Below are 138,595 nucleotides of genomic sequence, written 5' to 3'. Positions count from 1 at the left end.
ACATATTTTTTGAGCCTAGAGCTATTATTTATGCTGGCAATTATTGTAATAATTTTTAAAGAACAGTTCACCCAAAATACAAAAAAAGATATCCCTATTACCCCTACTGCAATGTATAGATCCAGATTTTTTTTTTTTTTTTTTTTTTTTTTTTTTTTTTAAATAAAGATATTTAGTGTATTCAGTGTGGATAAACAGCTAAGTGAAAAATATCTTTTTTTTTTTCTTTTTTTTTTCATTTTGGGTGACCATTTGACCATTTTAATTTTCAAAAACTTCTACAAACCTGTGTTTCGCCCCCATAATTTTTATTCATGGAAAAAGCCTTGGAGACAGCATTTAGACAACAGGACACTAAAAGTCTCCACTCAAACCCAAGATACTAATGCTAATACTCACACATCCTTGAGTGGAATATGATCAAAAACAAACTCCATCATATTCAATCATATTAGATGTGAGGTAGCAGCTGGATGTTATGGCCCTTTTTATGCTCAGCCATACCCCTTACAATAATGCTGTTGTCATAGGACTTGCCCCTTCCAGCCAATCACTGTGGAAAGATGGCCAGTGCCGCCTTGACCCATGACCAACATCCCCGCCAGGTTTCATGAATTTACAAAGACACATTTGGTACAGGCATTTCTAAAGGGTTTGGGACAACCTGGGGCTAAGTCAAGAGTATATGGGGCTTTGTTTAGACTAGGTCTGAGTGCATCCTGCTTCTTGAGAATTGTTTTTACATTTCCGCATCTACAAACATCATTTCCATTTCTCAGAGCACTGACAACCTAGATACACTAAGTGTTCTATACTGAATATCAAAAACAATCATTATAATTCATTATTTGTAGTTAAACTGGGTTAAATTGTCCAAAAATATGCATGTATATATCTATATATGTATATGTATATCTATCTATATCTATATTTATATCTGTATCTGTATCTATATATACATATCTATAAAAAAAAAAAAAAAAAAAAAAAAAAGTCTAATCCTGCTTGTCCAATCCTCATCTACATTAATCACAATTACTAACATGGCTGAAGATGATGCTCTGATGAGCTGTGTCTGTGTGTGTGTGTGTGTGTGTGTGTGTGTGTGCATATGCGGATGTGTGTTAAACCTGCAACATGAGCACTACAGCCCCAACACAACACAACATACAGTATGTGGCCCTGTGGTGTTGCTCCCAGTCCCAACACTAATCACTAATTGAACAGATGCATTACTAATTAACCAATTGATTAATAATTGATTAATTAACAAGAGAAAGAGAGTCCAGTGGCACAACAAACGCTAATTATAGCCCACAGTTGGAGATGGAGCATCCAGTCCCCATAGATAGACAGACAGATACATACATACATAGAAATGCTGAGTGTATGAGGAGCTTCTACTTGAAAGCATTTTTACAATTATGAATAGTTTAAGTTTCCTGTCTTTGTTTTAAGTGTAGCTCGTGGGTTGAAAGTCAGATATAGAGCACTGAGTACTGCAATCTTTTTATACCAATGCATTAATGGCCTCTATTACTATGACACAGCCAGGGGGCAATGCCTACCAACACAAGCTTGGGTTTCAACAGAGTTTTAGTGTCCAGGATGGTCTAAATGTTGTTGCGGAGGCTTTTCCACCATGCCAGGAATAAAGGTCTGCGGGGAGCACTGAATCTTTGAGATGCAATCAAATGTAAAAGGGCATAAGTGACTTATCACTTTTATCACCCTCTATAGAAAAACAGGTGGAACTGCAACAGCATCTCTAGCACTTAATATCTGCTACACAAGCCTATGGTAGACCACAGAGTTAAATGGGGTTATAGTAAAAATTCCTCTCATGTTGTAATACTTAAATGTGAAGAGTGTATCTGAATGTGCATGTGAAATGGCGCGGCCATCTATTTCATCAGGACAGTTTTCCATTAGGTATTAAAAGCCTATAGATTCAGTTCCATCTCATTCCTGGAAACAGTGTGCAGGGAAGGGGGGGATTTTTATGTGTGCTTTAACTGATGCCTCTGATAATGTAATTGCAGCATATCTATTGAAGACAGAGTTCTTGTGAATGTGCAGTTTTAATTGCACAATTTGTGGGTTGGTGTTACACATTTGATTAAATGGGCAGCAGCATGTTATTATTCTGGGGTTAGTGTAAGTCATTCTGACACCTGCTGCTTTGGCAATGTATGGAATCATTTTGTCATGCCAATAAAGCACCAGTGGACTGAAACTGATTTGGACTGAACTGAATCATGCGACGAACCATGAGATGAACTGAAATTAATTTAATTTTATTACAGGGCAATTTTGAGTTGAATACAGCTGAATAGATCTGAACTGAATTATGAGATGTAACAGAGTAGAATTTAATTGAAAGACAAGACTGAATTGATTTGAATTACAAAAGAAATTAAACTGAATAGCGAGATGAACTAAACCAAATTGAACAGTACTCAACTGAATTGAACCGAATTAAACTGAATTGAACTGAATTGAACTAAAATGACCTGAACTGACCTGAACTGATTTAAATTGAACTGAATTTTGAGACACAAATGAATTGAATTGAACTGAACTGGAATGAAGTTAATTTAATTTAACTGAAATACAAGACAGAATCGAATTGAATTACGAAACAAATTGAACTGAATTAAATTAAACTGAATTTGAAATTAATGAAAACACAATGAATTGAAATGAATAATGACACTGAATTGAATTAAACTAAATAGAACTGAATTATGAGACAGAGTTGAATTGAATTGAATTGAATTGAGTTTAAATGAATTGAATTGAACAAAGACATAGACATTTGGGAATATTAATGATGCCATTGTGTATATGTGTGTGTGGGCACGGGTGAGAGAGGGAGAGAGAGAGAGAGAGAGAGAGAGAGTTTCTGTTCCTCCTGTTCTCATTCATCCCTCCCTCTTCTCCATGTAGGAAGCAGCTGAGGGTAATCAGATTGCCTGTTCTGAATGGGGAAAGATAATTAAATCTAACATGGGCTAACCCATTTACCCATTTATTGGGCCTGTTGTGCACTGGGACACCCTTTCCAAATGCAGAGGAATGGCCCTTAAATTGCGATCAATAAAATGGATATCACAATGTTAAAATTCACATTCTTACTCTGACTTTACTATGATTTGCAGAGCTACTGGTTGTGTTTGCATGCATGCATACATTTCAACAGGCCTACACATGCAGGGATGTAATGGAGGGTTAACCCAATCCCAATCTCATTTGACCCCTTACTTTATTTGCTGCATAGAATTTAGGCCAACCTTACTCTTTATGGTCCACAGCAGGTATTTATATATATATATATATATATATATATATATAGCATTACACTGAATCAAAATTATATATTCAGTAGGGATGAATAAATATTTTTATGAAATTATGAATCATTAATTCTTTGCATTCGTGGTTTTTGCTTTTATGCAGCTACTCTGTGGTTTTGTTTTGTTTTGTTTTGTTGTTTTTTTGTGAGTGTGTACATTAAATTTCTGGAAGAAATAAAGTGCATCCTCTGCGCGACTATTTAGCTGGGTTTTGGTTTGAGGCTGTGAGACTGCAAAAGCTGAAGAGCTGAATGGATGAAGCCCTGAAAACCCAGACAGAGCTAAAAAAGGAGCACACACACATGCACACACACACACACACACACACACACACACACACACACACACACACCGGGTCTCTGAGTGGCATAGAGGCACAACAGACAAGTCTCCAAGGGTCTCTGTGCTCTAGATACAATAACTGCCCCAGAATGGATGTTGATGCAGATGCACAGAAGAGGAAGACCATCACTGATGAAGACACATTACTTGGTGCATTGTTCATAGGTCAGTGTGTATACTGTTTTATAGAGGACACTTAAAGTGCATGGTAACCCTATGGCTTTGTGAACTCACAACATGTTTCATTTTCCTGACTTAATAAAAATAAAATTCAAAAAAGGGTGGCGAAAAAAATCATTTGGAAGATTTTTGTCGTACTCCTGAGTTTCAGGGTCACAGAATCGTTGCTGCCTGGTGAATGAGCACGTGTTCTGCCAGAAAGTACAAAGGATAAAAATGGTTCCTGCGTCAAATGACAGAATGAATGCCAAAAATTATGACGCCAGATGTCAAGATGTTTTATGGGCCAAATGTTGTTTTTAAGTAACTGTCACTTTAAAGTCTACACATCCTTTAAAATGTTCTGTTTTTACACTGTAAAATTCTCCATCTTTAAGTGATAGTTTTGGTTCTTGCCCAGATAGTGGTATTTGCCACTCCATACGGGTGTAATTACTCCTCTGAATTTGACAATCAGCTCCTTCCCTGCAACATGAAGGAGCACTTCACCAAAACTGTTCTCCTCCAAAATGAATGAAGTGGATCTGGATCAGCAAACAACACGATTTTGAGTGGTCGCATGGATTTTGCGAAGTAGTACTGAAACAAAGTAGTTCCATCAGTTGAGCTGGAAAAAGCACTGATAATGTATCCCACAAAAAGATGTGCTGTGCATCTGGCAAAGCATTTTTTCAGCACTGCATGACCGCTCAAAGTCATGTTTTTCACTGAGCCAGATCCATTACATTCATTTCTGAGAATAATTATCCTGGTGAAGTTCTCGTTCACATGACAGGGAAGGAGCTGATGGGCTGAAGAACATTCATGATTTTTAAATTCTTTTGCTCTTTTGCCTTACTTTGCACAGAACAACATTAAAAAAAAAAGAAATAAACTGAGTACTAATTTCATTTTTGATTTCCTTTAATCAGTCTTTTTTTTAAATTAATTTATTTGATTATTTTGGATTTTATCACTGAATACGGGAGGACTTAACTTATTAAGACTGGGCTTTTTTCAGTGTAACTATGGATACTCATCAGGCTTTGATTTAAGTGTAGTTCACCTTGGTTGCATGGGGATTGCTAATGTGATCAGATTCAACTACATCCCACTGGAAATTTGCACAAAGCTAATTAGTGCTCTCTAATTCCATCAGAATCACATGAAGACGTACCATCGTACTGACCTGCTGAAGAGGGTGAGTGCGCGATGAGACCTGTCATCCATCTGTCTCATTAATGCATGTTTTGCTGTAAACCTCTGGTCAGGTTTGGCAACCAGCTATGCTGTGTTACTTGCTATAAATGTTGGTGATATATGGCGTTTATCTCAGAAGACCACGGTATACCAGCTGTTTATTAGCCTCCTGTCTAAACCTCATAACCACAGCATGCACGGTGTCTGAGGCATTGACTGTTTCACTGCTTGTTATCCTGTGAACCATGAGAACACAACACAAGTTTAAAAAAAAAAAATGCTTGCCTCCAAAGAAGTGACGTGATACACAAATTGAATGTGTAGTAAATGCCACAATTAGTATGCAACCTTGATCATTCAGTGGTTACAGGCTCTTCATTTATTCAACCTTTCAATTCATTAAAATATTCCCTGGAATTGATTCATTTGACAAAGAGAAGGTATAAAAGACGACAAAAGAGGGAGAGGGAGGGAGAAAGAGAAAGAGAGGGAGAGGTATCATTTGAATAATGGAAGCTGGCTGGGCTCTTCCATGTGGGGGTGGGTGGCAGCCAGGGGTGACCTCAAAACTTATCATCAATCTGCTTAATTGTAAACTTTACAGAAGAAACTACTACATTTTTGGTGGTCATTTCAGCTCATTGGTTAAGGTTAGGGTTAAAGTTTGGGCTAGGCATAAGTTGGTTATGGCTAAGATTTGAGAAAAGAATAGAGAAGAAGATTCAGAGATGGGCTTTTATTTTCCATTTTTACTCATGCAGATTTCACTCACAGCTTCATCCAGATTTGCTGACTCCCCCTGACATAGGCACAAACCCAAAATGCTGTCAGATTGCAAGAGTTGTATTTTTTAGGCTGCTGTCTGTCTGAAGATGAATGGTGATGAATAGACCAATGCTATTTTTAATTACCATGGGACACTGTAATACTGCCCAGCCCTAGCACAGTGTTTTGTTCCTGACTGCAGCCATCATTCATACATGAATGAATCCAGATTTTTCAAATTTCCCAATTGCCTGATGGCATAGGCAAATAGTTCAGCCATGCTATCAGCATTTGAGACTTGAATAGTGAGGATTTATTGATGGGGCTATATTTATATTATGGTTGTGCTAGCATTGCAAAGAAACAAATGTTAAAAGATCAAAATGATCATTTCAAACAGATCAGTACAAAAATATGTATTTTGAGATTGCATTACAATCATTACAATCTCCAGGAGCCGATGGCAAACCATAAATTTCTAGAAACAGAAGTGTGTTTCAAAACATGTAAGTGGTGATATGAAAGGGAACAATTGCCTCTGAAACTGGTGTAACATTCTCACTCTGACACTGGACAGGGGTTAGGTTGAGTGAGAGCACATGGGAGCCACGCTGAAAAAATGAATGTGAACTTAAATGTTGGCTGTACTTCTTCTCTTCCATGGCTCATCAATCGATCATTATTAGCAGAACATGATTTGTTGAGGTAAGTGCCTAAATGGGTTCTTCTGTTATTTTTTTTTTGTTTGTTTTGTTTTGTTTTTTTTCTCTAAAATGCTTCTTAATGGCCCAGGAGCTGTATAATTTCTTAATGTTTTTTTTTTCCAGAGGCAGCATGGAAGAACTGCTTTTGGTGTGCGAGAAATATAAGACGTTTAAGATGTGAATGCAGCATAATGAATAAAGGTAAATGGAAAAAAAGAGAGATTTCATCCCATTGCTTTCCATCCCCAGTCTTTTATTTATGTCACTTCAGCATAGACGGCCTGAATTACACCAGAAGCAGAGAGGCTGTAACAGTGTGGAGTAACTCTTTCTGTGAAATTAAATGGGTTCCTTGAGAGAGGCGGAGAGGCTATTTGTCTCCATGTCCAAACAAGCCGGAGCTAAGTAGCAGATCAATACTGATATCTTTAGGCCGCTAACTGCTCCACTAATATATTATTGATGTCTGGGCCATGTTGGATTAAATTTGGGCTGCACACAGCAGATCCTCTTGATCAGCGTACACAGCGGAGACGCAACAGAGAAATACAAGAATTCCTCCAGAAATGTGTATATGACGCACATGCAGCATTGGAAACAGAAAGCTATTATTTGTTGAAGGAACTGTCAGGGTGAGCAATGGAAGTGGTTATACGTTGTGATTGCCAGGGTGCATCAGCACCCTTAGTTCCTGTTGTATCGGCTTTGATTTCTGATGTTGGAAGGGAACGCTCATCAAAGATCTTGAGGTGAGACAAGCTACTCGACACCTACTGCTGATATCACCTTTGACCTCACTAACCTCATGCTCCACTAAAGAGACTTCCCCAATTGCCCCCTCAATCTCAGCAATCATCCTATAATCAACACAAGAACGTGCTGAGTAGAGCACGGACCCCAAGGTCACAGTTGATGTTACAACCCAGTTTGTGGGCTGTAACATCAATTTTGTTGTGGGCAGTTTGTCTTAACATCTTTTGACAATGCTGCGGTCATAAGACACGCCCACTTCCGCCAGTCAGTGAGAAAAAGTTGATCAGTGTCACCTTGACCCAGAACCAGCCATCCTGTTAGGTTTCATGATGTTCTGTGGATGCATTTGAAAACTATGGCCATATGTAGGTTAAGCTCTGCACCTTCGGCATTGCTCTTGCCATAGGACACAGTCATAGCCTAGCATCACCAGACCACCATCACCGTTTGACTGTAGCATAGACAGTGTGAAAAATGACATTCCTCCTTGCCAGATGACTGAACATGCTGCAAAGTTTCATGATGTTATGTGACTCTGTTCGAAAGTTACATGCTGCCATCTGCTTTGTTAGATTGTTGTTACTTTACACTCTGATTGACCAGGACACCACAAGCATTAAGCGAGTAAGCATTTTTGAGCTGTGGATTCCTTGGACAGATTTCCAGTGGTTTCTTTTCATTGGGTTTTTGATTTATGCAGAACATAAGCTCCACGGTTACTATAAGCCGAGAGAGTAACTAACTGCTGTAGCCCATTTTAGCCCAACATTAGCTTCCAAAAAATTATTTGAAAATAAAAGAAAGTATATTGGTTTGTGGAGATTATTTAATTGATCAAACATGGATGACCTTTGTTAGCAATAGAGCATGTTTTTTCTTTTTTTTTTTTTTTAATTTTCATTAATTTTCAAATTCAGTTGGCCTATAAAAACACAAAAACACACCATGACTAAAGCATGCACATGGAATAGAACAATCAGGCTTGTGGATGTATATTGGTTTAGTTTTTACAAACAAATATTTGAGAAAATTACACTTTAGAAATTGATTCAGCTCTCAAAAAAACATATAATCATGAGCTCTTCTATTTCATTGTTTCTTTTAAATCTTGTTGTGTCTTCTTAAATCTTATGTAAAGCACTTTGAATTGCCTTGTGTTTCAAAGATGCTATACAAATAAACCTGCCTTGCCTACCTGTGCCTAGCTCATTACTGATGCAGTGAGCACGTTCTACTCAATTTGACAAAAATTAAGGCAAATAGTGACATTAATTTCAATTAAGTTACTAAAAAACTGATAATAATACTTTTTTAAGTTGTTGTATGTTGGTTCATGTGCAGCAGCTTTGAATTTGCCACTCCTTCCTATATAATGGTGTAAGTGACTGATTTGGTGTAAGTGACTGATCTTTGCATCTTATGTCTGTGCTGAAAAGTAAAGAGGCTCAGTGATAGAGCTATACACATACCTGAATAGCAAATATGCACCAAAATAACCAACTTTGGAAACCGAAGGCAAATTTCCACATCTCTGGACAATAAACATTATCTTATATTATCTTATGGTAGTGGTAGTGTTAGGTATCAGTTACAGTGACACGATAGAAGACTGTGATTGTTTTGGCCAGCTCCCAGTGTGAATTTGCAAAAACTGCAGCTAGCATGATATGTAAGCCCTCAGTGGATAAATTAAGATTTATAAAAGCTCCTCTTCTCCCAAGCAACACTGAGGAGCTGGAATCAGTACACCAACTGACAAACCCATACTGTCTGTTTAATCCCAATGCAAGGAGGCACTTCGGTGTTGTTTGAGCATAAACCTTCCTTCCTCAATTAGTGTTTGGTATGACATATTCAGCAATAAAAGCAACAGAGGCATTCTTCCTGTCAGCCCATCTGGAGCTCCTGAATATGGCTTTACACTAATTGCTGCTTCTGCCCTTATACACCTGAACATGCAAACAATTCATTATTCACACCTCATTGTCGACTGTAGGTTCAATTAGCATTTTGAGGATGCATTGCTTCTACGCAGGTCATTTTCAGAAACGGCTACAGCGCACAGTGCAAGAGGCACAGTGTTGCGAGAGGCATATCATAACTGATAGATTACCTATTGGAATTCATTAACTTCCCTCGGTAGCCCGTCTCTCTCTGCAGCACTCTGATGCCGCTGTAATTCCACTAATGGAGTGCTTAGCATTCAGGGCCAGTTTCCTGACAGTGACTGATGCCTCTTAATTGCTTAAAGAAACAGAGAGTGTTTCAGCGGTTATTGTTATTTTTCATGTGGTCGCAGAGACGGGCCAGACCCAGGGTGGCAAACCTGCGGCTTGCGAGCCACATGTGACTCTTTGCCTGCTCTTTTGTGGCTCCAGTCAGTTCTGTCTGTATTCTCACTTCATTTATTTATTTTATTCATTTTAAAATATATTTCTGCAAAATGCATTTGTCATCACATCATGCAAGTAGCTACTCTCGCCCAAACAGAAAGCATGCTTGTGAAGAAACAGAAGTGTGCAGATGTAGACATTTGTTAGCCAGGCTGGCTGGCTGAATAGCCATGACAGAGTCAGGAAAAACATAAAGCATGGATATGAAGAGGAGCACATGGCATTCTTTTTTCAATGGGAGGAATTATATTTTGTATTTTTACTTGATATGCCATGATTTCACTGTGGCATTTTCAAGCTTCAAACCTAGAGCGCCATTTCACCTCACTCCATGCCAACATGGCCCAGGACAGGTGTTGACAGGTCAGTCAGAGAAGCAGACTCAGTTTTTTTGAAAAGTTATGAAGCACACTGAGGTGGTCACATTGGCATCATATCAGTTGGCGTGCTAAAATGCCACATAATGAAGGGGAATTTGTGAAGAGAATATTGCATATTAATAACAGTTATATACAGATTTTGTGAAATGCAATACTCATGTGAACAAGCAATTGCTATTATAGCTCTACAGACCAAACAGTTGAAGTTATCCTTATTATGCTTGATGCAAACACAAGTGCAAAGCTGTTTCTAAACAAGTCGCATTTGTCATCCGTAACCGTGACAGCAAGTGGACTTTTAAGATGAAATAATGAGTGGATTGGCCACGCTGTTTGAATCAGCGAGAGAGGAATACCAAAACCTGCTGGATGTATTTCACCAACTGTCTTGGCAAGGAGGATGGATTATATGCATGACTGCCAGGCACAGGGGGAAAGGACAGGGTAACGTTACATTAGGTAAGACACAAAGTTTTGTTTTGACAACTTGTAATTTAATGTCAACTTGTTAAGAGCAATCAGCTGTGAAATTAGTGCTGATCAGGTATGTGTCTCCCGGCCTGGTTCAGGTCTGACATTTCTGTGTGGGTCAAAGGCCAGCTTTCAAATAATAGACGGGTCCAGTTTGGGTTCGGGTCCAGCATTTCTCAGTTTGCATGGGTCCAGATCCCAGTTTGGGCATGTCTTTGGGCCTGTGAAGACCTCTAATGAACACACATGTGAAAGAACTGATGTGAGTGGCCACAACTTAGTACAAGCCAGACCTGAAAAGGATGATGGAAAACAAAATCTGAGGTAATAAAAGACCTATGAAAACTTTTAGCTTATATGATTAGGCCTTTAAGACATTGTTGCTGTTGTAGTGTGGGCATGCATGTTGCACAGCTCTTTGCAGTGATGTGTTTTTTTTTTTTTTTTTTTTTTTTTTTTTTTTTTTTGCTCATTATGCTGGACTGGTTGACCATCCCTGAGCCAGAGTCTCATTACAGCAGCCCACACATGTGACACGTCACTCACTTCCTGTTAGGTGTCATCAGGAAATACTGTTCAATAATAGGTTCACAGGCAGACACTAAAAAACAGTAAAATATCAATATGAGCCAAGTAAAATATGAAATTGGAGGCAAATCAAATCATTTTCCAAGGCTACCACTTTGTATTCTCCTGAAACACTGAGGAGGTGAGATGAAATAATGCAGTCGCAACCAGAAACAGGATACAGCAAGGATAAACTGAATATAAATAAGAACATGGTAAATAGGATGCATTAAACATGATATTGTACTTCCAGTCTCTCTCTACTGTCACTATCAAAATTAAGCAGAAACGATAAAAAAACAACAATCTATAAAGAGAAAAAAACATGGTTTAATTGTAAGTTTATTGGCCAGCATCAGGGTTCTGTTGAGAGATATTATCAAAACTGTACCATGGAGAGAGCAGATTTCTGTAGACTGTATTGGATACGTTGTACAGTATGTAATTATAATATTATTGTGTGTGTGTGTGTGTGTGTGTGTGTGCACTGAGGGCCTGAACGGAGCTGACTGTGTGCCAGCAGTTCCATTAGCTTTGATTGAAAGTGTGGCTGTGCAGACTAAACACGCTGAGCGAAGGTGATGAAACTCCTTACACACACACACACACACACACACACACACACACACCATCTCACACAGTTATAGGCAAACGGTCACAGGCCACAGCTCCACTACCGCTGATGATAAATGACAAGAGGCAGGGGAGAGAGGAAAAGTGAGGGATGAGAAAAATGCAACAAAAGAGAAAGCGAGACAGAGAGAGTGTTAACAAACAACATTCTTCCATTCATTCATTTTCCAAACCACTTATCCTCGTAAGGGTCACAGGGGATGTTGGGGCCTATCCCAGCGCTCACTGGGTGGAAGGCGGGGGGGAACACACCGGACAGGTCGTCAGTCCATCAAACAGTGATTGGGAAATCCAGATCCCTCATCATTCTCCAAGACATCAGCCACCACAGTGTTGTTTGCCCATCCCTGCAAATGTAATCAACGCCGCCCTGGTGCATATGTGCGTGTGTGTGTGCGCTAGAGCTGCCTGCATCTGTTCAAATTGGATGTGTGTTTAAAAGGATCATGCATCAGTTTCAGGGTTGCCCCACTACAGGCTGACATGTGTATATTAGCATCCATGGTGACTGCACAGCCGCGTAATGCAAAACACACTGACCCTGAGCGGAAACACACTCCGTGACAGGATTAAAGAAGGATTGAACAGTGTTGGGTTGTATAGTTACCTGGTTGTTATTGAGTCCACATGGTGGTGAAGTCTCCTCATGAGTTGCTCTGTGCTCCTCTGGGCTGCTAATCCACAATACTGGATTGCTATCTCTCCATTCACTTCCATAGTGTGGCACACCAGGTCCTAAAATAACACTTATGATATAAAAGTAAAATAAAAAAAACAACAACAAAAAAAAACAAAACAAGTAACTGTAACTGTCTGATCATTTCTTCGTGGCACAAGGCTACTAAGTATAAGTATCCTGTAGACGCTACCTGCCGGATCTACTTTCCAGTTCAGCCAAGAAAATAGCAAGAAAAGAGATGTTTAATTTCCTCTTAAAATAGGACTTGTTGTTTTTATACTGGTATAGTCCACGTTGGTCACGTTCTTTCTTATTAACTAAAAGTATTATTTTAGTAGGGGTTTTGCTATGGAAGTGAATAAAGAGATAGAAATCCAGTATTGTGGACTAGCAGCCCAGAGGAGGACAGAGCAGCTAAAGAGGAGATTTCACCACCATGTGGACTCATAGAACACCCAGGGAACTATACAACCCAACACTCTACCAAAGTTCAATTTTGCTTTAAAATGATACATGGGTTTGCTGGTACTGTATATCTACCGCATATTCTCATATTTATATAAAGGTGATATTAAAGGTAATATTAAATAGTAGTCATTCTTGGGTTTCACTGGAGGGTTAGAATCAACTGGCTGAGCAGGAGAAGGGATGAGAGGAAGGAGTGGATAGGGCTGAGAGGAGGAGGAGGAGGAGGAGGGGGAGGAGAGGAAGGCTGTTGTAATCAAGACTGAGTGTGTAAGTGCAGGCGGATGCAGGTTGTGCTGTGGTCCCTGATGAAGTGCTGCTCTCCTGCTGAGCCACCACGCTATTTATATGTAACACAGTGACAGCCTATGGGCATGGAGGAGAGAAGTGCAACGTGTACCGCTCTGTCTTCCCAACCGCGGCTGTCCTTCCAGGCCACATACTGCCAGCTGAGGACGATTTAAGCTGTAACAAACTCCCTGCATCTAATATCAAATAGACAAATACATTTCAGCAGCCAAAGTGAGGCAGTGACCAGTGACTGACATGGCATTATCAAGTAGTCAATCTGGTAATTTAGTCGGTGATTGATGGTTATAAATAGGTTTGATGTGTGATAGAGTCATGACATAAGGTACAAGAGACCATGTAAACTTTCTGTTCAAATAAATACCTGAGGAAAAACACAATCAGAGTTGGTGGTCGGTGGTCAGCCTGTTACTGTTACATTTTCAGATTTTCAGTTTCACAGTTGATACGGTTCATTCACACATGCAGCAGATTCTCTGTGAGTAAACACTTTTTTCCAGCTTCCAGAGCATGGACTCACATTTGCCCTGTGTTTAACTGAAAATATCCCTAAATTACAGTGACCAGATTCCCTGGTTGGTCCAGGATTGTCCCGGTTTCAAGCTGGGTGTCCCAAGTCCTGACAAATACCTGTGTCCTGGTTTTTCACTATTCATGCCCGCAATTGAAAACCAACATACACATATTATATACCAAAAATGTTCAGTGTTTTCTGCTGAGTCTAATGGTACTAGAGTTGAAGCAATCTGACCTCCACTTTCTTTGCTACAAGCCGTGGAAGCCAGTGACGTCATGTTCAACACAGATTTTGCCAGCAGATCCCTACAGAAACGTCTTGCTCTACAAGCACTTTGTCTTGGTTCTCACATTTTTAAACAAAATAGACATCTTATACATAAAAACTGTTCAGCGTTTTCTGTTGAATCTGATGGTACCGGGGTCGAAGAAATCTGACAAAGACGCCATGCGATGCAAATGTTAGGATATGTGCCATGAATGACGCATAAGTCGTGGTTGCAGGTGCTACACATTCTAACTACCAGGTTATTCCACACTAACCAGAAATATTATGGTCAATGGTCATCACTCCTTATAAGGATTTTCCTAGAATTATTCTTAGAGTCCACCACATCCACTTGGTGGACTCTAAGAACACAACAGATCAGTATCCAACTGGATTCTATTCAGTTCATTCAAACAAAATCTGCCAGGAACTTGGGTGTCATAATTGATGACCAACTGACCTTTAAGGAACACGTGGCCTTCGTGGCTCGCTCATGCCGATTTTCCCTGTACAACATCAGGAAAATCAGATCTGTCTGAACATGCAGCACAACTCCAGGTACAAGCGTTTGTGATTTCACGCCTCGACGGCTACAACTCCTTCCCGGCAGGGCTCCCAGCAGGCACACTCAAGCCTCTGCAGATGATCCAGAATGCAGCGGTGCATCTGGTCCTCAACCAGCCCGAAACAGCACACGTCACTCCGCTGCTCATATCCCTCCACTGGCTCCCAGTTGTAGCTCACAGCAAATTCAAGTCCTTGACACTGGCTTACAAAGCAGCAACCGAATCTGCCCCTGCCTACATGGACTTCCAGGTTTACACTCCCACTTTGCTTCACCATGGAGCAGCGCCTGGTGCTGTCAGCACAACAAGGCCCTAAATCACTGTGGTTCCTTGGTGGTAGAATGAGCTACCAAATTGCATTCAATCTCCCTCTCAATCTTAAAGACAGAGTTAAAACCCCAGCTCTTTAGGGAGCACCTGTTCACTTAATGGACTGTGTAAATAAATATATTATATTTAAAAAATGCCTCTATGCTTTCCTCCTTCCTCCATGCACTTTTTGCACACTGTGTATTGCCTCTTTGCACTGCCCTGTAGCACCTTTGTGCTTTGGACCAGAACTGGAGGTTTGTGGCACTCGATGTTATTGTTCTCGAGAGAGATTGATCTTTGCTTGTGGTGTACAAAAATCTGTATGCATGTATGTATGTAGCTTTGGATAAAAGTGTCTGTCAAATGTGAATTGTAAATTGTAACAGGTTAAATTCTAAGCAAACTCTATGTATCGCCAAATGCAGTTTGACCCTGGTCTGTTCCCACTGAGTTGTTGCAGTGGAACCATCTTTTGCCTCAAAGGGCCGGGACACGAGGGTCAGTTCATGCCTGAGATCAAAGGTCATATATGCAGTTTAGATTCAGAAGATCACAAGCCCGGCCGAGAGGATGGGACTCTGACATCATCAATAATGAACGAGGATCAGGAGGGAGTCTGGCAGAAGCACAGGCTTCTGCCAGACACACACACACACACACAGACACACACACACACACAGACACACACACACACACACACACACACACACACACACACACACACACACACACACACACACACACTATTAAAACATATTAGCAGCCTGTAAATGCTTTACTCATTCACTTTCTGCACACTTACTGTACATACGTACACACTCACACATGTACATGTACACACATACTGTACACACATATCTGAATGATTAAGTTATATCCACATTATTACACAATAATCTCAAATGAAGCAGTGCCCCCTCTGGGCCAATCAGGGACAAATAGGTCACCTCGTTTTTTACCTTTTAATGGACTTTTTTTTTAATATGACCATTAAATTATTTATTTAATGTTGTCAAAAATAGAAAAGCAAATAACCAGGTGAAGACAGATGAATAGCGCAGCTCAAAGCTTTACAGACAATAAGCAATATTTATACGATCAAAATTCCCACAAATAGCAGCTGGCAATAGTAGCTACGAATCGCTGCCATGGTCAACACACACACACACACACATAAACACACCCATGCATCTGATATCAAACACAGACGCTGTTAACTGTTACCCTAATATGTAAAAGTGCTACAAACAGCAGCCTTGAACATAATGAAATGTTATCTGTCATTTTTAGAGAGGGTATATTTCGCAGTCACTCATTATAGCCACATTCTCTCGGGGTACACTGTGAGAGAAGAAAAAAAACGGTCTGCGAGGTTCAATTCCCTCCAAAAAATACATTAAAATGTCAAGCCTATATTGGCTATTAATGTCACTGCCAGTCTGAGGAGGTAAAATGTCAGGGAGAAAACAAATGCAGGAGGCAGTGAACAAAATGAATAGTGGATTAGAGATATAAATGCTGTGAAAAGGTTAACGATATTATCTCAAAGACTCACTCAAACAAATGCAAATATTAACACAAACACTACCACTTACTAAAGGGTTTAGTTCAAAAATCGTCCAAGTGCATGTCAGCGGCTTTTCGAGTGTGTTTCAAGGATTAGAACAAGAATAAGGAATGGCACAAGGCCAGATTTTTTTTTTTTTTTTTAACAAAAAGTTGATATCACAGACAGTACTTGTGAGATTTTGACAAAATTGGAGGGATTATTCTTTTCTGCCACCCGTCCTGATGTTTAAAAAAAAAAAAAAAAAATACAGTGCTTGGCCAATGCAAGGCTGCATCATTATTGGGGAACGAGAGATACAGCTTACTATATTGTCAAATTTTAAATAAACTCAAGAGTCATCAAAACAGATCAATATGGTGTGAAATATTTCATGTGACAGAGACTGATTCATAGCTGCCCGTGCTCCAATTTCCTCTTCAGTTGGTCCTTGTGGCTCAACACAGTCAATTAAGGCCCTTCCTCCTGATCATCCCCTTCAGCCAAAGTCAAGAGTGCAACGTTTGTTGTTTATTCAGGGCGACAATCAGTGATTTCCATCATCCCCGGCAGCTGAAGGGACCCCACTGAGAGGCCCTGCTTCAGTCACACTGTAGGAGGTTAGTGATAGAGCCCCCCCACCCTCCCACCCAGTCACCTCTCGCTGATTGGGTAGGAGGTGAAGTGGAGTACAGGAGAGAGAGGGAAAGGTGCAAACGGAGGAGTGTATGGAAGGAGAACAGTGACAAGAACCTGATTGGATAATCAGTAATTCAAGATCTGAACTTCATCACTGATTCTATTTTGACTAAACATCTGCTTAAACATCCATTTAAAAAAAAAAAAAAGATTTATCTAGGTATAAATGTAAATTTATATCTATATTTATCTATATCTATATCTATCTGTCTATCTATCTACACACACACACACACACACACACACACACAATGTATCACTGATTATTTGCAACATTTACACTGGTATGTTCAACAGCACAAAACAATTTTGCATGCCACAGGAATAACAACTCTGCTTGGGGAGATTCCTGTCCCAGCATTTCATAATCAGATACAGAGAGGGATGAAGGGAAGAAGAATGACCAACAGAATGCATCCATCCTCATTTTAGTCTGAAATATGGTTACTTTTGAGCCAAAACTAGCAGGAGCAAAGAGAGACAGAGAGAGAGAGAGAGAGAGAGCATAAGAGCAAGACAGAAGCATCAGAGACTGCCTCCTTCTCCTCCTGATACGCCCAGCCAGCCTATTCATTACTCCCTGGAAGCCACAGAGTGTCACTTATATTACTGCAAAGCCATCCCTGACTGACGGCCACGAGTGGGGGGAGAAAAATGGCAGCAAAACACTGCTAGATGCCCCGGGAGAAAACGAGGGAGGGGCTGTGATGGATGGGTGTGTTTGACCCAGGCGGGGCGGAAGGCAGACACGGGTCTCTTATAGATGAGACAGAGAGCCAGTGGAGCTCCCACCCTCCCCAACCCTGAGCGACCCAGCCTTGTCAGGATGAGAGGCATCTCGCTAAGGTGCCTCCGTCAGTGCTCCTCTCACTCGTGTCAAAACAGACGCTCTCCATATTCAGCAGATAAAGCCGGACCCTGTGTGATGGGACAACAGAAGCACAGCTAGCCCATCAAACTGGGCTCATGACAGGCCTGGTGTCAACATCAGGGCAGACCCCCCCCCCCCCCCCCCCCCCCCCCCCCACCGCCCACTATACAAGTCCCAAAAATAACATCATGCCAGCATCAGACAGCCTTGTGGTTGTTCTTTGCCCCCATGCCCCAGCGTACAGAGCAAAATAACAGTCAGGATAGGTCGGGTTAGGCTAACCTACCTGCCCTCTCTGGTGTCAGCCTGTCATTTGGTCTTTAACGTGGTCCTTCAGTGTCTTAGCAACCTGTCTGTAGGCTGCGCTGCTGTTCAATAATCAAGGGTCTTGATCAAATGAGGAATTCTGGATCCAAAGCATTCTCTCTCTCTCTCTCTCTCTCTCTCTCTCTCTCTCTCTCTCTCTCTCTCTGGGGAAGATCCTTGGGGTCTTCACATAATCATGGCTGTCAGAGTCTACGATTTAATCTGGTGCTCAGAACTTGAAAGTATTCACATGCACATGGATCTCTCTTAAATGCGACTGGACCGTTTCCTTAGTCAGTCTGTTCTCTTTGTTGAAGGATGGCAAATAAGATATTAAGAGGAGAATTACTACAACTCCAATTTGATACTCTTTGAGTCATGTTTGTAACTTGTTCATGTTTCAGTTTGAACTTGTTTTTGATAGTCGTTTTTTGAACATAATACACATGAACGGAGAAACTAATCATATGCATTGTACAGTGGAACTCCCCGTGAACCTGAATGGCAGAACATAGACTTCCATTGGATTGATGTCTTTACACTGTACAAATTCCAGCTGTAGCCTTAGTCCCACTCTGGTCACTTGGAATTAAGTCTATCTGTGTTAGTTTCATAGCTAAGGCAAAAAAAAAAAAAAAAAAAGGATCTGGATCATCAACAAAATCTAGTCTATTGTTCTGGGATCCCAAACATGTTGGTCCTAATATCCTGTAAGTAGACTGACAGATAAAGTAACGGGTAAATCCTGACCCTAAAAGTCTGAACTGAAACAGTAGCAGTTGGCATTGGTTAGCATCCATGTTGCTCAATAGAGGAAGAGACAGATCCAAGTACCAATTGCCTGCAACTGTTGGAGCAGTTGCACCCCCAATTTGTTAAATCGAATTGGAGGTGCAGCTGCTCCAGTGCAACAAAATCCATCATGTTATACTGGATTTCAAAATTTGTTGACTTCTTGACAGATGGCTTCTGATGAGAGAGAGGCTCAGTCCCAGGCTCTGGGCAGGCAAAGGCAAAGATAAGTGGGATGTTTTTGCCAGGCCTTCCTCTTACGGACTAATTATTCTAATCTCATTTAGTGCTACTTCTCTTCCTGCAAATAGATAATCTGTTACCGTTTTGTACAGAGGGTGTGGTGTTGTCGACTCAGGTCATGCAGAGGGAATCTCCATACAGGATGTGTTCAAAACCAGGGAAATGTGAATTCGCAGTGTAATCCTTATGTATCTGATGAAGTGTTGATATTTTCCTTTATGGTTTAATCTTATGGCAGTCCTGAAAATCGGGTCCTGTAGAATAGTACACACTATTTAATTTCTTACTCACAAAAATCGAATTTGCCTTCCTTGAACGGCACGGGTTAATGCGCTTCATTAACTGAAAAGCCTTTTCTCTGAAAACAGGCCATCAATACATGACTTTCATGCCACTAGAGTTCAGGTCTTGCACTGTTTGGTTCATGAGCATTTCTCCTCCAGGTATTACTGTTGGCAGGCCTTTCTGAGGCCCTGGAATAGTTGACCATTGAGCATCCATGGCGTATGCAAAATATATGGGAGCCCTTGACTTTTAAAAGTTTGGGAAACCCTGGCATAGTATGTGTGCCATGTGTCAGCCAAACACTCTATTAGAAAGATGCTGAGCTACTGTTTTCCTGACAGTTTTGTATATTTAGATATGTACAAAATTACAATCAACTGTTTTTTTGTTAAATTATTTAGTTTTAACAGATAAACATACTATAAACATGTGACATGGAAGAAGAAGAAGAAGAAGAAGAAGAAGGAGGAGGAGGATGAGGATGAGGAGGAGGAGGAGCGACGTAGCAACGTAGTCTTGTGACGTCACCTGGACTGACGATTGCGGAAGCAAGTCGGTGCTTGCTTTCAGCTGGTAGCTCCAAACCAAAACAGTGGGAATGTTTTGCTTTTATATCCAGAACAAAGCATAAATTTGCCAAGGTATCGTATTGGTTTGCGACGGTCACCTTCCCTTATCTGTCATCTTGTCTGAGGAGTCAACAGTCGGTCGGTCAAAATGGAGGTAAGTTAAATGTCAGCGTCGAGGAATTAGCTTCAGTCAAGCTACACCAACTTGGCAGTGAGAGCAAGGCTACCTAAAGGAAGGAGAATGCTTCCGCACATTTTCTGGAACACCGTCTGTAAATGACAGTGTTAAAATAACGCTTTGTTCCGCAGGGCCGTCGTCACGTTATTTCTGAGTGTGTGTTATCAAATATAACATGGAGTACTGCTGCTGTGTCCTGTTAGCTACCTGGCTAAGTGTAATGATGCTCCCAGGATGGTGGGCTTGCTCAACTAACTAGTTTGGCCAGTCATAACCAGCAGGCTAGTTGTGTTCATCTTTAATGTGGATGGGATGATAAATACTGCTAATAGTAGTCTGCAGTCTGTTAGCTCCCACATGTGCTGTTCAGTCACACCAACCTCCATTCAGAAATGTGGTAATTTCAACCTGACGTGGGTACAAATTATGGTAGATGCAGCGTAGAGCAAAACTGCAGGCCTTTTTTGATTAAGTAATATCTTCTGCTAAATTCGTCTTGTATATAATCCACGAAGCTGCAGGCTTTTTATTTATTTAAATTTTATTTATATGGATACCATTAGTCACTATCAAGGTAGCAACTACTCTTTCTGGGATCCAAACATCATCATACAAAGCATTACATCCTAATGCAAAAAAAAATATATATACAACAATTGCTGAAATTATACCAAGATTACACTTGCACCAAGTGGCAGCTGGTAACATGTTTTATTCAACATGTTGACAAGTGAAGGTGACTTATGGTATTTAAGCAACAGAACAGTAAAATGTCTCCAAAATAAGTGTACAGAGAACACCATGGTGAAGAATAATCCACTGATAGCATAGGAGCAAATCTATTAGGAAAACATTTTTATGTGGACTCAAATTTGCTGAAAAAGTTAATCAACTATAACAGAGTGTGAAAGGTGGAGGTGAAGTTGACTAGCAATTGCTAATGAACAGTACCAGAAAATATCTCTGAATTCATGGTAATGATTGAGAGGGACAGCCAAAAGAAAAATCTCTGGAACCTATGTGCACACCTATGAGGTTTTTGCTGATTTGTTTTGTTTATGAAGCAGCAAATACGGGAATAATGCCCCCATAAGACTAAATACAATGAATCAAAAACAATAAACCTTTCAGTAATGATAATTACAAAATTGACACAGTACCCACACTTTATCAGGAAATAATCAACATATAATCAGCAAAATGTTTGATACAGCTCAAAAATAATGTAGTATCACTAAAAACAGTGTATACAGTGAGTGAGATAATAAAATGACCAAAAAACCTCTTACAATTGATTAAAATTGCCCACTGACACCATTCACAGTTTAAATTATAGGTGAGCACAGCATGAGGGCAAGTATCCTCTTGCATAGTGCTTTTGACAAGGAGACAGATTTGAGCTGATTGCCAGCCCCAATTCATGAAAATCTGCAGTTTAATGTTGCAGTTGCTCCACACAAATCTGTGAAATTTACATGAAAAACATTTTACAAATGAATGTGATAGAATGGCACATCACCTTTTCTGACGGATGTCCTCAGAACATGTGACCCCACTTTACCCCCATCATAACTGAGTCAACACCAAACAAAAGATTATTCATGTAAATGTGCGACAGCACCCTCCGCGCTCACAGATTGCAGTGGTCACAGACTTCGGGGGTTTGTTGGCACAAGCACACACCTGACAGAGCATGATTTAGGACCTTTTATGAACCCCCTAGGAAGTACTGTACAGTTCAGCATGCATCTGATTGATCAAACAGAACATATTTCAAATAAATTTCCACTTTGATTTTAGTGTGTTCTTTGAAAACAACATGTCGCTTTTTGGAAAGCCATATCATATCATGTTATGTCATTGCTTGTACTGCTACAGGATCTTGGTGGCAGCGGGGCGGAGTCTGTGGCATCACCCCCAGCAGGCACACCAAAGTCTAAGGTACAGCTCATCAACTAGCATTAGCACAGTGTCTAATGGCTTGTAAAGGCAACCACCATCTTTGCCATGTGTCTGATTTTGTATTTAACTGATCAGATGGGTAGATATGTAACTGGCATAAAGGTGTTCTTCTTTCTCCCCCATTAAACTCTCAGTTGGACACATTGGCCAAAGATGACCTCATCAAGTTTGCCAAGAAGCAGATGGCTGCCATGCAGAAGATAAAGAGCAAATGTGCAGGTAGCTACAAACTATACCTGTGTGGTATCTGGCGGTGGGGGTTGTGGCTGTGGATGTGTGTGTATGTGACAGTATTCTCTTTCATAGATTTGGAGAAGGAAGTTGAATCCCTCAAACAACAGCAATCAAACACCAGTAGCAGCAATTCAAATGATGCAATATTGATACAGGTAGGTATGTGCCAAGGCAACATGTCTCCATGTTACTTATGAGTAGTGTAAATATTCAACAGTCAACATCCTTGTCATATGAATTGTGAACAAAGTGTGTGTGTGTGTGTGTGTGTGTGTGTGTGTGTGTGCGTAACAGGAACTCTCTGAGAGAATGGATGCTTTGTTACTGGAGAAGGCAGAGATTCAGCAAAGCCTGGTATTGTCTCGTAAAGACCTAGAGAGGACAAAGCAGCAGGCCAAGGTGAGCTCAGACAAATGCAGTGGACACTGCTTAAAGTGTCAGGTGTACAGACTATTACAGGGTATCTCACAACACATGACACAATTAACACTAAGTTCAATACACTAAGTTCCAGAAGAACACCAAATCTTTGCATAGATGCATATAGTGTTGTCTGAGATTGTCACAACATTAATTTAATTATTATGAACAGGATGACTTGGCCACACTCCAAGGAGAGCTTGACTGTTTGATGCAAGACCACCAAGGGAAGATCAAGACCCTAGAGAGCCTCATTGAGGAATCTACCAGCAAACACGAAGAGGAAGTGGCCCGTTTTCAGAAGCTCCTGAAAGACAGAGAAGAGAGCGACAGGGCAAGGGAGAGTGAAAGAGAGAGGGAACGTCAAGCTGAACAAAGCAGCGTGAAAGAGCAGTTGGAGAAGGTGCAGCATGGTTTGGAAGCTGAGCTGGAGAGCCTTCGAGCTGAGCTGGATGCGATTCAAGAACGAAAATGCCAGGAGATGGCCGAGCTGCAGGAGAGTAACCAGAGGGAGCTGACAGAGGCCCAGCAGGAGGTGGAGAACCTGAGGGAAGAGCTGGCTCAGAGGAACCTGCAGCACGAGGAGGAGATGAGAGCCCTGGAGGAGGACTGCGAGATAGAGAGGGAACGTCTCCTCCTTCTCCACGAGGAGCTGACCGAGCAGCTGGCTCTTAAAGGTACACCTGGACTCCACCTGACAGGGTTTAGGATCTAAAGCACTTCTCTTATGGTGACAGTCCGTTACTGTGTGCGATAGGCACGGCCTTAGCCAGGTTTTAGAAATTTAAGCTTAATCACTGCATTTCTGAGCTATTTATAGATTTGGAATATTCTGAGATTAGAAAGATTACACCTACACTTATGTTAAACAATTTCAATGCCCGTCGGCATATACAGTGTAGCAGTTTGCTCTCTAGGAAGTTTACATTGCTACTAGATGAAGTGTAGCTTGTAGCATATTTTATTCAACATGCTGACAACTGAAGGTCGTGGTATTTCAGCAATGGAACAGTAGAATTTCTCCAAATCAAGTGTGCAGAGAACACCATGGTGAAGAATAATCCACTGATAGTATATGAACAAATATATTAGGAAAACATTTTTGTATGTGGACTCAAATATACCATAGTGTTTATACTATATCATAGTGTGAAAGCTGGAGGTGAATTTAACTAGCAATATCGGGGAAATGATGTTGTAAAGTATCTCTAAACATGGTGATGATAAAGAGGGATATCCAAAAGAAAAATGCATTGGACCTATGTGCACACCTATGAGGTTAAGGGTTTTTTTGTTTGTTTGTTTATGAAGCAGCAAATATGGTAATAATAACCTCATAACATTAAATATGAAAAAAAAATAATAATAATATAAACCAACAGAGCCTCTTTATCCCCTGAAAAGTGTATTTTGACTACTTTTAGACTACTGTCCTAAGTGAAGGTCATAGGTGAGTAACAAATAATGAGGTGAGGAACAAATCATACTAATTTCAATGGACTGTTTTGCAGTATGGGTTGCTCGCTGGTTCAGACTGTATATGGACATTGCACTGAAAATTTGATACTGGTCTGGTACCACTTATGGCGACAAATACCCTGTTATGGGCTTATTAGCTTATTAACACTGGTTGGTTTGCCTTGTTGGTGTGGTTGGTGTGATCCCACCGAGATACCTTTACTGATACAAACTCAGTTTCTCAGACTGATAAACTTAATCCCAGTTACTTCATCTCTCTCTCTCTCTCTCTGCCCCCCCCCCCCCCCCCCCCCCCCCCCCCCCCCACCCCACCCTCATATTTTTAAATCCACACGTTTTTCTTGTCATATGTGCACTGGCTATATAGTGAAATGCAAATATACCTAAAAGAAAGAATGTTGATTCTCAAACATCAGCTGGTGTGAAAAGGGAGGTGTTTGTATCATGTTTCTGTTTGGGGTCACAGTCTTACAGCATTGAAACTCATTATAAACTCGCTGTTTTCTTACCAAAAGTCACAACTGGCCATAGCTAACTTAGAATGAAGATCGCAAATTTTTATACCAATGTTGCTGAAAACCACAGCTGAGATGCCCACCGCTATTTTTTAAATGCTTAATTTAGGAACATCATTTTCTTTTTAGATAAGGATTCTTGCATTGAAGGGTATATGGAGAGGTGGGTGCCAGTCATTTAGGTCATAAGTCAGCTTGCAAATTTCTTGCAAGCATTATGTCATGCAATATAGTGTGATCAAATAAAGTAACTAGGTTAGTTGTTGTTGCCTATGCCTAGCATTTGACTAGCTCAAACTAAATTGACCAATAATGCTTTGACCCCTGCAATTTGCTGCCACTGTTCAGTTCTCTTTGCTCACTGAAACAATACAATCTACACATTATGCTGGATGGATTCTTCAGGAAAACAGGACATTGATTTGTGACAGATGATTTACATGGCTCAAGGAAACACCCTACCAATGAGCAATAAGATCTTACACAAGAAGGAAAACCTGACTACTTCGAAGCAAAGACTAAAGTCTAACTTAGTCATGATACGAAACACCTGATTTCTGGGCATCAAGCTCCTAAAACAAACTTCGATGTTGGGGATCACCCTACATAAATTTAACTTGTTAACTGACATTTCAAGGATTAGGTGCTCATAGTTAGTTAGCCTATCACTGCTTTTTTCTGTTGCATCTGGGCAGTAGCTAGGACCAAGTATGCTGTTTCAAGGTAACCACACTCTAATTATACAGTATTTTTATCTTCCTAACCTTGGCAATGATTAAAGACAGAAGTCTTTGTTTTTCCATGATATTACTCTTAGTTATATTTTTTTGTTTTTTTTATTTTTCCAGACAGCTACCTGCAGGATGTGCAAGAGGAGGATGAGGAACCTGTTCGAGGTTCAGGAATTGCTAAGATGCTGGAGCTGTCCGGCTGCAGCCAAGGCGACTCCAGCCATAGGGATGGAGAAGAGACTGAAACTAGGAGACTGAGAGTTGCTCTGGAAGATCTCCAGGCCCAGAACACCATGTTACAGGATGAGCTAACCTTGCTGAATAATGTCAAGGGTGAAATTGAGGCAGAGTTGGAGAGAGCTAAGGAAGAGTTCCAGATGGAGAGGGAGGAGCTGGAGTTCAAAATTGATGAGCTACTGATGAACCGGGAAGGTCCTGTCACTGATTCCACCACAACCCCAAGCCACATGAACTGTGACCCTGTGATAACCCTTGATTCGCACACACAAGAAGTATTAGGTGAGCTCCAACAACAGAGTGAAGGACACAAGGATGAAGGGGATGATCTCCAATCTAGATCCAAAGTGGTGACTTTAGCAGTCAGTCCTGTCCAAGATCAACAGCTCTTGAATCCAGATGAGCTACAGAAGCTAAATCTTGAATCCCAGGAGCTCCAGCAGGTGAGGGCCCAGTGTGAGGCCCTAATTAGGGAGAGAGACTCTGCCCTGGCTGGGTACCAGCAGACAAGGGACATATTGCAAGGTCTGGAGGCAGAGCTGGGCCAGAAGACGAGGGACTTTGTCCTTCAGTATGAGGCCATGAAGGAACAAGGATCCAATGCACTACAGACCCTCAAAGACGAGATCCAAGAACTCCGCCAGGAGAGGGATGGACTTGTGGACAGGGTCAGGGAGGTTACAGAGGAGAAAAATAGCCTGGTGGAGAAGGTACAAGACTTGAAGCTGAAGCTTGAAGGCTCCTCAGATGAGACCCAAGCCACAGAGGAGTTGAAAGTGAAACTCCAAGCCTCAGTAATGGAACAAACAGCTGTAGCCTGTGAGCTAAAGGAGTCTGTAGAGATGCTAACCAGGCAGAATGAGGAAGTCCTTTCCCGGCTTCAGATGAAGGAGACCATGGCTCAAGAGCTAGAGGAGATAGTCACCACCCTTACAACAGAACGAGACCAAATTCAGTCCCTGGTCAAACTCAGAGAAGAGGAAGTGGCAAGGCTGAACAATGAGAGAGCAAAAGAAGTCCAGGGGCTGCAGGAAGAGAAACAGAAAGAGATAGACAGGCTTAGAAAGGACAAAGAGAGCGAGTTGGAGTGCTTGAGAAAAGAGAAGGAGAACGCAGTAGAACATTTGAAAGAAGAGAGGGAAAAGATGAAAGAGAGTTTAAAAGAAGAGATAGAGGTTGTTATCAAAGATCTCTCCTCAGAAAAGGCTGACCTCCAGCATAAACTTGAGGAGGCATCATTTGCACTTTCCCAAGTTCAGGAAGAGAGGGAAGTTTTGGGCTCAAAGTTGGCAACTCTGGAGCTTCAGCTGGAGCAAAACAGTTCTGAAAAGCAGCATCTAGAAACCAGGTTGAGTTCACTGGCAGAGGAGATAAAGCAGGCCCAAGCCACCATTAGATCTCTGGAGGAAAACCAGTCTGAAGCCCTAAGGAGCTCCACTGAAGAGGTGCAGGAGCTCCAAACTCGTGTAGGGGAGCTTGAAAAGGAGAGGAGCCAACTGAGGAGTAGACTTGAAGAGGCCCAGGGGGAGACAAAAACGGAGGAGGTGCAAGAAGAGCTCCAGGCTCGTATAGAAGATCTGGAGAAGGAGAGGGACATGCTGAGGAACAACCTGGAGGAGGTGGTGAGGGATATGGAAGGGCTGCAGAATGATCTGAAGGAAATGAAGTTGGTCAATGAAAAGATTAGAGATGAGAACCAGAAATTACAGACCCACATTTCTCTGGTGACTCAAGAGAAGGAAGAGAAGGAAATGGACAGACAGAATATGGAAAAAGAGAGAAGAGCACTTGAAGAAAAAGTGACCGAGAAAGATTCACTCGTGGCACAGCTGAGGAGTGAGTTGGCTGCCTTCCAAGTGAGTGGAGCTTATGTGATGTGATGTTGAGTTTTGTTTTGTTTTGTTTTACTCATAAGAAAAGTAAATTTGACAGTTATGGGTGTGTTGATTGATGAACAACCAATCATAACTGGCCAATAAAAATTCGAAATAGCTGGATCTCTGATCGGCCAATTCCCTTTTCAGTTCTGTCAAAAAACTAACAAGCAAACAAAAAAAATCAGTAGCTGGATTTGGATTGTACTTCATAAAAAGCATGCCAAATTTTCTTAAAAATTTTTGACCTGAAAATGGTTATATTTGAAGTTATATTGGCGTGGACCTTCTAGAATTCATATTGTTTAACTCGTAATTTGAGTGCCTCCAATTAGTTCTGCTGATTGCCTTCTCTTTCTTTTTTATTAATATCTCTATAAATTTTGTCTCTTTTCCCCTTTCCTCCTTCACCAGGAATCTGATGCCAAGCCTGCTGTCTCTGAGGAAAGTGGAGCCAGTCAGTTCCTGGAGAAAATTGGTATGAACTTGGCCTAATCAGTTGTCAGTTGTAAACCTTTTAAATCCTTTCAATTTAGCCTTTTATTGAGACAGGCTAGAGGTATATAGATTATAATTTCATGATGTAACTTTATATCTCTGTAACTTCTGCTCCCTCCAGCCCTCCTGGAGAAAGAAAGTACAGTGAAGGACGAGAAGATGAACAAGATCAAGGCAGTTGCTGTCAAAGCGAAAAAGGAGCTGGATGCCAGTAAGAAAGAGGTACAGTTAAGCTTAGGGACATTTCTTTTTTACAATGCAGAGAGCTTGCCTGTATTTTCTTAATAAGCATCAGAAAGCTGAATTGCAGATTTATTTATTTATTCATCTATCTATCTGTCCCACCAGGTATTTATTCAGGTAGTCTCACTGACGTTAGAGATGTGAAATGCAGAGGTAGCTTCAGAAGCATAGCCTCAAAGATAGGTATAATACAGTGCAATTACCCTCTGTCAGACAGTCTGAAATGCTTCCCTTTTATTAGAAACTTGAAAGGCACTGTGGTAAACTGCATCTTCAAAGTAGAAGGGGCAACATGTGTGTATAAAATCTCTCAATTATCAAATGTAATCTGGAATGTGGGCTGTAAATATGTTTCCTCTGTACAAAATTGTATTATTTTACTCTCAGGTCTAAATAAGGTGTTCCACATGAGCTTTGAAAGCTAATTTATTATCTGCCTGCCTTCTTAGGTGTTTTTGTTTTTGTGTGGTTGTACTGGACAAATTTTAGTTCAGTTCTATCTGTATGGTTCTTGGATGTTTATTTTTCTGCTCCTCTGTCATCTCATCAGTGATCAGATGTTAATGAATCCATCATTTTATTTAATTGCTTCCAGGTTGCAGCCCTGAAGGAGGAAGTGGACACACTGAAGGTGGAAAGGGAGAGAGTGAGCCACTCTATGAAGGATATCATCCACAGTGCTGAGGGCTACAAGGTAGGATATCAGAGTGTTGGGTTGTACAGTTACCTGGGTGTGATGTAAGTCCACATGGTGGTGAAATATCCTCATTAGTTGTTCTGTGTATTTGTGTCTCTCCTTTCACTTACATAGTGCTGCTAAACAGCTCCCAAAACACTTTTAGCACATAAACCAACACCAGCAAAGCTGATTTTGCCAATATTTAAAAAAAAACAAAAAAACAAGCCCCGGTGCCCATTTTTTGAAGAAATGGCAGTTTCCTTGTTATTTTCCTATGTGTATTGAAAAGTAGATAGACTTATGTATAGTAACCTTGTGCTAGGAGGAAAAGACCTCATAGCTTTCCTAAATATTTAGCTATAATTTGTTCACTTTTGTCTATGCGCTAAAAGTGATAATGATTAGTTAATGTAAGTTTAGTAGGTTTTACGTCCATCCTTTCTCTGCAAAATAAGAACCACAGTATATGGCTGAATAATACTAATCTATCTGAATGGTAAAAATTAATTTGTTTATTTTACACACACACAAAAAGGAAAATCAGATTTGCCATTGCCATTTTTCTTCATTTTGCCAATAGCAAAATGGAATACATCAGTTAAAACATGCTGTAAATAAGTAAAAGTAAAATTACGGACGACAGAAAAACATAAAGAGCAAGTATGCCAAAAAATGAGACCGTCACTACTCGTCACTGATTAAAGAGTCATGAAGTAGGATTATTAATTGATTCCCTCAATTACATTTTTATTGATTGCCTAATTTAAAAGCCAATTTAATTAATCACTTCATGAATAAATGAAGCACTAATACATAATCACTGTATTAGTCTGTAATTACTGCCGCAGTACAGCCCAGGCTCTGTATCAGAACAGCATTTTAGAAAGCCAAACGTGGAATTGAAAGCCTCGTAATTTAATGTATTATGTGGCCAACTGGCAAGCGTAACCTGACTCACTTTGAAATACACTTTGTGTATCTGCATAGGGCCGATGCTACGCCCAGTGGTCTCCGTAAACAGCCCCCAGACTGCTGTGTGCTTTATGACTGTGTCTCCATTAGGGAAGAAATCACTCTGTTGTATCTAATGAGAGTTTTCTTCCAAACTAAAATGGAAATGCTGTCAAAATCTTTGTGATCGATTATGTTTTCTTGCACTGAACTGCTTTAAAATATGAATGTGCGTATATGTGTGTGTAGAATCTACAGATAGATTACGACAGGCAGACAGAGCAACTGGATAAGGAGAGAGAGAAGGTGGAAGCAGCAGAGAGACAAATTGCTGAGCTGACCAAACGACTCAGCACCGCTGTCACACAGGTAACTCATACACACACCAACACCACTAACACACAAAGTACTTTCCCCCCAACAGTAAATCTAAACAGTGCAAGTGTGCCACTTTTTGCAGCAGTACATCTTCCTAATACTTCTCACATAACTCAGTTTCCTTCTGATTTAGAGGTAGGCGTTTAGGCCCCGACGCTTTACCCGGCTCAGCTTGACAGCCCAGTGCCCACAAATAACCCATCAGATGTGACTGGATGAACTTGGGAAAAATACTGTTTATTTATACTCCTCTCCCCTGCCTCATAACTGACTCCTCTTTCCAGTGAGAGAACAACAGGCGGTTAAATGGAGCGGAGTATAGCCTCCATCTGCCGCGTGCTAGTGTAACACCATTTGCCGAGACAGAGGTTTATTTTTCTGTATGCTCACAGGTCGCAGGGGAGAAGGCAAGACGGGAAGCTAGTCAGGGATCTCAGTGGACGTTTGGACGTCTCTGTTTACCGATCATAGTTTCAGTGTTTGGCTGACAGATGACGGGAGGTGGCTGCTGTTGTTGTCGGTTCACTGTTCCTTGCAGAGAAAACCCACGGAGCCTGCTGCTGTCAGATTTGCACGAATGAGTTTCAAGTGCGTCACGTTCGCTCGGTTTCGGTGCGTTTACCTACATATGTGCATTTTCAAGCATATTGTTGCTCTCAGGTGAAAACCTCATATCTCGAAAATGTCAGTGTTTCAAGAACAAAAACAAAATACAGCCTTGTTTTTAGTTTAATATCCAGACTGCAGAATGATCTCAGCCCATAGAGAGCCATGCTATCTTTCTACTCAAATAAGTTTTCAGAGTGCAAAGAGAAAGTGACAACAAACTCCCACAGTGTTTTACATTTAACTAAAGTGCCAACAGAATTCTCCATCTTTCATAACCCATTTAATAAGCTCTAATTGCATTGTGTTCAAAGCAGGGCGTTTTTGTTATTATTTTGTCTTACTTTTGTTGTTGTTGTTGTTGTTGTTGTTGTTGTTGTTGTTGTTGTGACCAATAGAGAGTTAAGAAATTATAGAACAGACTTTTAAAGCTGAGCCATGGCCATTGACTGCTCTGAGACAGAAGGAAGAGTGCAGTACAGTCTTTTGCCATCGTGGGGCAGTGTGGAGCACTTTCTAAACAGAGAAGAGCATATGGCGGTCTTGGGGCCAAACGCTATGACATGATTATTACATTTAATACCAAGGATTTACAAGTAACTGAACCATTAGTGTTATTGTTACAGGGCCCAAATATTAATAATGAAAATAGAATTATAAGTTGACTTGATGATTGTAAAATCATGTCAGTTTCAGAAGATTGCCACTAGCTCGAGGCAGTGTGGGGTTGACTGGTTGCATAACTAGAGTAGAAAATATTTTTTCTTAAATTGTTTCAGATTTTATTTGTCAAAGCACATGGAAATGTATATCTCCTTAATTACTGTCTGGTCATTTTCACCAATGCACAGTAAGAAAATTATTATAATGCAGAGAGCTGTTTTTTGCTGGAAATGTCCCATTGAAAAGGTGTTCATTTGACTGTTCAGCCCAATTCTAGCACTACACTATGGCGCCCCCTGGAGGTGGAAATATATATTCTTCTAGGTCGTCTATTGCCGATATAGATCTTTGGTGAACATGCGGGAAGACAAATTAAGGTACAGTGTAGTACAAGAGACTGTAGTTGAACTGTCTATAGCTGAATTTTATTCTGTGAGCACCTCATTTCTCAGGCACTTCAGTCTCACATTTAATTAGGCCTAGAAGCTAATGAAGCTAGCATTTGATCGGTTGCTACTGCAACATTGTACTCCCATCTGTTTTTCGCTAATTAGTTTATGCACAGCTGAAGTACCAGTAGTATTCCTGCTCATTATATATCATTAAGTCTGTCATAACCAACACCATGTTCTTTATCAAATGTGTCTGCTTTGTCTGACACGTTTACACAATAATTCAAGCTTGCTGCTGAGCCATGAAAATACCTGGTTCGCTCACTAACATGTCCGATTCTTTGGCCAATCTGTTATCTCTGTTCAAAGTTGACATTATAAAAGTATCAGTAAGAGGGAAGATCAGTATAACTTTGGTCGTGTGTGACAAGTCATCATGGGTGGTTTACCATTTAACTGTAAGCAATTTGTTTTTTAAAGCTATACCAATCTATTTTTTGATACGGAAGTCTCAAAAATTCTACCAAATTGGACACAAGTGACGACATGACTTCTGAGGACTCTAAAGCATATCAAAGTGGGCTTCTATGTGGATACTAACCCTGGTTTTTGGCACAAGGTGTCATTATCTCACATCCTGTGCGGGTAAATGCTTCATTCCTGAGCAGATTTGGTGATGCGAGGCTTTTGATGTGACATTACTCCCCTGTGTCTGTGCCGCTTATAGAATGATATGCTGAGCAGTGAGAAGGAGGACCTGCGGGCCGGCATGGACACCCTGCGGAGCACAGTGAGGCAGCTGGAGGCCCAAAGCCAGGAGCTGCAGAGGCACTCAGCCAGCCTGGACAGAGATCTGCTGACAGAGAGAGCTCTGAGGGAACAGAAGACCAAGGTAGAGAGAGGCACATGGGAACGGTGTTTGGTTGTCTCAGTTCTGATTGCAGCTTATCCACCTCAAACGTACTCATTTCTACAGTCATTTCACATGTAGCTGAGATGCTCACTTTTGCCCCAACCTTCTCGTTCTCTATTTGCAGTATGTATTGTACATTGGAGTATGCCAGCCAATAGAGAAAAAACACTTTTAACCTTTCAAGCTGTTTGAAGTTAAGAGGATATTTCTGAAGTATACTGTATATTCATGTTTTTAATTTGAAGCCAATAGTCAATATTGTGTTCATGCCATGAAATTCTGAACAGTAAAACTCAGTGTTTTGCCCAGAAATCTTTGCTTGTGGTGATTCTGATCAAAATGTCATATTAGAGACAATACAGATTTAAAATCCCCCTCCACTCCAAATGTGTTTTTCTTATGTTTATGTCCCCTGACATGTTTGATCTGGACTATATCTGTGCAGTTTGTCACTAGAGAGGTGCTTTCACACTCCTCTGCAGAAGGTGGAGGTGTGTGCGCACTCCCTTAAAACCTGAGAGTCAGATGTACCCCGGGCTAGCTAGATTTGGTACATCACAAATCCACCAGCCTATCCCATCAGCCGAGGGGGCGCTGCTTTGCATATCATTATCAGCAGCTCTGCCAGCCATGGTGCTGGTGCTGGACTGCCGAGCTGCCGGTCATGTTTTGTTTAAGGAGAAAAAAAAAAAAAAAAGACCAACTGGAAACAGCTGCTTTATATGAACAGTATTAGTGTAACTAACAGATTTCTTGAAAACATTTTTTTCATGATTAGATTATGAAATATGGCACAATTTTGTGTCAGTGTCACGGAATGAGACTTCCACGTTCTGTGAACAGAGCTCTGGTTACAAGCTGGTGTGCGAGCAGGCAGGGGGTGTGGGCGGGGACTATTCACATATTCATAGATGTGTGCATTTTTAATGAAGACAAGGCACATTTAGAGTTACGTTTAAATCATTTTAAGGCACTAAGAGATGTTTTTTCATGAAAAAAAACTTCTTTAGAGATTATTTTGTAGTGCCTTAATAAATGATTGGAAGGCGACTTTAAATCTTCCTATAGACCTAAACCAGTTGTTGTTCTATTGCACAGTAATGCAAAATCCAACAAACATCCCTGTATCTATCATATTGCAGGTAAGCTAAACTGACTCAACCATATCTGATTTTGAATAAGAGGAATTGGCCTTTATATGTCAACAATTTCATCATCCTTTTTGTGTGTGTGTGTGTGTGTGTGTGTGTGTGTGTGTGTTTTCCAGGAGTTGTCATCTGCGTTGAAGGAGGTGGAGGAACTGACAGCTCAGCTCCACAAGCAGCAACAGCAGTCTCAGCAGACCGCCCAGGAGCTAGAGCAGCTACGCAAGGTACACACACACACACACACACACACACACACACACACACACACACAGACTGGCCACTCAGACACATGAGTCTCTTAGGACCCATCCAGTCATGCAAGCTGGACTGGTGATGGCTGGCCTCCAGCTACAGCAGCACCACTCAGAGAGCAAGAGAGCCATTCTTGCCCACAGCACCGGAGCTGCTGACGCTTTTCCATTAGCAGAGACCCAGATAGAAGCCAGGAACTGTGACGCTGGCGAATGTCCACGGTGTTAGACAGACTTCTGCTGATCCACTGCAGTGGCATCTCTACAGATCAGGTCAAACACACACCAGCAATGATGAGGCACAGTGTCACGTTCATGTATTTTTTTTATTTTTTTTTTTTTTTTTGTGAAAGCGTCTTTGTTTACAGGAACATGAATTCATGTCATCTAGGTTTGACACCATAATGTTTTTAGTTTAAGAACAAAGTCTGAGTCTGAAATCTGAGCAAATTCAGCAAATATTTTAAAAAATGGGAAAAAGGCTGAAAGTCTGCACATCAATTGCATCTTGATTACTCTAAATCCACTGTGGTGCTGTGATATTGTGTCACTGTCCAAATACTTATGGACCTAACTGTGTGAATATCTATCTATCTATCTATCTATCTATATCTATCTCTATATCTGTAGATATAGATATAGATATAGATAGATATAGATATAGACATATAGGTAGATAGTTAGATAGATTTCAACAAGAAATTAAAAATAAATCTTATCATTAATGGTAAGCTTTGCAAAATAACGGGGAAATGTAAACAAGATGAAGTCCGTAGCAAATGGGCATTACTCAGGACAACGCCAGTATTCTCCTCTTACAGTTGGCATACATTTCCAAACAACTTGTCAAGCTTATAAACATCATGAGTGTTCCGGGATGACGAAAGGTTCCCGCTCTGGTCTCAGCCATGATGTGTGATGCTGGCTCTGTCTGCAGGAGGCGCAGCAGAGCTCCCTCCTGGACATGGAGATGGCCGACTACGAACGGCTCGTCAAAGAGCTCAACGCTAAGGTGTCCGAGAAAGAAGCGTGTGTGGAAGAGCTGAAGGGCCAGATCCGCACACACACCCAGAGGGAGGACGCACTCAACCAGGAAATTGGTACGGACGGGAACAGCCATTCACTGCATGTTGCTCTGTATAATTATATGCATATCCATAGATTGCTTTTGTTATGGTTAGTACAAACTAAGATTCGGTAGATATGTCTGGCTGTGTAATTGCAATGTTTTTTTTTGACATGTGGGCTGCAGTTTAATTGAAAATGAGTGTTTATGCTTAAAAACTACAGCCCTTGTTGCTAATCATGTCCAAATTTTATGTCATGAATTAGACATGACCCTAGAAAATGTGGGAAAAGTTTTGGAGACATAAACATTAGTGCCATCCACAGCTTTGTCACATATGCTCAGGACACACTTGAGAATATGTGGTTTGAATTTCATATTGAGTTTACGAACAGTTGATGGGTTATGGCTGTTTCCCTGAGAGTATGCATTTTGTGTAAACATGAAACATGCACTGCGTCAAAATGGTTATGAATATCAAAACTCCTATGACAACTTTTTGTTATGAAATGCCAGAGATTATGCACAGCAAATTTGGTGATGATTGAACTTAGCGCATACGATGAGCTCATTCCAGCACAATGCCTATATTGGGCAAAACTACACAAAAATTGTTAGCTATGCAGGTGTAGCCTAATCCAGCCCAATGTGCTGTGAGACTTTTCAATGTGCAATGCACAGTTAGGGACCTAAATTGTTTGTTTGGTGGCTTTAGCTGTGTAGAAGAAAAGAAATAATAATAATGCGATCATAACAACATTCGTAAGAGCACAACTAATTAAGGGATGACAATCCACCCTACCTGTTGACATACCAGTATATCAGCGTTACCTTATTGGGCAGATTTCCAACCAGCCAATAGTTGAACACAACATCCCAGATTCCTCTATTGTTGTGGTAACTCAGAAATCAACAGCATTTACATTGTGTGTTTTTTATTTGCTAACTTCTCTAAGCTCTTTACATGCCTCACATTCACCCATTCTCACACACACATTCATGCACTGATATTGTTGAACTAGGTTTGTCTAGTCAGATGCTAAACATTTGTGTGTGTGTGTGTGTGTGTGTCTCCAGAGGCTCTGAAGTCCCAGCTGGACCAGGGGGAGGAGAAAGCCTCCAAGATGAAACAGCTGCTGGTGAAGACCAAGAAAGACTTGGCCGATGCCAAGAAACAGGTGTGTATATGTTTGCGAGTGCGTGCGTGCGAGTGTTTGTGTGTGTGCGCGCATTTGTGTTTGTCCCATGGGATGTTCCATTCCTAACATTGCCGCCTAATGAATGTAAATCGCATCATGCAGGCGTGTGTGGGCATGATGGCAAAGGAGACCTTGAAGATGTTGGGAATAGTATAATTAATCATTTGTATGTATGGCCGTGTTTTGTGTATACTGGTGTGCATTTACATTTTGTGTGTGTTTGTGTGTGTGTGTGTGTGTGTACAGGAGGCCTCCCATATGATGACAGAGGCCTCTCTGAAAGGTGAACTGGAGGCTAACCAGCAGCAGCTAGAGAGTTGCAAGGTAAAACAACCACCATGTCATACAATTGGTTTGGTCCCTGCTGTTTTTAATATTATTTTTTTTGTTTTGTTTTATTTGGGTTTTTTCCAGTTTTCTCATGACTAATAGTCCAGTTCCTGGTAATGCATTTCACATATTTGTATGTAATTAAAATATTGTCTCTACACAAGAAATCTTCAACATTGTGTGTGTGTGGGTGTGTTCAGATTGAGATCTGTGAGCTGACGGCCGAGCGCCACCGCCTGCAGGAGCAGCTGAGGTGTGTGTTGGAGCAACAGCAGAGAAACAACAGCTCATTGCAGCAACGCATCAGCAGCCTGCAGCAGGAATGTGATACTGCCAAGGTACACGCAAGAGATACTGTGTATAAGGAGATATTCCAACTCCAAGAATATGTGAAGTCGTCTGCAGGGGGCGACAAAGAGCACTAAAACTGGCTGAACAGAGGTCAAAGGGCCTTTCCAGAAAATCAGCTCTCTAAATTAGCTTTTTTTTTTTTTTTACTGTAGATTGGTGAAAATTATTAGTCACTGGTTAAAATGAGTGAAATCTACATCCATTAAGGAAAAAGTGTCTGGTTATGCAGCTAGTCAACACCACATAGCCTCAATGCTGGTGGAAATCTTTTGACACAATTTTACAACCATGGATTTCATGTCAGCCTATAATTACGTTTTCATTATGAATACTGGGCTGAATCATGACAGTGAGGGTCCAGTTCTTGGTAAATATTTGAATCAAATGTAGCAATCATTTTATAGCATTTGGCCCCATTGACTATTGACTACTCTGTTTAGCAAGTGCACTTTTATCGGTCTCGTGCAGTTTTTATTCACACCTTTCATTCTCTTTTCCAATATAAAACGCCACACATGGAGAGGCCTACACATATATACAATGATGTGGACATACACATGCACACACTTAACTTTACAGGAGAGCTGCACTTTTTTGCCTAGTGCTCTTTTGTTGCTCCCTCAGCTTCTGCTCTTTTCTTTAGTCTCTCCTCTCCTCCATCACCACTCGTAATCATCTCTCTCTTCTCATCACCTTTGCTGGTTTTCCTGCTCTTTCTCTCCTCTCTGTCCTCTCTTATCCTCTTGCTAAAAATGTCTCAGCATTACAGTTAGTGATATTGCTATAGATTTTACATTAGGAATGTGAGAGTGCCGCTGCAAACCAAACTTCACTAAGAGGGTTGTGAAGGCCTGTGAAGACTATCAGCCCCCTGGGAAACGCGTTGGATGAGAAGTGTAATGAAAGCGGTACCACAGTAAAGGAAGTGCTGCTGGGTCTTCTACCTTATTAGCGGCCTAACACGGGCAGTTTTAATAATATATGCATGGGCACACACGTGCACTAACACAAGCTTTACAAATTAGACTTACTTCAGCGTTTTCCAGTTCAAATTTACATTGCATTTTTATTCACCTGAGGCGTTTACCTGATGGTCTTATCCAGAGTGACGCACAATGAGTGCAACAGCAGACAAACAGAGAGCAATTAGAGGAAAATAGAGCAGAGGAGATACGATTCAGTGAGGAGGGGATTACATTGGATTTATTGTTATACACAGGCTTCCAGCCTACAGTGGAAGATGGGGAGTAACTTTGTTGTTCTGACCTGAATGGGAGGGTCAAAGGTCATTCTAGCACAGGGGATCCAAGGCTACATTTACTGTTTTTCACAGTTTTTCACAGTTTTTCACGTTTTCAGTGCAGTCCCTGCCTCCAGAACATACTAGCACTATCAATTTGAGGGTAGCCCTGGAGCTCGAGTGCTCTTCGAAGAATGAATGGTACTCACCATGTTGAGTTAGGGAAGTTTGTCTTTCAGGTTGAATGAACTGAACTGAACCTAATGCTACCCTGAGGAAACTGGAGTATTTATATTTTAATCTTTATTTAAAAATTATATTTATTAAATATGTTTAAAAAAAAATGTCATTGTTACTGAGAGCTGGATACTGGCTGCATGCTCTAAATGCTAACTGTTAGCCTCCTGCCACTGAGCTGGACTTCCCCCTTAGCATTCTTAAGAATAACATCCTTTGAGGCTCAGTGGTGAACATGTTGTGTGTGGTAGGGAGCCACTTTGAACAGAGTAAGGTGCTTCAGATGCTGCACATAGTTTTTCATCTCCTCCCAAAAAAGTAATGCTTTTTCATGTGCCATGTTTTCCCAGCGACTCATGTTGAGAGGGCAGAAAGTGTGCGTGCCATATTGATAGTCCTGCTGAGTGTGTATGTGCTGTTTCCAGGCCGAGCTTGAGGCAACCACAGCAGAGTTTGAAAGTTACAAGGTGCGAGTCCACAATGTGCTCAAACAGCAGAAGAACAAAAGCAGCGCACAGAACGAGGGAGACCCCGGCAAACTGGAAAGGTATGGACAGTTGAACTGTGAGGTAACTAAATCACGTTCATTAAGGCAGCTACACAAACACATAACTTGAATAGAGTACACAGCTGTATGCATCAGCTTGTAGACATTTGTCTTTTGTACATTTTTAAAGCAACATGAAACCATTAACATTGCTCCAAAGAGGCCAAAAATGGTGACTGAAATGCAAATACATTGATAAAATAAACTACTGAAAGCGGTGAGAGAATTTCTTTAGAAAAGTGGACAAGCTCACAAGCAGGGTAGACATTAATGGCACGATAGCTGCTAAACACCACAAAACTGCAACTACCACAGAAATTAATCAAAATGTCTGTGTCCTTCTAAACAAAAAAATGTCTGTGTAATTTGTTTGCAGCTGTGGTGTTTTGTGCAGTAACTCTAGTTTTGTCCCATATCTGTTGCTGTTTGGGTCTAAGTTATGTTTCATGTTGAGGTTCTATTATTAAAAATGCTTTTAATCATGCTATAATAATCAGTACGTACATTATTTCTAAAACATCTGGATTTAATTACACTTGTGTTTTAGTTAATAGTCAGACTACGTGGTAATATCCTTGCTGTGGTGGTGCCCCACTGCTAAAAGAACACAGAGGAACAGCTGTATCACACAATGTGTGATGTGAATGTGATGTGTGGTGTTGTGTGTGTGGCAGGGAGCAGCTGTCCTCTCAGGTAGAGCAGCTGAGGTCCAGGCTGGTCGAGAGCCAGCAGAGCCTCCAGAGCAGCACAGCAGAGCTGCAGCAGCTCCAGACTGAACACGACACTCTGCTGGAGCGACACAACAAAATCCTCCAGGAAACCGTCAGCAAGGAGGCCGAGCTGCGAGAGAGGTGAGCCGGCTTGGCTGACGTTTATCCACCCTTTCCTGTCTGGGTTTTACCAACATAGCAGCTCCGTGTCTTGCACTGTGCCCAGCACAAACCTGTGTTTGATGCAGTCCAGTTTAGCAGCTATTGTACTGCAGACACTGAAAGCATTTGCTAATTTTCCTGAATTTGAGTGTTGTTGTCTCTTTTAGTCACAATAAATGTAAAATGATGTTTTCAACTTGTTACCTGTATCTTCATGCTAGAGCATGCACCTACTAATGGTTTCCAATAGCGACTAAGACACCTCAGTAAGAAATCAAACACAGTTCTATGTTTGTGCATGTATACTCACTCATGGTTTAGTTATTATTGTTAGTCTTGGTGGTATTAGGCAATATGTTGCAGGAGCAGGTCAAGGTATGTGTTATGACGCTCAGAATTGATGCACTGTCTTTTGTTTCCAACAATCAAAAGAGACATTGGTGTAAATAGCTGAGGAAAATACCCTCTAAACAAGTCCAAAGGAAAGAAAAACATTGAAAAATGTCAAGTGTCTGAAAACTGCATCTTCATCATTTTTAAACAGTAGTGTTGATGAAGCTCCCCTATGTCCTTCTGGTTTTACCAGATAGAGAGAATTTGGGGGTTTCCTTTTCTACCCTCATCCTGTCCTACAGTCTACACAATACATTTCCTCAGGAACAAGTGAAGGCAAAAAAAAAAATTAGTTGTCAGCAAAATATGTTGCCCTTGGAGGCAATATTCAGACATGATATTGAAGAGAGTAGTTGCATTTTCCTGATCAAATTAAGATGGACACTGGAGAGACTAATGAGAGGATGGTGGGTGGGTCTTAGTAGCTCCCTTTATTCCACAGTAGATCTTTTTCACAGCAGTCCTTTTGACATGAAATAGATAAACACAGGTGTTACTAATGACACTAATTAAGGTTCTGGTTTATTTAGGTGTAGCAGAGGCGTTTCAGGGAGACAGCTTGAAGAATACCAAGGTCCTGGCTCTGTTAGACCTGTAGAACCTTAATTAATATCATTATTAACGCCCGGGTTTACCCTGCTAACCTGTCAGTGTGGCTGCTGTGAAAAAGCTAAATAATTAGTGCGCCTCATCCAGGCTTTCTACTATGTACAGAGGAGAAGGCCTGGGCAAAGGGTTACTTAACTGTCCCTAATTGTTATTATTTCCTGGTATTCACCCACTAGGAGCTGCATGGCGACTAGGTACTGAATTTAATCAAACAATACATATACATGTTATGGCATCAAAAGATCTTTACAAACTTGGATATATCTTTCCAATGGTGAGACATTAAGCTGGTGACACCTGACTAGATCAGCCACATTCTTTTCATTGTCTGTCTCACTTTCTTGTTACATTCTACTCTCTACTTATAATACGTTCTCTAAATCACTGCCCCTGCAAAATCCTCCCCTCACCACTTGCTTCAATATTTCGTCCAGGCTGCTGTCGGCGCAGTCGGAGAATGTGGCTCTTCGGTCGGAACAGGCCCAAGCCCAGGCCGATCTGCATTCCCAGGCTGAGGCCCAGCGCCAGAGCTTCAGGGAGCAACTGAGGAGGCTGCAGGATGAGCACCGAGCGACCGTGGAGACCCTGCAGGGCCAGGTGGCCTGCCTGGAGGAGCAGCTCTTTGCGCTGCAGAAACAGAGCAGTAAGAGAGAGAAACAGAGAAACTAACAGGGTTCTGTAGGGCTTCTACACAAAGTCAGCAACAGGGTTAATATGACCCTACAGGTTGAGGTCTGAGGCAATCACTGCAATGTTATCTTATTCATAAATGGTGATTACGGAGTTTGGGTTTCTATGGCATCACCATCCCCCGTCACCTGCATGTCCTATAAGCAGGGTTTGAAATGACCTTTTTCAAGGTGGCAAATGCTGCCAAATTCTGTTCATAGCAACTAAATCAATAAAGTTAAGCAACCACACTGGCCAACAATTTGATGAGATGACAACATTTGATTGGCTCAGTTACATAGAGGGGCTGAACAGTTCATCAAAATATTGTCCAAACTGCAGTATGACCAAGTGAAACATACAAGCGGCCGGAGCTGTAAGTTTTTGTCAGAGATAAAATTTGTGACAGAAGTGATAAATATGATAGTATTTCACAGACCCTAAGGGGTTGTGTTTAAGAATTTTAACCAGGAGGAGTGGGGAAAAAATTGGTACAGCATGGTATCGTGATATTTTGTGTTGAAATATTGTACAATACATGAATGCCAAGTATTGATATTGTATTGCCAAGAATCAATGCAATATTTATGACAGGTTTTTATGACAGAGTTGGTCAATGTGTCTGCTTGACAATCTCAGTATCTGCGATAAAAGTGATTGAAGTGAAATGAACAGAATGAAAACTGTCTTAATAGATAAAACAGATGCTGACAAAGTTTTCCTTAGGTGACATAATTTGAGGTTGAAAAAAGGTATTAAATCACAATATATTGCATTCAATATATTTTCATTGGCAGTCACCTGTTCTGTTGCTGATACATCCAGCAGCAGTACTGTGGCTCTGTCATTGTTATGAGAACCACAGTGAATTCATGAGAAACTAAAAATGACCAAGTGGCACAGTTTGCACAACACAGTGCTGTTATGGTTGAGTTTTATAAGCCTGTGTCCAACTACGAGACAACTGAGCTTTCAATTCTCCTGTTGCTAAATTGCAGAATGCTCCAAGAAGTAACAGCTGCTCAAGTGTTAAGTGTTGAAGTTTTCCATCTTAGTTTAGAGGAATGAAGGAATGATGGGTGATGGAGGGAGAGCACAGGAGGGAGGGGTGTTTATCAGTAGAGGAGCACTGGAAGCTCATTCATCACCTCCCACACAGCTGCCCTCTGGAGCCACACTGAACACACACACACACACACACACACACACAGACAGTAATGACTAGAAAAGGCAAAATGTCGGTGTGTATGTGTGTGTGTGTGTGTATCTCTGTCATTTCAGCTTGACCAGGTGCTGGCGAGACTCTTGAGCTCTATTCCCGCCTCTCTGCATGGCAAACAGCTCAGTGTGGCATCTGGAGAGACTCATCATTAGCAGCTAACACATGCACACATGCTCACGCTTAGGTCGATACATAGGGCCGATATTTGGACTTCATCCCTTGGTCATCCCCTCCAGCAGCATGCTGGGAGGTGGGAAGGTGCACTGTTGCTTTTATTTTGAAAGTTGATATTTAATGTGCTCTATGGTGACACATACAATTCTGTTGAAACCAGGCATAATAAGGGAAATCAGCCCACTAGAATCAAGAAAATGTCACTTGATTAAAAGGGTAAAAAAAATTCTGTAAACAAGTTGATTGGTCTTAGAGACAAGTGGGTGGCTCATCTCACTGGCATATTTTTACTTTGAGGAAAAACAAGACTTTAACATTAATTCAGGACTAAAGGGCTTGTTACAGTGGATATTTTTTTGCAGTGTGGGGAGCAGTTTGGTGTCTTGGCTTTTTGTTTAACTCAAGGTCATCAATCACCGTCTTTTGTTTTCATCTGCCCACTCTCTCATCCCTCCCTCCTTTTCTTCTGATCGTAATTGCTGTCACCATCCATCCATGCTGAGCTGGTTAGTAAATAAGAGTGTATCTAGTGCCCTCTCATGTCATGGAGAAGTAGGACACTAACTCACTACTGACTTCAAAACACAACAGGAATTTACTTTTTTTAATAGGGTACAGAAACATATCGGCAAATGTAGAAACCAGAGGGGTTCTTGAGAAAAACAGGGAATAAAACACCCCAGAGGCGACTATTGTTAGAAAGCCTCAATTTATTTAGCTTTGGCAACTTGAAAGTTAAAAACAATGTGTACCCCGAGGCACCCATGCCACAGAAAATTCTGCATCGTTAACCTAATTCTGCAACAACCTAATTCTGGGTTTTGAATGTTTTCACAACAGTGACTTGACTTCACATTTTTTTGATCATTTGGATTCTATTGTATTTTTTGTAACATTTCATTTGAAGTGGTATTCATAAGATATTATGAGGCATGGTGAAAGTGTTTTATATGTACATGTTCACCATTATAGCTAGACCCTCCATACAGTGAACACTGTTGAAATCTGAAAGGGTTGAACTTGGGACAGCAACTCAACGTAATTTTCTTATGGTTTAGTGATTATCATATGGTAAGCAAAGTTTATGTATGCTTCTAAATAGCTTATAAATCAAAATTCACCTCAAGGGTTATTTATTTCTTACCTACACATGTATTCATCATGTATTCCTAAATGATGTAAACTTTGCTTTGGCCCTACCCCTTTATCCCTGCAGGCTCCGCTGTGGTCCAGTCCAGCCGGAAGCCCCTTGTGTCAGAGGCCCAGCGCAGAAACGCAGACCACGGCCAGGGCGGGCTGAGCTTACTGGCACTCAGCGACCTCCAGTCCATGGCCAGGGAGGAGGGTGAGGGAATGGAGACCACAGAGACAGAGAGCCCCTCCCCGGCACACACTCCCATGCCCTCTCTGGAGCAGCTTCTCACCTCTCCCGACCCCAAACAAGGTGTGTGGTTCAGTGCTCGTATTTTTGCTAACACCCGACTCCCAAAAACAGTATTCAAAACAGAACAGTATTCAGTACAGAACATATCAGGCTAATAGATACAGATAATATGGATCCTAAATGCAAAGTCCGTGAACTTCACAAATATCATTTCAGCATTTTCACCTATCAGGAGGCTTTTTTCCATTACACGTTATGTTACTAACATAAGGATAACAGCTCAACTTCATTTGCTGATTCCACTACTACAGATTCAAGTTAAAGGTTTTCGCCATATAGGTCAACACATTGTCTGCATGACACTGCCAGCTTTGAGTGCTTTATTTTTGTCCCCAGAGCCGTTTGTGTGGACGGTGGAGCCCACCAAAGAGGAGCTGAGCCAGAAACTGAGCACAGCTACTCGCAGTATGGAGCACATGAACAGCCTCCTGCATGAAACAGAGGCCACCAACGCAGTTCTCATGGAGCAAATCACTGTACGTGCACACACACACACACACACACACACACACACACACACACACACACACACACACACACACACACACACAAACAAAACAGAGCAAGACATGAATCAGCTTCCTTTCATTGCAATTTATTAAAAATGTAAATTGCAAGTGTAATGCAGTTCCAAGGTACACACAAACATTTATTCTTAATTGTTTCTCTATAGGTTTAATATAAAGGAAAATATCCTTTCTGAACTTTTTTTTTTTTTTTTAATTTTGGAAACAAGTATGTCAAGGTGTGGCACTGAGTCACAAATCCTGTAGTTTGTAATCATAATGCACAGGCAAGATCAAGCAAAAAAATCAACAGAAATTTTATTTGTAAGCCACAAAAATCCCATCAGGGAGCATTCAGGGCCAGTTTCCCTTATAGTTTTGTTTGTGGCCTACATCTAATAATTCATCACATTCACCAAATTAGACCGATCAAGATCTCGGTCTTTGCTCCACTTTGTTCCGAGGATTCAAGTGTGTCTGTATAAGCAGGTTTGGCAGTGTTTGTGGTAAATAACAGGAACTTTGCCATAGCTTTGAGTTTGGGAAGTGAAGCACAAGAGTGATGGTTTTGGCCGCAGATCCTTCCAGTGGTCAGATAACTGCAACTTAAAGTGGCCGGTAAGCGCCTACAGTGATGTCAAAGAGTTTAACATTATTCAGTGTCCCTTCTTTGTCTAAGAGAAAGTAGAACCTGTGACCTTTGACCCGAAGGGGGATGAAGGAGGGGGACTCCTGTCTGTGGGCGTGGCAGGCTACCTGGGACAGGGGGACGGTAATTTTCCGGCCTCTGTCCGGTCCCAGGGGCGACTGGGTGCACACCGTCACCATCCTGCCGCCTTTGTGTAGCACCACCCGGCTGACGGAGCGCCGGCAGAACAGAGCCCCCAGCCCGAGTATGCCTCCTCCCACCGCCAGGCAGCCCAGCGTGAAGCCGTACCTCCAGCCGCTGGAGCCCAGGTTCATCTCGAAGCTCCACATCCCCGCCAGCCCCGTCGTGGTGGACACTTTGCCTTGCCCTTGCTGGGTAGCTCTCCCGGTGTCTCGGAGGCCGGTGTAGGCGAAATGAGCCAGGTATGTCCAGAAGAGGAACTGGCCGCCGCAGAAGACCGACAGCAGCCGGAAGAAGCGGCTCCGGTCGTGCTGGAACAGAGTCACGTCTTTGAGCGGCTGCGCCGACGAGCACAGGCCGCGGCGGGGAGCCAGCTGTCGGCGAGGAGGGCTCAACAGTCCCGTACAGCGGAGTATCCGGCTGAAAACACCAGCAGGCCGTCTTACTCCATTACTTGCATTTTGTAAACAGCTGCTCAGTGCGCTGTGTGTCAGCAGCGAGGCGTTCTGCTGGGTTCCTCTCCACACGCTGTCGATATTTTTGGGGATCCTGAGCAGGTGAGACCGGACCTGTCTGGAGTAGCACTCGAGTGCCGTGCAGAGCAAACGCTGGTATCCCATCCTGCTCGCTGTCACACCTGTACGCGCTCTCCAGACCTGACGAAAAGGAACGAAGAAAATATTTACATCATCCACATATTAGGGAGTGTCACCGCATATCGCTTTTCTAACACGCTGCTGCCCGAAAGAACAAGACATAACGAGCGAAGGGCGCCGCCATATTTGTTACGTGTAACTGACGCTGTTGGGTTACAGGAAGTGCCACGGACCAAAATTAGTAGCTCAGTCACGTCGTTGGGGGAATACGCAAAGTTGTTTTTCGTTCATTTGTTTGTCGTCTGTAACCGATGTGGGAAAAGATCTGTCTCTCCATCTATATTCAAAAATACGCATATACAGTGATATTCATCACTCAAAGGCAAATAAATATAACTGAAAAATGTTCATTCACAAACAAGATACTATTTTAACCCCTTTTTCAAAATCTGTCCTGTTAATTTTGTATGTAATTCCCCATTATTCCAAAGTAAACATTTATGGAGACAAATTGTGTATATACAGCACAATTAGCGAGGATAGTCACGCCTTTCTATATTTTAAATAACATTTTGGAATCAAGTTATTTTATCCAAATGTTTCATGTCTACATTAATGGTATACAAATTGTTATACATCTAAAAAGTAACAAAAGAAGAGGAGAAAAAATGGTCACATTCAGTATTTACTGTTTTGCTTAAGGATCGCTGCATTATTACCAGCCAGCTCTCTTTGCATTTCATCTGATATGGAGTTTTGGTGGCTAGTGATGTTAAGTGGTGGGACTTTGCCACAGCTGATGGTTTAGTGAATGACCAGTCTTGGCATGTGTTGCTCCCTAGCTGTTGAAGAGCGAGGTGCGTCGTCTTGAGCGTAACCAGGAGAGGGAGAAGAGCGTGGCCAACCTGGAGTACCTGAAGAACGTCCTGCTGCAGTTCATCTTCCTGCGCTCAGGCAGCGAGAGGCAGGCGCTGCTGCCCGTCATCCACACCATGCTGCAGCTCAGCCCGGAGGAGAAAAACAAACTGGCTGCCATCGCACAGGGTACAGTCCACTATGACTTTCTCAGCTACCACTAATTTTGAATTAAATACATACATATAAATCCCCTTGAGTTTCTTTTATGTAACGTGTGTGTCACTGTGAACAGAGATGTGATGAGGTGTTGCTGGTTGTGCTCGTTGCAGGTGAGGAGGAGGCGTCGGGCTCTCGCGGCTCAGGCTGGTCGGCCTATCTCCACAGCTGGTCTGGGATCAGATAGACCCAAACACACTGGGAACACAATACTCGGAGCTGACTGGGCATTCACATTTGGTAGCCTATACTGAGCAATCATATTCAACACTGGTTACTGGGAAATTATATAGGGGCATTTATGTCAGGGAGACAATACAAGGGGCCATGTGGAAATGAAGGAATAGGGAGACATGACGGAGACAGTGGAAACCAAATTAACTGACATTTCCCAGTGCAATAGGTACAGTCATATCTCTCCAATGAATGTGAATTTTGATGCATCTCTATCATCTGTCGTGTAATTAAAACTGTGTCTACTAGGCATTCCGTTAACGCTTTACTTGAGGTGGTGCTGCTAAGGCATTATAAGCAGGGGAAGCACATTATCAGAACATTGTGAATGCATGATAAATGTTACAATCACAGAAATATTATAACACACACAATGTATGAAAAATATACAGGGTTTAAAATTGTAATGACGCAACTCAACAGTTAATGGCATGTCATTTTCTCGTGATTTTATAATTATACTGTAAGAAAAGGTTATTAATGCTTTGAGCAGGCTAATACAGTGCCTTTAAAAATATTCAGACCCCTTGATTTTTTGCACATACTGGTAACAGTTTCATTGCATAAACAAATGCGAACAAAGTAGATTTTGTCAGTTTAAAGAACAACAAGTTGCTGGTATCCTGTTTTGTGTGTGTAATTACAGATATTTGTGAAAGTACTATCGGGTCATTGCTTCTGGCACAAGGATACTGTGTTAATGTCTCCTGTAGACACTGCCGGCCGGATCTACTTTCCAATTCAAATCGGAAAATAGCAACAAAAGAGCTGTTTAACTTCTCCAAAAATGTGTACTAGGATTTGTTTTTCATATTGGCATAATCTACTTGGCTCACATTTGTTTATGCACCAAAAGAGTTATTTTTAGCTGTTTTGCCATGGAAGTGAAAGGAGACACAAATACAGTATTGTAGCGGTCCAGAGGAGCACAGAGCAACTAATGAGATTTCACCACCATGTGGACTCATATAACACCCATGGGACTATACAACTCTCTACAACACTCTACCAAAGTTTTGCTTTAACAAAGCTGAGAGCCACTCCCTTCATTAGATTGTATGGGACTAGGTGTAATTTTAGAGCCCAGAGTGGACCCTCCATCACAGTACTTCAACATGATTTGGCACACATGGCTCATGTTTGGATGACCTTTGTGTCAAGGTTTTGAGGCTTCAGACAAAATGTAAATAATACTCCCATCGTGGTTTTTGAACATACTTACTTTGAAATATTAGTGATTTTTTTTTTCTTCTGTCCAATATTTTGACTGAGTTCCATAGTAAAGATTGACCAGAAAAGTCCACTGGACAAAACCTACTGTCATCTACAGTAGAAATGAACCATGTCTGCTCAAGTATTACGATGGAATCCCATTAAGATTTGTGTGGAGACCTCATCTTAGCTTTGTTGGCAAAATTACGGGATTGGAAACCGCTAGATATAATTGTAATATGAGCGCTGAGTATCTAATCATAAAAAATACTGGACAAACTTTTGCTAGAGTAGCAGTTCAGCCTAAATGACGCAAAGTGGTTGAATACATTTGATTCCTCTAATGTTCTAATCATATGCTTTCACACGAGTTTCTACAAACTTGGTTTCACTTCCACAACTTAATAATACAACAAACTTTGGAAGGGATGAATGCTTTTACGAGGCGCTGTAATCTGCTTGTAATGCAGCGAGGTGTTTCCACCAAATCTGTCACATCACTCCAGATACGATCATGAGTGCATATCTTACAGTTTTCAGCCTCATCTGATTAATATGTCTGACAAATAAGAGTCACCATACTACTGTTTGCATATCTGTGCAATTACTTGATGACAAAAGCAGTAGCTACTCACAACCAAGCCATGGGGCATTGCTTTATGACCGATCCTTTCACAGTTTGGTTGCTGACTGATTATGTGGCTGCTGAGCCATGCCTTGTGCTCAGTTCAGATTTCGAGGACTAGTGGTCGTGTTTGTTTTCCTGTACTGGGTCACTTCACTGACTGCAGAGCAGCATTTGTACTTTTTCTTATGGAGGTAACTGGGCTCTCACTATCAAGCCTGTAGTGATGAGTGGTTTGCTCATGATTTGATCCCATTTTGTTTCTTAGCTAATTAATTCTGTTACTTCTTGTTGTTTTTGGTTTATAAATGTTTAATATAAATGTTTAAAAACACTTTTTTAAAATTTTTGTCAATGGTTGTGTTACTGTTTAGCCGCTGGCTTGGTTAGGGATTTGAAATCGTGATGCCATCTGTCCAGCTGTCTACTGAAGGACGATACAGGCAGCACATCTAAACCTTTGAGGTGTCCTGGAGCGCGACACTGAATCTTAACCGGCTCCAGAGATGCTGCTCTTTAGCTGGCCCTGACCTCTGACCTCCTTGTGGCTGAGGAAAAGAGGAAAGAGAGGCTTCCTTTAGAGAAACATAGCCCCCCCTCTTACCACCATGTCACTCGAAATGACAAGATTGTTTATTTGTCCTGAAATCTCACCCAGGATGGAAATAATCAGCACATTGGTTTTCTCATTCCAGTGGCAGCTTTTTGGTGATGCCTTCATAGAAACTGAATGTATTTTTATTCAAGGCTTTTATATTTATTGTGGTTTGCTAATTTAAATTTAAAAAAAAGAAGATGAAGCTTAAAGAATATTATCTGCAAACTATTTACTAAGAATTCCCGAGCATTTCTGCTCTCTGATATCAAGTCCACTTTCTGCCAGGCTGCTGCGCGAGTGGCATTCAGAATATTCTGAGGTGAAGGCATTTTGGAATTTTTGTTTCAACTGTGAACAAAAATGACTAATGAAATAAATGGATGAAAACATTTAAAACTTTGAAAGTTTTTTTTTCCTATTGAGCCAGTAATTTTGACATGCATACAATCAAAATGAACAATCACACAGCAAAACTGAACAAAATACATTATATGAGTTTTTTCCGAGCAGTATTCTGACCATATTCATTATTTGTGTTGCTCTTTGCCTAGAAACTGACAGCTACTACAGTGCACAGGATGCAGCACAATACACAGTGTGCAATAATAGCAAGTACTGCTCTCCTTGCCTATGACAGCAAGCTCATCGTCTGTCTCTTGAGGCTTGCAAACCCTTCATTGCATCAATCCAACAGGGAACAGGGAGCCTTTAAGCATCTCAGCCTCAGCCTCCTTTTGTTTACAGCACGGATGGAGACGCTCGTTTTTTTTTCATGCCATGAAATTTGTGCGAGGACCTTTCTCACATTTTCCAAGTCCTCCTCATCCTTCTGCTAAGGGGATGGGGGGGTGGGATGGGGGAACTTCCTTTTAAGGAAATCTATGCAGTTTCTTGTAGTCCAGGGAAGGAGGAAAGACATTCGTGGATGAAACTGCCAGGGGAAATAAAAGTGAGAATAAACGACTATAGTTGAAGCTCTCACCTGCCTGAGGGGCATCAGGGTCACTATCAACCTTTAAATCCACTGTCAAAACATATATTTAGACTTTCTATTATATTTACTCTCAAATTTACCACTGATTATATCCTTTTCTTTTTTGCATTCAGGATTATTTTATTAAGGTTTTACTGTTTGTGTTTGCAAACTTTGCTTTAAAGTGCTGAAAAATCATCATCATTATTAGTATTAGTTGAAGTATAGTGCCCAAATTTGACATTATTGCCCTGCAAGTGCCCTCTTGTGTCTATCAAAAAAAAAATAAAAAAAAATAATAATATCAATAATAATGCTAAACTGTGGGTAGAGCAGTCGTCAGACATTTGAGAACACGGTTCTCAGTGCTTTTTATTGGTCTGGGATGGGCTTCTTCCCCCGCCATGTTGAGCTCTCCGTGCTTGGTTTCCAGTGGCCAGAGGATGAAGGAAAGCCCCCGCACATCCCAGTGTGACCGGCCTGATGCTCCATGTCTGAGCAGTAAGTTGTGTTGGATCCACAGCCAGCAGCCTGCCTCACTTTGTGCAGTCTGCTGGAGTAACTGCACATCTACTCTGCCTGCACAGTAAAGCTCTTGTCCTTTGTGGCAGTAAGCGCTTTATTCTATTTTTTTTTTTTTTTTTTTTTTTTTTTTTTTTTTTACAGGGGTGGAAGTCTGCAGACTGAATGAGGATACGTCAAGTTACTATAAATAGACCAAATAATATACCGGTAAATAGACGATTTGGGCTTCAAAATAAAAGGTGTAAAGAAGAACAGTTCAGTTGTTAGCAGTGCGGCCTCACATGACCTGTCTGGAGTGTATTCCAGCCCCCTGCGTTCACAGGACTTGAACAGACCTTTTCCTCAGCTGTGATTTTAATGTGAAACAGCTGTGTATACACAGGTGGTATTACTATCATCCGTTAAAGTTTCATGCTATTTATGTGTATCAGAACTTTTCCATTGAGCTACCTAAATGGATTGGAATGATATAATAATTACATTATTACTTTCAGTAATTTCATTATCAACACCTCCATTACACAACTGCCTGTGCATCATTAATGTTTAACCATCATACAATAAGACATTAATGTATTACATTACAATACAATAATACAATAATATCTTAATGTATATGATTTTATAATGTAATAATTATAATGGTTTTATTATTCCTATACTTATTATGTATTAACATGGTCGTCAGAGGGTGATTTATGACGCCTGGAAGCCTTTAAATGTATCTAGCAACAGTTGTTTGCCAAAAACGGGTTTATTTTGAAAGTTGTGACCGGAAGTGTCATGTTTTATCTCATCTAACTTGACACTGGTGGTGATTTCAGAGGCGAGGCTGCTTCGCCAATCGCCATTCTGTCTGCCGTGAAACTTCTCCCACTACATCCCAGACATTACAACATCTGGATAACCGCAGCTGGAGACGGAAATCCTCGTCCTGGTCCCGGAGAGAGAGGAGGGATGCTCGGCGTTACAGAACTGACCAACGGGTAAGTTGCAAGTTTGAAACTACCGGCAAGAGTCGCGTTAAAGTTGGGAAGTTTACTGTATTTTCCCTGGAAAACCCGCAGTCCCGGTGTGTTCACTCCTCTTGCGATGCAGGGAGCCCAATGACAGTTCCACTAGAAAAAAGTCATTTTAAAGTGTTTTGCTTATGACTAAACTTACAAACACAAAAGAACATGAGTGATGCCCTTATATAAGTTATTAGGGTCCACTTGTGAATGCGGCTTTTAGCTGACCCACCAAGCGGCAGCTACATTCACTAAAATCTCAACTTTTAGGCTTGGTTTTCTCTGCTGCTCGCTACCGCCCCCCACTGCGTTTTTGGTGGAAGTAAAAAAAAATGTACTGAATAGTGTACTGCTTGGTTAAATGTATGCCGAAGTGACGAGGACCGACATTTATACAAAAAGTGTCCAGCCTGTTCTCTCCTTTTTGTCTTTAACCAAAGGCAGCGTCAAAGTGACAGGTTTTCGGAATGAATTTGGCATGGGACGCCGGTGCCTGTTGCTCGAGCTCGATGTGACGTTCACGATCTGTCCTCGAAGCTCAGAAAGCAGCAATGCATGACTTACATTATTTGGTTATGAAGGTATGTCCATATGAACGGAGTGATGTAATGTTAGTTAAATTAGGATGCGGCTGCATCCATATGATGTTTATGGCTGCTGACCATCAGCAGTCCAGCTGTGTCTCAGAGTTCAAAAGCTTTTCAAAAAGCTGGAAGCCGCTGAGGCAGGACTCCGGTCTGTGGTCCCTGCAGCTGTGCAGCTTGATGAATAGCTTCCTCAGTGACAATGAATAAGGGACTGACTGTGTGGACTCTCAAATGTGTGTCTGCATTTTCCAACCAGTGATGTTGGTTGTAAACAGGAAAGTGGACCTTATCCTGGATGCTGCAACAAACATCTTTCCTAGTTGTGCTTTTCACTAAGGATCCTCACTACATATGTAAAGTATGTCCACCACACATTGTTGAAATCAGTGGTGGTTTCCCATAACCGCATGGACTGACTGTGGGAGTGCAGTTGCATGTGTGGTGGTCCTGCAAACTGGGTTACGATTCATACAGATTTGTCAAGGATGATTTCAGTATTTTTTTTTTTTTTTTTGGATTGATGTTGGTTAACCCCCAAATTTGACCTTTTACATGCCAAGAAATTAAAAAAAAAAACTGAAACAGCAATTAGGCCATCACAGTAAGTCTCCATTGATATCTGCGTATAAAACTATTTCAGGATGAGCAGCTGGCCCCATTCATTAAATCACAGTATTTGGTTATAAGGACACAACTGATATCATGATAATGCTAAGAAATTAGTTTATGTTGATATGCAACATGATTGGCTGATATATGTTCACATCACTTCGAACAATATGCCTTATTTGCTTCACACTTCATTTTGTGAGAGGTTTTGATTAGTAGCCTGTATGCTATTTAGCGTTAATTTAAATATGTGTGACATGTTTCAGTCCAGCAAGTCCCTCATGAGCAGGTATCATCCTTTTTCCCAACAGACTTTATTAACAGAAAGCAATAGAAATGCATGGAATCTGAAATATAATCCTCCTTTTTCAGTCCCTAGTTGTTCCCTTGAGGTTCCTCTTAATGGATCTTCCTGCCATACTCTGCCTGTGTGTGTGTGTGTGTGTGGCTCATGAGCTTGTTAGAGTTGTGAGGCAATCAGCACAGAAATCACTGCCCCTGTCAGGAAGGAAGCAGCATTTTATAGTGGGGCTAACTAGGCCACACATGCACTCGCACATACACACACTGATGTAGAAATGCACACACACACACACACACACACACACACACACGGAAGTTCTTTGAGAATAATCTTTAGGTGTATCAGGAGATAAAATATGATCTTGTGTCTGTAGCCCATTAGCCCAGGGTTGAACTATTCTGATATTCTGAAATGTTTTAATTAATCCCCTGAACTAAATTTCCCTTTCTTTCCAAATAAAAGGGAGAAAGAAAGAAAGAAAGAAAGAAAGAAATGAAGGGAAAAAATGCTGCTTGGACCTATCTACATATTTTTTGAAGCACAGATTCTTGTCTACAAAATAACCTTTATAAAGTTACTTTTAAAATTACTTTTCTTTGACTTGCTCTTCTTGTCAGGGCGTGAAAGCAGCATTTGGAGCATCATGGGACGCTCAAAACTAATGAAATTCTTTCAGCCAGCTGAGGTCTGGCACAAACCTCCTTATATCAGAGGTGGCCGTGATTTTGTACAAAAAAACAGTTTTGATCACAAATACTGTTCAGGCAACTGACACATTTGTCGAACCCGACACAGACGTAAAAAAAAAGAGAAAGAAAGCCAGTGTCCCTCCAGTCTCCAGAGACTGAGCTCCTCCCTGACCAGGAATGTCCACACAACCACACAGGACAGTAGTTAGTGCTTTCTAAACCATTTCCTGACCTTCCATTACCCTGCGCTGCTATTCACAGCAGGGTTTTCCACCAGGGCCAACGCTACTGTGTCTTCCACTCAGTTTATGCAGGGCTCTCAGCCGTTAATCATGGCAGCTGGATGAAGCTGGTCTTTTATAAGGCGCTCTGGACACCGGCCTGCGGATTACTGCATTTCCAAATTCATTACATTTTATCTGACTCCATGATGTGTTGATTCAAGCACAGCTTAGAGGAACGGCCCAGTCTCCATACAGTGGCCTTATTTGGCATGAACTTACCTGGGATGCAGCATCTGTAGTGCACAGGGTGCTTATGATCTATATACAGCTTTGGGATGAGATATATTGTAGGTTTCTCTACTAGTTTGAGTTGCTGTTTTAGTGCAGAGTTGTAGCAAAGCCTATAGAGACTAAACCACAGCCACTTACTGCTGTGACAGGACAAAGCATGCAGTACAGTCTTTTGCCCATTGAGGGCAGTGCTGAGCACTTGCTAAACAGAGTCAAGAATCTAAATACTGAAAAATGATCACTACAATTGATTCAAAATTACAAAAATCCTGTTATTTCTGTAACAGGACTATTACTGTCATCATTACCCTGCCCAATATTTATAATGAAGACATAAATATAAGCTGACTTGAAATCCATGATTGTAAAATTATAACAATATCAGATGATTTCCACCAGTACTGAGGTTTTGTGCTATTGACTGGTTGTATAACTTAAATGGTTCCAGATTCCATACATCTATTCTACGCATATAGAAATGTCTGTCTCCCTAACCAGCATCTGGCTGTTTTCATAAATGCACTGTAAGGAAAGAAAAGGAGAAAAACTGTAATACTACTGTAATATGATTTCACATATGAATGCTATTTTTACATTACCACTGTTGACATGATGATTTTTGCTGGGGTCTGGACCAAACACACACATTTTCTTGGGTCTGGGGAATATAGCACTGTCTCTGTGTAGCTGTACCACCTCAAGTCTGCGTTTCTAATGAAGAATCAAAGAATCAAAATTGTTCAAGCCTAGTGAACATTAATGTGTTTCTGCTTCAGTTTTTGCATCTGTCCTGTTAACGTGCGGCCACTAAACACAACAGTTACACAAGGAAGAATGAAACAACAGGATGTGCAGTGGCCCTCTTCTGCTCTTGCCTGTTCCTCCAGGGAAATGTTGTGTGTGTGTATGTGTGTGTGTGTGTCTGTCCCGTGCATGGATACTCTGAAACCCTGTATAATGCTATTTTTATTCCAAGCCCTAGGTCAATCGTGTTGCACTTACATGGTGTTTTATGAGTCAATGGAGATTCTTCACCACAGCTAGTGAATGTGTTTGAGCTATTTTTTAAACTCCATCTGAGCTTATTAATCAAAGTTGTGTTGTCAAAATAAGCCTTTTTTTTTTTTTTTTTTTTTTTTTTTTGGTAAATGCAGCGAGACAGAGCTGTGTTAGGCTTTCCATGGCAGAGCTATGATCATGGTTGACTATCCATTACCAACCCTGCAATATGTGGTCAGTGGTAGTCGGTGCGCTGGGGTTATCCCCATTCCTTTTGACACCTCCCTATATTGCCTTTGACTGTTTTCACAGCAGGCCTGTGATAATGGCTGAGTCTGCCCACTGAGGGCGTACACTCATCTGTCACAAACACATATTGGCACATAGGCACAAGTGGACACAAACATTCACACCCCTTCACACACACACACACACACCACACAGGAAGTGATGTGGCCATGCACACAGAGATAGCAGCAACAGGAGTGTTTGCAGTGACAGCAAAGGGACTGCAGCAACAACAGTAGAGACCTCACTGCAGTTGGAGCCAACACTTTGGTAAGCTGGGTTCATTTTCTTGGTATTGGTGTGGCTGCTGTTGTGGCATCAGCTGTAGGGCCTTTTCATGGCACCAGCGAGGCTCCTGCACTCGTCTTGCTGCTTATCTAGTGGTCCATCTTAAATTCAAGGGTGGTTACACTGCTGCTGTTGTGAACGGCTCGCAGAATCCACTGATGTTTCAAGCATTTGTTTGAGTCTTTTACTTTGTGGTGGCCTCTCAGTGTGATGATGTGCTTTTACTGCTTTTTCATTATGTTAGGCTATGTCATGGTTTTGTCTGTTTCATTGTCACTGGCTGATAGAACACTATAGTGACACAAAAGTGTAACCAGATCATGAGATAAGATTAAGCTTTTACATTTCCATTTTAAAGCAAAGTAGCGTGTTGGCTTGTATAGTTGCCTGGGTGTTATATGAGTCCACACGGTGGTGAAATCTCCTCAGTAGTTGCTCTGTGCTCCTCTGGGCTGCTAATCCAGAATAATGTACGTGTATGTCTCCATTCACTTCTATAGCAGAGCAGAACAGCTCCCAAAATAACACTTTTAGCACATAAACATATGCAAACAAAGCAGATTGTGACAATTCTGCACTGTGGCACAAACAAGTCCCCTCGTCAGTTAAGGGAAGTTAGTATTTTCAGGTTTCAAACCATTTGAAATGCTAGCAGTTTGAATGACTCAGTTGCTAGAATAGGTGTTGTTCCTGTGTTATCCACTGAGGGGCAGTGTACTCATATGGCAGATGACGCTTTCAGAGTGTGTGGGGGATGTCCTCTGCTCAGTTGCAGCAGGATGGGAGTGTGCCCGCATGTTTGTGTAAGTGTGTGCACATAAATGCATCCTCATGCGTGTTTCTGACAAGACCGATGCCCTTGTCTCATTTAACCAGCACATTCTTGCATTCTGCACTGCGGAACGAACACGTTGATGAGCTCCGACCATGCCGCCAAAAGTCAGACGTCGGCAGTGCAGAAGTTGTGGCAGAGACAGTTCCTCTAATAGCCATGCAAGTAAATGACAACACAGCACAACTCGACTTCAAGCTCAAAACAGAGAGTCAATACATTTTACCACAAGAAGAGGTTCATTTCACTTATTCTAAGGGAGAATTTATGACAAAAGAGCAAGTAGTTGACACACATTGGCACTGACATTGAGGTTCATTAATTAAAATTAAAAGTTCATGAATGTCATCAGAGGCCCAGCCTAAATAACAAACTGATAAATATGTTTGTATTAAAATGAATGGGAACCCTATAGCTTTGTAATATCAGAACATGAAAAATTTTTGTAACTTTATTATAAATAATTCTAAAAATGGTGGAAAAAATGATAAATGAACCATGATGCCTTGCGCTACACACCTCAAGTCCAACTACCTCTGTGTCTGTGGAAAGTGGTCAGATTTCATCTGGCTGCTGGCAGCTTCCATCCTAAACTGGGGTAGTGACTTTCACACACTCACACCGATTGAACCCTCATGCTGTCATCACACACATCGCACAAATTCACACGGTGTTACTCAGATCACAGTTGAGCATTTATCAGTTTCAATCCACTCAGTTCAGAATGCATGCATGTGTGTGTGTGTTTGTGTGTGTGCCTGTGTGTGTGTGTGTGCTTTGTGAGTCCGTGTTAGTCAAAGTCATGTGGAATGCTGAGCAGGTTAAGGCAGGCCGTTGAAGGTGCAGCTGTACGGTGTGTGCACTCAGGACATTATGAACCATTCATAATCTGTATATTAAATCACTCACAAACACGTGCACACACTCAGACTTGCACACACAGTTCTTCTTCCTCTGGTTTCATCAGCTATTTGTCTACTTCTAACCACGGAAACAACGCCGAGTTGACAAACCCAGAGAGACTCCATAGAGATCTGTCCAGCATCTGTGCCTTTTTAAATACAATTTAATCTCACAAACTTCTTTTTTCCCTTCTTTCTCAAGCTTCTTTTTAGCACTGGCAAAATAGTCTAAACTGAGGCCAAATTGTTCAGATTTTGGTAAAAGCAGAAAAATTTCAAAGCTCTACATTGATAGTTCGCTGCTCAGAACATTTTCCGAATTTGACAAAGAGCAAAAATGGTTATTTTTGTTTTTCAGCAAATAACTCTTCCTGTATGTGTGATGGATTGGATCATGGACCATGATAGCACTGAAAAAGTAGGCCCTGTGGGTGTGTGGACCAAGGGTTGTAATAGTGCCAAGGAAAACGCTATAAACTGGTCAGGTTGTCATGTAACAGTTAATTTAATCATTTTGTGTGGTGAAATATATTGAAGTGACAGGTTTAAGAGTACCGAGGAAATTGCCATTTTATGACCTACATTTGACAGACGTGGAAATTCAAGAAGTGCAGTGCACCCTGACAGACTTCATTATTCAGCTGGGGGCAGATTGGTCCATCCGAAAACAGTCTGTGTGCTCATTCTTCAGTCTGCTCCGTTTTAACACACGGCCGTGGATGACAGGGTCCTGGTGCAGCTTGAGCTCTGTTCACATCTCTTCTCCAGCTTGTTGTTGACTTTGTTTTATTTGCATTCCTACCGACCAATCCTGTGCGTCTGCTTTGATGACATCACAGGGCCTCATCTTGTATTGTTCAAGACTTGAAGGCGCAATGTGCATCTGTTGCTCTCTCTCTCTCTCTCCCTCTGTGTGTGTGTGTGTGTGTGTGTGTGTGTGCGTGTGTGTGTTGTGGGGGCTGACTGGACTTCTCAGGAATCCCTCTGTCAGTAACAGTGTGGATCTGTTTTGTTCCCACATAGCAACATGAAATGATGCATTATTCATAGATTCATATTTCTCTCTCTCTCAGCAGCTTGTTGTGTGACTCCTGTGGTTGTACTCAAACACATGTTACAATACGCAAGAGTACAAATGCCAGATCATGTAATTTGGACGTTTTCTCCCCACATCTGAGTTAGTGAGAACTGGGCATGTCAGACAGAGAATATGAAGGGGGCGATGCGGTCCGATGGAGGATGTGTCATAATTTACGGAAAGCGTTCCAAGCCAGTCATTCAAGGCAAATCAAGACATAATTCACACTAATGAATCAGTTCAGTTCGGTATTTTGATTCACATTTGAAAAAATGACAGTAGTGCAGCCAACAGCAACAGAGTATGTCCAGCAAGTGAACTACAAACCCATGCACGGAACAGCTGAGCAAACAAATCACTCACATATTTTGATGAAATAAGTGCATTTTTCAGATTGTTTTCCATTCAATTTCCTTTTTGTAGCCAGTGTTGTTGAAATGGGCGGAAAAATGTTTAATAATTACTAACACACATTGAAATCATGATGTCAGTATGTTTTGTGCTGAAAGTTACAACTTAAATTATCAGCGCTATTAAAAGAATAACACAACCAAGGCCATATGCTAACATGTGAAATACACAAGTGTCAATTTATGTAAATAGTGAAGACATTCCAATAGTGTTTCTGCAAGTGAAACACACTTATGGCTGCATACAGAGGGAGGATACATATAAAGTTTACTGAAAGCCTCTGTTTACACTGAGCTGTCAGCAAGTTGGACCGAGAAAGGAGAAGAAGAGAAATAGAATGGTTGATGTTGACTCAGATTGAAACTACATGGCATGTATGTGACTTTTTAGAATTGCACTAATCGATGATTCTAATGATCATCTGCACCATTTATAGCAGCATTTGGAATATCAGATAAAGTATTTCAAATAGCTGTTCTAGCCACACAATCTTTTTTTTTTTCTTATAGAGTGGAATATGATCTGATTTGACTATTTGCTGAGTGTTTTCTTAATTCAGACTAGTCGTGCAATAGAGTAGAAAAGCTCCTTTTAACCATCAGTGAAATTCATCTTCCCTATTGGCTACCACAATGATGCTCACAGATACAAATACATACTGTAATTATGTTAATAGGTGCAAATCTTTGTTAATAGGTGCAAATCTTTTAATTTAGCACCAGATGGAAACAGTGTTCAGTGATACTGCTGGGCCAGTGTCAGACTGATTTAGAGCAAAGGCAGTTTGGATAGCTTGGCAAGAACTCAATAATGTCATTTAGGATCTTTCAGTAGAATCACATGGTGATGAAATAGTGATTTCAGGATAGTGTGACACACAGTTCTGATGGAAAAGTTGAATGAAATATTTAAAAAAAAAAAAAAAGAGCTTTGTTTGACATCACAGCTAACGTCATCCCCCAGTTGAATGGAACAAACATTCATTTGAGGATTTAATGTGATTTTTGCATACATGTCATGATAACACATTGATATAAAAAGTCTTTATGAATATCATGTTATTTACTTCAGTTATATCGCTCAGCCCTTGTCCCTGCTCTACATGCACATAACCACTTATAAAATGATAAGAGACTGCCATCAAAAATGCCTCCAGCTGCATTTCTGTAGATCTTTCTTTTTCTCCTCCTCTCACTCTTTCCTACACTTGTTTGTCTCGCTCACGCTGTCTTTCCACACAGCAAAGGAGCGAGCCGGAGAGAAGTAGGTGGCAAATAGAGACAGAGAGGGAGAGACGACAGAGATAAAGGGCAAGACATCTGTCTCTCGCCCTCTCTCTGTGTACTTCTCTTTCTCTGTCTTTGAGGAATTTTTTTTCTCTCTCTCTCTACCTGCCTGAGGAAGGGGAGGAGGGGCGACAAGCAGCTGATAGGTGTGCTGACTGTGAAACCACACCTCTGTGTGTATGTGTGTGTGCGTGTGCACATGTCCTTCCTTTGGGGTGTGTGCCCTGGAGGTGTGTATCTGTGAGTGTGTGTGAGAGAGAGAGAGAGAGAGAGAGAGGAGAGAGGCACGAGACTAGACTTTCTCATTTGAATCGAACATTCACACACACACACACACACACACACACATGCTTCCTTTGCATTATTTCTAATACAGTGGCCTGAGTTCTACCAGCAGAAAGAGGAGGAAGGAAGGAAGGGGGGAGGGAGGGAAGTACAGCAGGAGAGAGGAGAGGGAGAGATGAACTCTCTCAGGCTGAAGGAGTTGTCAAACTCAGACCTGTACAGGCGCAGACAGGAGAGACCAGACAGCTATGGAAGTCTGGCCCGGGACAGCCTCAGGTGAGTCTGGCTCTCTCTCACTACACTCTCTCTCTCCCTCTCTCCCTCTTTCGCTTGTGTCCGTTTGTGCCAGTTTGTACTTTCTGGAGAAAAAAACAGACTGCACAGTTGCTAGAAAGTAGTTCTTTAGGCTGCCTCTGTGTAAGGATGCATACAGTATTTTTAAATTAGCAGAATTAGAATAACTTAAAAAGAACTAGACTGGGTCATTTACTCTGATTTGCTTTTTTGTTTGTTTGTTTTTTACATTGGCTGTCAGAAGGACCAGCATCACGCTGTGTGTGAGACTGTAGGATTTTCATTCGGTCCCTGCTGAGCTGCCATTTAGTATCAGTAACCTGACCAACTCATGTACTGATCCTTTTCCCGCTACGTTTCACCGCGGTCTCATGGAAGGACTGATTTTCCTGCTTCATGTTCCTCAGTGACTCAAACTGCGTGTGGAAGTGTGCTGCGTCATATTCACATTCACATTCAGCTGAGCTACCTGACAGTAAAGGGTTCATTTGTGTGACATTACTATCACCAAATTATAAAGACTCCCAGATATCACTACAATTTTGGCAAGATACACCAGACGATTGGATAATCGCTGTTTTAGAGAATGTAAGGTTTTAACTTTGGTTTTTGTGCTTTTTGTTCGCACAGAAGTAATAAAAAATCGTCTCTAGTGACACTGCCATCTAGTGTTTCGGAACTGTACAAGCAGGGTCACCAACACAACTTGAAATGCTTACGGTGCTATGGCCAGCAAAACCAGCGTTCAGCTGTAGCCGGTCCACACTGTCCTGCTTTGTAGAAATCGAAATGCCTTGTGAAACCATGGAGCTAGCACTAAGATAGTTTTCCCTTGCTTCTTTTAAAACGTACAAGGGGTCATTACAGGGCCACAGTCCTCACCGGAGTCCTTGAAGAGCCATCTTTTCTCTACATGTCATGTAGAGACAAGGATGGATCACGTTGAGTGTTTGTTCAGTAAACATTTCAGCAGTTGATGCTGAATTTCTCTTCGCTGTGTGGCCTGCAGCAATAAATGTACAACATGTGCACTGTTTTGCAATATTGATTTCACAACGTGCAACATCAGTGAGTCAAGGAGTTTCTCTCTCTATGTGTGTGTGTGTGTGTGTGTGTGTGAGACAGAGAGATCGTGCAGTGATTACAGGGCTATAGTAATGTAAGGAATGCAGACAGAGAGAGGGAATGCTCTCTTCAGAGGTGACCCCAGCCAAACAAGACAAACTGTTGCAGAGAAGAGGATACACACTGACTATGCCTTACACACATACACACACACACACACACAAATGCATACCTTTCTCTCCACACCTTGGTCTCTCTTAGTATGAGATAAAGTACTACAGCACTGTTAATTTGCTGACATTAGTAGAAGTTAAATTACTAGATCTGTTCCCCGGGCTGCTAATCTACAGTACTGTATTTTTGTCTATCCACTCACTTCCAAAACAGCTCCTAAAATAACACCTGTAGGACATAAACCCACACCAACAAAGCGGATTATGCCCATATGAAAAGCATCAAGTCCCGGTAGGCTTTTTTTTTTTTTTTTTTTTTTTAAAGGTACTTAAGCATCTCTTTTCCTGTTATTTTCTTATTTGAATTGGAAAGTAGATCTGGCAGGTCTGCAGGAAACTTCCCACATAGTAACCTTGTCAAAACAATCTGATTGAACTTTAGCAAATAATTGTAATTACATGAAAAAATGGGAACCAGGACTTCTTTTTTATTAGTAAAATCTATCTTGTTCACATTAATGTGCCTCAAGTGGTATTTTGGTTGTTGTTTTGCCACACTATGGAAGTGAATGGAGAGACAGAAATCCAGTATTGTGCATTAGCAGCCCAGAGGAGCACAGAGCAGTGGACTCATATAACACCCAGGGAACTATACAACCCAACTCTCTACCAAAGATCAATTTTCCTTAAAGAAAAAATAAAATTACTAACTTAAAGAAATATTCAAAACCATACAAATACACCCACCATGCTCCCACCATGGGAGCTGTGTGTGGTGTGTCGTGGTCTGTCCTGTAGCGACAACAAGAACCTGACCTCTGACAGCCGTCATATCCTCTAACAGCAAGAGGTGGAACATGGAGTCAGGGCACTTATGAAGGGCGAAGGGAACAAAAAGAACAAAACAAAGGAAACTCCGATCATGAATTATGTTTGCACACTCGTTTAAGTGTACGCTCTGTGTGTGTGTGTGTGTGTGTGTGTGTGTGCGCGCGCACACTTGTGTTAATGTGTACACATGCTCCATGACTTGCCAAAGGGAAGATGTTTTGGCCGAAGCAGCCCTCATGTCTGTGTTGCCATGGTTACTGTTGACACAGTGTGTGTGTGTGTGTGTGTGTGTGTGTGTGTACGGGCTGTGTTTAGTTAGTTTGTTCAGTTTGAGTGTGTTTGTCTAGCACCAGCTGAGGATTAATATCAGTTTGCTCATGTCTGCTCTGGCAGGGAAAATACATATGAAATCTGCATACAGAATCTTTTTTGAAATGTCTTCGTAAACAAAGTGATTTGTCTGTAAAAATGCATTTTGAAATGTTTATAACCTGATTATTTGTGCTTTACTAACATACAGGATCTGATTTATCTGTCCCAAGTTCATTTTCCACCAGTATAGCTAGAGGGAAATTGGCAGGGTAGTTGTGTCTGATGCAGAAATGAACTCTTGAGCGCCCCCTTGCTGTTTGAATTAGCTGATAAAGGATGCTTTGCCTCTTCTTTTAATAGTCGCAATGTTTAATGGTGTGATGTGAATTTGTTACATGCTTTTTTTCTGAAAAAACTTTTTATTTTCAATATCAGATAAGTTTTACTTAGTTTTTAAAGCAGTTCCTCTGGTTTAGTGTGTTTTATTATATTAGTGTATTTTTTTTATTGTTAATTTCACTGTTAGTTGTAGGCTTTTTTTGTAATATGGGTATTTGTAAAGGGTGAGATTTGAAAAGGTCAGAAAAAGTATTAAAGTGTAATAAAAAAAAAAAAAACATAAAAAATGCTTTCACTTAGGACAGATTAACAATCAAATCAACCCCAGGAAACCAGATAACATGCTAAATTAATGGAAGAAATGGGACCAAAAGATGACCCTCCCAGCGTCCTTGGCAAGGTAATCAGACATAACAACTGGCAAAGTCTCTAACCTGCATATTCAAAACAAGTGGTGAGGTTACCCTTTAGGTGATTACTGTGCATTTCACATGGCAAAATTACCAGCAAATTATCATGTCTAAACAAAAGCAGCAATCTCTGTCTTTATTGGTCGAAACGTTGGTTTAGGAAAAGAGTTTCTTCTTGGATAAAAGCTAGAGAGTTTATTTGTATAGTTGGCACAAATACAGTGTGTGAGATGCCGCTGCAGTTTCATAGGAGAATTTTTGGTGTCTGTCGAAATATGTTCATTTTTTTTTTGTAGAGCCACCATGGAGTCTATCTTACTATACAGTATCAGCTGGCAGTCTCACTGGGAAGCTTAATGCTTAGATTTGTAGCCTGATTAAGACAATGGAGAAGGCAGCTTGAGGAGGACACCAAGGGAAGTAGAAGAGCAGAAAAATGATAGTTATTTGGAATATGTCTACTGAGTGAGTGCGAGGTGGAAATATGGACTGTGTGTCTGGAATCACAGTTTGTATGTGCATGGTTCTTGGGTATGCAAATAATGAGTGTCCACTTTATCAGCTCCACCTGTACAATCTAATGCAGTTCAGTGCTACAGCTCTGCTATAAATTCTACCTTGTAAGAAAGTTTATAATGTTCAGTTGTTGTTGACATTGTGGAGAATGTGTCAATTTAATTCTGTGTTTATTATTGAGGTTGTAGTTTGCAGAGGTCTTGTACAGGACTACATTATATTGAGAGGTGTTTCTAATTTTTTGTCCATTGTATTTATATACCAGTAGGGGGGACAGAATATTGGAAACACCTTTCAATAAAATGCGGTCCAGTCCAACAGCAGCACTAACGATGAGCTCAATGCCAAACATAGAAGTGAATGAACACCTCTGTTACTGTGACAAAAAGAAAAGCTGAGCATTACAGGCAGCAGGAAAGGAATCTTTATGGCACAACAGTTGGATTGGATTAGATTAGAATAGTAGCCTACAGGTGGAACTGATAAAGTGGCCACTGATCATGTCAATTAGTCACTGTAGATGTAAATTTGTCTTGCCTTGTCTTTTGCAGTAATCTACTTTTATCCAGCACAATTTTCTCTCAGTTTGCTCTGTGCTTTCCTGGGCTGTTAATCCAGGATAATATATCTGTATGCCTACATTCATATCTAGAGCAAAATTACTCAGAAAACACTCCTGACACATAAAAAAAAAAAATGCAAATGAAGTGTTTATGCCAATGTGAAGGACCAACCTGGAGGGCATGAGGAGTCATAGGTGGATTCTCAATAAGGGTTTTATTGAGCTAAAAAAAAAAAAAAAAAAAAAAAAAGAGAAAAATCAAGGCACAAAATCCAAACAATTAAGTGCTGGGCCTATAAAAAAAAGGCAAATAAACAGAACTAAAATCAGGCTTTGAGAGCAGAAGAACTTAAACCAGCTGACTTAGCAAAACTCTGCAAACAGACCCGACAAAGAGCAAAAGCAAAATGTAGACAAGGAGCAAGTGAACTGCTCTAAACCAGCTATAAATGCATGAGACTAATGTAAAAAATATTCCAAATATTAAAAACTCTCTGCCACTGATTGTTATTTGTATGTATGTATCATGCTCTTCCAAAATGGCACCTTTGGGGGAATTTAGCAGAAGTACTCAATTACTGCTTTTATGGCCCTGATTTTTGGAATACATATTCAGTGTTTTGAGTAGTCCCCCAGGTTATGAAAGGTAATCGTCAGCTATTAATGATTTAAAATGGAGAAAAGCATTTTAGGACATTCAGGATGTTGATGATTTGCTTTGTAAAGAAGCATTTCCCTTAGCCTTTTATTAGAAATAAAATGCTTTTTGATCCCACAAAAATACACAAATCTTTACAATATTGGTATGTTATACTCCCTGCTTCTTTTTGCCAAGTCTTTGGCCTGTGTGACCTGACCTCTGACCTCTTAAGTGACCTCTGATGACCCCTCAAGGAAGTCGCACTCCCCCGGCCCAGCAAAGGAACACAGCACAGACACTGTGTCGTCTGCTGACAGTTGCTGTGGCCATTTTTAAGCTAAGATTGACATTCAGGTTGGCGCTGACATTCTTTCTCTCTCCCTCTCCCTCTCCCCTCCTCCTCTCTCTCTTCTCCCCTGCCAGTGACTGTTGGGCACTATAAACCCCTGCCAAAAGCCCTCTCTCTCTGTGTGTCACTATGGAAACCAGCAGTCTATCCCCTGTTTTCATACACTTGCACCGTCCTCCATCACTGAGCAGTTGAAAATGCCAGAAGGTGGGAGGAGGAGATGGGGAGTGTCTTGACACTCCAGTGCACGGGTTCAGGGGGTTGTTATTCCAAAACCTATTACGTGATCGTGAATTGTGAACGCTGGAAATCTGTTGAGTGACTGCAGCTGATCAGCAGCCCCATCATCCCAGGCAGATAGCCACAGCATGTTATGGAAATGTAGTGCTGTGTGCAAATAAAAAGCTTACACTGAATTTCCAAGGCATGGGGGTGGGCTCTATATTTTTACTTTGAAAGGTAATTATTAATAGGCTGTCATTGTGAGCACTCTAAAGCACTGTCTTTTACAATACATCTTTTAAGATATCATTATGTTCAGCAAACAAATGTAAGTCATAAATCACAGAGATTAGTCTTAACCGTAACATCACTTGTAGAACAAACATTTTATCTAGCTGTGAAGCTCAGTTGGACGTCAAAGGCGTGGAGCCTGTGTCCTTTCTCACATGGTTGGGACCTTGGTGAGTAATTGGGCCTCCAGGTCTATTTCACCATATAAAATTCAAATTCAGTGCACTTTATTTATTCCTGAAGGGCAGTTAGGTTAAGGGCTAACAGTGGTGTACATTACATAATCACATAAGACACACAGTAAGAGGAGTAGGGAGTACAAGGGGCAAGACCGCTTAACATGAGTTGAATACATACAAGTAATAAATAAAGATTTTGAAAAAATGCAAATTAAGATACAGACATGTATGACGGTGTATTAGGGTCACTGTAAGGGGGAAAAAATTGTTAAATTAGAACTAGAAAAAACTAGTTTGTCTTCTACTGTGGGATTTAGTCAGAAAGAACTGCCGGTGATTTGAGCCCAGAATCACAATATTATCATCAGCACCCAGACTTTGAAGAGACATTGCTGTGACTTGGGCCTATTCAGAAGAAAACAATATTGTGATTCTGGGCTAAAATCAGCAGGATTTCCTTGTTACTAAATCCTGTTGCAAAGCAGAATTTGATGAGATCATCGACTGCAGGCCTGGTGTGTGGCTGATCCAACCTCACAAAGTCAAGCCATGTGGCTCCTTGGCCAAAAGAATATTATCCCCCTCCCCTGGCTCCATAGTATTTTTTCCCCCTACATTGGCACTAATATGCTGTCATAGAGATGAATAAGAACATCATATGCAGTCAAAACTATGAATAAAACAATGGGTGGGCTTCAGGGAACCGGGCGGCTCCTGAGCAGGGAGGAGAACGAAGGGTGGAACACTTTGGGATATGAGAAAAAGCAGACTGTAATCAGGAGGAAAGCCCTGTGTGTGTTTCCTGTGCGGCTCCCACCCTCTGCCCATTGTCCCCCTGTCAGTCAGCACTGCCTCCCAGGAGAGGAGAGCCCCTGCCGGCTCCCAGCTAAGGAGTGGTGGCTGGCGTACAGATATTGTTCAGTGTTGGGGTCCCACATGGAGGTCTGACAGCCCAGAGAGGTTTTGGCTCATTGGGTCAGCCAGATTTGATTCCAACAAGAAAACCTTTCCCCAGTGTGTGGTGCTTTATTTCAAAAAAATGTCCATCCTTTCCTTTTTCTGTCATTTATTCATTCATTTTTATTGTAATTTTTAAAAACATTTGGGGGATAATTTTTCTGCCAATTTTGTGTCATTTCTTGCAAATTTGCTCATCTCTTTTTTTTTCCCCAGGGTTCCCCAAGTGAATTATATTGTAGGTCTATATTGTATTCTTGTTTGCTGGAAATGTCAGAAACAAGTGAAATAGCAGTGGCAAACATCTAAATGGCTAAATGACTTGTTAAAGTGGACTTTTTTTGCAATGTGGCAGCCCCTCTCACAGGGGGTAGACTTATCCCCTATCCTGTATATATACACACACACACACATACACAAAACAGCAGCTGCCAGCACCTAGTTTGGAGTTGAGGCTCCGTTGGGCGTCTATTTGTGGAATGATGGAGTCACGTAGGAGACTGTTACACCAAAGGATTGGGATTCCAGCTTGGCACACACACACACACATGCACACGCACACACACACACACACTCAGGATTAGAACATTGTGTTTTGCTTTCTTGATAGACTTAAACACTTATCTATCTTCCCTCACTTGTGAAGCATTTAGAAGATCAACATTGCAGCTAGGTAACTACATTCTCTGGTGCAGTATGAAACATGTTTTTCTCACAGAAATGTATTTCCGGATGTGGCTCCATCTTGTTGCTTTTGAAGGTTTGGGAAGCGGTCATTAATTGAAGAGGCCGACTGAGTGCAGCCACATAAACATCTATCATGTCCCCAGATGGGATGCAGCTTTGTGGATTCATAGTAATTGCTATGTTTAGACTGATACAGGATTTTGGAGGACGATATGCCAGTGTTTTCATATTAAAGCTGCAGATAGCTGTAGATATTTAATGCTGATAATAGGCATCTGTAAATTTGACCACTTGTAGCCACCTCCTAGTCCTTTCTCTCCCCCTGTCCTTCATGTCTCTCTCCATTGTCAAATAAAAGCATATAATTATTTTTTTATACAATTAGTGTGTATTAAAAAAAAAAAAAAACATTTGTTAATACATTAATTATAATTTCTTGTCACTGATAACCATCCCAGGAGTGAGTGGATCAGCTTTTTGAGACGTTTTATTTGAACTTTTAAACAAAATTCAGTTTAGTTCTTTAGTTTAGTTTTTTTTTTTTTTTTTTTTTTTTTTTACAGTTTTCCACAGATTTTATGGTATTTTACTTGTATTTTTTAATTAAATTTTATTTTGTGACAGTAGGTTTATGATAATTTTCTTTTAATAATTAACTCATAATAATTCTAAATAGTTTTCTTCTAATGTTTATTTTTTATTTTTATTTTTAATTTAATTTAATTTTATTTTATTTTATTTATTCACAATTTTTGCTTATTTTCCAGTAATGTTTTGCTGCTTTTTTTCTAATTTTCTGGTAACTTTCGGGTCATTTGCTAATCACCTTTTTTTCTCATGTTTTTGAAAAAGAAATTAATTGAATTTTTCCAGGTTTCAAAGCCAGATGTGTATTGTTGCCTGCTCTTTAACAACATTTAGACTAGACTCATGGAGGGCAAAAAAACCCTCCATTGAAACCTATTGTAATACTGCTACTACTAACACTGTTGTACACTAAAAACATATTCATGCACACTAGTGGAACCTGCTCAGAACTGACAGTAGACATGTGATACAACAAAATGCATCATATCCATCACATGGATTACAGCAAATCTTTGATAAAATTTCAGTCTTGGCCCCCAACACATCGGTTGAGTCCTTGTAAACTGCTGTTCGACTTCTTGCTTCACTGTTTATTTGGTGATGTCACATGTTCCATTGAGATAAACAGAGTGATTGTTTCCATTGTACTGATGTCTCAATGTTATAGCTGCTCCTCTCTCCAGTATAACATTTCCAGTTTGCGCAATGTCGAGCTGGAGCCAGAGAGCTGTGAGCTCCAGCTGTTTCCTGCACTGTGTGTGTGCATGTGTATGTGTGTGTGTGTGTGTGTGTGTGTGTCATGGCACAGTGACCTCTGTGTGGATAGGCATCAGGGTGGGCTCTTTAATTTCAGTAACCTGCCCAAGAATAGACAGCAAGTGTGACCAGTGAGGAAATAGTGTGTGTGTGTGTGTGTGTGTGTGTGAGAGAGAGAGAGAGAGAGAGAGAGAGAGAGAGAGAGAGAGAGAGAGAGAGAGACTGGATATTGGCATGGGAGAGGAAGGGGAGTGTGTGTGTTTGTGAGAGAGAGAGGGAGAGAGAGACAGAGGGGAGAAAGAGGGTGTGTGTGTATGCGAGAGAGAGTGAGTGTACACCCAGTGAAGTCAGATCAGTGTTTCGGTCTCCTGCTTGCTGTGTGGATTACCGTTCCCGTCCCGTACTGGAATCCCCCTCTCAGTAGTGGACAGAAAGCCACTGGAACAGATTCAGCCGGAACAGAGGATTTTTGGTGGCCGGTAACCATCTGAGCATTTGGACAGGTGCTAGCTGGGCTTTCTCTGTGCGTTTGGCGTAACCGGTATGGAGATAAACGGTCGCGCCCTGCCTATGACAATACCTGAGAATGGGGAGGCCCCGGACCTCCCTCACGGGGAGATGAACGGTTGCCACCGGGTCCTGCGGGGTGGGGACGGGGGAGAGGCCGAGGTCCCCGTCTCCAAGACCCAGAGGCGGAAGAGCGACGTCAAAGTCTATAAGGAGTTCTGTGATTTTTACGCCCGCTTGTAAGTACACAGATCAGAGGGCTAGAGCGCCGTGGTTAGTGGTTAGACCAATATCCAGAAAAGGGGGCCGGTTTTAGAACTGCTTGACATCAGAGGCTCAGCCCACGAAGGGGGAAAGTTTTAAAAATGCATCAAACCAATAAATGTGAAGCATTCTGAGAGTAACTTAAAGTGGAGGTCACACCAAACATTTTGTGGGAGAAAAGACAAACCGAAATCCCTTAAATTACTGGGATTAAAGCCTGTCTGCTAATTTTAGAGGACCTAGTGTATTAAAAAACGTTAATCTCCAGAAATGTCACTTTGTATTTGTTTCTCTCAGCTCTACACATTATTTTACTCTTTTTTTGTCTGTCACTTTTTTGTCAGTTTGTAATTGTGAGCACCACCTCTGGCACCTATAATACATGTTTGCTGATATTGACCGTTCATTAAAAATCATTCTCTGTCATCATGCTCCATCATGATCACAACTACTCTGTGCCTTATTATTTTTTATATCAGCTGTCTGACCTGTGGAATCATTCCAGTGTGGTGTGGGAGGATGTTAGTCAGCAGTGTATTAAACCTGCAGTGAAACCTGCCTCCCTCTGCCTTAAGGAGCTACTAACCCATCAGTATGGCTTTCAGTGGCGCCCCATGATGCTGTAAAAGCTGTTTAAGAGCGTTTTCCATCCTGGAAGAAACACCAAATGCCTGCAAGTTGTGGCCATGAAAATAGTCAGATTTAAAGACCATGAAACATAGCTTACATATAGATTCTGTCCCAACACACTGGGTCTTCAGAAGCACGTCAGTGAACTGATGATGGTGCCTGAAAAATGGTTTGTTAATTCTCTTGATGTTGCAGAATTATCCTCAAGAGGAAATTTTGATCCTTGCAAGTATATAGTAGAATATACTCCAAACATCTGACTTAGACTCTATTTGCTTTTATTGAAGCCAAACATAGACCAGGCCAGACGCTTGGCCGCTCAAAGGCTTTCCAACACCGGTGTCCTCTTGATCCGCACTCTCTGGGCTTACTGTCGTGTTACAGAATGTGAAGAATTCTGCTCTTCCAGTAGCTCGGGCTTGCCAGCCAGTTTGATTTGCTTAAGCTCTCCTATGTACCGTGTTTGTGCAGGGATGGCTCCCAGCCCCACGGAGAGAGGACACAGAGAGGGCTATTTTAGTGCCATGGGGGGAAGTTTGTTATGCAAAGTAGAATATGCCAACTGGCATGCTGGGTATGTGCACATGAGAGACAGGAAGGCTAAATATACATACCTCGGATTAATCTGACTTCTCTCTGAGTGGTCATGCCTGTGAGTCGTTACATAAGTGTGGAATATACCATGACAAAAAAAAAGTGTTCACTCCCAGCACCGATTTCACATTTTGCTTATTGGGATACGGGTGATATTGTGGCTCTGAGGTGTCCAAAATTGTCAAATTCATCTTTTGGCTCACCTGTCAAGCACTTGTAAGCTAAAAAAAATTTACTTGCCATCAATGATTTTTACCCTTCAAATTAGTTACTATCCATTTTTCTAAGAAATGAGCGGAACTTTTTGATCGGATGTAGAGTTATATTTTCCAACTTGCCCACTCACTTATTGAATGTAACACTTTGGTCCTGGTCTGCGTTGTTCTTTTAGAGGCCTGCTTAGTCTCCTGCCTCGTGATGTCACATTTCCGCTACTGTTGTGACTTTGGTATATTTGTGTGGGTTTAGATCGGTGTCAGAAATGACTCCAAATTTTTGGTAATTTCAGAAATTTTACATATCAGGCCCATCCCCTGTCTCAGTTAGTTCAATAATCATTTGGTCTTCACCCAGCCGCTATACATCCCAGGTCACATGATTGTGGCATTTGACCAATCTCAATGGCTTTGATTTTCCATTACAAAATGAAAATTTTAGAAAAATTTTATAGAAGTAATAAAGTCCTGTCATGTTCTCTAATAACAGTCTAGGTTTGTTTTTGTTTTTTTGTTTTTTTTATTTCAAAGTATTTCAATGAGTGCCCTATAAAGGGTTAAATCACTCTTGTCAAGTGGCTTGAGTTTGCAGGAGGAGAGTAGGAAAGTAGAAGCGATGCCGTTCAAAAAGTGAGTTGAAGACCAGAAGAGAGAGCGCAGCAGCCAGGACAGAGGGAGTAGACGGTATTCATAACAGAAGTGAGGGCCTGCATCCTCTTGCAGTGCTGACAACTGGCCTCCATTTATAGGCACGGAGCAGCATGGTGGGAGCAGCATACCTGGCCTTCCCACAAACCTGTCCTCTATCTTACTTTTACTTAATTTTGCTCAATTTGTACGCCTGATGTTTGGGTATAGCACATTTCCACCAGTGAGGGTATTTGCTCATATTCATAAAACTCAGTATAATGTGCCTTTATGAGCTGCTAATGGGACACACAAATGATCAGCAGGGCGGTGCTGCTGGAAACAGTACGACTAAGGCGAAAATCAATGTTTAAGCAAAACCGATTTTCCATCGAGACAGAGAAACCCTGTTTTGTCTTGTTTTAATCCAATACAGCTTCCTCATAGGTTTGCCTGTAGCTCACAGAGGGTGATGGGGCAGAAAGAAGGGTGGAAATGCCTGAGGGATGTATCACTTCCTCCCACCAATCCTTCAGACAGGGCAGGGCTGACGGCATGTGTGATATCAGGCCAAACGGGGTATATAGAACAATATGTATTTGATAAGGGTGAACAGTGGATCCAGATGCGAGCGGTGCGTTGATCCTGCATCTCGTTTCAACGTGGCCCGTGCATTTGAAAGGGTCACGGCCTGCTGTGGCTGTTTTTTGGCAATTAGTTTTGGTAAAGACGGCGATGTGGATTGTAATAGTGAGGGAGAGTTAGGCCTGAGAGATTGAGAAGTGATGAGGGGCGTGCGGAGGAGAGAGAGGCGAGGGGGGATCTTTGTGATTCATGTTCATTCCTCAGGTGATGTAACCAAGTTAGTATGGAACGGTGGCATCACTACATGAAGACCTTACATGGTGTGTGTGTGTGTGTGTGTGTGTGTGTGTGTGTGTGTGTGTGTGTGTGTGTGTGTGTCATAGTTGCCTAGAGATGCACTTTGGTATTCTGACATTTTAAACAAAGCAGATAAACCAGGCTACTTTCCACCCCTTTCATTCCCACCCATTCTCTCTCTCTCTCTCTCTCTCTCTCTCTCTCTCTCTCTCTCTCTCTCTCTCTCTCTCTCTCTCTCTCTCTCCCTCCAGCTGTCTCTTGCTCCCTTCGTAACCACTTGCCCTTTTGCTTATTTCAATCAGTAAATCATTTACTGCTCATTTGCCACATACTATGGCAGTTATTAAGTTTCATCAATCAGCTTTTCATTTGGGCAGTCAATGTTCAACACATAGTATTCATGTAAGGATTTACTGGATTGTGAACTCGAGTTGAAGTTTATTGGGTGTGCTGGGTGCCGGGGTGTTATGTGAGTCCACATGGTGGTAAAATATTCTCCTTAGCTGCTCTGTGCTCCCCTGGGCTGCTAATCCACAACACTGGATTTCTCTCTCTCCATTCACTTCCATAGCAAAACAGCTCCCAAAATAACACTTTTCTAACACTCCAATCCAAGGTAGTATTGATCAGTTATATTCTAAATTATGCGTTGTGCAAACTGCCTTGTATCATATCAGACCAAACCGACTGGCTCATCTACCACTTCTGATAAGAAGACAGTATTAGTCCCATATATCGGTCTAATCTTACCTCTCACTACTGTGATGTGTTCACAAGTTCTTGTTGAAACAGTTGGATCATGCTGTTTTTTTGGCAGGTTATCACATGACATTGACACACACACACACGCACACACGCACACACACTGCTGCTACAGAGGTAGTAATTCAGTGCAGATGGGTGTAAAGTAACTTCAGCCTGTTTCTCAAAAGACAACATCGAGGTCTGAGCCAAAGAAAACTGTCCTGGGAACCAAGAGTACTGATATTGTGTGTGCGTGCGAGTGTGGGCGTGTGTGCATGTGTGCGTGTGTGTGCGTGTGTGTGTGTGTGTGTGTGTGTGTGTGTGTGTGTGCGAGAGATAATCAGCTCTCATCACGTTTTCTCCACCCTCCTCTGTCTGCGTCCTGAATCCATGCTCCAGCTGTTTTAATGACAAGGGAAGCCATGATGGATGTTAAACTGCTGAACTGTTGGTGTTAGGTGTGTTATGACATGTTCCTTGCCTAAAAGTTTCCACAGTCTATGAACTGGGATTTACTGGTGTTGAGGATGTGTGATTCACAGCAAATTCCCAACGGTATTTAACCTAATTGACAAAGAAAAAAATGACATACACGAATTTGCTGGAAGATTTCAAAATAGGTGTTTGCCGATACCTTTTTCAGAAACATATCTCAAGTTAAAAAAAAAAAAAAAAAAAATTGGACACCATATCTAGGCAGCTGAAAAGTGTCAACTGAAATTCATGGCATGAAATACTTAAGTTATACTGTTGAATATGAGGATATCTCTGTGTGACTGTGGTTTGTTTGATAGAATCAAACTCTTCCAGGACCTAACAGATTAAGAAAATGAGTTTAGGTAAAACAGACAGTTGATATTGTTTGTACTTTTTGCTAGACTAAGTGTACAGAGGATGACTCCTGAGTTGTCAAATAGAATACTGCTCAAAGAAAAAAAAAAAAACTTCCTGCATTCCTTGAGAGCTGTACTTTTCTGATTTATTTTGTTGTGCTTAAATGTGCCTGTAAATAGTACAATCCAGCTTTTACTTGTGTAAACATTTTATATAAATTCTTAATGATACTGAGTCATGCTCGTGAAGACACTCTGATTCTGAAAATGACGTTCTGTCTTCTCAGCAATATGGCCAACGCCCTGGCCAATGCCATGTGTGAGCGCTGCAAGAGCGGCTTCGCCCCGGCGGAGAAGATCGTCAACAGCAATGGAGAGCTCTACCACGAGCAGTGCTTTGTGTGCGCCCAGTGCTTCCAGCAGTTTCCAGAGGGACTCTTCTATGAGGTAAGGCCAGAGGCACATCACGTGACCAAATGTTGTAGGATATCTCCCATTTACCAAGCAGCCAAATCCCATCTTACATCCAAATAAGTTTGCACGTTACAAGAGTGAATGAGTGAACTGGACTTCAAACAGAGTTGATGAGACGTTGAGGTCTTGTCGGTGTGGACTCGCGGGACTAGACCCTGCAAGACGGAAAGCCACATCGGTCATTAGTGTAGACATTAGTGACCAGTGAATAAAAAGAATTACACATCGAGTAGCAACAAAATTTCTGGACATGATGGAAAGAAGACGATGATGACTTTTGCTTAGGCCAGTTGGAATTACAAAGCAAGATGGAGGTGAGAAAGTTTCCATAATAAAAGTTGCATCATGCCTACTGTACTTGTCTGCTCCTCTCTGGGACATATCCTGCTGTAGTTCAATTAGCCAATGTGACAAATGGGCTTGTTGGACCCTCCCACACTATGAGAGCAATGACAAAATTTTCCAACATGTTGGAAAATGATTGGGACATTGCAGACAATCCCACACTGCATGAGGAGACGTAACTTTTCATTTTCACTCTGGTTTTGACAATTTGTCTGGGACAGCTTGGGGTGCCTGAATTGGCTGTGACATCATATGTTGTGTGCGCCTGGCTTTAGGGGAATCATGCATCTCACCACTATCACAGGCATCTACCTGGGAGGGGAGGTGCCTGAAAAACTCCTGTCAGGAACCAGCTATCCTAAAAGTCATTCATTCATTTGTTCGTAGTAGCCGTGTTTCACAGTTTTCAAGAAGATTCTGGCATTCAACGACGTTTTCTTATTTGGGGTTTATTCTGATTTGATTTTTGTTGGGAGATTATATGTGTTGTGTGTGGTTCATTGAAGGAAAATCACAAATTGAAATGCAATTCACTATGCAATGATTTATCACCCTGCTTAAATGATGATTAGATTAGTCATTTCACTTTCATGAAGTACATGAAGAGCACTTATTAATGTGGTAAACAAAAAAAAAGAACCCAGCATTCCCCTTGATCCTGAGGTAAATAAAGAAAAGCTGCCTTAATGCATTATTGGACTTTCAGAAGCCTAGTTCCAGTAAGCTGCTGCTGATCAACAGTCAGTGGCCCAGACACGAGGCCAGATGCCTCTCCAGCAGGCCCCTGGGAACCTGATGCTGTTTGATCAGTCGATATATCAAAGGCAGGGTGCCTCTTTAGCTCTCATCAAAGCTACGGCACACACACACACACACAGACACACACTCTGATCAAAGCCAAGGGAAGTGAGGCCAGGGAACGTTTCACGCAGCATTGTCTATGTTTCCATGACAAAGTAGTGCGGCTATTGACCTTACACTGTTTAAAGTCTTATTCAGGTTAAGCTGTTTGAAAGAGCTTTTGATACCCTGCAGTTGGCTTACTTTTAATACAGCGGAAAGGAATGATGTTTCAAATAGTAATCTGTGTGATCTTGACATCCAAATTCCTTGGTGTTGCAGACCATTTCACTTTTCTTTGTGATGAGTCACAGTGGTGAAGAATGCTGGATTCTTTAGTCAGACCTACTTCTGGAAATGTCAGGAGTGGACTTCCACATTTCCCAAGCTTTGTGTGTCATTAAAAAATGAAACCCTGTGTGAATCTGAGTTTGAGCAGACAGTGAAAACCAAATGGTAAATGACTGTGCTGGCATTTCCATGAGAAAACTCGCAAGCATAAGCGAGAACTTGCGCGCAAGCAAGAGGATAGGTACAGACATGGCAGCACTGTCTATGCTCATACTTCCAGTGAGCGCAGTGACAGCTCTCACACAAGTCATCTTTGTGAACAATACTGCAGTTTTGAAGCAGAAATCCATACCATAACATGCACATAGCCATATGGAAGCATCTAAGACTTTTGAAATTGGTGGGACGCTGTCTGTCTGGACCTGTTTGCCACATCTGTAACACCAGTATTAATAAAAGTGTCTTCCCTTCAGCATGGAAGGAGGCTAAGGTTTTTCCATTACAAAAAATAGGCAGCAGTGGGATTTAGTGGTGCAATCGGCCAATCCATCTTTGTCTGAAATTGTTGGAAAATATGTTTTGTGAACAAATTCAGTGCTTTTTTAATAAAAATAATTTAACAGCTGCTATCGCAAAGGGCATTCAGCTGGCACAGCATTAACACAGATGACTGCTTAAAATTTATTAACAATAATAACCTGGTGGGAGCAGTGTTATTCCATTTTAGTTCAGCTTTTGATGTCTTGCACCATGAATTATTTTGGATAAACCTAAATGTCATAAATTTCCACCTCACACTTAATGTTGGTTCAAGAGTTATCTGTCAAACAGAAAACAATGTGTTTTCTATGATGGTAGTTCTCCAAATGTGAAAGAGTTACAATGTGGTGCACCACATTGTAACATCCCAAAGAGGGTGGCATACTGGAAACCTCACCTGAGAGAAAAGTGAGAAGGTGTTCTGTTTTCTTGGCATTTTGGTTGAGCTGTTCTTAAAGATGGGAATTGTCCCTGCATGTAGAGACTGAGGGTATTTTTAGGGATATCTATTAATTGTTTGGCTATTATCATTGTGTTTGAGTGTGTAAAATATATACTGTAATTATAATAACTCTTTGTTCTAATCCCATCAACTTCTTCCACAGTTTGAAGGGAGGAAGTACTGTGAGCATGACTTCCAGATGCTGTTTGCCCCCTGTTGTCACCAGTGTGGTGAGTATAGTAAACACAGAATAATATTGCTGAGGACCCTCTGGAGTGCAGTGTCAAGTATGAGTATTTACAGATCAAAAGCTGCAGAAATTGCTTTTATAATGTTATACTTAACATTATGTTGATGGATCGTGAAAGACAGAACTAAAATGCAAGGGCAGCGCAACACCCGGACAGTCTACAGCGCACACACACTTACAGTTTGAAAGCGCTCACACGCAAGACACACAAGTATATTTCTGTGCTCTCACCCACAGACTATTATCAGAATGGAGCAGCACGCCATTACCCACAGATTAACGTTATCTGAGTGGAGAGGCAAACTGACTACTGAGTGTCAACAAGTACCAACAATTAAATCAGTGAAGATAATGAGCAGAGAATCAGAATTTCACTGTGACTAAAAATAGTGTACACCTAAATGGAGTCCTAACCATCCTTGTTTTTCCCAACATCCACATTTCTGGTTTTACCAAATGCTCTGGTGGACTTTTGTGGTCACACCTGGAATAGATTCAGCAGCATTGCATTTCAAGATCTCCTTTCTCAGTCACACTCCACACACTCTGGATGCAGTGTGCCAGCTTGCTGTGGGGAACAATGTCACCACAAGTCTATTAAGCTACAGTATGTCAAATCTGGGCCTTATCCATACACACTGGGTGTTGCATTGAGGCCTGAACACTTTCATGTGAGCTTTTGCACGCAAAACACATGCATACACTATCATCCTCACACATTGTAACAGGCACTGCACTAATAACAGGAAATGCTGATACCGTCTAAAATCAGAAACTGAAAAAAAGTCTTCATCACAGTTTAAGAAAGTATGTAGAGGAATGCAAAAAACCTCACTCAGCCACTATCCAAAATTCCTACATCTGGCACAGGCTTTGTATTAGTCATCTCTTGAAATTTCTTTGAAGTTTTTGAAGATGAATCATTTTTCACATTGAAACAAAGACAATCTTGTGTTTTGTTCCCATATTAGATCTGAATATGTAGCATGATTTCTGTTGTATTTATAGTTTGTCACAGTGTATCAGCCAGCGTGTTGGTTCTTATCTTTGGTTGCCAATATTTCTATCCTGGGTTTTAGTGGAGAGCTTTAATGTCTCATGGTTTAAATGCTAGAATTTTCCACCCTGACAGAAAATATCAAAAACATTGCCATCGATCTTTAAAAGCCCATACAGATTGAAACTCACAGTGCTCAAACATCCAAAGAGTTCATGCCATTTGACAGGTTGTCATATGAAAACTTGTGTTTCATGTCTTTGGTCATGGATGAGTCAAAAATGAATGTCCTTTTTCCCAGGTGAGTTCATCATTGGCCGTGTGATCAAAGCCATGAACAACAGTTGGCATCCAGACTGCTTCTGCTGTGATATCTGCCAGGCCGTGTTGGCCGATGTGGGATTTGTTAAGAATGCTGGCAGGTCAGTGGTTCTATAAGAGCGTTTGGTATCAGTTGGTGTCTTTTCCTGGGTAGGAAAACATCTCATTGTGTACTTAGAGGTGAGATACGCTTCCATAAAAGCTACAATAAACTCAGTCCAGCTAACTCAAGACCTTCTCCTAGACCTCCTCCTCCTGCTGCAGGATAGTGCTAGCAAAGCTATAAATCGGGCAGACTGCAGTCCAGGTGCTAGCCCAGTAATTGTTCTGTCCACTGCAAAACAGTTCTCAAACTTTTTATAGTGTTCTGGTTTATTGTGGCTACTGAATCTCCATGTCACTCAACCATCTCGGCTAATCAAAGTGATTGTACAGCAGGAAGTGCTTGTATCCAGTGAAGAGAGAGAAGCAAGATATGTTCAAGTTACATTCGTATTTGTTCAAAATACTCTGTTTTTCATCCAGTAAAACTGCTGTTTTGGTATGCCTAATGTTACCTCTGTTTTGCAACAGGAACTTCATGTTACTAGTAGATTACAAGTAGTTACTAGATAATAGTCAGGAGAAAGACCCAGTTTTGTTCAGATGAGGACTGAAGTTATTTTTTACGATGTGTCTGATGGGCGAATGGCTGGTAAAGAAACTGCAATTGTACTTTTTACATTTTATAGTGCTTTATGCACACCTATACGCTTATAGATCCTCAATACTACATCAACATAGGCCTACAAATCACCAGAAAGGTAGGAGCTTGTAAAAGTTTTATTGAATACCTGTGCTATTAATCATTTGGAGCAGGATAGCTTGCAAGGAGACTACTAGATAATCAACAAACTAACCAGGTCAAGCTCTTGTCTCGGAAAACTCTAGTCCTAGTTTTTAGTGAGGTTGTTCTACAAGCGGAGGTCTAGGGTTTGAGCCCTCGACCTGCATCTACTTTTTTTTTTTTTTTTTTTTTTTACATTTATCTCTTTCTCTTTTGTTGTTTCTTTTTCTCATCTCTCTCTCTCTCTTTCTCTCCCATCAGGCACCTGTGCCGTCCATGCCATAACAGAGAGAAGGCTCGGGGCCTCGGCAAGTACATCTGTCAGAAGTGTCACGCCATCATCGAGGAGCAGCCTCTGCTTTTCAAAAACGATCCGTACCACCCTGACCACTTCAACTGCAACAACTGCGGGTACAAATATATACACACACCCATGAAACTGGTCGGCTCAGTTAGCCTCACAAAACATTCAAAGTGAAACAGGAGTGAGAAGAAGGGGTGGGATGCTAAATAAATATACAAGACATACAAGCTGCTTCAGGTTGTGAATGCTCTTAAAGAGGCCTTGTGTTCCTCCTGGGAGTTTCATGTTGCAGAGCAGCTCATTTAACAGCCTATTTCCAGGGCAGCGGCAGTAGCAGTTATTTAAGTATTTATAGTGGTAGCAGAGGAATTGGACTGTCTGGTCTTTTTGCAGTTTGTGTGGTGTTTAGAATAATATTGGGACAGCACTTCCTATCCTGACCACAGGGATCCTCCAGGGCTTGTGGCTGCCAGGGTCAAAGAAAATAAAAAAGGAACAAACAAAACACGCCTTGAATCCGGGATTGAAACAACCTTCAAGTCCACTACTTTGCTAAAAAGCATCAATACCATAATGGAAAACACGAACACTCAATTAAAAGTAAAAGCAAAGTATAGAAGTATTATAAGTAAAATATATGGTTAAGTCTGAGAAGATGCATTTGATGATTAATCAATACATTTATTACCCCCTATATCAATTACCGGCCGGTCACAAACACTTAGCGGCCTGCCAGGAGTCTTTCTGATTCTCCCAACCACTCACAGCCACATGATGTGATTGTTAATTATACTATTACAAGATGAATTTTTGTTGCAGCTATGATTCACTGATGAAATGTTTTAATTGTGAAAATTTTATGATTTTGCAAAAATGGGTTTACGCTTACATATAAAATGATGCAGGGCAGATTTAGCACATTTGACTCACTCTCTGGTTTGAAATGAATGGAGAGCAATGGAGAGCAAAGCATTTTATGAATTTAATGTAATTCCAGCCTGAGAGTCTGTGTTGTACTGTGGAGTCAAGAGCCTAACCAGAAAAACCTGTTTGTTTTTCCATAACTGGTATTGATGATTATTACCCTGTGGCTTTCAGGAACGCCGCTGAAATACTCAATATTGAGATCCATGCTCGGAAACACGCACACACACACACCTCATTCATGCCAATGCAGTCATCTGACTCATTTGAGTTAGGTTGATAAGAATGAACTAAAGGTGTGGTCAGTAATTTGATTACAACTTAAATCTTGCACAATTTCTTGTAATGTCTACTGCAGTACTATGAGTGAAATATGCAGTTATGTTCACATTAGCCACACTTTTGCATCTGCTTAAACAGCTACTATTACTTACTGTCAAGAAATCTCTCCATCTTCTCTGTTGTGCTTTAGTATTAGCATCTACCCATCACTGCTGCTGAGTGGAAATTGATTTATTCCAGTTTTGATGCAATTAAGACATTATTTATTCATGGATAATACCATGCAAATACCTAATGTGATGTTATTCTTTTTTCTTATTTAAATTTGAGCCCTCAAATCTTAAATCCACCTTCAAAATCCAATTTCTTTTCTGCATTTCTGAAAAACAGATTTTTTTGGCATATGTTTTCCCTGTCCATTAACTGTTCACTAGTTTGATTTGTGTCTCCTGAGCCTTGGCAAAGCTGATGTATAACCACAGGGTTCGTCTCTTCTCTGTCTGACTGTAGTAAGGAGTTGACTGCTGATGCCAGGGAGCTGAAGGGCGAGCTCTACTGCCTGCCCTGCCACGACAAGATGGGCGTTCCCATCTGCGGGGCCTGTAGGAGACCCATCGAGGGTCGTGTGGTCAACGCCATGGGCAAGCAGTGGCATGTGGAGGTGAGATGTACTGTCTCTGTTATAATATATAGTGAAGTTTAGATTACTTTACCTCGGCACACACTGAAAACAACCGAAACAAACTTGAAGCTCCTATACTTTGTGATCTGTATTTGTGATTCTTTGGCATTAATAGATCTAAAAGTTGTATCATCACTCTGACAAAAAATATGGAATGGGATTTTTCTAAAAAGTCAGCTCTCTAAGTTATGATAATTGTTTTACTATGCTTATGCAACGAGTCAACACCACATAGTCTCAGTGTTAGTGGAAATCTGAAGTTGCCATAATTTTACAACCATGGATTTAAAGTCATCTTATAATTTTGTCCTCATTATAAATATTGGGCTGTGTAACGATGTAATAGTAATAACAGTAATAGTGCAGTTACTGGTAAATATTTGGAATCAGATGTACTGATCATTTTACAGCATTTAGCCCCATTGACCACCACATATTCGACTCTGTCCAGAAAGTGCTGCCACTGCCCCCAGTGGCCAAAAGACTGCACTGCACCTTTTTTCCTTTGTCACAGCAGTCAGGGGACCTGGTTTGTCTTTCTCTTTCTCTAGGCTTTGATTAAACTCTGTTCGTCTGGATGTGGTTGTTGTTCTGTTCTATCCACATTTCTTCTTCTCCTCCACAACACTGTCTCCTAATGATGTAAATCATTGTTTCTCCATTGATATCTACACGGTTTGTCTCTTTTTTCTCCTCAGAATCATTCCACCTGTCTTTTCTAATTTCTCTTCCTCTTTCATGTGTCTCTTTACATATCTGTGGCTGTTTTCCTGTCTTCCTTCCTCCCCATGTAGCACCATGTGTGCGCTGTGTGTGAGCGCCCATTTCAGGGCCACCCGTACTATGAGCGAGGTGGCCATGCCTACTGTGAGAGACACTTTGACATGGTGAGGGGTGCAGGCATGGCCTGACCCTGACTTATCCCCGAGCCTTGCTCCCCCCTGCCTGGCTGCAGTCTGCTGGCCCCCCATGCTAGGATTACACCGATACATCATTTTGCTCATATAAAAGGCTGTATTAAGAAATAATCATCAGTCAGACACTGATATGATGGAGCTTCCTCCTTGACCACAGCTAGTCAATGTGATTCTATTATTTTTTCATCAGATTTATGAGCAGTGGAATGATTTCAGTGTGCTGTGGGAGGACTTTACTCAACAGTGTGTAAGACCTGCAGTAAAACCTTCCTTATCCTTGCCTCTTCCCTAAGGAGCTGCTGTCCTGCCTAAAATGAATTTGTTCATCTGGATTTCAGTTGAGACTTTCAATGTCTTTTGTAATGCTCTAAAAAGTGTTTGAAAAGCTTTTCTACCCGGAGAAGAATCCATTTTTTTGGGCATCAACACAAAAGATCATCCTTCAAAAATATCAGCATTCGTATCAGCCTTCAAAAACCCATATCGGTCTAACCCTGCTCCACGGTGCTCATTATCCTGCACAGACACACGAGGGCTCCTCAGTGTCAGCAGTGACCGACTTCTGCTGCCTCTGATAAAACCTTTTATTCGGAGCCTTATCAGTTGTGTTGTGTTTGAGTCATGGGAAAAGGTCTCTGAAGACACATAGATATTGTACCTTTCTGCCTCTGGGCCCTATCATAGCATTCTTTTAGTATCTTAAGTGTCTGTTTGGGGAGGTTGAGTACCACCTGAGGGCCTTGCTGTTCGTTCTCTACTTGGTGTATTCAGCTCAGACACACTAACAGGACAGAGTTGGACAGAACTGATCATGGACTGACTGTGATGGCTGTGCTAACGGTTTGTGCTTGGCCATGGGTTTGTTTGTTTGCAGCATTTTGTGTGTGCTAAGTGTGAGAAACCCTTCCTGGGACACCGTCACTACGAACGCAAGGGCCTGGCCTACTGCGAGACCCACTACAACCAGGTAATACTCAACTACTGAATGCCCGACTGGCCCAACATCTCTCAAAGGTAATGCAGTGAAATACAATGAAACACAAGGCAGAGCAGAGTGAATCATGCTGGTGTCACTTGAACAGCAGCAACACCATGTTTTGTGAGTTTGTTCCCCATTTCTAAGCTTTGTAATGACTCCACCTAGTGTTTGAATTTGACATGTACATGTTCCCGATGTTCTGTATCCTTTCAGAGAAATGCTTAAATGTTTTGGTAGGCCCGTGCTTGTTTTTGCATGGCTCCCGAACGCAGCATGCTGTGTGGAAGACTGCATTGCTTCATAGTTTTATAACTCTAAAGAGGTGTTACTCCACTGCTCACAACCTTCTCTGCTTCTCCTCCTCACGCACAGCTGTTTGGAGATGTTTGCTACCATTGCAACCGTGTTATTGAAGGCGACGGTAAGATAGCCTTTTATGATGTCAAGTATATTCATTTACTGTGATTTTTGTCACTCATCGTGTTGTCGTGTTTGTGTCTTCCATTAGTAGTCAGCCATTTTGACACGAAATAGGCGGGTAAACCTGGGTGTTACTGATGACATTGACAAAGGTTCTGTTCCATTGGGTGATTCACCACCTGCTAAACTGGGATGGGGTGTCAGAAACATGGTAAATGGGACCATGGTAAACTGGGAACTTGGCTCAACCTGACTGGGTTTCTTCCATATATTTCAGTGGTGTCTGCCCTGAACAAAGCCTGGTGCGTCAACTGTTTTGCATGCTCCACCTGCAACACCAAGCTCACCCTCAAGTAAGTAATGCGAAATAATGTCTGACTGTGGAATTGGATAAATCCCCAAACTGTAAACTCTATCGGTATATTCGCTGAGCGTGTAGTGGGTCTTTGATGTTGCACGCACTCTCTGAAAATACAACTAGAAATTGGCCAAGTTTGTTCTGCTTTCTCTGTCATTTCCTCTGTTACGTCTATTTCTGCATGTGTGACTGTCTGCTTATCCACTGTGCAGCTGACCGTCTGATTTTCAATCTTGTCACTCCTTTTCCACCGTTGTCTCTGCGTTTGTCTTCCTCTTCTCTCACCTGCCCTTCAACTCTCTCCTCCTGCCTCTCCGACTGCCATCTCTTTTCCCTTCCTCCTCCCACCGTCCCCTCGCCGTCTCTGCCTCTTCCCTGCTCTGTCAGGGATAAGTTTGTGGAGGTGGACCTGAAGCCGGTGTGTAAGCACTGCTACGAGCGCCTGCCGGATGACATGAAACGCCGGCTGGCCAAGCGTGAGCGTGACTTAAAAGACAAGAAGAAGAAACCGCTGATACCCATGTGTCTGTAATCCTCTCTTCCTCCTTTCTCCTCACTCCCACTATCCCTCCTTTGGTTAGTTTCCATCTTTTTTTTCCTTTCTGTTTGTTTCCTTTGCTGTTTCATTCTCATCTGTCCATTCTGTAATTGTTTGCTACAGTGTTTGAGTAGCTGGGACCGACAAATGGGTTCCACTTAAGACCAGATTAAGCAAACTAAACAAAGCCAAATGACCAAGCAGGGAACAAATGACGCAGACGAGCTTAACCCTTGAACTCTGATTTTCCCTTAAATTTCCCATTAAACGGATAGCTCACTCATTAGGACAGTAGTATCTTCCTCTCATTGTTACTGAGTGCTGGTTACTGGCTGGATGCTCCAAATGCAAACTTCCCCCAAGCTAACACTCTGAAAAATAACTAAATTAATGCACTGAAACTGTTAATCAAGCTAAGTTTGAGTTTCTACTTGTGTTTCTGTGGTGGCTGTTGCTCCTCTGCTGCGGAGTGATACAGGAAGTGCAGAAGTTACCGGATCTTCCCATTGTTGATAACAGCAAAAATACAGTTATAGGAAGCAATGGGAAGATAGCACCACGACTGTCCTACAGAACAGCCACGGATATAAGTGAAATAATTTCAAGGGTTTCAGAATGGGCGCACTATCCCTTTAAGTAGTTTGAAAGCTATTGTATTGTAGGACAGTGTCACATATTGTCACATGCCATTGTGTTATGGCTGCAGAATTAAATCAAACAGAAAACATTTAGGTGTCTTGTGCATCATTTTATACACATTTTGCTGTAATTCAGCAGGACATATTTGGCATGTTTGGAAACCTGTCAATCTCCACTGGGATTTAAAATGAAGTTCTGTGGCTGTGGACAAATCTCACATGCACAGCAGTGACAAACCCACCTGCTGGCAGCGCTGTTGAAGAGGTTCAATACTCCACCTAACAGCTGAAACTAATAATCGTATAATCCACTGCACACACAGAGACCATAATGTGTTATTGATGTGTTTCATATTTTTACCATGCTCTATTTCAGCTTAATTTATTTGTCATATCTCTGCCATACCTCTTCACGTTAGTTAGTCTAGCTGAGCCAAATGTCAGAGGCAGAGAGCAGGCAGGTAAATATGCGGTAACGTGTTTAGGGAACGTCTGAATGGGCTAAAACTGGTGTTACATCACCGGTGTTTGACATGTTTACCGGAAATGTTTTAGCACATGGCTGTTTCTCAGCCAGATGAACTGGTAAGGATTTGGCTGGTAACTGGTAATTCTTCATAGCAGTCTGTCACATGCTCAAGGAACGGCTTTGCTGCCTTTGTCTGTCTGGGTGTATGAGGTAAAACCTTAATCGTTTCCGGTGGGGTTCAGGCCTCGGCCGGCCAACTGCAGAGGTCTCACTGGGTCCCTCACATGCCCTGGCCTGCTGATCCACTGCCAGCCGTAATCTGCTTTGAGGAGGAATGCTGTCTTGGAGCAGCTAACAGGGAGCATTTGGCAAGCTGGCCTGAGTGAGAAGTGTTTCATACAGAAGGCAAAATAATCAGTTAGCAAATTAACATGTTGGGGCGCTAGACCATATGCTGTGACAGAAGAATATCCCAAAATATCCTGTTTAAGTAACTACAGGATTAAAAAGTAATGCATCTAAAAGTATAAAGGGCCTTGTTTAAAATCCATCAGAATCAAATTTACTTAGCAGCTTATAAAATAGACCTTCCATTCACTCTTTTAAGTGGGCTGCAAAAAGGAGAATGCAGCAGAGTTCAGGATGTGATATTGCACATGCTATCACAAACCATATAATAGCACATGCAAAATAAAATTCTGAAAGTCATTTTATCAGTGTGATTAAAATACTAATAATTCAGCAGTCAGCATTCAGCAGTGCTACATTGTTTGCATTTCTTTTGCCTGTCAGCTAGCTAGACAGCAACTGGGCTTTAGTGAATACTACAATCAATCTAACTGCATTGACATCAACTAGTTTATTTAATATTTGTTGAATGTTGCAGTTGAATGGATCTTTGGAATGCAATTTATAATTTATCAGTTTATGAAATATTTGTGGGTTACTTTGAAAAGTGTTACTCTGTGATAAATGGATTGTAAAAAAAAAAAAAAAAAATACAAAAACCAAGCCATTTTAAAAAAAATTACGGAAAGTACAGAAAGTACAAAAATATAAAAAGCTACCTCATTTTTATTTTCTCCTTTGTAATGTATATATATTTTAATTTTTCCATAGCACATGCCATTCAACATTAATTATACCACAGCAGCAGCCTAGTATTTTGTCAGGATATGACCTATGCTTATAATAGCCAATGCAGCTACAAACCAGTGAGTCAGCAGTCACCACTTATCACTTATCATCTCATCGCATACTGCAGTGGGATAGTCAGATATGTAGTGGAGGGCAAACAAACCCAAAGTCAATTTACATAACTTTTTAAGAGCAAAACTGAGGTTAGCAACCTTTAAAGGTTGAGTTGAATTTGTATGACTGAAATACATGGTGTTCTTCACAGGAAGCAGTCAGTCTAACTACCGTTTATGAGGATAGAAATTATTTATTGGAAAAAAAAAAATGAATGACTTTTCTGTATAGTGGCAGTGATTTGCCTTATGATGATCACTGACTAGAAGGGTAGAGTTATCCATATTTCTTATACAGCAGTGTGCACGTAGCGCATGTCGAACATGCCACAGACCTTAACACAGAATTCGCTGCTCCATTTCTCCACAGGAACAAGTTTGTGGAGTTTGACATGAAGCCGGTGTGTAAGAAGTGCTACGAGAAATTCCCCCTGGAGCTGAAGAAGAGACTGAAGAAGCTGTCTGAAACTGTTGCCAGGAAGTAAACACACTGCTGCCTGGATGGAGAGACAGATTCGTGGATAGATGAGGTCTTGAGGTGGACATGCTCAAAAGGACATCCTGTAAGAAGTCACATTTCCACAGCTGACGATCACATGAGACCTGTCTCATGTTATGGGGTTGCTAAAATGCTTGTATGGGCTGATTATTTGAACAAATTTGTCTGCTTTGTCCTTTTGATTATGGCCACACAATGAACCTGTCCAGTGCCTTTTTTGCCGAAATACTGTATATCTTCCAAATGCTTGCCTTAGTCACTGCTATACTTATTGAAATCAAACAGTAACGGTCCTGTGTTTTATAAAGCAGGAAATTTCAAGAAAATTAAATAATAAAGAATGGGAATTATGATAATGACCTCATAGTCATGATGCCAGGCTGTTAAGCTGTTTGCCAGCTCGTGGTGATACCAAACAATCAGTTTGCTGCCTGTGTTGTTACCGATGCTCTAAGTAACAGAGCAAAGCCAAAGATAAAACATGACCGATTTTTACTGAATGTGTATGGAATATCTCTCACGTGCTTTTGTTTTGCTTTGCTGGATACTCAGCTCTGTTTTTTGTTATGTTACGCAAAGTAAATTTATATTCAGCTTTATGAAGTGTACTGATTTTTTTTTTTTTTTTTTTTTGGCATAGTCCATTTGTTCACAGTATATCTTTTCTAATGCTACAATAATGGAATCAGCAGTTTGTTGAATTGTCTTGCTATGTGCTAGCCACTGCATGTGTGAAACAAGCTTTATGGAAACTGGTACTTGCTTTTTTTTTTTTTTTTTTTTTTTTTTTTTTTTAAAGAAATGAATTGTGGCTTGTGCAGAAACTGAATGTGGGAGTTTGTTGGATGTGGCAATGTGTGTCTCCCTGGTTTGTAATCCAAGTAAAGTGATCCTCTTATGGTGGTGCGCTGACTTCCTCAGGGCTCCGACCCCCTGAGAAATCCAGTTGTTGAGTAGGAAAGAATAATATCAGCCTCGAAAGCATTTCACTTGAGCAGTATTTGACCATAGAAAGCTTATGTTTTATGTATGACACATTCCACTGTTTTATGGAATTGCAGAACCATTGTGGCTCCTCTGAGTTTAACTATGCCACTGCAGTTCTCTTTGTATTGTAACTTCACAATGCTTGACAAAAGGAAATATTTATTCATGTAAACACACCAAAGTGCATGTTGTAGGCTTGAATGCGAAGTTATTTGTATTTTATCATATCTAATATAATTAAGAGGATTTCTCTGAATAAACATGTATCTGTCAGTGCCATCACTGTGGATGTGTTTATGTTCTTGATTTAACATTGCTCACTTCATTTTAGTTGACAACATATCGCCTCACATGATTAATTGTGCTAGTTTACCAAAAAGAATAAAGAAAACAAAAACAAACAAACAAACAAAAAAATTGATGTCAGTACGAAAAGTGTAGCTGGAGTTTCCTCTTTCCATTACCCAATTGACCCCCATAAGATTATTGTCAGTAGTGAGTTATATTAGTGTTGTCTACTTGTGCAACAGCATATCTGTTTGAATGTCAGTATATTTGTATTGTATGAGCACTATACAGTGGTATTATCAGGATAGCACAATGTTATTTATAAGAATGATTTTAGTATTGTGTGTATGGCTGTACAGTGGTATATTATGGAGTAGTTGGGTTTAGTGGGCCACAGTAAAAGTGCGTCAGTTGTGCGTCAAAACTGAATGCTCGGTTGTGATTGGATGCGGCGATTTGCTTGTTTCAGACCAGCCACTCACAGCCCGTTGCTGAAGAACGCTTTGGATCCACGTGACCACCGCTGCCATTTGACGTTTTGAGACTGCGCACTTTCACCATGGCTGTGCTACAGAGTAACTGACGAGTCGATATTAATGTGAATTTCATTTGTAGATTTTACTCAATTTCTTGTATTCTATGCAACGGTAGTTTAGGAATTTGCAAAAAGTCGCTCTCTGAAGCCATGCGGCGAAGTAAGGCCGAAGTGGACCGCTATATTTTATCAGTACAGAGTTCGTCTCCCTCACTCAAAGAGGTAAGTTGAACCGGCGGCTAACATTAACGTTAGCATCAGTTACTGCCGTCACATCTTGCCAGCATGTGTCAACCGGTATGAGTGAAACAACTTGTAAGCAGATGGCCGTCGGACTTAACTAAGTTAATATGTGTAATATGGCGTGAACCCTGGGCTCTGGTGAAAGCCCTGTTCATCTTCCCCTACGAGCTATGCTAACGTTAGCTAGATAGCTAGCCGGCGTGATGACACTCTGGCGTGTCCTCCCCTCGCATGCGGGGAAAATGCGCGGCAGCGGCTCGGAAAGGCAGCGCCGGCTTATCCCGACCGTGTTGCTAGCTGGCTAACACCCACACGGCTAGCTTAGCCCACTTTCACAGCCAGCGCAGTTTTTCCACATTCACAACAGCACTCCACCATTTCTGACATGGGACAGACTGTGTTTGCCCGGGTACGTAACATTACGGAGAAAAAAAAACAGCCAACATAATGTAACATTGTGGCAGTTTTGTGGACAAATATACCCGGTTGAATGTGGCTTTAAGTGTTTTTGACTCCCATTAACTGCACAAAGGTTAATGGTATTTACACTATTGTAATGTATCAATAAAATGTTTAATGTATTTACCCCGCCCGCCACTGACCACTACGATGTGTTCGCTTAGGTGGAACATGACTGGGAAAAACTGCGTAGCATGTATTGCTTGCTTGGAAATTTTATTTATTCAGAGTGTACAAGGGCTAGAACATTATGACAAGAGCATATGATAGCCATTTCCATGCTCAATCATGTGGCATAAGTTGTAGCATCAGTTTTTGGGTTGATACCATTTGTTACACAGATTTGGTGTAAGATTTAACAATTTTGACCACTCGAGAATAAATAAAAATGCTTCAGAATCCCTCCAGAATACCACATTAGGACAGATGTCAAGGAACGCCATAGCAAAATTCCTATTTTGATTTGGTATCAAAAACTGGTGTCTGGAAATTGCTCACAAACCCCCCTTTATTGTCAGTTTACCGAGGAAACCCATACATCATCTGAATGTCCTGGTTCTCTAGTTTTTTGGATGTAAAGGATCATGAAGCTGTGATTATCCTGGAGGTCACAATAGGTCATCTTATACAGTGATGTCAAGTCCCACTACAATAAAATAGCTATGGGGCTAACATCATCACACATGAATCAAATGTGGCTTGTTGTATCCACAAGAGTCTCAGCTTTCCAGTCATAGCCAACGGATGCAACTCCAAGACTGTTTAGATTCCAGTATGTACAAATACACACATTTGTACTGCATGCAAAAACCCATAAAAGAGCCCATTTTCATTCAGATATGTTTAGGTCAGAGGTCATATGATACCCCCCCCCCCCCCCCCCCCCCCCCCCCCCCCACACACACACACACACACACACACACACACACACACACACACACACACACACACACACACACACACCCCACACCCCACCGCCATTAATTTACCTGTGCTGTAAATGTTCTTTTTCCACAGAAGCCGATCAAAGGCTTTCTATTTGCTAAACTGTACTTTGAAGCCAAGGAGTATGAACTTGCAAAAAGGTAAGATTGGGAATTTCCCATAACGTTTATTAATGTGAATTCTCGCATCTCTAAAGATCCGCATTATGTTAATGGCACTCATGCACTGCATAATTTTTATTGTGCTCCACCTAGACATGTATCAGAATATCTCAAAGTCCAAGAGAGGGATCCCAAAGCACACAAATTCCTTGGCCAGCTCTATGAGAGAGAGGGGGAGGTCAACAAAGCAGTAGGATGTTACAAGGTAGGACATGAATGTCAAGTCACCCAGGCCACTACAGCTGAAAGACTGCATGGTATTCCCTGCTTGGACACATTGCATAACACAGGGATGTCCAATCATGTGCCATGGAGGGCCATGAGGCTGCAGGTTTTCATTCCAACCAAGAACTCCTCCAGATCACCTCACCTTGTATCAGAAAGGAGGAACTAATCAGTGAACTCACCTGGTGGAGGTCTTGGTTGGAATGAAAACCTGCAGCCTCTTGGCCCTCCATGACACATGATTGGACACCCCTGGCATAACACATACAGTACAGTACAATATTATTAGCTCACCTGTTTGAAAACTGTTGTAGGTGTTGACGTGTGTGTGTGTGTGTGTGTGTATGTGTGTGTTTGTGTGTGTGTGTTTGTGTTTGTGTAGCGGTCGGTGGAACTGAACCCTGCCCAGAGGGACCTGGTGCTGAAGGTGGCTGAGCTGTTGGTCAATAAGGAGGAATGTGACAGCAGGGCAGAGTTCTGGGTGGAGAAAGCTGCTAAGCTGCTGCCTGGAAGCCCAGCTGTCTTCAACCTTAAGGTCAGGTTCCTTCATTCCCAATTTCCAATGTTAACACCCCCTTTTGCTTCTTCACTGCATCTTTCAGCAGTTTGTTGTCTCTGGTTTTGCCTCCCAGACCCAAATCTGCACAGTTGAGAGTGTGCACAAGTGTAATGTTATAGCTCGAGACAAGGAATGTATAAAGATGGAAGGGACAGTATGTCATTGCGTAGTCAGAGTCCGAATTGGTGCAGAAAGTGGAAAATTCTGTGCAGTTGTCATTGTGTTGAATGGGTTTGCCACCCGTCCGGTTCTGCCTTATTTAACCGTTTAGTACCACAGCCAGGTGTTGGAATTATGCTCTTGCCAACTTGCTGATATTTGATATATGGGATTGTACATTTTTAAATTAAATGTGGCTAACATTTAGCATGGTTTGGCTAGAGTTGGGCTTCACACTCTATTCACGGTATAGTGGTGTTTTGTTGGATTTTCCATGCCTGTCCCATTGACTTCAATATTAATTACACTTGGGAAATATCTGTCTCTATAAGATATTCTTCCTTCTTTTATATGTTCTTTGATTCTGGTTCTTTTCAGTGGGTATTGTTTACCTAGTTTTCTGCCATTATAATAATTGGCTACATTCACAAGTTCCACACTTACTTCACTGCAGAGCATGAAGTTCATCCAGTTTTAGTCAGTGCTAATAGGGAGTGGATAAAACACTGGCTTGTTTAATAGTGGAGCTGAGCTCAGTTGACATTGTTTGTTCAGAGTGGAAGGAGAGCACGACATGTGTACATCCATAAAGTTGAGTTGTGGGGTTTTAATCTTTATTTTATTTATTTATATATTTTTGATGTCATCAGAATTTGTTCATTCAGTTGAACTCAGACGTAATAAATACTCACTGCAGTGTTTAACAGCACCACAGGAACAGAGTTACAGTAAACAGAAAGCAGGCAGACAGTGTTCTGCTCTGGTAGCAGTATGTCAGTAGGTTGTCATATTCACCTCTGCTCTTGCTGTTTTGTATTTTGTTTAAGCAGTGGTTTTCAAGATATGTTGTTTCCCTGATCACAGATACAACATCTATACTTGTCTGCCGGCAGTCATAATCAGAGAGATCACATTGTCTTTAACAGATGGTTGGCTAAACGCTAGTTTTAGTAACAATTATTTGATTTGTTTATTTTGATGCGGTTAAAGAAAGCATGGCATGGCATTGCATTGTATTGTAAATACCTCAACATACATTTGGAAAATCAGAAGCAGGCACATCACATTGTAATGTGAGTGTTAAAATGAATTTTCATTGCCTTTTGGCTTTAATTGTTGGAGTTTGCTTTGGTCCTTGAGAGGAAACACTAGGAGAGCACTAGAGAGTGGCACTACCTTTAAACTAGAGGAACGCAATTTCAAACGATGCAGTAAATGATTAACTTATTTACACGGTCATCAAAATGGGAAGAAAAAAGGAAAGTAAGGCAGAGGTTGAAAATATCTGGCATTATCCTTTCACATGACATTAACATAATATGTTTGCCTCTCTGAAATTATTATAAAACATGGGGTAATTTGGAGAGTGCAGATTTTCGTCCACGTTGGGCCTAGCCAGCAAAAAAAATCTGTCTCTGTTCAACACAAATGCAAAGGTGTGCTTAAAACCTATTTTGTGTGCTAATGTGAACTCTTCCTTCAGGCTTTAGATTAGAAGTTTTGGTTTGTTGTTCAAAAAGTCATTATTCTTTTGAAATGTAATATTACTTTACTGACTCACTGGGTGCAGTTCTTTGTTACCCTACTCTTTACTTTTATGCCTCCAACATGTATTGCACCCTTTGTTTTTGGTTAAAAGTGGATGTCATTATCCCTACTGTGAATAATCATGAAATCAAACAATATTAATGTCCAATGTTTATGTTGCCCTTACCAATTAAAATCAGAGTAGGAATGACAGTCAGTTTTGCTACCATTTCCATCAAAGTAGCAGGAGTACTACCATTTTGCTCATATATTTGGTAGTTTTGAATGAAGGGTGATGGAGAGCTGAATGGTTAATCAGAATATTACTGAAATCATAATATGGTCAAGTGCAATATTCAAATTGTATGTGCTGCAGTTTTTTGAGAACATGTGACAAAACATTGCTTTAAATAAAGTATAGTGGTGCTACAGAGATGCCCTGGCCTACAAATTGTATTTTCCAGATGTAATAAAACACATGTGTTTGATACAGATCCCTGCATATATATACATATATATTATTGCCATGTTATTCTTTTTTTCTTTTTTTTTTTTCAATGAAAATGATTTTTTGGACCATATCGTTCAGGCCTAGTGTGATATTCAGAGGGGCTGATAACAAAACTGCTTCAGCATGTGTTGAATGAACAGCTGCCTGGATCACAGCCCACCATGTCCCTGTAGTCCTTGTTTGATATGTCCTTCAGTTTAGGCTAAAAGGAAAAAGTCAATATTGATAAAATGCCCACAGTCTTGCCAAAGCTGGTATACATGCTTGAGGAGAAAGTGTAATTTGTGAGATAAATAGCGGCAGAGTTTTGCTCTAGCCTTTTTGTGCAGTACGTTAAAAACAAGTGGATTCTCTGAAAGGCTGTCTGTGAAATGTCTGGTCATCAGAGCCTTCCAGAGAAGCCATACATGCTGTTTCCCATGCATAAGCTGCTGTATTGTGGTTGTATGACCTGAAGTTGATGCATTTGAATATTGCTAAAACCATTTCTTTGTTTTCATCTTCAGACAGCATTAATCGCAGGAATTACTGGCACTGTTCTCAAAAGATGTCCCATTTTTTGTGAAAGATGTTTTATTGAGTTAAGAGTGTTCTACATTAAGGATGTCTGTTTATCTCCTCATCCCAGTTGATGGAAATACACATAATTCTAGTGTGATTTTGTCCATTTGGAAGAAAAAAAATATCTGTCATTCCCTATATTTATCCAGTTGTTGACCTCTAGCATGCCATGCTGACATAGACCCCATTTCATCTTTCATTTGGATGACCATATTGCATTTTAATAGAGCAAAAATGCCTGTAAAAGCAAGTAGAAACCCAGCCAGGACAGAATGGTCTGATCATCCAAACTCCCTTTAGACGTGCTCAAATATGCATCTGGAACATTGACAAACAGGTGTTTTTCTCCAGAATAAAAGAAGAAGAAATAGACAAACAGCTGTCATTCAAAACATTTTCTGTGATCGTCAAAATAAATCTGCCAAAATTGAGTAATAATTAAATAGACATGAAGCGTGATAAGAACTGTTGTGGTTTTCTAACCCAACCTTCTTTAAATAAGATTAAGTAAAGCAACAAAATGCGTTTCTTCTGACATGTAGTTTCTACAGTCATAAAAATCCTGGAAGACTCATGGAATTTGATGAAAGAGAAAAGATGTTTCCCAGGCCTGGAAATGTTTGGAAAATGGTGAAACATCTTTGAATTTTTGGGATAGTAATGAATGTTTTTACTAATGATCACAATTGTGATGACTCTTGAAGTCAAGCTAGAACCTGAGAAGAGAGAACAGTTAAGATATTTATATAAGATACTTTTATTTCATCCAAATCAGCATCTAATAACATTCTTGGAAACCAGTCAATTAGACATGGAGATTATTAGATGTATTTTATTTCACTTGCAATGCCACTCGTTAGTCGTAAAGGATGCTTTACTCATAACATCACAAAAATACAGTCATGGAAATTTGGTATGTAGTTATGGAAAGGTCATTGAAAATTTTTTGGAATGTATTTGACAAGTATAGAAACCCTTCAGTGTGACTTGGGCACAGCAGAAAACTGGCAGTCAGCAAAACAAACAATTTTGGGTTCAGTGTCAAAAGTATGAAGTTAAACAGCTGAAATGTTTTTGTTTTCATTGACCATTTATTGAAAGACATGGAACTACAGTGTGGTTGTTGAAAGGGCTTGTTTTGCTTATGCACCACAGCATTCAAATCATATGTAGACACCATCTGGAAAGGAGACACTTGTTCATGCCAGGTGGAAAGGATGTACTGACACTTCCTTGTTTTGTCCCTGCCTCTTCAATCCAGGAGTGTTTGTTGAGTCGCCAGGGTCAGCAGGGCTGGAACCAGCTGTTCGACCTCCTCCAAGCCGAGCTGGCAGCGAGGCCAGCCGACGCCCATGTCAACGTGAAGCTGGTGCAGCTGTACTCTCAGGACGGCCGGCTGGACGAGGCTGTCAAACACTGTCTGGCTGCTGAGAGAAGAGGCTTGCTACGCCACAGCCTGGACTGGTACACCGTGGTGGTGCACACCCTGCAGGTCAGCATGAAATCTATCGAAGGGCAAGAGTGTGTTCTTTGTACAGTTAGAATATTTTGGGTTTTGGTTATAATTACTGACCATTGTCATGCCCATACAGTACTAAAACATTACAACCGATCAGTGTTTCTCCATATATTTTATCCTGTTCAGGGTGAAAAAGCCTCTGGGTCAGCATTTATATCATCATAGCCAGACTAATTAAAATTTTTAAGTGGTTTAGCAGCTGCTTAAGGCAGATTGAGGCAGGTTTTACGGAGAGTTGAGTAAACGTCTCCCACATCAATCTTTAGTGATTCCTCAGGTCAGACATCTAATGTAAAAAAGATAGATGCATTTTACTGGCTGTAGTCAAGGAGAGTCCAGTCTGTTGACCCTCAGCTGATATGTATTTCAGGAGTACCTGGCTCAGCCCAGCGTCTCTAGCAATGAGAAGATGTGTCGCCGTCTTCAGCGAGAGCTGCTGTTGGCCCACTGCAGCCTGCTGAGAATCACACTGACTGTGAGCGGAGTGCAGCCCAGCCTTGACGCTCTTACAAGGTAGCATGGGTGGGCCTTTGTGTGTAAAATTGTCCCAATTCAGTTTGTTTGTTTTTTGTTTGTTTGTTTTTTCTCTTTCTAGTTTCATCTCTCTTCTCTCCAGTTTTCTAGTTTTTTCATTTATTGATAATTCAAAGAAATAATAAAAAAATCAAATCTATTTGGCTCAGTTAATTTTGTGCAGTATTTGAATTTCAAGTTGACATGATAAAGTTTTGGGCAGGAAAATATTTCCACTTTAATCCCTTTAATACATACACAAGTGGAAAAACACAACTACATTAAACAGAGGTGAAAGGAACATTTTACACATAGCACTCTGTGAAAGAAACCTGCTAACCAGTGAGAAACATGTGAATGTATGTTTAACTTTGTACAACTTTGTGTAGTTTTGACCAGGCAATGCAGACACTGAGCAGCACAGCGGGCAGCCAGACAGATGACTTGTGCGAGGTGTTTGTGGAGATGCGAGGTCACCTTTACCTGCATGCAGCCACTCTGTTGTTGAAGCTTGCCCAGGAGCGCCAACAGACCTGGAGGGCTGTTGTGGACCTGGCTGCACTGTGCTACCTGCTGGCATACCAGGTACTGACATGCCAGCTGACACAAACGTAACCAGCTCCAGCATTACATGTACACCTAATTCATCACTTTCTTAACTAAAGATCAGTGTATTTGGATTTGATCTCAGCTCTCTGACTTGATAGTTAAAGCCAGAGTATACAGTGACTGTGAGTGTTGTTGTGGAGGGGTAATTACAGTCAAAAGTGCATGATATGCAACAGATTTTCTCAAAAACTGCAGTGCACTTTTTTAGTTAAAACCTACATTGCAAATTTACTTACGTGTGTAGTTAGTATATATGACACATATTTAAGAGGTCCTCTGTGACTTATTGATGATGAGGACTTTTAAATGAGTGACAACGACCGTAATTGTCATACATGCCCGGATGTATGCTTCAGTAATGTGATCAAATGTTCTGTTCTGGGAAATTTCACCTTGAAATCTCTCATTTTCTACCTTAGAGTGTTAATAAGAAAATTGTGGATGCCAGAAAGACTGTTGTTGTTAAGTAGCTTTTAGAGCAGAATAGCTGTGGAACATACCATATCTTAAAGTACCTTAACTATACAGTGTTTTATCAAATTTCTTTTTTAATTATGTAGCCCAGTGACTATGATGCAGTTTTAGCATTGTTACACAATAGTTAATATTGCCTCATAGCAAGCATTATTTCAGTCCATTAATAGGACTGTTGGATAAAACTGCTTAGTAACAAAATATAATCCAGACCAGTAAAAGAGTCTTTGTAGAAACATTAAAAAACACACATGATTTACAATTTTGCAGCTTTTTAAAGATAAGATATTTCCTCCACCAGGTCCCCAGACCAAAGGCTAAGGTGACCAAAGGAGACCAGACAGCCCCCCAGCTGATAGAGCTGCTGGCTAACGACCGGCAGAGCCAGGCCGGCCACATGCTGCTCAACCTCAGTGCCGACACACACACGTTCATCAGAGAGGTCTGTCCATGCAGTCTTGCTTTGGTGGTTGTCAGCAGTTTGTCATTTGACCCTATTATGACAATTGCTTTAAGGTATGGGTATTTTGTCAGTCGATAGTAGATTTTTAAGGCAAATACCAAACACCAGCTACTGGTTGACAGAGCAGTCGCTCTGTGGACTGTAAGGCAAGGAACACAGACCTGTGCACTGCCTGGATCGACTACAAGAAAGCCTACGACTCATGCCACACACATGGATACTGGAATGCTTGAAGCTGTACAACATCAACAGGACCCTAAGAGCCTTCATCAAGAACTCAATGAGAATGTGGAGGACAACTCTAGAGGCTAACTCAAAGCCAATTGCACAAGTTAGCATCAAATGCGGCATATACTGTACCAATGCATGGAGACCAGCACCTTGAGGCTGTACACTAAGCGGAAAGAGGCAGGCTGATTACCCATGATCATTAAAGCCACCATCCAGGATGAAACAACAAAGATCCAGGAATACATCAGGAAGATGGCCCCCAGTGATGACCTGCTAAGTATCTCAAGCAGCAGAAGCCCAATGAGGAGGATGAAGAGGAAGAGGCATTATCTTGGAGGGACAAACCCCTGCATGGTTTGTACCACCGACAGATAGCAGAGAAGTGGCTGGTATTGAGAAAACATACCAGTGGCTGAAAAAGGCTGGACTGAAAGACAGCACAGAGGAACTGATCATGGCAGCACAAGAACAGGCCCTAAGCACAAGATCCATAGAGGCCAGTGTCTACCATACTAGGCAGGACCCCAGGTGCAGGCTGTGCAAAGATGCCCCTGAGACAGTACAGCACATCACAGCAGGGTGCAAGTTTCTGGCAGGCACAGCATAACCAAGTGGCTGGCATAGTGTACAGCAACATCTGCACCAAATTGGGGCTGAAAGTCCAAGGATCAAAATGGAAGACACCTCCAAAGGTGGTAGGGAACAACAGAGCCAAGATCCTGCAGCATTTCCAGATCTACATGGATAAGCTGGTGGTGGCTGATCAACCGTGATGGTCGACAAACAGCAGAAGAAGGCAGTAGTGACAGATGTACCTATCCCAAACGATAGCAACATCAGGAAGAAGGAACATGAGAAGCTGGAAAAATACCAAGGGCTGAGAGAGGAGCTAGAGAAGATGTGGGGAGTGAAGGCAACAGTGTTGCCGGTGGTAATCGGAGCTCTCGGGGCTGTGACCCCCAAACTGGGAGAGTGGCTCCAGCAGATTCCAGGAACAACACCTGAGATCTCTGTCCAGAAGAACGCCGTCCTCGGTACAGCTAAGATACTGCGCAGAACCCTCAGGCTCTGCCAGAACCCACCAGAGGATGAACCCTGCCAGTTTTGGTGATCTTACGACTTTTCCTGTGGCACCAGCCACTGACCAAAATGTCAGATTTTCTTGAGATCGCAATAAATCTAATTAGCTGAGTGCAGTTACATTTGACAGGCCCATTCATTCTCCCAAAAAGAAGATTCCTCTTGATTTACATTTGTTTTTGTTGTAAAGCTTCTCTCAGGCCAAATGTACAAACATCATTCTCCCTTGTGTTCCCCTGCCACACACCAAGCCAGCAGGGCACCAGCAGCCCCACACTCCTCCAGTCCATCCCTGGTTGCTGGAGTGGTAAAGCCTGTGAAACAGCATTTATGAGAAAATGAAACTGAAACCCAAGACAGAAAAAAAAATGTTATGTAATCAAATCTAATTGTGTCCGTCATATCAGAGTTGCCCAGCAATGACTTATTGTTTAAAAGGTTGATAAAAGCACCACATGGCAACAAACTGATATTTGGATGACTTAAATTATCTATTCGTGTGTGCAGGTGGTAGAAGCGTTTGGGAACCGTAGCGGTCAGGGCTCTCTGTTTGACCTCCTGTTTGGACCGCGGGCCTCCACTTCTGCCTCCTTCATTGCCAATGATGACATTCGCTCCATCAGCACCCAGGCTCCAGAGCTCTCCCATCTGTCCAAATGGGACAACGGTAAAAAAAAAAAAAAATGTATTTATGCTTTCCAGGGCTGACAGACTAATAATAAAATTATGTGCAATACTGATCAAGTACTAATATAATGCTCTGTAAAACAGTTTTTCAGTATTTTGGAAAGGGCTCTATAAGTGGTCGTGATATTAATGTTGCTTTTTTTAGACGCTGGGATGAAAAGTTACGGTTGTTTACATTTATTTTTTCAGTTTTTATGTTTTTTGTGAAGTGACAGCTGAGTTGTTCATCAGTCTTAGTAGATTTTTATTATTTGTTATTTTATTAATCATGTGCGCTACTAAAGGTTTCACAACAAATAAGCAAAATCCTTTGATTTCCTTTTATGACTTAAAATTTTTTTTTTTTTGGTTGAAACACCCACCTCATTATGTTCTGCTTCCGTGGCTAACAAAGTAGTCGTCATGCATGAACGTCAGAACTGATAATTGGCTGTGAAAAGCAAATGTTTCCTTGTGGATTATTTCCTGACAGAAAGACCATTTCACGCTGCTCAATTTCAAGTCATCAAAACACAACAGAGCTGCTTTCGTCGCCCACATTAGGAAAGTAATGTGGATGACGAAAGTTTGAAGTCTCTGAAAGTTCATTTTCATATCATAGAGGAATGAATGGAACCCAGTGGCTGGCTTCTAAAATACGACTGCTTGTTATGGGGAAAGACTAGCAGAAACATGAGGTATATACGCTTTGTAGATAATACTCTAAAAATGCAGACCACTGCATCTGTACTTAATCTTTCAAGCAAGAAAATAAGATATGTTCACTCATACATTTATGATGTTCATATAGCTTTGTTTTCCCCTTATCTTATACCACTCTAATGCCCACCTAAGTGTGATGTCTCACTGTTACCTAGCACAGTGTGTTAGTGTTGGCTTAGTTTCTGTGTCAAGTAAAAACAAAAATGGCTTTGCGCACCCCTGTAGGCTCCATCCTGCTGCATGGAGGCGACCTGCAGCACTTGAGCTGGCTGGGCCTGCAGTGGGCCCTGCAGGCCCACAGGCCAGCCCTGCGGGACTGGCTGAAGCAGCTCTTCCCCAGGCTCACTCTGGAAACCTCCAAGCTGGACACCAGTGCTCCTGAGTCCATTTGCCTGCTAGACCTGGAGGTAGGTAGGACTGTCTTATGGGACTCTTATATTGGTCAGTGGAATAAGAGTAGATGGTATTTTATATCAGTGGAAATCAGTCCTTTGTAGGTAGAGTTGTGACATTAAATTGATAAAAACATTATTTTAAAAAATTGCTGTCATTGTGCTCTGGTAGGCCTAACATACCTTGTTGTGGCGCCAGTCTAGCTGTTTGTCGCTTTTTGGACAAATTGGAAAAAAATGCCATGGCTAGTGATGTGGTTAACAGCATTTGCTTCTTATCATGATTGATTTGTCTGGTAAACAAGTACTTGATGTTACAGACAGATTTTCTGAAAACTTAAATACTTTCTGGGTTTCCAACGGCCATTTGTAGCCTTTTTCTATTTCATCAGAATTTCATATTATTCTTTGATTTTTTTTTTTTTCCACAGTGGACAGCGCATAATTTGCTAAAATGAATAAAAAAAATACAACTGATGCACTTACTTTGCAAATTGTTTTGTGCAGGGCTGATGCTAGGCCTGTGAATGACAGAATTGCATAGCACTTGGAGTGGTACTTCAGCTGCTATCAGCCAGTCTGTTTGATAAATGACACACTTGCTTCTCAGTCTCTGTCATTATCAGGCCATATGTAAACCAGTTTGTCTTGTGTCGTCAACTCCCCCCAGGTGTTTGTGTCTGGTGTGGTATTCTGCAGCCACAGTCAGCTCCAGGAGACGCTGAAGATCAGCAGTGGTGTCCAGCAGCAACAGCAGCAGCTCTATGAGCCTCGCTGCCTCCCTTTGCCCCTCCTGCGCCTCCTGTCTACTGACAGACAGAGGGAGTGGTGGGATGCCATCTACAGCCTCATCCACAAACGAGCTGCGTGAGTCAGGCCACAACCGCTGGGATCTAAATAAGCAGATGATGTAGTGCTGTAGTAACATGTCGCCCTAGGAGAAAGAGATGCTGCTGTCATTTATCGACATTATACTTAGATTTGTTATCAAAAACACATCATAAGCAGTCTCCAGTGCTTTCCCTGACAGTATGCCAGTTCCACTTCCTGAATCGATTGTAATAACTCTATTATCCAGCTCAAAGATACTGAAGTAAAGCTTTTCACTTGTAGCCTGACAGTGTTTGCATCTTCATCTCCACTCAGATCTATAGATAGGCATAGATAGCTCATATGGGGCTTAAACTCACCACGAAAACTTAAGATGCCAAATGCCAGCAGGGTTTCCTCTAGGATTTTTTGAAACTGTGGGGGGAGGGCTTCAGCGTCGTAGCCATAATTAAAAATCAGATATTGGCCAGTCAGTTTTGTCCACAACAGATATGCAATTTAATTGAATACTAATTTATTACCTGTAAAGATGCCCAAAAAGATCACCCACAGCAGGTTTTGTATAGGCAGCCTACAGCATATGAGCTAAGTTGCATGATTAAATTAAGCATCACTTTGTTTTAGTCACTGTTTCTCCCTTTGCAGGCCTGGCATGTCAGCCAAACTGCGGATGATTGTGCAGCATGGACTGACCACCCTGAGAGCTGGAGAGAAACATGGCCTCCAACCAGCACTGCCCATCCACTGGGCTCAACATCTCAGCCAAACAGTAAATACACACATACACACAGTGTTTTACAGTAGTTCACTGAATAGCCAGACGAGTAGGAAAAGTAGCCAGCTTTGTTTTCCTGTCTTTAAATGGCATTTTAACTACCTTGATTCTAAATGCCAAAGTACTCTAGTGAATTTAATTCATGAATGGTAGTTTAATTCTCAGTTGTCTACATTAAGTATTAGCCTAAATGGTAAACAAGGTACAGATGATAGATGAAATTTTCAGTAGCAGAACAATGGAGTTGTAAATTTGTTGTAAACACAGTATTGTCTTTGACATTTTGTACTACAATCAGTCTGCCAAATCAGGTAGTGTGCAAGCTTGAGGCTTGTATTGCTCACAGCTTATGCCTGCCGGTTGGGCATATTTGTACATCCTACCATTAGAATATTTTTAGTACACAAACAACTACAAAATCATTTATGTTTTAAAACTAAAATGCTCTGTGCGCCAGTAATATGACAGTCAAATTCAAGACAAATTTCTCCATAAAAGCAAAAGAATACCTTTGCTAATGTAGCCGGAAAGGAGTCAGTAATTCCAGTGGTTGTGCACATGCACACAAGCGCAGATAGATAGGCAGCATTTATTCAGTGCCTAAGCTGGCACTATGTAGACACTCATGCCTTTACACCTGCCCCTTTCTGTCACAACAGTTAAATATGATAGGGCGAGGTGTCTGTTATAAAATTTCTGAACACACACACACACACTGACTGTTACAGTGTATGTTTATTTTTTGTGATGTCAGTGTTCACTAGTGAAACTATTACCATCAGTTTCCAAACAACCAAATGTTAAAATTTGTGTCAGTCTGTGTTTTGATAGCTGTTAATTTGAGGTACATAAATTATTTCTGTTTGTCAAATGTGGATGCACAAGGTTTATGCCATAGCCACCCTAAACTAATGTGGCAATCTTATTCTCCCTGATATTCACCCATGGTTCTGTGTTGGATAATGCAGGGTTTCGGAGTAAACTCATACTACGATCAGAAGGAGTACATTGGCCGCAGTGTCCACTACTGGAAAGTTGTTCTCCCACTGTTGGACAAGATCAAAAACAGACGCGGTATCCCTGAACCCTTCGACCCACTCTTCATACACTTTCCCTCCAAGGATATCCAGGTCAGAAATGTCAGTGTGGCTTTATTTGTTACCAGAAAGTTAAGCCATTAAAAAATATAATAAATGTAGTACAGACATTTTTAGTTGTCAGGAAACTGGTTGGAAACTGTAAACTGGTTGAATGGTAGTGTGTAAAAGGCACATAAAATAAATTGTTACTTTATCATTATTAAGATGAATGTTTCAGTTTATTGTGATAGTGACTTGAGGTCATTCTTTGCTGTAGCAGTGACCAACTTTTGCTTATGATTGGCCAAAAAGCGGTGCATCCTATTAGAACAGCACTGCCAAATGGGGGTGCTGTTTAGCAGAAACAGGCTGTAACTTCAAGCTCTGACTTTTAGTTTGTGAATGTATAAAACATGTGAAATATGGAACCCTGTTATAGTTATATTGTTCACTTATGAAGTGCTTCTGTAGCCTCCGCAGCTCAAGGGTAAAACCTGGCACTCAGATAACACTTAAAGCATTAGGAGCTTGATTTCCACTGCTTATGAAGTACTTAAGTGTGTGTGTGTGTGTGTGTCCACTTACTTTCAGATTTCAGCAGTGAAGGGATTTGAAGAGGAAGCCATGATAGCATTTTCTGCTCTCCTGGACATTGAAGGCAAGACGGAGGAGGCCATTGCTACCCTGGAAACTGTCAATAACATGTCATCTCACTGGCATCTGGCTCGGGTAGGCTAGGCTTTGGGATTCTTCACAGCATATCCTTCCTTGAACAATTTGATTTGAATAGTGGCTGTTCATTTTTTTTTTATAATCCTTCTTGAGAGAAGTAGACCAATGCTATTATCTGTACTGATACAAGTACCAATCCAAGTGCTCCTTGGTTCACTGTCGTTCATGCACATTATTCATTCATTTATCATAAAATAAGTGAAGCCAATTTATTTAAAATTATAAAAGAAAATAAGTCATCGAAGTTGGGCCAAAAGATGTATGGATTAACAGAAAAAACAGCTTAATCACTCTAGGTCAGCACATAAAGAAGTGAAGAAAATGATAACTCATAGCCTGCATTTGCAACAGTACTTGTGAAATTGATTGGCACTGGTCCTGCAAACACTATTGGTGCACCAAACTGTTTCTTGGTTGTTGCTTGTTTTGATTGAGGATTTTGAGGATGCTATTTAGGGATGTTCCAGTATTTGTTATTGTTGATGCTATTGGTGTTTCTCGGCAGATCTATCAGCGGCTATCAGAGGAGGCAGGCAATGGGGTTGAGGAGACCCAAGACAGGTGCATTATGTTCCTTAGGAAGTTCAGGACTTACCTGTCAAAGATCTACAATGCCAATGCTGATGACATAGAGAAAGTGAGTACTGTTTCTCACCTCCCTAAGCCATATCTCATAAGTAACACTATCTGCTTATTTTACTCTTGATGGTTAATGATCGTCTGTTTCCAACATGAGGTAACAAGGAGTAGATAACAGTTTATATTACTGTAGTACTGATAAGTTTTCATATTTGCGTCCCTTAGTGCTGACAAGTGGATCCTTTGGATTCAGAGAAAATGTATTCCAATTTGTCACTAAATGTGAATAACTCCAGAACTGTCATAAACCATCAGTTGTATTTTGTGCCCTAGCTGCCAGTGTCCATGGAGGAGGTTATGGACCTCCTGAATGAGGTGAATCAGCAGCTAGGGGAGGGCGGGGAGGCCATGGATGAGGAGGAGGAAGAGGGACGAGGAGGACCAGCCCACTCCAGCCCTGCTCACCTCACTGAAACTGCTGCCACCATATCCCATATCAAGTTCTCCACTCCTTCCCCAAACAAAAGCATTGTCTCGCCCTCCAAAAGACACCTGGTATGATTAATATATTAAACGGGCCATTCATTCAAATGACCACTTGACATGTTATGATGACTACAGATGTGTGTTTCATTATATTTATTGCAGAAAACATACCTATTGAAAATGATATTTTTCTCCAATCTATTTTTCCTTTCATCCAGATTTCACCCAAGACACCACCCCACTGGGTAGAGGACCAAAAGACCCTCCTACAGATGCTCTGTCAGCAAGTAGAAGCCCTAAAGGTCAGACTTAAAATATATAAAATTTCCTTTGTTCTTTACTCTTGCAAAATTAAGGTATATTGAAGTTAAGTCACTGTGTTTTTGTTTGTTTGTTTGAGTCTGGTAGAATGCTCTGTATTGGTGTATTTAATGGAGTAAATCTTAACTAAGCTTTATTTTGCAGAATGAGGTTCATGATCTGAGACACAACACCTCTGGAAACACAGGCTCTCCTTACCACAGGATGTATGGAGAGAGTTATGGGGCTGAGGGTCTACAGGAACCCTACACACCAGTCCAATCCTTCCATGGAGCTCCGCTAACAGGTCATTATACTATATAGAACAAAATAAGACTGTTAAACTTACTGTAAAATGTATTACCTGATTTTCTCAAAAGTCATCTCAAGCATGGGAATATAATTTCTATATTGAACATTCTTATATTTTTCTCTCAGTTGCCACTACAGGTCCTTCTGTATACCACATCCCATCTCCTGCTTATAACTCTCAATATCTCCTTCGCACAGCAGCAAATGTAACTCCTACTAAGGTAATTATTACCTAGAAATTATATTTTTGATATGTGCTGCTGTCCTCAACAGGCTTGCACTGAGTAAATCTTGTTTTGTTTTGTTTACAGGGTCCAATGTATAGCATGAATCGTATGCCACCACAGCAGCATATATATACTTACCAGCCACCCACCCATACACCTCCCTTGCAAACAGCCTCAGCCTGCATCTATCCTCAGGAGCCAGTCTTTGGTGGCCCTCTCCGCTTTGAGTCACCAGCCACAAGCCTCATTTCCCCGTACACTGAGGAACATTGCGGACATGGTGTCACACAGCCAACCACCAACCCTCCCCTTCCTGAACCTGGCTATTTCACCAAACCATCTGTAGTTCCTGTTCAGCCACCAAAGAGCATTGAGGGGAAGCCCATGGACTTTGGGAAGATTTCTTTTGGACAGCAGGCACCTTCTGAAGTCCCCAAAGTGCCTAGTTTCGGAGCAGGGACAGTTGCCCAGTCCACACCTTCAGCTGCTTTTAAATTTAATTCCAACTTCAAATCCAATGATGGAGACTTCACCTTCTCTGCCTCTCAGGCAAAACACAGTGAGAGCTTGCTTGGTCTTCTAACATCAGACATTTCCACCAAAACAGATAATATTCCTGAACAAAAGCCTCCGGCTCAGGAGCAGCCACCCAGCCAGACAGGTATCTTTAAATTTGGCACTGGTTCTGGCTTCTCTTTTGCTGAGGCTGCACAGAACACAGGCACTGGAGGCCTGTTTGGAAAAATGGATCAGCCATTCAAATTTGGGGATGTCACCAAGCCTATATTTGAGATGGCCAAGTCTACAGAAGAAGAAAGGGCAGCAGAGAGTGACAATGATAGCACTCATGTGGAGGAAGATGAGGATGGCCCTCATTTTGAGCCCATTGTACCCCTGCCTGATAAAGTAGATGTGAAAACAGGTGAGGAAGAGGAGGAGGAGATGTTCTGCAACCGAGCAAAGTTGTTTCGATTTGATACAGAGACAAAGGAGTGGAAGGAACGGGGCATCGGCAATGTTAAAATCTTAAAGCACAGCACCTCAGGTAAAGTCCGTCTCTTGATGAGGAGGGAACAGGTCCTGAAGATCTGTGCCAACCACTACATCACTGCTGATATGCTACTGAAACCAAATGCTGGTTCAGACAAGTCCTGGGTATGGAATGCCATTGATTATGCAGACGAACAGCCCAAGCCTGAGCAGCTGGCCATCCGCTTCAAAACAGCAGATGAGGCAGCACTTTTCAAAACCAAGTTTGAAGAAGCCCAGAAAATTATGCCCAAGTCACCAGAGAAGCATGACCAGCAGGAGAAGAAAGAAACAAGCCTCAAGTCCTCTGAACATCAAGCAGCAACATTTGGAGCCCAGTTTGTACTTAAAGAAGGGGAATGGGACTGCAGTGTGTGCTTTGTAAGAAATAAGGCTATGGCTATGCAGTGTGCTGCTTGTCAGAGTGCTAATCCTAATTCTTCATCAAAGCCCGATACTACGGCTGCAAGTGAAACCAAAGGCCTTGCTGGAGGTCCAACTTCAACAGGTGGCTTTATGTTCAAATTTGGAACAGATTCATCAAAACCCATTAATACAAGCTCTAAATTCACTGGATTTGGGGCTTTTGGAGCTTCCATACCTTCTTCATTTACATTTGGCACTAGTGCTTCAACAACACCTGCTGACACAGCATCCAGTGCATTTGCTTCTGGCTTTGGAGCTCAGTTTGGCAAGAAGCCAGAGCAGTGGGATTGTGAGACTTGTTATGTGTCAAATGAATCATCTGCAAACAGTTGTGTTTCCTGTGAAGATCTTAAACCCCCTCCCAAAACAACTGCCACAGCACCAACAGAAGCTGCAAAGACTTCAACCTCCGCTTTTGGCTCTGGGTTTTCTGCCCAATTTGGCAAGAAACCAGGGCAGTGGGACTGTGGCACATGTTATGTGTCAAATGAGTCTTCTGCAAGCAGTTGTGTTGCCTGTCAAACTCCTAAACCCTCAGATAAAACAACTGCCACAGCACCAGCAGAAGCTGCAAAGCCTTCAGCCTCTTCTTTTGGCTCTGGGTTTTCTGCCCAATTTGGCAAGAAACCAGGGCAGTGGGACTGTGGCACATGTTATGTGTCAAATGAGTCTTCTGCAAGCAGTTGTGTTGCCTGTCAAACTCCTCAACCCTCCGATAAAACAACTACCACAGCACCAGCAGAAGCTGCAAAACCTTCAGCCTCTGCTTTTGGCTCTGGGTTTTCTGCTCAGTTTGGCAAGAAGCCAGGACAATGGGACTGTGACATTTGCTGTGTAAGAAATGAATCTTCTGCAAACACTTGTGTCTCCTGTAAAAATCCCAACCCCATAGCTAAATCAACAGTGGATGGTCAAGCAACATCAAAACCATCGACCGTGTCAGCTGCATCAGGTTTTGGTGCTGCTTTTGCAAAGAAAGATGGGCAGTGGGACTGCAATTCCTGCCTAGTTAGAAATGATGCATCAGCCTCTAAATGTGCTTCCTGTCAGGCCGAGTGCCCCACCCCTTCCTTGGGAGCCATGTTTGGCAAGAAAGATGGACAGTGGGACTGTGACACTTGTCTGGTGAGGAATACTGCTTCTGCCAGTCAATGTGTGTCCTGCCAGACACCTAATCCCAATTCTAAAAGCACAACCAGCAATGCTCCCTCAGCATCCACCTTCAATTTTAGCTTTGGAACAAAGGATTCAGGGAGCCAACCACCTGGAACTGGCTTTACAACCGCCCTTGGGAGTGGCAGCACTTTTCAGTTTGGTCAAAACAAAGATAAAAACTCTGATGGTTCCTTCAAGTTTGGTTCCTCAGGCTTCTCGTTCTCAATGCCCATTCCAGCCAGTGGCTTCAAATTTTGTACTCAGGACACTGCGAAAGAGACTCCCGCAATGGGTACTGAAACACCTACATCAGGGTCTGCCTCAATGTTCCTGAAAAGCATAGCTGACCAACACAAAGAGAAAGAAATTGAGTCTACAACAGAAGTGGGTGCACCAGAGCAAGATAAGAATCCCCTGTTTACTGGAAAACCCAATACATTCAGTTTTGCAGACTTGGCTAAGTCTTCTGGGGGAGACTTCCAGTTTGGCCAGAAGGACCCCAATTTCAAAGGTTTCTCTCGGGCTGGCGAGCAGCTATTCTCATCATTCCAGGCAACTCCCAACAAAGCAGACACCTCAGTTGAACAGGAGGAAGAAGATATGTACAAGACGGAGGAGAATGATGACATCCAGTTTGAGCCAGTTGTCCAGATGCCTGAGAAGGTTGACTTGGTTACAGGAGAAGAGGATGAACAGGTTCTTTACTCCCAGCGTGTCAAGCTGTTCAGATTTGATCCCAGCACCAGTCAATGGAAAGAGCGTGGCGTGGGAATTCTCAAATTCTTGAAAAACACCACCAATGGCCGGCTGAGAGTGCTGATGAGAAGAGAGCAGGTTCTGAAGGTATGTGCCAACCACTGGATAACCACCACCATGAACCTTAAGCCCCTGGCTGGCTCTGACAAAGCATGGATGTGGCTGGCCAATGATTTCTCTGATGGAGATGCCAAATTGGAACAGCTGGCTGCCAAGTTCAAAACCCCAGAGCTGGCTGAGGAGTTTAAGCAGAAGTTTGAGGAGTGCCAGAGGCTTCTCCTAGACATCCCTCTGCAAACCCCCCACAAGCTTGTTGACACAGGCAGAACAGCACATCTTATTCAGAAAGCTGAAGAAATGAAGTCTGGCTTGAAAGACTTGAAGTCGTTCTTGACCGATGAGAAAACAAAGATAAAGGATAATGAAAGTGAGACAGACATAACATCCAGCAATGTTTCCAGCCTTGTAATCAAACCTCATGCTGAAAGCACTGGACCCACTTTAGAGTGGGACAATTATGACCTTAGGGAGGAGGCTTTAGACGATACTGTTGACACATCGGTTTCTGCTTCTCCCATTGCTAGTAGCCCCATTAGAAAGAACCTTTTCCGTTTTGGGGAATCCACAGGCGGATTTAGCTTCAGCTTCCAACCAGGCATCAGTCCCTCTAAGTCTCCTGCTAAGCTTAACCAGAGTAGAGCCTCAGTGGGCACTGATGATGAACAAGACTTGACACAGGATGAGGAGAGGGATGGCCAGTACTTCGAACCTGTGGTCCCATTACCTGACCTAGTGGAGATTTCCACAGGAGAGGAAAACGAGCAGGTGGTCTTCAGTCATAGGGCCAAACTATATCGTTACGATAAAGACCTGAGTCAGTGGAAAGAGAGGGGTATTGGAGACCTCAAGATCTTGCAGAATTACGACACTAGACGGGTGAGGTTGATCATGAGGAGGGACCAGGTACTCAAGATCTGTGCCAACCACTGGATCACAGCAGCCATGAAGTTGGAACCCATGATGGGTGCTGAGAAGGCCTGGGTCTGGAGTGCATGGGATTTTGCTGAAGGTAGAGAGGGTAAAGTTGAACAGTTGGCTGTGAGGTTCAAGCTGCAGGATGTTGCCAACACATTCAAAGAGGTCTTTGAAGAAGCCAAGAATGCACAAGAAAAAGAGGTACTGTTGACCCCAGTAACATCTAGGGTGGCCACTCCTCAAGATGCTGGAGCTGCAGGATCTGCAGCAGCAGGAGCTGCCATAGCATGTGGAAAGGCAGCAATTGCTGTTCTGGAGGAGACCACCAAAGAATGTGCAGAGCTTTCTTCTGACAGTAAGACCACAGCAGATGGGTCACATAGCCCAGCCAACCCCTCCAAGGCAGTGGTGTCTCCTCCTAAGTTTGTTTTTGGCTCTGATAGTCTTCAGAAGATCTTCGGTACTCCCAAATCTGCTTCTGATGGTCTGGATTCTGCATCCAGTTTCAAAGCCAAAGATGGTGGACGTCCTGCTCAGGCTTCATCTGCAACACCTGCATTCAGAATCCCTGAGAAAGGTAAGACTTTCTCTTCAGCAAGCCTCCATTTGTTTAATTCTGTTTGAACGATACGTTTTACTTTACCTGTGCTTGTTTTTGAATGAAAATATGACAACATTTATCCCATTATCCCATTACATGACAATGGGATCATTTCCTTCCATCTCATTAGTCCATCATCCTCTCATGGCCCACCCCATGCTCAGTTTTTGACAGGACAAAAATATTCTTAAAGTCACTCATTCCCTTTTCACCCTTAATGCAGCACTTAACATATTTCATATGTAACATAGTTAACAATGCATACTATTAATAAGCCATAGTGAGCTTTAATGAATGTTCATGTGATGCATACCCTCAAAAATATTGTCTATCACACGCTTTTTATAAACAGCTTTTACATAATCATGCTGTGTTTACACACAGTAGTAGAGTATGTCAGACTTTTATTTGAACAGTTTTAGCCTACTTGTTTGTGTGACTATAATCCCAGCCTCACAATTAGTTTCTTTTCACCCAACAACCCATCATCTTTTAGGGTTGGATTTTAGGCTTTTCAAAGATAACCCAATGGCTTTTTGGACCAGCACATCAACCACCCAATTTGAGCCCCCAGGTACTCTTATCACTGCAATGTGTGTTGTCACCTTCTCAGCTGTCACCTAGCTGGCCCTCACCACGTGAACAAAATAACCAGGCTGCACGGAGTGGAAAAACAAAGAAGCTAATGTGTTGCATGTGTAGTGTGTGTTAACAAAGGAGGTGGCAGTTTTGACTTGTACCAAGGGCTGTAATCATATAATTTACTATTACTTTTATGGCATGTCTTTAAAAGTTTAAGTGCTATAAATGGTACAAGCTATATAATAAAAGTAACAGTGAACCAAAACAAATATTGATAAAAATTGATACATTTAATAAAAGCGCATTATGTTAAATCACTTTAAAATGAGTGTTAAGTGGAGAGGTAAAAGTAGCAAGCCTGAGTTCCTCATCCAGGTATGGTCCAAAATCTAACAGTCCTAAAAATTTAGTCATCTTTAGGGTTGCAAAGCTCAAATTTGTGTGTGGGGCTATGATAGTGTTGGACTCACACCACAGTGCTGACCTCGAATGTGTAGTGGAACTTCTGAGAGTTGACAGAGGCAAAATAAACCTGCCACTTTGGATAGCAACAAGAGGCACATGGGCCATAGCCTGTGTTCTCCTCCCACGTTTGAAAGGTGAGCTCACAAGATTCCACTGAGAGCATTTCCTTGCAGAGGAATGCACTGTACCAACGTCACATACACCATTTTTAGTGCAAGATGTGTAGCAACAGCATGAAATGCAATCCCTGTCCAATCTGGTCCTCACCAGTAATGTCTACCTGGGGTGACTGGGGTAGAGGTTTAGGTAGTGTAGTGCTCCTCTGTGTTTTGTAAGTGGTTGGGTTTTGATTTGACTGTGGTCTAGAGCTCTAACAATTAGTCCAATAATTGATTCGTTGTCAGCTATTAAATCACCAACTACTATGATAAATGATGAACCGTTTTGAGTCTTTTCTTAAGAAAAAAATTTACAATTTCTGATTCCAGCATCTCAGATATGTGTTTTCCCTTATCATTAGTCCTCTATGACAGTAAAGCAAATACCTTTGGGTTGTGGACTGCTGGTTGGGATAAAACTAGACATTGACTGTGGGAAATTATGATCATCATTTTTCACTATTTTCTGACATTTTATGGAACAAACAATCCATTAATCATAAAATATTTGACAGAATAATTGATGTTGAAAATAATTGTTAGTTGCAACATTACAAAAATACAAGGAAATGCATTCTTAATGAAACATTTTCTGAACACATCACTTCAGTATAAATTACTTACAATTACTTATAATTGCGTGACTGAGGTTTTCCAGTGAACATCTAAGTATGTTTGACAGTCATTTACACTGGAAGAAAAGCATGCTGTTAGGTTTGCCATGCATGTGTTTTGTTTGTGTGTAACTAACACCTGGATATACAGGAGACAACATCGGTATTATACAAAGTAACTTCATTTCTACTATTGTACCCCTTCTTAAGCAGACCCTTCCTAGGCTTAATGTGTGTTTCCTCTGTGTGGTAGCGCCCCCTCAGGCAGAAGAAGGCAACGCAGGCTCTGACTCAGACTCTGAAGTGGAGGTGGTGTATGTCAGAGAGCCCACTGCTGAGCAGGCTGCTTTAGCCAGGAAACTGCTGCTGCCCCTCACCTTCTTCTGCTACCAGAATGAACCTGGCTACACCAGTGACGACCAGACTGATGGTGAGACTACAGAGATAAAAAGAAACTCACCTAGTACTCCCACTTTATTGTAAAATTAAATGAAAGTTTCAAACAGAGAGGACAACAGAACAAACACAGCTGACCATTGTGCTGTGTGACCATATTAAAGATGAACAAATGAACTGAACTTCCATGTGAAAGAGGGATTTAATCACATTCATAATTTGAGTGTTGTCAGACCCTAGTGACTATACTGAGTGAATTTCAGATCTTCAAAGACAATTGGAAAGTCTTCATTTTAATGTTTAAAAAGCCACAATGTTTACATCTCAGGGCAGTGCAAAGAAAGTGACAGTAAACTGTCATCATACTTGCACACTCAGAGTTAAACATCTGTAAATATTCATAGAAGGAAGGCATCGCTGATGTTTGCAGATCCTTAAGGAGTCTTTAAAAAATTATAAATTGTATTATGCAAGTTCAAGGCCATAAAACATCTTGACTGAATGTAGTCTTTAACTTTGAAATTCACTTTCAGCGATCTTCAAAATTCTGCATTTTGTCTGCATTTGTTTATTGTTTCTTCTTGTCACACATATCCACATTCTAATAGTTGTTTTCATTCTTTTTATTTCATTCAGTCAGTGGTCTTGGAATTCCTTTTCATTAGTAATCTTTAATCTTTAATCTTTATCTTTAATAAGGTAACATTAAACATGACATTTAAGCAAAGAAGACAAGCTAAAGTTGTCAATTTTCAGATGAGGACTATGAGTCAGCTGTGAAAGCTTTGAAGGGAAAGCTGTACCCTGATCCTCCACAGAGAAAGGCTGCCGCGTGTGCTAACGGTATGTCATATCCTGTTGGACACTGCTATTATGACCAGTACCTCAGGCCAACCTTATCCTTTGAGTTACCACATTGTTTCTAATTTAATTGATATTTTACTCTTCTGCCCTAGCATTCTCTCATATTGTTTCCTCTTGCTCTTCTTCCCTCTCTTTTCTCCCTCAGTTCCTTCATCTTTTTTCTCCTTTTACTTCTTTTCTTCAAGTATATTGCCTATGAAACTATGTCCTGTTAATGGATCAGTTTAATTAAAGTAGCAATCAGCTTATCCACCATTTATTTGGTACTCCTAACCCTTTGTCTGCTCCCTGCAGCTGTAGCCCTCCAGGCCGAGACATTGTCAGAGCCAGACTGCGAAGTGGTCTGGGAGAAGAAACCCACACCAGAAGAAGAAGAAAAGGCCAAAAGCCTCCAGCTTCCCGCCACCTTCTTCTGTGGCTTGGGCACCAGCGACAGCGACCTGGACAGGGACAAGTCTGAAGACTTTGAAACAGAGGTCCGCAAAGCACAGCAAGACCTGGTATGCTAGACTTTGGAAATTTCTGATAAAGGTGCCCTTTAGGGTTCAACTAATACAACTTTTAAATACTTTGAAGCTCTAGATAAATAATACCAGAATTCAGAACCTTTAAATTTGTATTTTCAAGGCCAATAGTGTTTCCCTCAGTTTTTCTCTTTGTCATGGTGAAAAAACGTCTGAAGCTAAATTTAGGCCATGGGACATGGGACTATGCAACCAGTATGGCTAAGATAATGTCTGTGGCAAATGTGTAATCAAACAAACTGCATCACAGCCATCAGGGCTGGGTTTTTCACATCAAATTTTTCAAAATAATTATGCCTTTTTACCTGTGCAAACACTGTTTTATCTTTGTCCATTGGCTAACTAGCTAGCAGATGCATTTAACAAAGTAATCAAATGTTAATGATTAGCCAAGCAGTAATGGCAAGCTGACAAGATGCTATGATTACTTTTAATAAAAAGCTGATATTACATTATTAGGCCAGGTTGCAAACTGCTGAACTGAGGACCTGCACCATGGCTGCCAAGAGGGCACATCATATCATCAGAAACTGGAAGTAAAATGGAAGTGAATCTTTGACTGTTTCAGGATGCTCAGTTGAACACTGCATCGAACACATCCAGCTGCCCTGCTGAGCTTCCAGAGCAGGACCAGACCTCAGACCAGCCTTCAGAGGCCCAGAGTGAAGCTCCTAGCAGTAGCTCTCCCATTGACCTGTCAACCAAGAAGAGCCCTGAGCTCGATTCCAGTTCCTCTGCTACTGCTGCCACGGCTACAGCTACAGCTACAACTACAACGACAACTGCCAGTCAGGGTACTTACTACTTCCTGTCCCATCCCTCCTTCGCTTGGTTAATCTTTCTTTGGGGGAACAGTGGGTTTTTCAAATCTCAGATACCAATTTCAAACATTCCTGAAGTGTTATCATCCACCTTATAATTACGTGCCATGCAAAAAAATGCATTTCTTAGGGCCTACTGTTGTGAGTCTGATCAGACTAATTTCTGATATCTGCTACCCATGTAAGTTATATATGCTTAAATTAAAGCCCATGCCCACTTAAGTGGGCTCATAATATGTTTGTTGTTTTTCAGGATAGGTTTGTCTCAGTGTTGCACACAGGGCTGAAATAATATGGATTTTTTTGCATACAGAAAAATTTATGGAATTGCACAAGATGTGGTAACAACAACACAAATATTGGTTAGTCGTATATATACTGTAGTTAACACTACAGTATATATAGTTGTAGGACCACTCTAATTTCACACATTGTCGTATTCACCAACCCTAAGGTTGCCTTGATGAGTTTGTAAAATGTGTGCTGTTTTAAAATCTAAATATGTAGAAATCCTGTACACAACAGTGAGAGGTATAACATGAGTTATGCACCATTCATTATTTAATAATGACTTGTTCCTCTCTCTACAGACTCTCTCCCGTTTGGCTTCAACACATTTGGAAGCTTCTCATTCGCTGACCTGGCCAAGAATACTGGAGAATTTGCTTTTGGAAAGAAAGGTTGGCTTTGTCTCTTGGAATGATACAGATAATAAATTGTCTTAACATCCTAGTTTTTAATAAATCTGAGTGGCTTAGTGTTAGCATTATGTTAATACATTTCTTATGATGCAATTACCCCCTTCTGTAGACTCTAACTTCTCATGGGCAAATGCTGGAGCTACAGTGTTTGGATCCACAGTGTCCTCAGCACCAAAGAATGATGCAGAGGAGGAGGGCAGTGATGAAGAGGAGGCTCCAAATAATGTGGATATTCATTTTGAGCCAATAGTGTCACTACCAGAGGTAACTTTTATACCCACTTCTAGCATTAAATTGCTAGAAGTGGAAATGCTGATAATTGAAACATTGGCAACACTGATCTGTTAAATTAAATACATACTGCTTGTCCCTCACACATAAAAATAAAGTTTGTTATCAGTGGTAATACAAGATGCAGATACTTTCGTCTTGACCATTTAAACATAGTTAAGTTTGACAGTGTTCCAAAGGAAAACAGAAATCACATTGTTTCCACACCCTGCCATTTCCAAATTTTGACGCATTGAGCAACTCCATGTTTCTGAGAACTACAATATGGGATTTTCCTACATCTCCTCTGCAATAAAATATAACAAATTAAGATACAAGGATAATGCTCCATTTTAAATATAACCACTCGGGTAAAGTAAAATGTCTCATGTTAACATAATATCTCATCCTAACATAAGCATCTGCCATTTGGTCGTTGCTTTAAGGCCGGATTATACTTCTGCGTAAGCGGTGCGTACGGGGGTTGTGCAAAGCTTACGGGGGTTGTGCGACCGCCACAGAGCCTTGCCGCGCACCTCCGAAAAATTGTAACTACGCAGACCCCACGTAGCCCCCAACGCAGGCCCCCCACTGACAACAAGAGCTATGATTGGTCCACCGAACTGCATCATTTCCGGCATTTCGCCCCTCCGGAGTCACGTCCTATTGTTGTGCCAGCAGCGTCATTTTTAAAAGAACTGCTGTTGTGATCGCATCTCGACTCGTCGGTTGATTTCAAATTGTTTGGAAAGTTTGGATCATGCTGGATCTGGATCTACTGCTGCTCCTGTTAAAAATGGCGCTGCCGGCACAACAACAGGAAGAGCAGCGACCATACGCCACAGGGTCTAAGTAGGTCTGCAGAAAAAAAAAAAACGCACCCCATAGTGTTGTGGCGGAGAATTGCTTAGCGTTTAACGCAGAGGTATGTTGGGTAGACACGCCCTGCGTGAGAACTGCGTGCGCGTTGCATTGAGTCTCCGCAGAACCATAATCCGGCCTTTAGTCCAAAGCCCAAGTACCACAGAGGGCTTTGAATACATATGTTAGCATGTGTGGCCAGAGCCTAAATGACAGGATTATATATGCTGTTCATTTTTATTTAACAGCATCTTGAGTTCAAGAATGGCCAAGTCTCTTTTGTGACACTGAAATCAACGTTTTGACTGTCTATTCAACATACATTTTTTGATAAGATGAAGGAGGAAGGCAGTATCATGAACTGCTTCTCGTAGGCTCCTTTATGCTGCGCAGTGTGTGGTTAGCATCGCTTGTGTTTGGACTTGAAATGCAAACAAATGCATAGCGCTGAAATTGTGAGGCCTTATCATCTCTGACTGAATTTGTCTCTCAGGTGGAGACTAAGTCGGGCGAGGAGGACGAGGAAATCCTGTTTAAGGAGCGCACAAAGCTGTACCGCTGGGACCGGGACCTTGGCCAGTGGAAGGAGCGTGGTGTTGGTGACATCAAGATCCTCTACCACCCGATCAAACACTTTTACCGCATCCTGATGAGGCGGGAGCAGGTGCTGAGGGTTTGTGCGAACCACACCATCTCCCAGGCCATGGAGCTCAAACCCATGAACACTTCAGCCAACGCACTGGTGTGGACCGCCACCGACTACGCAGGTACACACGCAGCATGCACACTGTCCATACAAAGAGTGACTTTCTGCACACACAAGATCACATCTCCATTACTTTCAGTTTCAAGACATTTTCTTAAAAGCTCCTCAAGTTGAATTGAATTGTTCTTTTTGGATGTGAAAGTTCAGAGTGACAATTATCGTCTCCACAAAATAGAAGAAATGTCTGTATTCTATCCTTTTTATCAGGGTTCCCTTACATCTTGGAAAACCTGAAAAATGTACAGACTAGTTTTCCAGTCATGGAAAACACCTGGAAAATTTAGAAAATTACACATTACATATTTTTAACCACTGGTGCCTCATTTCCGCGCCCGTTATTATTATTAGCTGTTGTGTTTTACTGTACTATTTTTACTGTTTTTTACTGTTTGGTCTAAAACATGCAGAACTGACACTTCAATCAACACGCTCTTGGCAACATATTTGTACATTGTTAGTGTGTTATGATATAATATTTTTTCATTGGACTATTTAAAAAATGAGTGTTTGAGGCGTGACAGTTGTTGAAGCTGCTGATAGCCAGTATGTAATGACAAGCTGTAATATCTTAAAATATTGGCATTATTGTAACTGATGCAATATTAATAAATGCAAATATTGGCCTCTTGCAGTGGTCTGATGCTAATGCTGTATGCTCTCCTCTTGCTGGCCTATCTTCTCAGAGGGTGAAGGCAGAGTGGAACAGCTGGCAGCCAAGTTCAAAACCCCCGAGCTAGCTGAAGCCTTCAAGAAGACCTTCTGCGAGTGTCAGAGCCACATGGGCCAACGTAGCAATGATGCCTCCTCCATCTCATCACCGCACATGTCCAGAGCCCAGGAGCACTCGAGAGAGTCAAACCCCCGGGTGTTTCTCACTGTCGCGGCCGACAGCGAAAGCCTGGGTACCGTCACCATAGAGCTCTTCAGCCATAAAGTCCCCAAGACAGCGGAAAACTTCAGGGCCCTCTGCACTGGCGAGAAGGGATTCGGGCTGCAGGACTCCATATTTCACAGGGTCATACCAGACTTTATGTGTCAGGTGAGAAGTAGGGATCAACTGATACTTTTTTTTCCTTCTTTTTCAGGCCAATAACAATTATTAGTACTCCAGGACACTGATAATGGATAGTAAATTTGGAAATTGCTGTTTTCAAAACAGTACAATATCAGAAACACCAACACACACCTTTTTACCTTTTTTGTTAACATTATGGTACAAATCAAGGTTAGTGTAAAATGGCAGGGTATCCGCGGGGTCTTAAAAGGATTAAAAGGTGATAATCAATTTTGGGAAAATTAAGACCCTTAAAAAGTCTTAAAAAGTCTTATCACGACTTTATAAAGTCTTAAATTTTGAAAGTATTTTTTCTGAATTAGCTGTCCAAGAGTTTGAGTCCCAAAAACATTGTAAAAGTGTGAATTTATTCATTTTTATTAAAAAACAAAGATGAACAGGTACATAAAAAAACTAGGCTATTGTGGGTGCGTTTGTAAATTGGCTCTGGGAGCGCCAGAGCGAGCGGGTGGGTGGAAATTCAGAAGCACAAAGTACACTCTGGCGCTCCCAGTGCATATTACAAACGCACCGAAATGTTACATGAATCCATGCGTTCAGCTTAACTAGGGCCGAATCGCGGACGGAATCGCGGAATTACCCAAATAAAAAGGAATCTATTTTTAACGCAGAATTTGACATAATTTGAATTAAATGCTGTTTTGTGTGGAATATGAACGTATGTCTGGGGAATATTACATGGAGGGAAGCAATTCTGGGTGGCACAACCCCTCCAGTCGTTTCACCTGCACCTGCACCACCAAGAAAAAAACATAACACCTGCACCGGCACTGTACGAGTCCAAAAGGCAGAGAAACTTTCCAGACTACAGCAGCGCACTGACATGGATTGTGTAACAAAGTGAAGAGTTGCCACTCCGCTCTATTTTAACTGGCTAACAGCAGCACACTGGCTTAGCTTGTCTATTCAGTATTATCAGCATTATCACTTTGGCTTATTTTTCAATCTGTGTTATCACATGCATACTACTGCTAATTCACACAGGCATACTACTGCTCATAGTAGTTGAATTGTTAGGTCCGTTTGATAATTAATTTACATTTTTAAAACAAATAATAATTTAGCATCTACTCCTTCAAGATAATTTATTATGTTCTACAACTCATAAACATACACTAACACTATATACCGAGTGTTTCAGCAACATATCTCCTCTATGCTACAAAAGATCCGTAGTAAAAAGTACTCCGTTGTTGTGCGGTGAGGTATTAAAAAATATTGAAAGGGTCTTCAAAAAGTCTTAAAAAGGTATTGAAACTAACTTCAAGATTCCTGCATATACCCTGAATGGAATCAAAGCACTATAATAAAGCGGAGGATTAACTTGAATTAAAATGGTGAAATAAGAAGTCGTAGGGTAGATATAGGCTAATGTATTTTGTCAAATATTTTCAGTAGACAACACCACCCTGCCACCGCCATGCAGTGTCATTCTCAGGGAAACACTGTAATTAGTGTTATTTTTTAATACTGTCTTGAATATTGTCAACTGCAAATACCCCGAAATATCATGACATTATTTTAAGGCTATATCTCTCACCCCTGAGCCACACCCCATCTGATCATCTGTGCAACAGTAATCAGTTTTCCACCAAGTTTGATGCAAATCCATTTTGTAACTCTTAAAAATACTTTGCTAACAAAATGGAATAGGGTGAAAACATTTCCAACTCTGTAGGTTGAGGTAATGAGCAGAGACTGTTATTGTGTGAAAGCGGCGTTTCCTCAGTCTTTTGGCCCATAACCCCTTCAAACAAACCAATGCCTGCCGGTGACCCTCTGTCACAGGCTTCATATGCAGATTGGCGTCCCTCCACCTGAAGAATGATGACCCTGTCAGGCTGTTTTATTTGCTTAAGTATCAGAGGCGTCACATTTTAAAAGTGCAGTATTTCACAAGAAACCAGAAATAAGAGAAACATGAAAAAAATACTTGTAATAATTTTGCATATTAAAAATGTTTTTCTCACATTTATGTTATGATCATGTTGAGAATTCAAGGCAAACTTGATCTCTTTGTAAATAAACCAGTATTAATTTTGATAATTAATACGCATTAATTGCATGCATTCTGATAATCAGAGCTCCATGCAACACCAGTAACAAGTCTCCCTCTGCTGTTTCAGGGTGGTGACATCACCAACCAGGACGGCACAGGAGGAAGGTCCATCTATGGTGGAAAGTTTGAGGATGAGAACTTTGATGTTCGCCACACGGGTCCAGGACTCCTGTCCATGGCTAACCGCGGGCGGGACAGCAACAACTCACAATTCTTCATCACGTTGAAGAAGGCCGAGCACCTGGACTTCAAACATGTGGTCTTCGGCTGGGTCTGTGATGGCATGGACGTAGTGCGACAGATGGGCGAGCTAGGCACCAAGAATGGCAAGCCAAGCAAGAGGCTTGTCATCACAGACTGTGGACAGCTCTAGCCTTTCAGACATAAAGCTCACATCTAGCTAGTATAGGCTTTCAAAGGACTGTTAAGAAATAAAGACCATTTTGATGATAAACTGTTCCCTGTGTTGTGCATGGCTTTCTGCCCAAACTGAATCTATAGACATCAAGCATCTGAGATTTAAACACTGAGTATAGGATCAGTGGCCAGGAGACATGGGCATATATACTTGACTAAATATTGGCCTCTGATTGTTTCTTCTATTCTAAAGTCCTCCGAAGGGGAATTCTTGTTTTGCTATTCTTTGTTAAGTGGTCTGAAGCAATGCACTTCATAGGGAATATGATGTAGTGTGGGGGAGGAAGCATTTGGAGCCAGTCATGTCTCCTCTCGCTCTGTTGCACTTGCAAATTCACCCCTCTCCTCCCAAGGAATGCTCATCGTTTACTTTATCTGTTTATTTTGTGTGTATAATTGTACATGGGCTACTTTTTTCTACGTCTCTTTTTGTGTTTGTTTTTGTTTTTGTTTTTTTTTGTCTTGCATGTGTTCCAATCAAATGTGCTGGTCTTCTTCACAAGCTCCACTTCAGTAGTTTTATTTTCCTTTTGAGTAAAGTCTTAAGCAGTTGTAATTGAAAGGAGAGGTTGTTTATTGAAAGCATCAATCAGTTTGTAACCGTATTCCTGCCTTCTCTCCGAATGCTGCCTCTGTGTACTCTTTACTGTAGGTGTCCCCAGTGATTTTTCCTTGTATACATGGGGTTCATAATGTGCAGATGATTTTTTTTTTTTTTTTTTTTTTTTTTTTTTTTTTTTTGGTTTGATTGGTTTTTCTTGCCCACAAACTCTAAAAGTCATCTTATAGCCTGGTCCAATGGAGGGAGGGTGGACAGATAAAGACGCCGCATTTGGTTTGGACTTTTAAAAGACTCAGTGTATTGAGAATATCACAACTGAATTTGAAAGGGTGCTTATTGTACCAAATAAATATGCTGGTAAAGGAGAAATAAAGTTGCTTTATAAGTAAGGATTGGGTGCTGTGGTTTTCACAGACAACTTTTTTTCCATCTCTGCTGTTAATTACCAACTTAGTGAGACATATTTCATACATACGCTCAATTTATCATATATTTGATATGATTGGTGTATGTCTAATTCCAGTAAGAGAACAGTATTAATATTTCACTTTTAGTAGTGTTGCTAAAAACATGTTATTCCACCATTCAAAGGTTTGTTTTAGTTAGAATTAGTCACTGCTTTTCAGCTGAGAAAGCTTTGAAACTAGAAAAACTGGCTTTGGTTCAGAGAATTGAGTATTTTGATTTTATCCCGGGGAAAAAGAGAAAACTTGACATCAACACTGCATCTTTCATAAGAAAGGAAGCTGACTAATCCCTGGGTGTAACAATACACTAACACAACTAGTCATGCCAATTATTGCCCCCGGGAAGAAAATAGTACAATAAATAATAATTTTGAAAAAAGTAATGCATTGCTTTTAGTTCAAGAACTGGCCAATCATAACTCAGTGCCCTGTTGATGTGAGCATCCAGGGTAAAGTTGTTTAAAAATCAAATACCATTTGGCTTTAAGACAAAATTGAACTTTGGTAAATTGTTGGGTGGTGGGTAGTACATCCACATTGTGGTGAAATCTGCACATTAGTTGTTCCATGCTCCTAATGCTGCTAATGTAAACGTGTTTCTGTCTCTCCATTCACTTTCATGGCAAAACAGCTCCTAAAGTAACACTTTTAGCACCTAAACGAATGCAAAAAAAAATAACGTAACCAGGTAACAAGACACTTTACCAAAGTTCAATTTTTCTCACTGCTGCTCACCATGATTTCGTCCATGTTATTGTAGCAGCCCCTTCCACCAGTTGGAAGTAAACATTGGCCGGAGAGGTGATTTATCAGAATACCAGTGGTGCCTCTCAGCCCCTTTCAGCTGCTGACAACCACAGCACTACAAGGCTCCTATGAAGTGGTCACACATGTTGGGGAGGTTTGTGTAAGAGCTGTTATCTGTGCTAATGAGCACACAGGAGGGGAATACCTCACCAAGACTAAGTTGTCAGTTTGGCTCATTTCTCCATCTGTAGCCAGTGTCAGCAATCTGCTGTGTTTATGCAAATGATGAGGTGACTTCACTTGAGTGTGATAGCAGAGGAATAAACAGATCAACAACCTTGGACTTTTAGAGCAAGCCTAGTGTAGGAGGTTGTTAGGCATAGAAACAGCAGGTGTAGAATATACTGTAGGTAGCGCCATAGTCATCATTTAAATGATAAATGAATAGGTTAATCATTCCTTTACATATGATTCATGATATTTCAATCAAGCAGCGATCCAACAACAAAAACATAAGTTGATCTATTGTAAAAGCTTCCTTGTAGTTAGTTTGGTTTGATTCATTTAAACTTTAAAGTTGAATTAAAGATGAATGCATTCAGATTGTATAAAGTAGTGTAGTTTACATCCCACAGCCATGTGTATGTATCCATGTCTATGTATCCATTTGTGTGTCAGGACATGCTGACTCTCTTTGAGCTTGCTTTAGCTCAGAATATGTGTAGATGATTTCCCTGTTTTTTTCCTGCTGTCACAGTTGAGATACTTGAAGAAAAGATACTTGCATTTGTGAACGGTAATAGTCACCTTAGTTAGCCGTCTTCATCATTAAATCCTGATGCAGGGTCACAGTTTGCCACTGGACAACATGGACAACATGTGTCTCTGATGATTAAATCAATAAGAGTCACCAGTCATACTAGTGCAGAGTCGGTTCTGCTACAGCTCGTGATGGATTTTAAGATTGATTTGTTGTGAGTGAGTAGGTTTTATATTGCTTACCGCGCAGATCTAGGTTTGATAGACAAAACAATGAATATTGAGTGATGGCAGTGTTAAATGGTAAACGTAATGGGTTGGGATGCCCAATGTCCACCAGCAGAGGGCACAGTCGTCTGCTGTAAATGACTTAAAAAAAAAAAAAAAAAAAAAAAAAAAAAAAACTTTATTTCAAGTCATGAACAAAGAATACACACTACTCACAAAAAGTTAGGGATATTTGGCTTTTGGGTGAAATTTATGGAAAATATAAAAAGTTCACGCTACAGTGATATATCATGAAAGTAGGGCATTTACGTAGAAGCATACACTGGTGATTTCCTCATCTGAAACAATTTCTTGAAACAAAAGCCAACAACAGTGGTGGATATACCACAACAAAAAATGTCAGTGTCAACAACTTGTCATGTGCCCTTGAGCATCAATTCCAGCTTGACAACGACGTCTCATGCTGTTCACAAGTCGACTTATTGTCTGCTGAGGCATGGCATCCCACTCTTCTTGAAGGGCGGCCCTCAGGACATTGAGGTTCTGGAGTACAGAGCTCCGAGCCTCTACACGGCGACTCAGCTGATCCCACAGGTTTTCTATGGGATTCAGGTCTGAGAAAGTGCAGGCCACTCCATCTGAGGTACCCCAGTCTCCAGCAGCCATTCCCTAATGATACGACCTCGATGAGCTGGAGCATCAAACACCTGATGTGAATTTTGCCGTTAAACTCCTTGTTAGAGAACAGCAACTTGTGCAAAAAGTACTGAAACATTGAACAGTTGGACATGTGCATTCAAAAGTTTACAGAAGGTCACATTAAATTCACCTGTAAAGGTTATAATGCATTTTAGGTTCATCCTGAAATTTCACCCGAAAGCCGAATATCCCTAACTTTTTGTGAGTAGTGTATCATCATTGCTTACAAATATAAGACGCATCAAGACAATAAAGCATAAAGTAGTGCAGAAGAGAGAGATGAAACAAACCTGACAAAATGGTAAGTGATAAATAAATATAAAAATGACACTGAGTAAACTCACTTAGAGACTTTGAAAATGTTGCGTACATTCATAGTTTTGATTTTTTTTTTTTTTTAATCGTTTTTTATGTATATATCCGGTTCCTTTTTGTTTGTAAAGCTGAATTTGTAAATGTGGAATTTGGCAGGAAATCAAGTTAAATTAATAAGAATCATCATCTTTGTTACTCTAAACGTAGCAACCAAGTGTAATGTTTCTGTAGAAAAAAGTAAAATCCAAGGTTTAAAGTTAACACTGTTAACTTGGAAACTCGTCGCCTCTTCGCAGCGCATCACACCGCTGCGAAGGGCCGGTCCGTGCGCTTCCGTAGGACTGACGTCACCAGCACGTAAAGGCTCTGCCTCGACGCCTGAACGGTCTTTTCTTCTACAGTCCTGTTAGGGTGCCAGGCCTGCCGTCTGCCGCGGATACTACCAACACACAAAGAGCAAAATGATCATCTACAAGTGCATCCTCACCGGTACGTTTTCATATCAACTCCATAAATATGTTTTCCTCGGTGGCATAATGGCTGCGGTTGACGCTTTGACGTGTTCTAGCCAGAGTTCCCAGGGCCAGCTCGTGCTCTCGTCGTCAACAGGCCATGCCAGTGTAGTTAGCCTCACTGAGGCTAGGAGCTGGCTAATGTTAGCCGCATGCTAGTTGGCCAAACAGTCGTGAAATAGCGGAACACTTGGCGGCTTAATGCTAGCACCGGTAACTCCCTTACCTAGCTTTACCTTAGTTATCTTGTCAGTTTAGCTAACCACCAATTCAACCGCCTTGTTTGAGCTGTCCTCTCGGATAAATTACAATGTTAGAAAAATCGCGCTAACCATGCGGCATCAATACGCCGAAGCCGCTGCGTGTCAGTGTGCCGGTAGCAGTTGAATTTGATACGGGATAAAAATATAATGTTCGTCATGATGGAGTGGAGGCCACTCGGTGTCAGGGTTAGTTTTAGCAATGAGAAGCCCAAGTAGTCGACTGCTTGAGTGTCGAGGTAACATTTAGCAGCAGATTCACTCCGGCATAATGGAGCTTCCGCCGGTTCATTTTGTAGCGAAGAAGCTAAGCCCGGTATCCATCGTCGTTTGCTTCTTTCCTCAGGTGACGAGATGTTCTCCGACGTGTACAAAGTCGTCGAATCAGAAAATGGGATCATCTATGAAGTCGAAGGAAAGGTACGTCAACTGTACAGTGGATATGGTGTGCGTTGTGTGATGCCAGACCCCCCAGCTTCCACAACCGTGGCCCCAGGCAATGCTAAGCTAGTAGGAAAAGAGCCCCACGCCAGGCTCTTTATAAAAAAAAAAAAAAAAAAAAAAAAAAAATCTTAACTCACAGCGAGCCTGGCTTTCAGCATACCAGCTGATGAAAACTGAGTTTTAGAAATGTATAGATGCTTATTAATTTACATACAGCATACCACATACACCAGAACACCACCCAGTGTGACTCAACCAAGTTTTAAATTGTCGGTTTGATATTAACAATTTCCGCCCCAAACACCGTGGGGGCGGTAGTGAGCAACTGTGTGCCACCTACACAAGTTAACCCTCCTTTTAACATACATAACAAACCTCCCCCCCGACACACACACACACACAAGTTTCCCTCCCAAATGTCACATGACCTGGGCTGGTTTTCTCTCACTACTGCGGGTATGATTATGTTAAAATAGGTATGGTTTTGTTAGGTGAGGGCTTTGGAGGGGGACAAAAAGTTACAAATTACATGGTATAGTTCCCCAGTGTCATCCAAAACGGTTGAAGGGGAGATGTAAACTGCTCATTGAAATGTCAGTCCTTGTCACATCCTACTAATACAAATACAGATGGCTTTGAGCTGATTACCATAGTGACCAGCTGAAATTACAAAGGTAATTTAGTGAATGGCAATGTAAAAATTTGGCCAAACAAAAAATACCTTGGGTTTTGGTTCCTTGTCATTTAAGGGATGAATAGGTTGGGAATTTATTTTATTTTTATTTTATTTAGCATTTTAAGGATGAGTAGGGGGATTTATTTTATTTATTCATGGGAAGGATGGGTAGGTAGGGATTTTATTTTATTCTTTTTTTATTTTCGGAAGTGATGCATGGGTTGCTTTTTAAATATAATTTATTCAGTATTTGCATAAGTTACCACCTTTTCAACGGACGGAGCAGTGTTATTACTAGCAGAGGGAGGTGTCTCTGGCTCGCATCGCAGCGCTAGGTACCTGAAGTCAAATACACCCATCACGCCCACCGCCATAGAGCCAAGCTCCACGGTGGGGGCAGCAGGCAAACATGACGGATCCCCCGTCATGTTTGCGAGGACAAATCACATACACCGTGCGGAAGTCCATTCTTTCCAGCCAGTGCTGTCGGTGCCGCGTGATTCCATGAAGTTATTTTCTGAAGTTATGCGAGAACATCACAAATAAGGCGAGTGCAACATAGATCAAAATAAAAGCCCTGCTTAACTTTTGACCAATGTCAACAAGGTCACACTCGGTCGCATAGTGCCTTTATTTTATTATTTTTTTTATTTTATTTTTACACAGAGGTCAATAAAATAACCTGACTCGGGGGTGAAATGGGACACTCAGTTGGGAACCGGAACCCAGAGGTTTTTTTGTCTGGCCTTAGCAATTTAACTAACATGTTTGGTTTATGTCATGCTTAGCGTTGAGTTCTGGGACCATTTGACTGGTATGGGCACACCTTCAAATACAAGAATATGGCAAAAAGCAATATTTGTTGCATGGTCCTTTCAACCAAGGGAGTGTGCACAGGTGTGATAAATAAAGCACTCGGTCAATGCTATATCATATCAGCAACACAGAGGTTTTACTAGTGGATTCAAAAGTAGTTCAGATAATTAATCATAAGTAACATTCTCATCTGTTAAACAAACTTTCTAGCAGAACCGTAGTTAAGAACCCCTCAATAAAGTTTGAGCTGAACTTAACAAGTGTCCATGACAGTTAAAGATTGTTTGCATTTGTCTACAAGCCTCTACAAACACTTTGTCTTTTAAATGAAATTTGGTAAGAAAAGTGGCCACAGTAGATTGACTAACCAGCTACAGCTGCAGTTAACTAGTATACATACCTGCTTGTCACTGTGATCCGCTGCCATACTGCACCCTAATATGATACCATAACCAAATCACTAAATCATCAGTTGACATGCCATTTGTCCAAGAATCGTGTGTTTCAGTTGGGAACAGGGAAAGTTAGCGAATTGTGAAGAGAGAGGCTAAGGCTTCATCTCTGTTTTGCTCTTGTGCTCACACTAAAATAGTGTTTTCATCCACCAAAGACGGAGCTTTTCAGAAACGTTCTCCTAAGTGGATAGATATGAAAACAGATTTGGTGCTGTGGTGTGGCTGGGGAAACGGAGGGGTTTGTGGCATGACAGTGTATGATTGTCATGTGATCCAGGCTGGAACCACAATGATGATGAATTGATGATACAAGCCACAAGTGTTTCTGTGCATGTCCAGTAAAGAATTAATTGTTTAGGGCATTTTGGTGTAGATAGCCAACTTTTCAAAACCTGCTGCTGTGAATGGAATACAATTTGACACGAAACTAGCATTTTTTTTTTGTTTTTCTCCAGGTTAGTGTGGAGCTAACCTTAGTCTGTCCTCATGTCTCCTTTTTGAAATGGTTTCTTGTCATCATTTTGCTCTCATCTCACCAACATGCCTGGTCACTGATTGATAACAACTGTGCCCTCTCTGCTTTTTTTCCCCATCTATTGTCTATCCTGCCCTCTTTTCATCCCTTCATCCCTGCTTGGAATGGCCAGATGACATCCCGGAAATCAGACGATATTGATGAGTCAGTGTTTGGGGGCAACGCCTCTGCTGAGGAGGCGGTAGAGTCTGTTGAAAGCACCACAGTCAGTGGAGTGGACATCATCCTTAACCACAAGCTTCAGCAGACCGGATTCACCAAGGAATCGTACAAAACCTACATCAAAGACTATATGAAGGCGTAAGTATTAGTGTTGCCATTGATGGTGGTTGAGTAAGAGAAAGTAGATATGAGCCTGTCTGTGGAGTCTGTATAACCTTCATAAGTCTACAAGTGTTTAAACTCCTTTTTAAACGGCTTTTAGTGTATTGCAGTGTCTTTTAAATATAGTTGTTGGAGGTGTAAGTTTTTAGAGTTGAGTGGGTTACCCCTTTCCCAAAATAGAGTTCTGGTATCTTGTTGATGAGTGAGGGTAAAATGGAGCAGGAGATCATACGACTGATTATGGCAGTGACTACAGTTATTTGATCATTGTGAATAGGAGACAGTAAATCAAGGGCTATGGTTTCAGGTTCTATGTTCCATCCCTCACCTAAGACCACAAATTTTGGATAATGGCTGAAAAAATGAGATTGTGATACCCTTGTGGGGTGATAGGCCCACTCTCAGGGACAGGGTGAGGAATTCAGACATCCAGGAGGAGCCCAGTGTAGAGCCGCTGCTCCCGCTGGTCTTGACCACCTCAACTCCTTTTGACAAACACAACTCTGGAGGTGTTTCAGCCATGCCCGACTGGGTTGATACACTGGGGCAGACCCAGAACATGCGGGGGTGCTGTCTATCCAGGGGGAGCTGACAGACATCAGATGAGGGACAGTTATGTCTGGGCTGCCCTTCTCATTCTCCTACCACCAGAACCTGGTCCCGGCTAAGCCACAGGAGATGGCTGGATGGATGGATTAGAAGTCTTAAGTATCATGCGGGTGACCGGTTTCAGAGTGCCACAAGGCTTCACACACAAGCCTTGTTCAGACTGCCAGGCCAAATCCTTTTTTCTTCTTTTTTTTTTTTTTGCAAATGAAATGCAGTTCTTAAAAACTGGATCCAAGCCACAATTGGAGGTGGTTTAAAATGCAATTCCAAACAGATTTCTACAGATGCATATCAGTCTGGACACTCTGGCAGCCAAAAATCAGATTTCAAATTGTCTTTTGCATCAGTCTGAATGTGACACATAATGATGACATCAAATCCAGAGTGATGGAAGTGGCATTGCAGTGTATACTACCCAGCTCTGTCACACCAGATGAACTCTGTGACGGAGGAGGCTAGTATAAACAGTGATGCCACTCTGATTTACTTCAGTCACTCTGGATTTTACGTCATTATGTGTCACATTCCTTGTTCTGCACTATGACTTGACAGTGATGTTTGGGGGGCAAGATTATGGATCTCTTTGTCGTGCTTCTGCATGGGAAAGCTGTATCACCAGTGTACGTAGTTACTGGCGCCTACGTTGTTACCATAACAACACATGCAGATAGGTTGGTGATGTCTGGACACACAGATCCAACCTGCTCTCTTGTAAAATAAGTGTGGACAGTCTCTTAAAGATTTGATTTGAGAAATACATCTGATTTGCCTGCAGTCTGGAGAAGGCCGTAGATACGTGCAGAAAAACACCTTTTTGTGTCAGCCTGATTTGCAAAACACAAAACCTGCAGATACCCTGTGCTTTTACCCTGAGCTTTTGTTGTAAGTTGGATGCTACAACAAAATGACAAACACTAACAGACATGCATTTGTCTATCCAGAGTCAAGGAGAAGCTGAGCGAGAAAAACCCAGATAGAGTGAAGCCCTTCATGGCAGGAGCCCCAATGGAGGTTAAGAAGATCCTGTCGAACTTTAAGGAATATGAGGTAGCTACACAAAACTGAACCATTGAGTACACAAACACAATCCTTCTAGGCCTGTTTTCAGTAAGTGTGCCATTCATCACCCAAAATTTTGCAGATATTTGATTCCTGTTGCACAGGTTTTAAGGACGTTTTTTGAAGTCTTTTTCAATGTCTGGCCCATTTACGGCAGTTTACCCACATTCTACATTGCAGCAAAGCATTTTGCAAATCCTGCACAAGTGCTAAAGATTTCCCAACATAATCAGAATCCCTTGATTTTTCAAAAGTGAATTTTTTTGATTGAAACACCCATCTTTATTATGTTCTGCGTCTAACACGTTGTCACCATTCATAAACCACAGAACTGATAATTGGCTGTGGAAAGTAAACATTTTAATATTTTCTTTAAGGAAAACTAATGTGGACGACTTTATTACAGTGATGGCATACTGGTGTGAGGAATGTTTGGAGTCTCTGAAAATTCATTTTCATGTCGCAATGGAATGAATGGAAACCAACAGCTGGATATAAGAGAAAAAATGTACTGATACAATTATTTCAAACAAATGATAACAGCTGATTGTAATTCAGTGTCAACAGTGTAAAACAAGTGAAAAATGCTGCAACATAGTGGTTCTATGATAAAGCAAGTTTGTGATTTTTTTTTTTTTTTCTATTTTAACATGGAGAAGATCACATAGGCAGTCAGAGCACATCTGGTTAGCGCTGACATTAGTGGCACTATCACAACATAATACTAAATGTTAACAAGCCATGCTTTGGAACAGTGCTGCTGAAGCTGCCAGGTGCTATTTTTGTCAATAAAAATGATTTTGTTGACTAGGCGCAAGGGCGCCATGTTGTGAGTTGAGGGGGAAACACTGGCCCTGACAACTACAGCTGCCTAACTTGACAGCTTGTCTTCCCTTAGTCACAGCAACTAAGCACACAAACATTGAGTCGTGACCAGGCGGTGTAGGCTGTAGTTGATTTTGATTTTTCCACATGGAGACTTTGACAGCCAAGCTTTTTGTTACATTTTGGAATACAGTGTTTTTTGGCTTTTTTTTTGGAGGGGGGGGGGGGGGTTGTTTTTTTTCCCCAGTTGCTATAAAGTACTGTCTCTCTGCAGTTTTTCATCGGGGAGTCAATGAATCCAGATGGCATGGTGGGCCTGCTGGGCTTCCGTGAGGACGGCCTGACACCATACATGGTCTTCTTTAAAGATGGCCTGGAGATTGAGAAATGCGTGAGTACTCTGCTCAGTATCCAGATACTTGACACACAGCTTTTCAAACACTTTGAAAATTTCACCCATCATCTTGGTAGGGTGTCTCCAGCTTCCTTTGCAAGTCAGGATAAAAACAAACTTATTCATGTTCCATCCTCTGTTGGTGTTGTTTAGATTGGGGCTAAAGAATTACATTTGGCAAATGTAATGCAGTGAATATATTACCCTTCCATGTATTGCTTTGAGTACACAGCCATGTGCAATAGCAAGTTCCTTGAAGGAGTCGCTGTATCATTATACAGTATACCCTCTTGTGCATTGGTAACTTTTATGGTTGGAATGGTAAGGTTTTTGTGTCTGATAAGATATCTGATTTTTGTAAGAATCGTAGTACAATTGCAGATATGAAACAGGTTAAGATTGTTTTCTAAACAAAAGATCATGTTAGTGTTGCTCTCTTGCTAATTTGACAAGTGTATTAATGATACAAAATGCTGAACTCCACCATCTTCTAAATATCATCAGTGACAATACTTTTCAGACTGATATCGCCTTTTAAATCTGATGTAGGTTGACACTAACAGTCTTGTGATATATAAGTGGCTCGCTGTGTAAAGGTGCAGAACATGGCAGACAAGTTTAATATCTTTCTCATAATGCCCTCTCCGGCCCTGCCTCATTTCTTTGCAGTGACTCATCCTCTGAGTAATCAGTCTGTTGCAAAACATGAAACTAAACTGAGGTAGAACATTACATTCACCAGAATAGGCTGCTTCTATCCAGCAACTGTAGTCAGCATAAATCTTAGTGAGCTGTATTACACAGTACACTGAGTTGAGTTTATTTAAAATGGTAACATTAATGGGGCTGGACATACATGTAACCCACATTTGTGTGCACTCGCCATTTCAGTAAGTGGTGCAGTCACCACCTGCTCCTTTTTAAATGCTATCTTTTTTCCCCTTCTCCTTTCCTCCAGTAACAACCTGGAACCACATCTGCTTTTCAACTGGCTACTGCTTCTAAACGGACCCAAAGCACAGACTGAAACAGAAACACTCTTCTGCATCATGCCTGATTGGAAGTGTACTTCAACAATCCATTATTGACATGGGCTTCAGCATCAGTTGGAAGCTGCCTCAAAGTGTTGAGTGAATATGGTGGATCACAGAACGCAGTTTTTAAATGAGCATTTTTTTCTCATTTGTTTTACATCGTTTTATTTTCTCCCAAGTTTGGCCCTGTTGCAGTGATTATTGCACTAGAACAAATCAAAATGAAGTGAAAGACCACTCTTAATTCCTTGCAGAATGAGGCTTCACATTTCTGTCATCAATTCTCCAGGAAGATCAGGACACTGTCACATCTGCTTTTGTTTGGTTTATGGTTGCATCAAATACAGTTAACATCTACCTTGAAAAGACGGTATAGGAGTCTGGTTTAAATTGTGAAAATAAAACTTGGTAATGACAGCTCCAGTTTTGGGGAAAGTGGAGTGTGTTTTTTCTTTTTTTCTTTTTTTTTTTTGCTTTAAAACAAACACTTGAGGAACCACTTTCCAGGCATGTCCCTCAGTTTCCGCCTGTCTACTGCAGAGGCCGACTGGACATGGGGCACCAGACAGAAAATCCCAAGGGGCTCTTCTGACCATTTCTGTTACGGCAATTAAGGATTATTTCACATCAGATATACAAACAGTACCCTTATTAATATTCTCAGTGTTTTTACTGCCAAATTAATATTCCACTTGACCAAAGGCTAGCTTAACTGCATCAGAATTTAATGTCAGAGCTCAGGGTTCACATGTTGAGATTTAAACAGTCAGCTGAGTGCCCACTGGGACTCAAAAACAAATGCCACATATTATCATGACACTGGATTTCTAAGGTAGATATCCTTTATTTCACCAGGGTAGTCTCTTGAGAGTTGAGTTTTGGCATATTGCACATTTCTCTTGTATGTACAAATTTGAATTTTGTACCAAATGACGTTCAATTTTAACAACTCAAACTATCGAAAAATCTAACTTACACCTTTTTTTTTATTTTTAGCCCATTAAGTAGTGAATTACACCAAAATGGCACATCAAGTAAGTTAACTACTTGAGTCACTGAATTCAGCTGATCACCCTCAAAGCTCCTGTAAAATGTAGTTAACTACATTCATAAACCACGGAGCTGATAATTCGCTGTGTAAAACAAATGCTTCCACAGGGACTACTTTCCCCAGCTGAGGGACTATTTTACTCCGCTTAATTTCAAGTCATTAAAACAACAGTGCTGCTGCTTTTAGGGAAACTAATGTAGAGAACTTTATTACGGTGATGGAATTCTGAAAGGAGAAGGTCTGAAAAGAGAGGTCTGGAAGTTCATTTTCATATCGCAGTGGAATGAAAGGAAACCAACGGCTGGAGAAAAGGGACGAAAAAGTTCCAAAATACAACTGCTTGCTTTAGGAAAAGATTAGCAGAAACATGCATTTTGTAGATATTACACTAAACATTGTCCTTTAATGGCATAGATTAAAAAGTCTGAGTTGCAATTGACTATGCTTTCAATCTCGTTGGCACTGCCTGCTCATAGGTAACAAAAAAAAAAATCATGTCTGATATTGTTACACCACACAAAATTGACATTTATAGTTCCCAACAGCAATACTGCAGGTAGTCATTTAAAACCTTTTGCAATATATTGGGGTTCACTGCCTTTTTCAAACTGCATGTCCCCAAATAATAACTTTGTCAACATCCACTCTATAAAGATAAAGTTTTCATTCCCTACATTTCACTTCAGCCACTTTTATCGCAGCAAAATGGGACAGACTGACCAATTCTTTCATAAAAACCTATCATAAATGTTGCATCAATCTATGGGGTCCATGTATCAATACAATATTGACACAAAATATTGCAATACTATGCTGTATCAATTTTTTTTCCCCCACCAAGGCTGCATTTGTGGGGGCTTCACTAAGAATATGCCGATGTTTCTTAATACTACTGAGAGGTTTGTGGCAAAGAGCCAAATCCAAAATGACAAATTGAAGCAGGATGTGATTCAGGTGGGAACAGCTGCTTTACTGGTAGTGCTAATTTCCCCCCTA

At 41.3% G+C, this 138,595-nt stretch overlaps 5 protein-coding genes across 11 annotated transcripts; 4 read left to right on the top strand and 1 right to left on the bottom strand.

Moving 5' to 3' along the window:
• The first annotated feature begins 20,128 nt into the window (after positions 1–20,128).
• gcc2 (GRIP and coiled-coil domain containing 2) lies at positions 20,129–49,511 on the top strand. The gene is made up of 24 exons (XM_030080112.1): positions 20,129–20,303; positions 22,206–22,268; positions 22,424–22,508; positions 22,596–22,678; positions 22,818–22,922; positions 23,116–23,620; positions 25,786–27,761; positions 28,194–28,257; positions 28,399–28,499; positions 29,116–29,214; positions 30,400–30,519; positions 32,917–33,081; positions 34,370–34,474; positions 35,439–35,601; positions 36,645–36,745; positions 37,013–37,090; positions 37,297–37,434; positions 39,350–39,471; positions 40,146–40,322; positions 41,780–41,988; positions 44,627–44,854; positions 45,191–45,330; positions 47,628–47,829; positions 47,973–49,511. Exons 1-24 carry the CDS (start codon positions 20,298–20,300, stop codon positions 48,044–48,046), a joined length of 5,109 nt encoding a protein of 1,702 aa, XP_029935972.1. The 5' UTR covers positions 20,129–20,297; the 3' UTR covers positions 48,047–49,511.
• Positions 45,484–47,001, bottom strand: tmem223 (transmembrane protein 223). The gene has a single exon (XM_030080125.1). The coding sequence runs from the start codon at positions 46,807–46,809 to the stop codon at positions 45,967–45,969; it is 843 nt and encodes a 280-aa protein (XP_029935985.1). The 5' UTR covers positions 46,810–47,001; the 3' UTR covers positions 45,484–45,966.
• Positions 49,512–52,889: 3,378 nt separating the features above from the next.
• Positions 52,890–90,952, top strand: lims2 (LIM and senescent cell antigen-like domains 2). Of its 4 annotated transcripts, none has more exons than XM_030080123.1 (10): positions 52,890–53,012; positions 76,864–77,023; positions 79,672–79,738; positions 81,057–81,177; positions 82,164–82,313; positions 83,923–84,073; positions 85,886–85,978; positions 86,363–86,411; positions 86,688–86,763; positions 90,034–90,952. In XM_030080123.1, exons 1-10 carry the CDS (start codon positions 52,984–52,986, stop codon positions 90,146–90,148), a joined length of 1,011 nt encoding a protein of 336 aa, XP_029935983.1. In that variant the 5' UTR covers positions 52,890–52,983; the 3' UTR covers positions 90,149–90,952. The 4 variants fall into 4 exon arrangements, with proteins under 4 accessions (XP_029935983.1, XP_029935984.1, XP_029935982.1 ...); XM_030080124.1 differs by lacking the exon at positions 52,890–53,012 and adding an exon at positions 57,268–57,297; XM_030080122.1 differs by lacking the exon at positions 52,890–53,012 and adding an exon at positions 62,078–62,385.
• A 1,038-nt stretch (positions 90,953–91,990) lies between these two features.
• ranbp2 (RAN binding protein 2) lies at positions 91,991–125,779 on the top strand. 4 transcript variants are annotated; one of them, XM_030080111.1, is made up of 30 exons: positions 91,991–92,194; positions 93,692–93,759; positions 93,874–93,985; positions 94,388–94,540; positions 98,584–98,814; positions 99,212–99,354; positions 99,744–99,939; positions 100,739–100,879; positions 102,719–102,878; positions 103,826–104,007; positions 104,663–104,859; positions 105,469–105,592; positions 106,567–106,728; positions 107,269–107,406; positions 107,915–108,046; positions 108,322–108,543; positions 108,693–108,776; positions 108,940–109,081; positions 109,213–109,307; positions 109,398–114,231; positions 114,752–114,829; positions 116,328–116,504; positions 117,227–117,313; positions 117,629–117,834; positions 118,427–118,652; positions 119,270–119,359; positions 119,490–119,644; positions 121,005–121,278; positions 121,961–122,316; positions 124,479–125,779. In XM_030080111.1, the coding sequence occupies exons 1-30, from the start codon at positions 92,123–92,125 to the stop codon at positions 124,782–124,784; spliced, it is 9,543 nt and encodes a 3,180-aa protein (XP_029935971.1). In that variant the 5' UTR covers positions 91,991–92,122; the 3' UTR covers positions 124,785–125,779. The 4 variants fall into 4 exon arrangements, with proteins under 4 accessions (XP_029935971.1, XP_029935969.1, XP_029935968.1 ...); XM_030080109.1 differs by lacking the exon at positions 114,752–114,829; XM_030080108.1 differs by lacking the exon at positions 114,752–114,829 and having other exon boundaries at positions 106,567–106,737.
• Positions 125,780–128,943: 3,164 nt separating this feature from the next.
• On the top strand, positions 128,944–136,971 carry tpt1 (tumor protein, translationally-controlled 1). Its single transcript, XM_030080130.1, has 6 exons — positions 128,944–129,094; positions 129,724–129,797; positions 132,416–132,603; positions 134,178–134,283; positions 135,395–135,511; positions 136,473–136,971. The coding sequence occupies exons 1-6, from the start codon at positions 129,067–129,069 to the stop codon at positions 136,473–136,475; spliced, it is 516 nt and encodes a 171-aa protein (XP_029935990.1). The 5' UTR covers positions 128,944–129,066; the 3' UTR covers positions 136,476–136,971.
• Positions 136,972–138,595: the final 1,624 nt, after the last annotated feature.

This window comes from Myripristis murdjan, chromosome 21 (assembly GCF_902150065.1).
Source record: "Myripristis murdjan chromosome 21, fMyrMur1.1, whole genome shotgun sequence".
Taxonomy (NCBI): Eukaryota; Metazoa; Chordata; class Actinopteri; order Holocentriformes; family Holocentridae; genus Myripristis; species Myripristis murdjan.
This window is presented reverse-complemented; position numbering and strand designations above follow the sequence as displayed.

Excerpts from the sequence above, each read along its gene's own strand:
- lims2 (XM_030080121.1), top strand. The coding sequence starts at position 71,824 with ATGGAGATAAACGGTCGCGCCCTGCCTATGACAATACCTGAGAATGGG. Across the intron at positions 82,314-83,922 it reads TTCAACTGCAACAACTGCGG|TAAGGAGTTGACTGCTGATG; the intron begins GTACAAATATAT and ends GTCTGACTGTAG. Across the intron at positions 86,764-90,033 it reads AACACCAAGCTCACCCTCAA|GAACAAGTTTGTGGAGTTTG; the intron begins GTAAGTAATGCG and ends ATTTCTCCACAG.
- tpt1 (XM_030080130.1), top strand. The coding sequence starts at position 129,067 with ATGATCATCTACAAGTGCATCCTCACCG. Across the intron at positions 129,798-132,415 it reads TCTATGAAGTCGAAGGAAAG|ATGACATCCCGGAAATCAGA; the intron begins GTACGTCAACTG and ends TGGAATGGCCAG. Across the intron at positions 132,604-134,177 it reads ATCAAAGACTATATGAAGGC|AGTCAAGGAGAAGCTGAGCG; the intron begins GTAAGTATTAGT and ends TTGTCTATCCAG.
- gcc2 (XM_030080112.1), top strand. Across the intron at positions 22,923-23,115 it reads GGACAAAGCAGCAGGCCAAG|GATGACTTGGCCACACTCCA; the intron begins GTGAGCTCAGAC and ends TATTATGAACAG. Across the intron at positions 45,331-47,627 it reads TTCTCATGGAGCAAATCACT|CTGTTGAAGAGCGAGGTGCG; the intron begins GTACGTGCACAC and ends GTTGCTCCCTAG.
- tmem223 (XM_030080125.1), bottom strand. The coding sequence starts at position 46,809 with ATGGGATACCAGCGTTTGCTCTGCACGGCACTCGAGTGCTACTCCAGA.
- ranbp2 (XM_030080111.1), top strand. The coding sequence starts at position 92,123 with ATGCGGCGAAGTAAGGCCGAAGTGGACCGCTATATTTTATCAGTACAG. Across the intron at positions 106,729-107,268 it reads TTCCCTCCAAGGATATCCAG|ATTTCAGCAGTGAAGGGATT; the intron begins GTCAGAAATGTC and ends ACTTACTTTCAG. Across the intron at positions 108,544-108,692 it reads CGCCCTCCAAAAGACACCTG|ATTTCACCCAAGACACCACC; the intron begins GTATGATTAATA and ends CCTTTCATCCAG.